At 43.2% G+C, this 144,179-nt stretch overlaps 1 protein-coding gene across 1 annotated transcript; it reads left to right on the top strand.

The window, feature by feature from the left end:
- The first annotated feature begins 25,917 nt into the window (after positions 1-25,917).
- MBOAT1 (membrane bound glycerophospholipid O-acyltransferase 1) lies at positions 25,918-86,768 on the top strand. The gene is made up of 13 exons (XM_086469107.1): positions 25,918-26,007; positions 52,857-53,002; positions 53,527-53,604; positions 57,297-57,392; positions 66,954-67,009; positions 69,222-69,276; positions 71,936-72,119; positions 74,329-74,521; positions 77,705-77,808; positions 80,576-80,640; positions 82,793-82,925; positions 84,098-84,249; positions 86,441-86,768. Exons 1-13 carry the CDS (start codon positions 25,918-25,920, stop codon positions 86,571-86,573), a joined length of 1,485 nt encoding a protein of 494 aa, XP_086325233.1. The 3' UTR covers positions 86,574-86,768.
- Positions 86,769-144,179: the final 57,411 nt, after the last annotated feature.

Raw genomic sequence — 144,179 nt, 5'->3', positions numbered from 1 at the left:
GCATGGCAGGTATAGCAGCACCTTGCCGGCCTGGTGAGCATACGCTCAGCATGGCGGGGAGAAACACAAATCTTTCTCTACGGCGGAGTTAATCTTTGGTCTTCTTCTGGAGTGTTTTTTATGATTTTCCTCTGCCATGGTCTCTGCCATCTTCAGCTAACTACTCAGTACACGAGGGCATCCCACGCCAGCACTCGCTGCCAGGAGAAAGTCACTGGGGCACATCCAAGGGCCAAAGCAGGGCAGAAGCTGAGGAGGGAGGACAGCAGGTAAAAGGGGAGGGAAAAGTCCAGATACAGAGAAGTGTGAAGGCAGGGCAGGCAGTGAGCTTGCTTATAGCTCAAAATAAAGATTTTTTTTTTCCCCATGTATGGAAATGGTAACACTCCATTGCTTTTGCATATCCTAGAGGAAAGGGAATGGAAATAACAGGAAAGGAAGGTAAGCTGTGGGCAGCTGTGAAAGAAGTAACAGGGACTCTTCAGGAGAGAGAGGAGAGGGAAAAAGGCATCTGGGAAACAATATGGACAGAGACAACGGTACAAAAAAAGAGAAAAAAGGTGGTGAAAAAAGGAAATAATCAAGGATTTTGCAAGACGAAGAGAAGAAACATGGGCCGTGATGTTACATCACAAGGAAAGAAAAGCAACAAAGAAAGAAACAATGTACAAACAGCAAAGTGACAACAGCAAAAATACAGAGTCCTTCGGGCAGATCTTTAAAGAGAAAGACTGAAAGTATAAAAAGAGCCATGTAGATACACTAGCAATAGCCAGGATCCCGGGAGCAGAAACAAAACACAGAGGGAGCAAAAGAGGCAGAGCACAGGCTGAGGTACGGTGTGCTTCAGAATTCACTTGCATATATCGGTTGTCTCACTATCTAAGTTTCTAGTAGCTCATTACTCTGTAAAGGGCACAAGTCAAGTGGTTGAGATAAAGTGAAGCTAAAGTACTAACAGTCAAATCCTGTATTGTTTCTTTGTGTGTTGTTTTTCATTGTGAAGGAAAAGGGTCTGGCTTAATGCATAAGAAAGGTTAAAAGTTTTCAAGAAAGAAGCAAAACCCTGTTACACTCAGAAAGACACTTTAACTGAACTGCAATAAATCCAGAAGGATGACACCTATTTTTTAAATAAGAAAAAAAATAGAAAAAAAAATCCTTACACCAGCAGCAGAAGAAACTCTGGCAGGTAGCATTTCCCTGTAACCAGATGTAAAAAGCTAGTCCCAGAAATGAGCACCAGCTGGATGGGATGGCCAGGAGCTGCAGCCCATGTCGTCTGAACGGGGAGGCTGCATGTTCCTGTCTCCTAGAAGTGGAGGGACCGTGGTGAGACTGGTGAGGAAGCCTCAAAAAAAAGCACTGGGTTCATCTGAAACGCAACTTGGCTGTCCAGAAACAGACTTGTGCAGAAAACACTGCAGGAGAAGACGTGCATTTTCTTTTCTTTAAAACGCCATTCTGTGGCAGATATTTCAGTTTGCAGCAGGACCTATTAAACGTGTACTTCGTTTGCTAGAGCTAATGGAAGGAACCTAAAGGAGGTGGAAAGTAAAATATACGTAAGAATTGTACAGAGAGCTACATAAAGGAAGCTAATTGCAGGCCCAAGAACCTCTGCTGGTCTATAAAAAACAAATTTCTGCCTACTGGGATGTCATCGTCCAGGTACATATCGCAGAGAAAATACCCTGCAAAACTCAAAGGCTTGGGAGAGACTATAATTGAGACTGATGTGCAGCTGTGATTTACCTTTCCTTGTGAGCATGGTACTGTGGTACTATACCTTATCCTTGTGAGTAGGGTCTTTACCTGTATGATGATACACAATTTTACCCACACAGTGTCACTTAGGGAAAAGGCTGCATTCGTCCTGGAAATGGATGGACCTGCATAACGAGGATTGCTTTCTTTGGGATTCTGGCTGATGTTGCAGGTAGCAGAAACAACAGTGGAGATGAAGCTTTGCCCTAATGGTAAAATGGTTAAAAGCCACCATGGAGACTTGGATTCTAATGTGACTTCTCCCATGAAGAAGATTCTGGACAATGTAAAAATGAAGACCACAAAAAAGTTCCTGAGTTTAAAAAAACTGTTTCTAAGAAAGGTTTGAATAGCAATAGACAGTAAATAAATGTATAGCCCTGCAATCCAGGTCTCTGGAATAATTATGAGGACAGAAAATACTGAACAGCTACTTACTACATGAGACCTGCCCATCCTTTATACTGAATGAAGAATTGTACAGAAATAACGTTCACATAACAAAAGACTGCATCATTATGCACACATGCAGAACTGGGATTGTACAAAACCCCACTTTCCTAATTATTAACCTTTAAGAACCCTACTTTTTAAATTTTGGAGCTTGACTTCACAAGCATCCAGGGAAGAGTTAAGATGGGAGGGATGCAATTACATGCTCATGATCACACTTCTGGAACACAACTTGCACGAGAGCAAATGGACATCTGGAGGGAGGACTGAAAGTGGTGGGATACATGCTTCCTCCTGCCACTGCAAGTGTGACATCCCATCACCCAGGTCATTAAAGGAGATGTTAAACATTGTGGGCCCCAGTATTGACCCCTACCAGGTGCCACCAATGACTGGCTTCCAGCTGGACTTTGTGCTGTTGATGAGAACCCTCTGGCCCTCACAGTTCAGGCGGTTTTCAGCCCACTTCACTGTCCACTTAACATAGCCCACACTTCATTTGTCTATGAGGATGTTACAGAAGACACTGTTGAAACCCTTACTGAAGGCAAGATAAACATCGTCCACTGCTCTCCCCTCTTCCACTGAACCAGTCAATCTCACTGTAGAAGGCTACCAGGTCGGTCAAGCATATCTTCACCTTCATAAATCCAAGCTGACTACTCTCGGTCACCTTCCTGTCCTTCATGTGCTTGGAAATGGTTTCCTCGATAATTTGTTCCATCATCTTCTTAGGGATTGAGGTGAGGCTGACAGATCTATAGTTCCCCAATCCTCCTCATCCTTCTCAAAGACAGAATTAACATTTGCTTTCTTCTAGTTGTGAGGAACCTCTCCCCGTTGCCATGGCCTTTCACAGATTGTCAAAGGTGGCCCCACAGTGACGTTGGCCAGCTCCCTCAGCCCTCATGGGTACATCCCATTAGGACCCATGGACTTGTGTATGTCCACTTTGTTTAAATGTTCCCCAACTTGATCCTCCTCTGCCTAGGGTAAATCCTCCTTTCTCTAGACCTTCTCATGGGTTTCTCAGGAACCTGAGATTCCTGAAGGCAAATCTTACCTGTAAAGACTGAGGCAAGGAAGGCATTCAGTACCTCAGTCTTTTCCCTGTCCTTTGTCTTCAAGTCCCTTTCCCCACTCAGCAGCAGGCCCACATTTTCCCTTATCTTTTTTTTGCTGTTGCTGTACCTAGAGAGCTCTTCTTGCTTTTCACATCCCTCTCCAGATCCAACTTCAGGTGGTGTTTGGCTTTCCTAACCCCATCCATGCATGCTTGAACAGCACCTCCATACTATTGCCAGGTCACTTGTCCCTGCTTCCACCTCTTACATGCTTCCTTCTTACATCTGAGTTTTGTTAGGAGCTCCCTGTTCATCTATGCCAGCCTCTTGCTGCCTTTGCTTGATTTCCAGCTCATCGGGACGGACCAATCTTTAGTGTGGAGGAGCTCATCTCTGAAATGCAACTGATCTTCTAGTCTCCTTTTCTCTCCAGGACAATCTTCCACAGGATTCTTCCAGGCAGATACGTGAAAAAGCCAAAGCCTGCTCTTTTCCAGTCTGGGTTGTGATCCTACTTTTTGCCTTGCTCCCACCACTCATGATTGCCGTCTTAAGATGACATCTTCTGAAGCAGGTACTCAGCATTAGTGAACCTCTGCTAAACAATTGCAAGTGGTCATGGTTAGTATGTTTCACTTCTTAGAAAAAATTCATTTTCAGAAAAATTGCATTAGAGCTATCCTTGACCAAATTTCAAGGCTTTGCTTCAAAGAAAAGCCTGCCAGATTTTTTAAAGATGGCTGGTGTTCCTTTGCCTTGTTTCACAAGTAGTTTAATAGTTCTGGCCAAAAACGTCAGGCTGAGGCCATCATCTTCGTGAAATTTCAGACCAAATGATTTAGCTTTTAGAAAGTGACAGAAAAATTGTGTCTCAGAATAAGAAGTGCTGGATAACCTTAAGTATAGGCATGCCTGTCCTCCCAGAGAAAAATATATATGCATCTCTTCTGGAGAGTAATTTCAGAATAAAGGTGACCGAGCTGCAGTAAAGTAATAGCAGATTCAGCTTTTGTGCAGTGGGCTAGATATTTGGGACATCACTGGAAATAATCTAATATGATTCCACAACCTCTGAACACAATTTATGTCATTAGACCCTTTTTCCTCTTAGTCAGAACTCGGAGTTAAAAACAAGCATCCAACTGATCAATTAAAAACAATGAACTCTTGTGAAGTAAATGCCTAAAATCTGGGCAAATTCATTAACCACATCTACACTTCTAAAGTTTACAGGGATTATAATGATATTTTCTAGAATAGAGACAAATTTTTTTAAAATAGAGAAATGAAACTAAACAAACTAAACTGACTTCCTTATTCTGCAATTTCTACTAAGAAGGTGATCTGAGAATTTAGGAGTGAAACAACTCCTGTGAGCAGTATGTCGTCTAGCTACTGGGTGTATTTCCTTAACAGTTTCTGGAAACATTTAGATAACTATTAACCCCTAATTTTCAAAAGGCATCAACCTTGAAATGTCATTTTGCTGTAAAAAAATAATTAGACATGGACACAACCTTTTTTACCCATGAGCCATCCCTCCTGTTTCAGTGGTTTCAGGGAAAGCAGCAGACCATTCTAACTAGTGCGAGGGCATACAGTAACACAGCACCACTTGGTAGCATCTCCTCATTATAGCTGTGTAACATCCATTAACCTCATTTACCAAAAGAACTTTGTGGTGAAGAAATGATTGCTTGGTTCATATAGGTTTATTTTTCAGGGTTAATGATTTTTTTTTTTTAAAACGGTTGGCAAGGTCATCACAGTCTGTTGATATTCCGTAAGAATCTCAATTCTTTGCATGTAGTCATGTATTTATGTCAAAAAAACCCTCCTGTATCTATCTTTAATCTTGTTAATGTCTTCCATTTCTGTAGTTCACTACCTACATACATTGGTAAACATATAATTTTGATTTGCAGCAAACGATACTTGTGAAAATACAACTAAAGTCATGCATGCATTATAAATTCTGTATGTCAGCACAGTTCTGCTTTAGGGAGGACTTTAGTGAGGAACATCGAGTCTGATTATCTGCTTGAGGAGATGGAAGGGTGCTACGCCCCTATCATGGAAAGACAGAAACATAGACTTGACCTTATGCAGGCTAGATATCACAAGGTGACTTTAAGTGTCTGTATATTGCAGGATGAGGGGATCGGTGACTTGCTAGACTGCTGGTCCTTCTGTTGCAACTTTCTGCCTTCCCTTTTGTGGGACTGGGGCTTTGAACAACCTGGTCTAGTGGAAGATGTCCCTGCTCATGGCAGGGGGGTTGGAACTAGATGGTCTTTAAGGTTCCTTCCAACCCAAACCATTCTGTGACTCTATGAATTACAGCACACCTCACAGTTCTCTCTCTCTGAGAACACGGCCCAGTGCTAGGGTACTCACTAGGAGGCAGAAGAGACATGGGGTCTGTTCCTCTATGCCCAGTTCCGACCCCCTTTGTTGACTCAGTCCAACTTTACATAGAGTTAATGTCCATAGTAGCCTCCTGCACAGTGTCCTCACACAGAAACCAACTGAAACCTTGTTCATCTCGATCAATGCTATTTGAAACACAAAGCAACCTAAAACAAAGCTGCTCTCAAGCCATCTAACCCTCTCAAGTCTACTACTCAGACCTTCAATCTTTACGTTCTTTCAGCCTTTATATAACTAAACATTCCAAAAGAGCAAGCAATCCTCTTGTAATAATCAAGCCTAAACAACTGTTTGTGAAGAGACTCTGCACCCAGAGGGGACTGCTTTACCTCAGCTCCTGGCCTCTGCAGCATGTAGAAGTCTGTGGGACTGGATCTCACTCATTCTTAACTTTAGAAGAATTTGCTTCAGAAAGTTATTAAGATCAGGTATATGATATTGATAATACAGGTTTTGTTCAGTTTTGTGTACTTTTTTATCAAGGCTTTCTTTTTAAAGAGCAAGTTATTTAGGGACTTTTGGGGGTTTTTTTTGAGGGTGGAAGGCCAGCTTGGGCACCTGTTTCTCTCCACACATCGGATAGGAAGAGCTTGGGTGTTTGGTTCAGACCCATGGGTTCTCCTAGGCAGCACGGGAATGGCTGCTGAGCACACAGCTACATGGCAGGAGCCTGGGCTGGGGATGAGGGTAGGCGGGCAGCAGGGAGCAAGTAAGAGCATCAATGGCTGAGTGGCTGGGGGACTGTTTCCTTCCCTGGGTCAGGGCCTACAAGACAGGCACCAGAGTGCTCAGCTTCTATCCGCTCCATCAATCCAGCTTGAAATTACCTCCTACGAGAGGAGACAGGAGCAGGACTACTTTATTAGGGCTCTGTTTCTTCTGTAACTAGAAGATTTTCATCTCTGTGTACACAAGGTCTCCTTTATCCTTTAACTAGTGGGCTTGTTGTAGGAAAGTTATACTAGTGGAACGTCTTAATTCAATCCAGGTTTGTTAGGTTTCTTTTCCACATTCGTCCAGATCAGATAAATCACAGGCTGTATTTACCTTTTTGAATGCTTGCCTAAAGAGTCTAAGCACTGAGGCTGTTTCTCATAATGTGCTGACTTTTGGAATCAACTCTTTATTTGCAGGCTTTGGCAAAATGGTTAGATTCATTATTTATTAACCAGAAAACCAACAGCCCTGTTTTCAGAAAGGTACAGAGTTGCACAAAGTATACCATGCTAACAAAATTACAAGTTTCCTTCTGGATTTTTTCACAATTCCTATTATCTACGGTTTGATAGGCCATTACCATTTTTGGAGATGGAAATTCTTCTTTTCCTTCCCTTTCACTTTCAAACTTTCCTAGCATTTCATGAACTCTTGTTGCATCAAGAATTTTTGTAAAGTTTGCTTTGAGATAACAGTTAGATATTCCTGTGCCTTGTGAAGTGGTGTTTCTTTACTGTGCTGCTTAATTTTTTCTTAAATAAATCCACCTTTCACTTGTCTTAAATAAATTCACCTTTCACCTCACAGTGGGTTTCTAGGAGTAGAGTTACATTCTTCCTTACCTTCCTCTTTAGTATGCCTGGATATGACATCAGTTAGCTTTTTTCTTTGGTTTGAATGGTTTTATCAATGTAGCTTTTGTAGGAATATGGCCTTACTTCTCCAGTACCTGGCAGCTTGTCCAAAATACTTCATCATCACAGGAGTGTAACTGTGAGACATGCATTTTGGAGGCATCAGAAGTATTTACAACAAATAATATTTTCAAATAATGCTTGAATATTATTTCAGCATATAAAGGCTTCAGAAAGCCCTTCTATTTCGACTACAGTGGAAATCGAGTTAGCAAGAGCCCAACATTTCCACATACAGTCAGAACTATCCCTGTGGGACTATCCTCTGCCTTCCTTGTCAGAAGCTAGTTGCTAACAGAGGATGATGCTAACGAAGACATTGAGGGAATTCCTGTTTTCTGACTTCTGGCCCTCTGTTTTGTCCAGAGCTATTCAAAATAAGTACCTTTTGGAGACACAAGAACATGGGGTACAGGAAGAGCAATCCAGCATTGTCCCAACATCATCTGTAGGTGATTCAGGCTTGAGCATTTACCCTGAGAGCCTCTGCTCTTAGGCTGTAGTTGCATGCACAACTTGAGTAGGCAGAAGCTGTCACTGCCAGCAGAAGAAGCAGTCCTGCCTTTCACTTATCATTTGTTCCTGTCCCTGTGCAACCCCTCCCTTTGCTTACAGCTGGGGAACTGATCTGAGTGAGAGCCAACTATTGTTTGGGCTAGGTTAGTCTTAGCTCATATCGGTTCCCGATCTATTTCTCTGCAGGGCTGCACAGAATTTTTTTGTGCCAACACAAGGAAGGGGACGACATGGGAGCAGAGATGAAAAGTGAGCTGAGATGCCACAAGCTCGAAGAGTTCATGAAACTCCAGCCTTTTTCTCAATTGTGCTTTGCAGGAGTTCAGCTAATGGGGTTTCATGAATTTTCGATGTTTTGCCATGTTTCAATTGTTCCTCATCCACCCCTGCACTACTTCCCATTCCTCTGGGCTTTTCTTACCACTCCTGCTTTCCAAGGTGGGACACTAGGAGCACTGAGTTCAGTGAAGATGTGGCTGTCACCAACTGCCTACTTCCCAGGCAGGACAGTGGAGTCTGGTGGTCAAACAGAAAATCGCAACCAGTGAGATCTCACCTTCCACCGCCGAGACGGTCAGCAAGCAGCTTTGGCCATACAGCTTCTGCTCCATCTGCACAAGAGCCACACACAGGCTTCCTCTTGGCTGAGCCACAGCTGGACAGACTGCTTAACATTGCACGTTCCTAATGGCAGCCTCTATATTGACTACCATATTGACTGTAGAAGAGATCTTAATGGGCCTGATGCTTACTCCTGGCGCTGTGGCTCTGGGCTGTGTTTGGTTTGTTGGAGTGCAGCTGCACATCCAATTTTTCTCAGACCTGTCAGTAAAAGCTGATATAGTAGAGACCAGGTAACATTGTCCCGCTCTCCAGGACTCTTCTGTGTAAAATGCATGTAGGTGTGACAGCACCTGCCCCCAAATTCAAGGGAAGAACCAGCTGCACATGCAGCTGGGACAAACAGCCACAGGAGCAGCTGTTGATTAGCTTCTTAATCTCAGTTTTAATACAAACCTATCCTTGGCAAGTTCCTATTTGCCTGCTTTTCTTATTATTTACCTAGGTCGGCCTTTTTCAGAACCTTCTCCCACCCAGCCATGCCGTTTCCTGCCACCACTTCATTGCAGTTGACTTGGCTTTGATCTCACTACTCTTTGTCTCTTTAACATAAAACTAATCTCTTTATAACCAGGTGTCATTACACTCCATGGGTACCACTGCAAAGACAAGGATCATAAATACTAGAATAGCTGGCCATTAGAGGTTGTGAGTGGTAGTGGTGAGAAGGGAGGGACTCCAAGTAACATCACAAAGATGAACAAATCTTTCTCTGGAGCACTTCCATATGCAAAAGTGGGTGTGCTATGGTGTGGCTGTCAAAGTCTTAGAAAACAACAAAGCTTGTGGAATGGTGTCTACATTTAGCCTGTACCTGGGGTTAAACTATAACAGTCACTCTATCACCAGACAACCCCTCACCAGCCAGGGAGGGGAACTGGGAAAAAGGAGAGCAGACCTAATGAGACAACATCAATACCACAGACATATACAGAGTTACACTCAGCCCAATGAACATCCAGGCCTCAGGAGCAGGGAGAAGCCAGAGAAGGAGCAGAAGGGCCACCAGCAGGACCCCCCACAGGAGCTCCCTCCCTCTCCTTAATCAACCTTCTCCTTTATAATGACCATGACACTATGGGCTACACCTGTAGCTAACTCAGAGCAGCAGCTGTCCTGGCTGACTTGAAACTGCCTAGCACGGCTGGTCTATGATTCTATCCCAGCCAAACCAGGACAAATGGACAAACGTGAGAGAAGTCACTACTATAAATTGCTCTGTACTTCTAGTAGGGTGTGTTGTGATGCAGTCCTCGCCCACAAGGAAAACCTCTTGTCAGGTTTTCTGGTCCCGCTGTGTCCCCAGGTTTAAGCACAATCTGGTCATGCACAAAGATTTTAACATTCCATTCTCAAAATGATCAGTCTTGCTAGGCATCTTTTAAAAAACCAAAGAGATTCAAGTCCATGAAAATCCTCTTTCACCAGACATCAATATTCTGAGACTAAAGAGAGTACTGTTGAAAGAATAATATACTTGCAAAGCATATTATTATTTTTCAAGGTGAACAGAAGGGAAATGCTTCTCTGATTCTAGTTCTTTTTTTTTTTTTTTTTTTTAATATTTTCTGTAAAGTATCTTTCTTACTATAATGAGAACAAAGATAATTCATGTCTCAGCTTTAAATTCTCAACTTAGCAGACCAGAAAATAGAGACTCATGCTCTGTTTTTGATAAACAAGTTAGCATTTCAATTTCAGAAAATGTGTGATGCAAGTTGAGATAGCTGTGCTGGGGTATACATGCATTTTTGTTTTGGTCCTCAATTCATTTTTATGTCTGACTCATCTGAGAAGGTCTTTTCTTTCTGAGAAAGAGATGGCAGCAAATCAGTTGGTAAACACCACATTTCTTCAGATCTCACATTCATCTTGTTTTGCAGTATGACATATCTAAGGTTGTGAGACAGATGGGAAACCTTAGGAGCTTGGAAACTTTGGAGACTTGCACTGACATTAGTGAGATCATCATGAACTAATCAACAACCTCATCAATGTTCTATCAAATGTTATGTCTCTCTGCATTCCAGGAAACACCATGGGTAAATATGCAATCTCTCAGAGACAGAAGAAATCTCATTTTTGAGGTAAAGGGCAGCAAAGACAACAGGATAATTGCATACTCCTGATTTACCCAATGGGGCAACACTACTGAAATACATGAAAAGCCTGAGAAGCATTATAAAATGTGCTGCCTGAAGACTGCTTTCTTGATCTAAGGACTGCCAGAAGCCTCTGAAGGGGTGTCATGCTGCAGAACAAAGAGCCAAGCATCGTGCGCTTGTACTTGACAGGTTCACATGCTGCTGATGGAGGATACTGGCATTAACTTAGCAGAGCATTGTAGAACCAGAGAAGGCTGCCAGCACATGTGGCAGTTATGCAGGTCAGTCTCCTGCTTGAAGCTGAACTATTGCCTGACCAGATCGAATCAGATGTGACCTTAAAATGGAAGTGTTGTGACAGACAGCAAGAACAATCCCCTGATTATCAGCTCCCCAATAACAAATCATTACTGGTCATAACCTTACTCACACACACTTCCTCAGTTCACTGACAACTCTCTGTTCTCTTCCTAGTTATAAAGCCCCTACTCACCTACCAAAAAAACCCCACGCAAAATAACAACAAATGGAAAAATACATATCCAAGCCTTCTCAACTGTTGCTCAGAATCCCTTTCCACCCACTGTCAGTTTACAATTCTTTTAAATTACTTAGGGAAGCAAGGATTGCTACTGAGAAAATACTTGCAAATCTAGTAACTAAGTGCAGTCAAGGTTTTTCAATAGCTAAGTTTCCTTGGTGGTGCCTATTTAGGCTGACTGTGATTTAAGGGTAAAAAAAAATCAGCTGTGCTAGTACAAGTATGAGGTCAGTGAGTAATTCGGTGAATACTGATCTCACAGAAATGCCAGCAGAGTATTTTAATAAAGCCAATGCTGAGCAATACAGCTTGCTTCTGCTTGCCATTGAGGCTCTTTGTCTAATGCAGGGCTGTTGTTTAAAGAGCATCTTCTTATGCTCATCGAAATTATAAGAACAACTTAAAACTGTTACTGCACTTGCTCACTCCCAGGCATATGAAGATAGCCTCCGACAACATTAAGATGAAGCTACCCTTCATACAAAGTTAACTCGTTACATCAAACTGACGTACAAGCATTAATGGTTTAAACTGGGAGGTAAATGAAAGGAACAGCAGAAGTAATCCTGCTGTTAACGGTCGGGGAACGGGGTGCAGGCTAAGGAACAAAAATCACCCTCTGTTTCTGATTTTCAATAATTTCTCATCTTTTGTTTCAACAAGACCCACTCAGACGAGGCATATCTTGAGATCTTTTGGCCACAGCTGTGCAACGTTAACCATCTGAGCAGGGTGCATTTAGAAAGTGAGGGTTGGGAGGTGTTGGTAAGGGGGGTGGTTGTTCTCCCTTGCCCCTTTCCCCTTCCATGTGGAGGGGTGGTTGGCTGGAGGTGGGCCCAAAGACAGCAGGACGAGGTGTGTGGATGGGTTAATTCAGTGTTCTGTACTCATAAACTGTTCCGTTGAGCAACGCTTTTCCCTGGTTTTCTTCTAACTTACAGGTTTGCTAAGGAAGAGCTTAATTTTTGTGTGCTACACACAAAATAAAGGTGCTGTGGTTTTGCACCTTAATTCCTCTAGGCCTGAATTTTAAAAATGGCCTAATTTGTGCCTTTTCCTGTAAGAAAGAGAGAAATAAACAAAGAAACCAGGAAGCAAAAATCTCAAGTGAGGTTATCTGTCCAGAGACTTATGTGTTACTAAGAAATTAAAGAGCATCAGGGAACACTTCTGGACATGGATTATGTTTTTTTGTTTTTTTTTTTTTTAAGCTTTTAAATTATTAGAACAGTTGCCGGCATGGTTTTGGTCCAGACTAATCACCATTCTCCCAAAGCAGTTCTGGACCTAGTTCAGGAGTTGCTGTGGGCCCAGAACTATTCCTTGCAAACTGCTTGAATGTGACCACCCTGTTTTGGAGGATATCATGGACTCCTAAATTTCACTGGATATATCTTACTATTTCACCCAATGATTTGTGTTTTATTAGAATACTAAACTGTAGTTCCTGGAAAGAAATTACAACTCGATTTTAATATCAAAAAAGATGGAACATTCCCCACTTTTTTGAGAACTTATTCCTCTTAATCACGTTTCAAAGTACACAGCTCCAATTTCCAGTCACGGATTGTTATTTTCATTTTTTTTTTTTTCTGTTAGCCTATGGTCATTTGGTACTCCCTGCTTCGGAAGACACTTACACACTGTAATCAAACCTGATTTTTATAACAGATTGTGTTTTTCAGGTCTCTGTTCATAAGGCATCTTACATACACAGCTCTGTAATAACTACTGCTGCTCTCTTCTGCATCAACACCCACTTTCAATATCCTTTTGAATAAGGAGAGCTAATGCAGTTATGCAGACTTCTAGTGTTGTCTTAGTTCCTAACTCCATACCATTTCTCTCCGCATTACTTCTCAAGCCGTGCCAATTCTCAGCACTGCACTTGGAGACTTTGTTCAGCTACTGTCTCCTGCAATTCCTCCCAGAGTCACTGCTGCCCAGCTGACAGCCTCCCATGCTCTCAGCAGAGCCTCTGCTTCTTGTGCAATTGTATGTTTGGCTACAATTTGAAAAGGTCCAGGTCATCCCAGAACGACTCAGATCGCTCTGTACAAGTGCCCTGTCCGCTCAAGTAATTCTAATCGGGCGAATCTGTGTTGTCCACAAATGTTCTGAGAAGTGATATTTATAGCCTTGAAACAATTTCATTATCTTCATTTAATAACAAGCACAAATATAATAAAGATGTCAGACTAACAAGGCCTTGCAAAAGTATCTTTCTGTCAACAGCAATGCATTGACCTTTATTTCCTAATTTTTAAAATGTATTTGATTTTTACTCTACATTAGATTGCTCTCTTTTCACCCAGTTTCCATTTATTAAACATTTCCCTGAATACTGTCCATTCTGTTGTTAATATGGGATTTCTTCTTTAAAAAACTTAAATAATTCAGCATATATTTAAGGAGCTGCTACAAACCAGGTGCTTAGCAATGACATTCAGGCTTCAGTATCATATTCTTTGGGACATATTTTTGTGAGTATGGAGTGTTTTCTCAAGACTAGAAAAGCCTTAATAAGGGAATGTCCTGAGCCAGTTCCACTGTAAACTACAAGGGGAGAATGTCAAAATGGAGCTATCTGGCAATGAAAATAGGGTTTGAAAATGCAGATGGTATTGTGGAGACGCTTTTGCCTGGCCAATTCCGTATTCTCACCAAAGTCTTCTATAGAGTACCGATCTAATTCTAAAAAGCAATCTATTAAAGAGAAAAAACCCAATTTAACCTAAGTAGCAGTTGATGAATGTGACTGGTTGTAAATCTGGAGTAAAGTGGAAGTTAAAACTTTTATCCTCATCTGTTCTGATATATCAAACACAGAGCAGAGCCCTCCAGGAGGTTCAAGGTTCTCACGTTTCCTTAGGCCAAAGATATACACATAGTTTATAGAGTCAAAATAAACTATCAGCACAGCTTTTGCAAAATGGCTAACCCATTTCTATTTGTTATTAGCCCAGCTGGTCAATTATTTGCTTCTCAGCATGCCTGCTAACCTTCTAGAAGTTTCTACTCTTATACTCCTGACCACGTATAACATACAGTGTTCACATCTAACTATTTACAATAGGCTTTCCTCTTTACACTTTAGCTGTTAAATAGGCTTTTCAAACACTTGCATGGAGTAATAAGTGTTTTCAAGCCTGCAGTTTCTTGCTTTTCCTGTTCACAGTCTGGAATTCAGAAATGAACTTCAAGTGCTAAGAGCTGTTCAGTTTTACTTTTCATCAGTAAATAACTTTGGCTATCTCCTAAATTACTGCATAAAACGCAAGCCAAACGCAATCTTCAAGTATAGCCACATACTCAGGAAATAATTGCTGGCATTTCCTTATACTGATGAAGCAGTACCTGGGTTTTTCTTGTGCTCAGGGCTGAGGAACCCCAAAGATGGTGTCAGAAACTTGAAAGCCATTCCCTGATGCATGGGACAGCCTAAGGCGCATCCTGCAGAGGTAAAGGATGGTTTGTTTATCTACAAGGAATATTCCTGCCAGTAAAACTATTGCAATTTGCAGATGGCAATGAGTATGTTATGCAACAGAGAGTTAGTACCTACTGAAAGGACCCCACTTTTAGGAACAGTGTGATTTTTTGATCCACAACTTGTTAAGAAACCTTAGCGAGCTGGAATAACTTTATGTCACAACAAACCTTTTAGTAATTTAGTGGTTTTCATTTTCTTGTTTTCTTCTCATTACATCCTTTGGGAATACTAGGATTACCTCTGTGTTTTGGACTCTTTGTCATATCCAGAAATGAAGATGGATGCTGTATCTGCAGGGATCTTAAAGCAACAAATTTGGACTTTGTGATAGCATTTTTTTATTTCATGATACCAGCATGTCTGAGAAATGAAAGGAACCGTTTGAGCACGCAGTCAGCTCTTAATTATTTGCACACCCTACCTGAGCTGCATTAAGCAGAGGCAAATTAGAATGGGAGTTGCAAGATTAGGTCATGTTTTACCACCCTGTACAGCATAGGCTAGTTTTAGCCTTCCAAAAGTCTAATGTAAAACTCTGGGACACTGTTACTACCCTGCCCTTCCACTCTTATGCACAGAAAAACCTGGCAGGAGGAAAAAAAATCACTGTGCAAAAGCTAGGGTTTGCCAATGCAGAGAGGACAAATAGCCTTGCTTTTCCTTCCTTCCCCCGGTGTCAAATCTACAGTGTAAGGCCATGTAGAAAAGGTGGCAAATACAATGGAAAGGGGGAGCATGGACTGATGAGCAGGGATACTCCGAGTTAATATACTTTCATCAGTTGTACCCTATTGTTTTCTCCTGAAAGTCACAGGAGTCGGTGTGCCTTGTGGGGAAAGTCAGGCCATGACAACACAGTCACTGAACAAGCTCCTTTGCAGCGGTTGAGGAGAGGGCTTTGCCTGCATTCATGGGGGTTTGGGACTGAAGTCCCGCGTGTCGCTCTTTTTCACATACTGTACCACTGCCTCTTCATTTCACTGGTCCCAGCATGGGTGTGGTGAAAATGCTTCCCGTTAATAGACACAGAGGAGCAGCAGAGCTGAAGCCGCTCTTGGTGTTTTTCTAGACAAAGAACACTTGGATGCATCCCTCTGTTTACATGGTAGATGTAAACTGCAATCCTTTACAGTTTGAATTTAAACCAAAATCATTACACTGCTTGGTTTTGGAGAGCTCTCCCCAAAAATCTCAGGCCAGGCCACTAAGATCACTAGCAGTATTTGAAAAAAACCAAACAACTAGAACATGTCACCCATAGTGGCACTCAGCAGTTAGCTAGAGCAGCAAGCTATAAGACGTATCTTCAGCCTACCTAAAGGTAAATTCAAGTTAGATCAGAAGCCTAAATGCTTCCTTATAGGGATAACTCAGGGAAGCAGCAGACTTGAATGGAAACCACAGGAGTTCATTAACTACGTAATGGCGATCACCCGTATTGTCAACCTGGGCTGGAAAAGGAGATCTTTCATTAACTATATAGGAGGCTGTCACTACAGCAGAGCTGTATCATACTCTGTCAAGTAGAGTGCAATTCATAAGTTCCTGTGTAGCAAATTATGATGATATCTGTTTAAAAACATGTTTGCAAGCAGTCAGCTGGCAAGTGCATTGTACACTGGCCCATCTGTTACCATAGTAATTGGGTCATCCACTTCAGAAGAAGCTGTTTTGCCCATGTAGTGACAGAAGCAATGACCTCATATGAAGAAAGCCTGTATCGGACCAGAGATTCTAACAGTGGGATAAAGGAAAGAAAATATTACTATGGAACCAACTGGAAACAGCAGACCCCATTACGCACGTGTTCAACTGAGGCTCTGGAGTAGGTCTACTTGCACTTCAGAAATGATGCTGACAGAAAACAAGGAAAAAGGTTCTGAAAGTTATCATCACAGAGGGGACTGCAACCGACCTAAAGAGAGAGTTGCCAGGACTAGCTGTCTTGCTGTCCAGTGCTACAGATCACCACCTTCAGCACCCTTCTGTTTGTTATCACCAGGTACTGCCCATGTGAAAAAATGATACTGGGAAGGTCCTGGTGTATTTAAATTTTTAGGTTGGCGATTTTAATTTGGAGTTTCCTTTTCAATAAGAATTCATAACAGAGTTGGTTTCTGATTTAAAGATAATCGGGTGTTTGGTTACAGAAACTACCAACTTATAACTCCTATTTTACCTATTCATGACAGGAGAATCAGGCCTTCCTCTACATTAAGTATTCACTTTTCTCTGTCTCTCAGGGCAATTATCCATTAGAATAACTTTGCTAGGATTATAACTCTTCTCTATCCCTAGCAATTTTAAAACCTGCCTTTCTTAAAGTTAGGCTCTAGTCTGAACAAGAAATAATTGTTACAAAAAGCTTATGCTACCTCATCAGAGTGGATTTTTTCTCAATCTTTAACCCCTGAACTTTTCAATTTTCTCTTCTGAGACAAGCTCCATTATGAATGTGTACAGAATGAGTTTCTAAGAGTTCATGTATCCGTGATGCCTTGGCCACCTCTGCAGCAAAGTCAGGTAAGAGGTTTTTGTAGTGAAACTCAACAGCTGCTCACCAACACAGATATAAGGAAAATATGTAAAACTAACTGAGAAACTAAGCAAAACTTCCCCTCAAATATAAAGGAAGCATCTTATAGCTTAGTTAGAGATTGAGCACAAAAAATACACACATATTCTCCAAATGAATCTCAAAACGGATTTAGTGGAAAGAAAGCTAAAGTAGGAAGACAAAAGGAAAGTTGAATCCTTCTAAAATGAAGCTTTGTACCTCGCACTCTCCCACTAGTTCAGATTTTGTGACACCAGGGTCACTTCTGGCCTTACAGCCAGAAAACCTCCTCTGCCAGCAATGTGTGAGTGGAACTTTCAGCTACATCAGCCATTTCCATCACCTCTTTTATGCTGGATTTTAAAATTCCCCAGAGTATTTAATGCAGTCATCACTTGAACAAGGAAGAGTTGCTGAAACTCATTAACATTTGACTTAATCTTGCAGACTGCATCACCGCAAATCAATCCATTTCTTAGGTAAGTCTGTAAAATACACAGTCAGAAACATCCAGCAAAGACAAACTCATCCCATTTCTGCCAGCTTGGGCTAAGGGCTTGTTGCTAGTGGCAAGGGAGCTGACTTTTGAAAGAGGAGCCAAGTGGTAGGACTGAGGCAGAGAGGGTAATATTCAAACACCTTTTCAACACACGCAATCATGTTATCCACATAACATCAAGTCCCTCAGTGCAAATAATCTTCGCGTACTCTTCCACTGCACCACTCCAATGGCACTTGGAGGCCCAGTTCTTTGTGCATCTGCACCACCTTAGCCTTGTGGGAAATGCATGCTGTGTTATGCGATTGGTCTAGTTGGACCACTAACAAAACTAAACACTTCCTTGGATGCCTTTACAGCAGGGCAAATGATTACTTTGAATTTTCCTGCACTGCTAAGAAACCTGGAACTTGTTCATATACAGTCACTTAATACTGTAGGCATGGTGCTCTCTCTGAGCTAAAGCAGACAATGCTCAAATTCTTCTAAATTGTTTTCTTTAACCAGGTCTCCTTTTTCCTACAGAAGTAGCCTTGCACTTATGATACAGCCATCTGCTGACAGATGTGATTGACAGGAGGCTTTGAAGGTGAAGGTCTCGGTTTCTCTTCCTTGTAGTATCCACTACCTTTCTTTGATGATCCTGGCTTTGATGATCAGCAACATGAACTGATCCACCCAGGAGGGTCTGCCTTTAAAACAAACATCATCAATGTTTTACAGATTTGCCACAGTGGTCCTGCCTTTGCCAGTGATGAAAATACACCTAAAGGTCTCATTGTTAATTGCGTGATGTTCTTTCTGGTGGAGCTTACTGGGCGTTGAATTCGGGCCTTTCCCCCATGCATACAAATATTATACTCATAATAATAATCACAGCAGTGATACGTTTATTATGTTTATTATCACTGTGCCAAGCAGCTGTATTCATGGAGGAAGACCCTGTTTTGCTGGATGTTACACAAGCCCGGAATAAAGCAGGTGGCCCCAGCTGAAGGGGCTAATGATCTAAGTAGGAGGCAGGATTCAAAGCTGGATATAGACCAGCTGGCGTAGGAGGCCAAGAAAACAATAAGACAGCACTAATCAGTGAATATGCTGTGATCTCAGCGTAACAACTCTCTGTTGACAAGCTTTCAGCAGAAAAGCGTTTTCCCCCCATGAAACAATAAGGAAAAAAATGTTTTAAGAAGCAATTAAAAAGAGGATAGTATATTAATCTTGCATGTTTATTGGGGTCAACTCTTAATTGTAAAAGGGCAAGTTCAGAAGAAAACCCAGGAGCGCTTGTTTGAAAATCTAACATAAGGGCTAACGCTTGCCTTGGGGTGGACGGATACACCATGGGAACCTAGAAAAGGAAGAATGACACAAGATGGGGCAAAACCAAATATGCAAAAATAGGAGTGACGTGTTCAGAGAAGTGAATTTGGGAAATACACTTTGCAGTAGCATTCTGATCAGACAACGGTAATTTTATCAGTGCTGCAGGAAAAAAATGTTTCAGTGATCAAAACAAGGGACAGTGAGAGCCTGGATAAGATTTTAGCTGAGCATGTGCTGACTAGATCTCTACAGGTATTCACTCAAATAGAGTAATGCAGTACCAATTTAAAGGCAAAAAAGGCCATTTCTATGAAACAAATAGATTAGAAGATCTTTACAATCCAGAATTTCTTGTAGCAACATAATTAGTATATTGGTCATCTTAAATAACACTCATCAACTTTAAATCATACTTATCCCTAATTTCTTTTTTCCTTTGGATGTTATTTGAAAAAGTCATGACTATCCACAACTAGAATAGCAGTGCACTCAGTTAGACCTCTTTAACAGTGTACTGAGGACAAAGCGTTCGGTTAGCACCGTTATTACTAGGTATCTTATTCAGGTCATATGTGTTGCAGAGCAGTGGATTTAGCCAACGATGTTATCTGATAGCATTAGTGGACAAAAAACTTTGTAGATCTTGGCTCTCTACATCCACGCACCAGTACTGAATGATTCCCACAACGGAACTTAATCTTTTCCATGAGACTTTCAACTACAATTGAAAGGGCTTGTTTGCTTATACAAGTTTAATTTTTCTTTATACAAAATTACAGTATTACACCTACAGCTTTAAAAACACTTGAGTAGCTTTCTGCTAACTGTAAGTCTCGACTGGTTTCAACATCTATTTTTTCCCCAACCTATTATATTTACTGCAAAAAGGGTTTCTGGGAAACAATTATGATATAAGGAGTTGGAACTATTTCTCTAACTTTCTGGCAGTTAAAATGACTTTTCTCTGTGTTGTACAGTTTCCCCTCTAGATGGTGGCAGAGAACAAACTCTAAGGTACTTGCACTGTGAAGACAGGGATGATACTAAGAAAAAAACGGGTTGCTGGTGAAGTACAACGCAAAGAAGCTGGAAAGTCATGCTATATTAAATTATATTTGTGTTCTGTTTTCATTTGACATAGATAAGAAGAGTTATGCTGGATACACTGAGGGTACCTAACACACTTAAACCTGGAATTTTGAAGGAACGTTACTATCAAAAACTTTCATGCACTACAATTTGCCTTTACACGACTGTTCTGCAAATCCTTTCTTAAGAATACCTCATTATTTAAATAGTTTTTTAAATACAAAACATTATTTCAAGACTCCTGGCCATCTTCTATTTTCTTTGTAAAATCCTCCTCTCTATTTCCTTAAACGTAGTTGAACTGAAATCTCCACATGTCCAATAGTTACTGCCTGGATCCTGAACTATTTCCACAAACCTTTACATTTTCCTTATTAGCTATGAGTAGCTCTTATTAAACTTCAACTTTTGCAATTTCCCATTTTGTAAATCAAAAAATGCCCTTCTGGGTTTTTAGTTTCAAGCTGTACTACACAGAGTTTTCTACATCTCAAATGCTCCTGAACGAAGAGTAGCAGAGTTCACCAAAACATCTGATATGAAGAATCTTCAGTTCACTAGTAAATGGAAAAAGAAACTTTCTTTATTTACATGTGCCTGCCTTATGACCACTGGTTTTATGAAAGTCAAGAGATCCCTCTCAGCAGCAGGAAAAGAAAGTAGGCTGCAAAACCATCTCCAGTCTAGACACAGAAGGCCTTATGTTGATAGAATGAATCACAAGCTATAAAGTACATGTAAACCTCTGTTCGTTGTCTTCTATTGTCTTTAATTTTGCATCAGTCGATCCTGATTCTAGTTCGCTATTATTTGAAAATAGTAAAAATCATTATCCCACGATCTCTGAAGCCTCCCTTGGCAGGTAACTTTCTCTTTCGATAATGGTGAGGGCCATCAGTGCTACGACTTTACAGTCATGCGGATGTATGGATGTTACCTAGAAAAACACACCCAACCACTTTCTTTCCCAGTTGCTGAACTTTATATCTTGCAATATTGTGTATCTTCTAGACCTGCAGTTCATCCACAGGCACCATGGTCCCTATGCCTAACTTTCCAATGTCAAAAGAAAACCAAACCCGTTCCCCTTCATTCTGAAGCAGAAGGAGCACAGGAGTAATTTCCAGCTCATCCCTGGCAAGTTTTGGTCACACACAAGATACGCTATGGGCACTTTCACATCGTTAGTTCCTTAAGTGTGGAATCAAATTCTTGATTTCTCTCTCCTCCTTCTCCCACCATTTTCCAACCTTTTCCAGATTCTTCCAAAATTAGTGCTGGCAAGGCCAGAGTTTAAAACACCTGTGCAAAGACAAAAGGGACTTTTTAGTGGCAGACTAACATTTCTATCGATGACATCATTCCAGGTGTCTTATAACATTGCTATGCTGCACTTGGGTGCTGCACTGGCAACCTTCATTCCTGTGTTTCCTGGCTGTTAAATGACTGTCTTTGTGACATCTCCACGTTGTCCAATGAATTGTCTTCTACTGTTTAAATCATAAACCAAACCTTTCCGCCAAAGAGTAGCACTCACCACATGGAACCATATCAGTCGGGCGGGGTCAGAGAATCACAGAGCAGCACTCACTTCCATACACAAACTGGTAGAAACTGTACAGCAAAAAATGAAATAAGTAGGCACCCAAGTAACTACGATATAATGAGGAAACCATAGCCGTTGTACAGAAGTTGTACATCACAAATCCATTAGAGTTCTCTGAACACCAAGGGTGATTCTGTCAAGAAAGTGTATTTGTCTTTCCAGATTACTGGGGGTAAGGTTTAACACCCACAGAAAGTAAATAATCACAGAATAGTGGGGAATACTCCCTCCTGGATTAATGGCTGTTTAAAAGGAAATAAATAAAGGATGAGAATAAATGTTAGATTGGAAATTAACATGAAGGAATTTGTCCTGTTGAACACATTAAGTTTTCGTAAAAGCAGGTGAGAGGACAAAGCTAGCAAGGACGTGAAACAATTCAGGATAATCAAAGCTTCATTACAGGGTTGCAACAGATTTCACAATGTTGTATTGTGGGGCAATTTAAAGACTGTAAATGTTAACATGTAATATTGATACGTGTAAACAGGAAAAGCAACTCTTGATCATACATACACGTTAGGCTGTAAATTACCTATTACCTTTGAGAAAATAGACTTTGAAGTCACTGGGGATGAGTTCAGGAATTCTTGGAAAAGGAATATAGAACAAAACATTATGTTACCATGTAAATCTATAGTCTCTCTCTTTTGAAAATAGAAACAGAAAAGGGTGAAAAGGAAGAATGACTTCCATACAATGAGAGACTAACCAGACTCCTCAGTGAGGATGAGAGACAACTCAGGGTATATAAAGTTATGAATAGCATGGGGGAGGTGATTAACCAATGATTACTCACTCATTTCTCACAGCACAAGAACAAGACAGCACCCAATGAAATTGCAAGGCAGCTGCTCTAAAACAAACCAAAGGAAGTACTTTTTCATACAGCACATAATTAAATAGCGGAACTTATGGGACACTGTAGAGGTCAAAAATATAAGTGAATTCAAAAAATATTAGACATATAACATAGGCCCATCAGTGGCTATTAAGTATGAGGAAATTTCCATCTTGGGAAGTCCTGAGGGCTAAAGGCTGGGAGAGTAAAAAGTAAAAATCTTGCCTAAGCATCCACAATTGTCACTGTCAGAGACAAGAGACCTAAATAACCTTTTGGTCTGACAGGTTATGGCTACTTTTACACCTTGTAGGTGGTCCTGCCAATGGAGCAGGTGGCAACAGACAGCAACACACAATTTCCATGTGCAAATTAGTTTATTAATCAAGTATGGCAGTGACGTAAAGATACTCAAGATGGGTCCATTCAAGCACAGTAGGGTGCAGGAGAGCTTTCTAGTCTAAGTGCAGTGTATCATGAATGCACCTTTGCTGAGCCCATTTGGGTCCAGAAGCGCGCTCTCAGTTGGATTCAGCCCTGTCGAGCATCCCTTGGCTCTACACAGTGCCAGTTCAAATGTCTCTTATAGCAGGGCTTCCCTTTCCGGGGGCACAGCCTCTGCATACTGCACTGCACTGCTGGCTCCATACCTCAGTACTACCCTGTAACCAAGCTAGTAAAGCTCCCTTAGAATGAGGTGCACCAAAGGCTGCCTTGAGGAGACATCAAACCAAGCTCTCCTGCTGACAGCTCAGGTCTGGAGGCGCAATCTACCTTTGCCTCCTCTTAGGATTGTACCAGCCTTCTGTGACTACAAGCTGTAGAGCTGATGGTATTTTGCTCATGTGTTTCAGAGCTACCAGCTAAACAAGAAAAGGAGCATGAAAATTCAGGAATAGTAGTTTTCAACAATTTTTCTAATAATAATTCCAGTTTTCTTTCCTCCTCTGTTGCCCTTCTCAGCTTCTCCTGTCTCTCTCCCCAGTACTTTCATCTTAACGCTATCTTGCTCAAACCTCTGTCCCACCCTCTTCTTGCTGATACACCTCCCTCACCAATTCTGTCCTCCTAACCATAGCTCCCTTCGCTTCTGTTCTGTTGTATCTGTAGCCAACCTCGCTCTAGCTCCCTTCACCAGGCTTCTTGTGCTAACCCACTTCAGAATCGCCATCACCCTCCTTCTGCTCTTGCCTCTGGCCTTTTCCATCTGCCCTTTTCTCCTTCCTGCTATTTTCCAGAGCAGCTGTTTCCACCACCACACAAAGCCCAGATGGCTGAGTACTGACTCTAGAGAGACAGGCACGCTCTTCTCAGTTCCTGTGCCTGGGGCCCTGTGATATCCCACTCTGCTTCTGTAGTGGCAGAAATAGGTGGAGTCCACTCGCATGGCAGAAACACAAAGGGACAAAGAATACTTACGGTCTTCAGAGATGCTATATACTGACCTCCTGAGTCTCCACATGAATTATGTCTGCATTTTTCCCCAGAACTCTGGCAGCTGGTCACTCTTGAGTAGCTTCACAAAGGCAATTCCTTGATTCTAGGAAAACTACCATGTCTAAACTTGAAGTCACCATCCCAGAGGTACAAAATTTCCACAGCAAAAAAGCTTTGGGAATATCTGTAGTGCATGTGTGTAAGAAATTTATTCTGTTCCCAAAATCAGGTCAATGGTTTTAGCCAAAGCTCAACAAGCAGCCTGCTTGTGGTGGACATAGCCCACGGAAAGTTCCATCCAGACAGTTTCAGGCTGGCAAATTGAGACAACTGGAAAGAGAGACTTTTAACAGAAAATGTTGGGAACTTTTACGCATGGCTACTTAGTCCTTCCAAACCGCTTACTTTCCCTATATAAAGCATGTGTGTGCATGTATGTGTATCTATTTTTTCAAACGGGCACCACTAAACCAATACTATTAAGAGAAAGTTGTTGCTATAAAACTCCATCCCTACTGAACAATTTTTGCCTGGGTTTTCCAGCACAGCAGGACACTTTGAACATGGCACACTATGGGTTTAAGCCACGGCTACAGTTTCAGCTACCACAGTTGACAATACTTTGAAGAAGAGAAAACGACGGGTGTGTTAAAGAGCCTGAAACTGAGCCTGCAAAGAACCTGAGGTGTTTCAGGTCCTCAGCACGTCAGCAGCATGAGCTAAACAGAAAGCTTTGCAATGGTGCCTGAGCTCTCCTTGCAACACAATACAACGTTGTCCGGGGCACGCATAAGAACACTCCTTCTGCAGTAGATGATCTGGGCAGAAATACCCTTTTAACGGCCATATTTCACTCACAAGATAAACGTTATCACTTAAAACTCCCTCCTTTTTCATATTTTTTTTTCCCCCTCTCAAGGAGAAGTCCCTACATTTTTCCCTACATCACATGCATCTTAGTTTCCAGCAATGCGAACCACAGGCTGCATGCTTGGTAATTCTCCCTTAAAACCATCAGTACTTCCATGAGCAAGGACTCAAAAAAAGGTATTTGGGTTAAAAAGAAAGATAATAAAACTTCTTACAACTGTTTTGGTTGTGAGACTCCAGCTATCCTCTGCTGAGAACTGGCACCTTGGCCCTGTCACTGCCTCCGATTTGCCGCCGGGGCCGCGAAAGGAGCATTAGCGGGGCCGGACGGCGGCTGACCCGAGCCCCGCGGGCCCACGCTGAGCCCGGGCCCGCTGCGAGCGGCGGCCGCGCACTCGGACCGGGCCTGCTGGCAGCCACCAAACGCGAAGACCCCTTGCTGAGCCGCCCGTGCCCACCCCGCTCCTCCCGCTGCCGGGCCTAGCACCGCCCTGCCGCTCCACCAGGGCCCCGTGCGGGGGGACCCGCCCCGGACACTTCCCACTTCCCGTAGCAAGCGGGGAGAGGGAGGGGAGGGGAGGGGGAAAGGGGAGGGGAGGGGAGGGGGAAAGGGGAGGGGAGGGGAGGGGGAAAGGGGGGGGAGGGGAGGGGGAAAGGGGGGGGGAGGGGGGGAGGGGGGAGGGGAGGGGGGGGAGGGGAGGGGGAAAGGGGGGGGGAGGGGGGGGAGGGGAGGGGGAAAGGGGGGGGGAGGGGGGGCTCCCCTGGGACCCAGCGGTTGCCTTTCAAATTCAACTCAGGCCGGGGCAGAGCGGCCGTTATAACAGGCCACGGCCACTCGCGGGTGCCTGCCCCCGCCCCGCCCCCCCTTCTCCCGGGGGCGGGGGGCGGCAGCAGGTGAGGCCCGGAGGACGCCGAAGGCTCCGAGCCGCTGTGAGGCGGCCCCTCCCCGCCGAGCGCCCCCCTGCGGTCCGGCGGTCGGCGCAGGGCGGGGCATCGGCGGCGGCCGGCGCGCGCGGAGGGGTGCGCGCAGGTGGGCGCGTGGCGACGGCGGCGGCGGCCGCGGGATGCAGCATGGCCGAGCCGCCCGGCGCCCCGCCCCGCACCACCGGCTCTACCCTGCTGCACCCCCTGAGCGGGCTGCTGGGCATCCCGCTGGACCAGGTGAGGCTGCACCGCGCCGCGCCGGGCCGGGCCGGGCCGGGCCGAGGAGGCTCTTGCGTGTGTCCCGAAGCGGGGGGCTCCCGGCGCGGGGAGGGTCGTGCGGCCGAGCCGAGTCGCCCGTCGCTGTCACGCCTTGCATCTGCCACAGGGCCTTGGAGGCAGCGCGGAGACACCGTCCCTCGCGGAAAACCGGGCGGTAGAAACGCTTTTCGGCGGAGCGAGGTGGGGTTGGGTGGAGGCGGGCGGCTTTGGCGGGCTGGCGGTTGGCTGTCACAGTGAGAGCCCTTGGGTTTTCCCGGCGATGCCCGGCGCTTTCCGTGCTCTCGGAAGAAGCGGCGGTGTGGGGCCAACTGCGGCGGAGTTTGAAGGGCGTAAACACCGCAGGTGCGCTGTGGGGGATGTGCATCGTGTGGTGCGGGGCGTCCCGTGAGAGATCGTTCCGTTCGGGCCCTGCTTTTGTGGCCGCAGCTCCGTAGAGAGGAGGCACCGGAGCCTCTTTCAGCCCCGTACGAGAGCCTATATAATTGTGCGGGGACGCCTGAAACGCGCACAAGGACGCGGCAAACGAGTTGGTGTGAAACACCGAACGGCGTAACAGGTTCTTGGCTGTGGTGGTGTCTGGTTGTTCCCAGGCTCCCAGTTAAGCAGAACACCCCCCCTCCCCCGACAGGCAGAACACGTTGCTCCCCCACCTTTTCTTGCCCCTCAAGCCCTGCTGCCTCCCGCAGTGAGGAAGTTGGGTCTGGAAGTTGGTGCTGGCCAGAAAAAGGCTCCAGGGCGGCAGAGACGTGCTGGTGAAAACCAACATCAGATTGCGATTTATTTGCGTTCTTCTGTTTGCGGAGTGGCTGGTGCTATGTGTCATTTTTTACTACTGTTTGTTGAGTAAGGAATATATCATTTTGTAGATTAAACACCTACACCTAACCATGCCGGTTTTTCCTTTTTTAACAGAAAACAGGGTTTGATGCAAAAAAAGAGATCTGTTGCTCAACACTAAAACAGTCAAACAATAAAGGCCTATAATTATTTATAAGTTATTAATTTAGGAGAAGGTGCATGAACAGCGATAGCCTCTTTCTTGAGGCATTCCGTGCCATGATTGGTGCATACAGGAACACCGAAGGCACCAGGAATAGCAGCTGTTTACTGTTCCAGCTTGTTTGTGATGCCATGGCATACATACAGTGCTGGGCTGACTGGGTCAGCAAACCATGAAGACTTGGCAGACCGCTTTTTTTTTTCTTCCTGAGCTTTCCAAAACTTATCTTTCCGTTCAGCCAAGGTGATACCAAGACAATGTTGCCCATGGAGAAAATCCCCCCATGCTCTTCTTGGCCTGAGGATGCTATGCCATATCTGGTTATGTGCTCTGGTCTCATGGGTGCTGATTGTGGGCACCTGCGTGCCTGGTGGTTTGCATCTTGAGCCCACACTGGTAAGCGGGGGGCACGTGCTACGGGGTTAGCAGCATGGCTGGGCTATGCGAGCGTGCCTGCAGCCATAGGTGCTGTCCTTCAGAATGGCTCCAGCGTCACAGCGCAGTGATAGGCCACGAGGAACACCCCCCCCCCCCCTTGCTGGGGTTTGATGCAGAACTGCAGCACGGCTGTGCTGAAATGAGCTTTCCTCACCTAAAAATCACCTTCCTCTCCCCCCTCCCCAATCCTGCTTAATTGCTATCAATCATTTTAAAAAGTCTCCCCCACCCCTCTTGCCTCACTGCAATGTGCTGGACCATGCCGAGCATCGGGGATTTCTGCTGCCCTGATGTAGGAAATACCCAGATGACGGCGTGGAAACATCGTGCCACCACTGTCCCCTCAAATGACATGGGTTTCAACTCTGACCTGCAGTGCTAATGCCCTCAGAAACAAAACAAAACCACTTTCAATGCTTTCACAGAGCTCTCTTGCCACGTGGGTTGGTTACTGTCCTCATTAGAATGAGAGGGCTTTTGCTGAGGGGCAAAAGTTCACTTGCTCCTCTGCGCAGAACGGAGCTCTGCAGGTGAAAGACTGTTTTGCTAGGTATGAAGCCCATGTGTAGCAGGGACTGTTTTTATACTGTTTTTTTGGTCAAGTGTTGGAACAGGCTGCCTAGGGAAGTGGTGGAGTCACCATCCCTGGAGGTGTTCAAAAAACGTGTTGATGTGGCACTTTGTGACATGGTTTAGTGGGGATGGTGGTGTTGGGTTGATGGTTGGACTTGATATCTTAGAGGTCTCTTCCAATCTTAACGATTCTGTGATTCTATACGAGGCCTTGTTGCAGGGCTAACAGGCTCTCTGTGCTTCCTACTCAGTGGCTAGCCTGCAACAGGGGAGGTAATCTCTGGCTTGTCACTGTACGTTGGCGTCATTGTGCTCGGTCTGGTGGATGGTGACAGCCTAAATCTCCCTCTGGTCCATGTGGCCAGCAGCTCCCTGTGGCTGGCCCTGAGCCTTCAAAAATGCCGAGAGACAAAGGTGGGGTTTAGACCCTCCGAGTCACTACGTGAAAGCCATGTGCGTCCGCCTCTACATTAAGTGCATGGATGCCTTGTCCCTCCTTTTATAAAGATGGTTTTCTGTGAGCTCTGTGCTGTGAGAGCGATTTCAGTCTATGAGAAAGACCAGAAAAGAAGTTGAGCAGAAGGTCTGAAAAATGAAAGCCAAAGTTGTTAGCCTTTCATAGCAGGGGCAGAAAAGCTGCAGTAATGGGAGGTGGAAAATGTTTTGTCATCTATTAAGCAGCTATTGTATCACTTGCTATGGGAAGCGTGGATGAGTATGAAAATGTCATTTTTCACATTGGTTGTTTTCTTCATTTTAAAATATCACAATTTAGGACTGAAGACAGCTCAGAACTACTGAGGGTGCAATTCCTAGCTGCGCTGTGTACCTGGCAGACTAGTAGACAGGGAGAACATAGCAATGTTTTCTACTTTAGATGCCAAAATAATCCTGATGTCTCAGTGTGTATTTGCATGGCTCTTTAATGGACGAATTATCTTTGGATTTAGCATTGAAATGCTATTTTTGGGGAAGTGCTATATTTGGTAACAAGATCAATGAGCTCGAAAGAGGATGAAGAGACACTCTATGTTCAATTCATCCTCATATCCCAGGAAAGCAGACTTTTACTGACTTGCGCTCTAAAAATATCTGGCTAGGTCAATGACATACCTCCAGCAGCATTTGGAAAAGAGTTTTGGGGTTGGGTTGTTTGTTTTTTTTCCTTATCACGTATGCGATATCACTGATTCTGGAACATCATCCTTCCAGTATGCTTATTACAGTAACTTTTGGCAAAGTATATACTTTTTTGTCATGTATGCCCTAAATCACCAATTTTGTGACATTGTCTTCTACCATAAATCAGTGAGATAGGGAAAGTTCAACATTAAAGTTTTAGCACTGTAATTTCTGTAAACAAAGTGCATGTCTGGATAAGCACAGTAAAGACATAAATACAATATTTAAAGGTGTATTAAAAGTAAGTTTGATGGCATTGTTTATCCATATCTAGTTTTATCATGCCTTCCTAAGCTCTAGGCGCCTCTTGAAGTGATTCAGATTCAAAGGGTTAAGACATACGATTAGAAAGTTCCACTTCTCAAGGTTATTTTGCAGTACCCTTGATATCTCAGCTTACCTGTTGCCTTAGAAGTAGCAGCCCAAACACAAATCTTCAACTGCCATACAGCATACTTCATGTGTTAACAGGCCTTACCCTGACCTCTGTCAGACAGTATCAAGTTTGTTGACTTTCAGGGAAATATGTTCTGTGATCAAGGAGACTCTCTCTCAAAAAAAAAAAGTGTGAGCATCTTCTCCCATTTATATTGGAGGGCTTTTAAGGTCAATGTTTTCATTGATGAGGCCAGCTGTGTTTCCCCAAAGGGGGAAAAAATCTGCATTTAAACTTAATTTTAGATGCTTCGGCTGCTGGTTGTACATTTTTTTTTTTTTTTTTCCCATTTTAATCCTTTCATTTGAGCTGGTCTGCATATTTGTGTTTTTGCAGCAGTTTAACTAAAACCCTGACTGTGAGGGGGGACTGTGGGACATGCCTCTGAGTCTCGGGATAGCTGAAGTATTAGAGATGTCTTCCCACCATTCCTGGAGTTTGAATAGCGCTCTGCCCAAAGCATGCTGATGAATTGGAGAAACTGGTTTAATAAAGAGAAAGAAGTATATGTATTTTTTCCATTTACAAGAATCAACATTGATTCTGATCCCAAAATCAGGGGTTGTTTTGTTAAACTTCACATTTTTCAGCTGCTTTGCTGTCTGACTTCAGTTCTACTTCTACGCTTTCTGGTTTAGTTAGTTAGTAATGGGTTAGTCCCAAGCCTCTTTGCGTGACTTTTCTAATCCACTTTTTGGGCAGTGAAAAACCAAATAAAAAATTAGATTTCTAGAAACTCAACAGACTTAGGCTGGGAACTTTGAGGTCCCTTTAATGGTCGTCAGTAGAGGCATTAGAAGATGTAATGCTGTGGAAAAAAGATAATTTGTTACAGATTGAAGAGAGATAACCAAAGATGCAAGTTCATCGAAGACGTAAGTGGGGTCAGAATCTGATTTTTACCTGACAAAAGCTACTCCAAGGCAACAGCAACAACCATCCATGTTTGGTATGAACTATGCTACATTTTAATTTCCTAATGCCAGTCATTTTGCAATTGAAAAGTCTGTGGTTTTGTTTTGAATTGCAGCAGTACTTGTCAGATTTAATGCCTCCCTGCATGACCCTCTCAACTGCAAAAAAATAAAGCTGTGTCACTTTTAGTTATTTGAGAAACAGTAAGCAAAAATGAAATTTGAAATTAACATCTTAAAGCACATTTGTAGAGAGATATGACTTAGGTTGTCAAAACCAACTTTAATTTTGATATTTTCTGACTTTTGAATACTCAGATTTTGTGAAACTATTGTCCTTAAAAGCAATCATCAGCTTTTTACTGTAATGCCATGAAGGACATAGCACTTGACTTAGAGAACAGAGGCATAGTCTTACTGACCGTGTTTTGGGTCCCCAGTTCAATAGGTGCCTGCAAGCAGGGCAGTTCGTAGTGCTCATGGGCTGCAGGGTTTTTCTGTGCATTTAGAGCAAATCGACTCTCTAACTTACTGTACCCACTTGTGCCCAAGATTCTGTATGTTCCTGAGACAGAGGTATAATACTTTCTAAAGATTAAGGCCATCTCCAAAGCATTTCTTTCTGTTCGTGTCAGCTATTACTAAGAATTGCAATAATACACATTTTCCTCTGCCTTGGAAACACGTGCTGCCTCTTTCAACGTGTTCTCACTCATTTTGGCACTGCAGTCTCGAACCTCATGGCTGGTGTCTTGATACTATAGGTGTAAATATTTCCACATCCCTTGTGTCTTGAAAACAAAGTCTGTCCTATTAAGTTTTTCATTTGGCAGGGGACAAAAGTGCAACTGGAATCAGCCGTTTGCAATTTTCCCCCTTTTAAGCACTTTTCTTCTCATTTATGTTGAAAAAGATCTGGAAAAATAAATGTTGAAGTGCTACATAAAGTTTACTGAAACTTTCTCTTCACATTAATCACACCAGCACTGATTTAGTGGTGCTCTGCAGCTATTTTGAGACAATATATAGTGATGAAGACTCTTGGGCTCCAGCCTAGGGGTCTAGGCACCGAGCACAGAGCTGGCTCTGTGCTTTCAGGGGAGGCCCTGATGCTTAGGATTTACTGCGGGTTGGCCAGCCTGGCATGGTATTTAATGCCATGGCTGCTCCTTGGCTCCCGTTACAGTTTACAGGAATGGGCAGCCCTCAAGGTATCCTTGCCAAACTGCAAGTGGCGCTGGTAATCCCTGGACAGGGGAGGCTGCAGCACTGGGCTCTGTTGGCATCAGTGTGGAGATGAGTCCGACCTTTTGTACTTGTATATGAACTAGTAGTTACAGGTAACCTTGAGGGTATCAAACCTTGTCTCCTGGATGCTCGGGTAGTCATAGAATCATGGAACGGTTTGAGTTGGAAGGGACCTTAAAGACCATAGAGTACCAACCCCCTGCCATGGGCAGGGACACCTCCCACTAGACCAGGTTGCTCCAAGCCCCATCCAGCCTGGCCTTGAACACTGCCAGGGAGGGGGCAGCGACAGCTTCTCTGGGCAACCTGTGCCAGTGCCTCACCACCCTCACAGTAAAGAATGTCTTCCTAGTAACTAATATCAATCTCCCCCCCTTTCGGTTTGAAACCATTACCCCTAATCCTATCGCTACCCTCCCTGATCAAGCATCCCTCCCCACCTTTCCTGTAGCCCCCTTTAAGTACTGGAAGGCTGCTGTAAGGTCTCCCTGGAGCCTTCTCTTCTCCAGGCTGAACCACCCCAACTCTCTCAGCCTGTCCTCACAGGGGAGGTGCTGCAGCCCCCTGACTGTCTTTGTGGCCTCCTCTGGACCCGCTCCAGCAGGTCTGTATCTTTTTTTGTGCTGGGGGCCCCAGAGCTGGATGTAGCACTGCAGGTGGGTTCTCACCAGAGCAGAGCAGAGCGGGAGAATCCTCCTGACCACGCTGCTCTTGATGCAGCCCAGGATGCGATTGGCTTTCTGGGCTGTGAGCACACATTGCTCGGTCATGTTCAGTTTTTCATCCACCAGTACCCCAAGTACTTCTCCGCAGGGCTGCTCTCTAGTCTAGTGAGGGTTACTTAAAGAGAACTTCCATAAACTGGGGCTTGCTTTTAAAAGTACAGCCTGATGCATAGGAGTGTTTATGTTAACATGTAGTTTGGATCAGGAGCGTGCTTTGGGATCACATCTCTTGACTGTCCCCATTTAGCACACTTTGCATGTGAAGTAGCCCCACAGCGTCTACACAGGGTTGCTTTCTGAGACTGTGAAGCCGAAGGATGCACCCCAGGAAGTTGCAGTGCTTCAGCTCCTGCAGGGCCCAGAGCACCAGAGTTGGGCTTCTCTGAAGGGAGACCCTCCAGACTATGAGGCGCGTGGACATGGGGTCCTCATCCTCGGCTGGTTTGCTCTTCAGACCCACTTCTGCTGCACCACAGCACTTGCTGAGATAGTGGTAATCTCTGACCTTCATGTCGTGGTTTGTTTAGAGCATAGTACTGGTCAGGCTTGTTTGGCCACTTCTGACAATGTGGAATCCAGTCTGTTCTGGATGGGGCACAGCTGGGTCAGCCTGTCCTGCCTCTGCCAACAGGGAGAACAGCACATGGAGAAAACCAGGCTGAGGGGAAACCCTTTGGGTGGTCCTTACCCAGAGCAAGGTGGGATTGGATCATTCTCCCTTCCTACGATCTTGATTAGAGTGTTTGTTTTCACTAGTCCTTTTTTCCCTGGCTTAAGGTGCTTTAAACAGTTTTTGCAAAATCGTAGGTGAGCACTGAAGCAAAACCAAAAGCACAAGCAATAGTTTCTGACATAAATAACGTTTTTTTAGAACTTGGGGCGGGGGAGCTATTTACAGTATGTTGCAATCTTAATGGATTTGGGTAGCAATTTTCTACTGTGTTTTGGACTTACCTCATGATATGAAAATTTCAGGCTTACAAAAAAAAAAAAGAGAAATCTCAATAATGAAAAGAAAAAGCCTTGTAAACATAGTTTTGAAACAAATAAATTGAAACATTTACAAATTCCTGAAGATTTTGTTCTCAATCATTCCTCTAAGTTTTAGTAAAATACCTGAATGAAAAATAATTTTTAAACTAAAATTCAAAATATTAACTAGATAGCTTTACCAGTGTGGATTTTTTTTTTTTTGAACAGGAAATGTTAGTCGTTATTCTGAAAACTATGAAGAAATTTAGTCAGTCTATAGCATGACTGTTGGCATGCTATCTGGTCTTAGACAAAACAAATACTAAATATTAGAACAATTCTTCAATCTTGGTTTCCCTCTTTCTGGATGCTCTGTCCAGGTGGGATTTGAGGACTTTGAACATTTACCTGGTGTTCCTGGGTGGCTGGATAGCAGAAATTTTGCCTGTGTCCTCATGTGACACACTACAGCATAGTGGGTGGGATGTGTCTGAAAGCATGTGAGCTTCCGACCTAGATGACTTATGCAGAGGGCAGATAGACCTGAGGGTGTGTATCTGTCTGGTAAGTCCCAGACAAAAATCTGTCAATCCTATGGAACAACAACTTCAAAAATTATTGTTCAGTGTGAGATTTTATTCTACAGTCTTCAAGTTCAGTGAGTGTGTCAGGCTGGGGACGTTTGGGAGGGGAAAAAAGAGACAAGAAAATACTCCTTGAGGTCAGCCTTTAGGTTTGCATGCAGAATAACAAAAAACTGAATAACAATTTCAGGCCGAGAAAGAAACTTCAGCTGCTGGCTGTCATGTGCAGTTTGCTTCTTCTACAGGCCCTGGGCTTGTGACAAAAGCTCTAATTGGACTTGAGCAATTTCTTTGTTTGTGGTTTCTTATTCAAGTGCAATTTGGCAGTGGTATGCAGATAGGGCAGGAATGGGAAAGGCAAAATGACAAGGCAAAACATGAGACATCTGAGGACCCTGTGCTCCCAACATTTCTGGAATAACTTCCATGCCTGTTTTCGTGCTCATGTATTGGTTTTATTTTAACTTTTTTTTTTTTTTTGAAAGACCACTGAATAGAAAAGATTTAATAATTAACTTTTACACCGAGCTTAAATGACATTGTAAACTGGTGAAAGTAGTTTTTTTCCTGTTATCACTTCAAGGGAGTGTTAAAGAGTAGTACGGTATTGACTTTGTTTATCTCATGTGCACACACACAGAGGGCAGGTTCAAATCACTGACTCTGGTGCTTTTCAGTAAGTATTTATACCAGCAAATTCCTGTCAATGATATATCTATTTGAGAGAGAGTTTTAAAATTACTTTGTTCACTGACAAGTGGAGTTTAAGTTGTCTTACATTTATACTTCTTATGCAGCAGGGTTTCTCGGGATGTTTTACCAACTATGCTGTATTGAAGGTGAAAAACGAGTGTAGAAAAATAGTTCGGGGAGAGTGTCTGGAAGGTTAAAGGACTTTTTGAATTAAATCCAGTTCTTGGTGGCAGCGTTACCCATCCACAGCGAGTTGTAGGCATCGTTAACACCCACAGCTGTTTATGCCTTTGTGTGTTTGTTTGTGTTCACGCTAATTCTCTTGAGGCAAAAAACTGTGGTCTGTAGTTGCCACAGCAACAATAACACTGCACTCAGTGTATGGGTGGGGGTTTGCTTATTTTATACAAGTATGTTGAAAGTGTAGGCATATTGCTGTGATACATTGTGAAATATGATAGACTCTTGAGAGAGGAAACATTTGTTTTTAATTCAAAGAATGTAACTTCACTTTTATGTTACCTTAATTGCTACTTCCCTGCTAGGGTGCTAGTTGATAATTGTAAATATAACACTGCAGAGAGGAAAATGGGCTCAGCAGTTTGGAAGAAGAAAGTTTTAGTGATGTTCTGCTCATGGTAACCAGTAAATAAAATGAGGGTTAGAACAAAGAATGGTCCAGGGTAGAGGGAAGTGGGTGACATGGTTATGTTTCTGTCCCATTGTAGTTGCTCTTGTCAATCGAAAGACGAGTGTAGCTGTTCTTTGCCATGGAACCAGAATAAGAATATGAACAAGGTAAAAGAGAAAAAATTACAGGGTAGTATTCTTTTCTTAAATGTGCAAAAGCTTGGTTTTGCATACAAACATGAAGGAACTGGTTTGCTTGCTTTAGAAATGTGACTGTTAAGAGAGATGGTGGTGAAAGTATATGTGAGCATCATAGATGAACTAAATCTAGGACTTCTTCCATTCTGTGTCCCAGTGTTTCTGCACATGAAGAGAAAAAAATGATAATGTCAGAAGGCTGCAGATTCAACAGCGATTAAAATGAAAATCTTTTTGATGCAGGCCAGAACTGGACTGTGAAACCCGTTCCAACAGGAGGCTGCTAAGGCCAAGAACTTGGCCAGAGCCAGTGTGGACTTCGATGTTTATATGAAAAACATGAGTATCTAGAGTAAGATACTTAATAGCTTAAAAGGGAAAGCTTTTGGAAGTACATATTCTTTTGCGTGATCTGTTCAGGGCCTGTCCCCTCTGCAGGTACTGGTTTCTGGCAGCTCCACCTCTGGTGTTGCTGATGCTTTTGGGATCCCGAGTCGCTGCTGGCAGTCCCAAGCACCGCTGCTGCCATTACAGGTGAGTGGGTCTGCTAGAGTCATCATCCCCTCCCAGGGCTCGACTCGACACTGGGTTTATTACTTGAGTTTCTGCCTGTGGTATTGCAGCAGGAAGCAGCAGATCTCTGTAGGGAAGATCGGCCAATACCCAAGAGAGGTCACTTCTCCAACATCCCACTTTCAAGGAGTCCAAGCTACAGCTGTCCTTCTGTTAGTTTATATAGAAAGTAACTGGCCCCTTATATGCTTTGCAATGTATTTTCCTCTTGATTATCCTCTTATCTGTTCTGATTCTTAACTGTTGGGATTATTTTTGCCTGTATGCTGAGCATTTCCTCTCTGTTCAGTTCGTGTTGTGCATCTTTAATGCTATATTTGGGAGTTTTGTGATTTGTGTACTCTGTTTGAAGAGACTGCACCAGCAGATGTCTGGTATAGTCTGCCTTCATCATTTAATAGGGTTCTGACGTCCTGATTGGTAGTCCATTATCTAACTGTTTATCCACCATACATTTTACATGTGCCACTGCCTCAGTTGCCAAGCCATCACAGCTAGACTTGCTGTTTTTTTGGCTTGCCTAGAGCTGAGTCAGGGTTTAAATCATTAGTAGGAGAAAATCGATTCAGTATCTGCCTTCTCTTTTTCCTTTCTCTGACACTTCAGTTTTTGAGCATAGTCACTAATAAGGGCAACATACCAGACGTATTTAGAAGACCTGAAATGGCAGGTGTGCCTTTGTTTCCTGTGTCTAGGATTGGTCTTTGCAAATGCTTAGACTATTTCTGCCCATGAGACAGTGGCCTCATTTATTTACTGGCAGGTAGAATTACTGGCTTGTGTCCTAGAGAGGCTTTGAGGGGTTGATGGGGACCCAGGTCTCCAGTCAGCCCCTTCTGAGTCTTCCCTTGTCCTGTATAAAGTATGTGCTGCTCATTGCTCACGTGCCTTCTAGCATCAGGGAAGCTGAAATGGTGCCACGCTCTGCACTTTGGTGCTACAATAACAGTTGGAAAAATTCCATGGGCATTTTGAGATATCTTAAGCTTGCTGAAAATCAACCTGAAATGCTTTCTCAAAGTGCTTCTGAGGTAGCCAGATGTTAGTGGTATAATACTTTGAGACAGAAAGAGAGATGGAAATGAATTTTGCAAGCCAGCTGTGCAGATCACGCTGTGTCCTAGTCCTTTTAAAGCATGTTATTTTAGGCTTTATGTGTAAAGGCCTTGTTTGAAAGGGAAGTTATAGTTATTTATGCAACTTAAAGGATTGTTGAATTTCTTTTCCATGGCTATGTTCAAGTTCATAGTGTATTTCATGAAGAGCTCACTTGGAGTTTCTGGAATTTTGTTGCTGTACTTTGTTTTGGACAATAAGTTGCCTGTCACAGCATAGTAGGAGCATCACTGTAATCATTCTAAAACGTTAGAGCGTTCTTTTCTTTTTTTCCCAAACTGTTAGAGGGGAAAAAACTGAGTCTTGTCCCTGTTGCCTAATGATTGCTGTCTTTTGTAAAGGAAAGCAAGTTAAGTTTCTGCTATTGCTGATTCATAAGCTTGGCAAGAATACGCCTGGGGAAAAATATAATGCTGTGGTTAAATAATACAAACGTGGGTAGGTGTTTTTCCTCCTGATATGGCAGTTATCCTTGGAAAATATCAGTGTTATAACCCAAAGTTCTACTGTACTGTATGCAAATAGAAGTATGGAACTCCAGCAGGGGGTATAGAAAGAAGACAGCATGCTTTTAACGAGGCAAGGAAATTAAATCTTTCCCTCAAATATAGTATAGTGCAAATGAAACTAATTTATAGGAAAATCCAACTATCTCTTGTTTTTTTTGTTGTTTGCTTTACATTTCTTTATGCTTATTCACCAACTGACCCTTGCTCATGCTGTGTGTTTTCCTGTTAGTTTTTGTTTTGATTTGGTTGCTAAGTTTGAAAAGTAGGAAATTTTTTTTTTCTTTCTTTTTTTTTTTTTTGAGGGGTAATCCCTGGAATCCATTCAGAGCATGACCTTTTGGAAAGATACTAGTGATTTCCAGATATTTCAGTTTAGTAACAGTTGAGATGTTTGCCTCGTGCCAAGTCCTGAGCACTTGTCCTCTCCAAGTTACTTGCTTTCAATAGCGTCTGAAGTTGAACGTCTAAAATTAGACATGCTCCAAAGTTCAGCTTCCAGAAATATTTGCTGTAGATTTAAGGTGCTTGTAACATAGGCGTGACTAAACAGCTGGGGCTACATTCTTGTCTCCTTGCATGGCTCAAGATCCAAAATAATGAGCATGAAGTGAGTGTGCTGCAAATTCTGAGCAGAAGTAAGGAAGGAAAAACCAGCCGCAACAGGATATTGTCACTGTACACGTTTTATTGGTGGCTTCTCATCTTGCCACAGTTCTGAAGGGATTAAAAATAAGTCTGCAGCCCACATGAATGAAGATTAGATAAACATATCTTATATTAAATGGCATAAAGCAATAACTTTACTTTTAAACTATAGAACAATAGGGAAGAGCAGAATTTTATGACTTTGAAATCTCATGATTGCAAAAGGAACTGTCTGAAGTTGGCAGTTATGGAGGCTTTCTGATTCTACACAGTCACTGTTATAGCAAAGGAATGAAACAAAGATAATTGTACTTGAATTGAAAAAAACACCCCATACACAGGTCTTTGGAAATAGGCTAAAAAGTTAAGGAAAAAAGCTATCTAGAAAATTTGCTAGCAGGATCAAGGCCTATGGTGGAAATGGGGCCTTTGCTAGCAACTGCAGAATATAATGCTTTCATTGTTTATGGAGACAAAGACTAACTGCTATGTTTGCAAAGATAATTGCCAAAATCTAAATTGAAAATGTGATTTTTCCCAGTCAATAAATGGCTCTGACTAACGTTTGCTATTAAAAAAGATGGTTCTGTGTGTATTCCCTCCCCTTGTGCCATGCTGCTTTTTCTTCTCTTGTAAAAAACCTCAATTGTTCATCTGCACAGGTAGAGCTGACTGAAAATTAACTCTACAAAAAAAACCAAACACCCACAAAACATCTGAGCAGATTCACTGCAGATTTTCCCTGGCTCTTACTGATGGCTTCCCAAAATCTTTGTCTATCCTCTTCTGCCTGTGAGGAGATTCCATGTTGAAAGGTAACTGGGAATATTTTCTGTACCTCTTAGAAAATTCCATGGCTCTGCAGTGTTGGGAAGGGTATGGTGGCACCCTGAGATCTGTGCCCCTTATTTTGTTAGGTTGGAGCATGGGCAGAAAAACATAACATCTTCAGCGCTCCATGTAGATGTGACCTGAAGTGATGATTAGCTCAACTGAAAGCATTTTCTTTGTCGTTCACAAGGATTTTCCTTCCTTTCTTCTGCAAGTGCTGTTACTGGGTGTTTCAGAGATGCAAAACTGCTTAGACAAGGAAGAGGACAGGAAGGGCTGAGGTTTGCAGCACCTGCTTGCAGAAGCAGGAAACGGGGTGCGTTGACTACACCCATTGCATAGGAGCATTGTTGCCCTAAAAGTCTTCCACACATATCTGGCAGTAGATATAGTGTGCCTCCTGATTGGCACTTCCCCCCCTCCCCCCCAGCTCTTTTTCAGGCACTTGAAGCGGGCTTAATTTGTTGCAGAATACCAGGTTCGGGAATATGATACCTTTTTATGGTGTCTTTAAGTGGTAAACCCAAAAGTGGAGTGCCGGGAACTGTGGGTCATTTTTGAAAATTTCGTCTCTTACAACTAAATGGAAGTCCAGTTTCACAGTCCAGAGATTTCTTTTTGCTTCTGTTAACGTGTTGTGGTGGTTTGGCCCTGGCCAGATGCCAGGTACCCACCAAAGCCACTCTATCACTCTCACCCCCTCAGCTGGACAAGGGAGAGAAAATGTAACAACAGGCACATGGATCAGATAAAGACAGTTTAATGAAGCAAAAAGCCTCTTGCAGAAGCAAAAGCAAAACAAAAGATCTTATTCTCTACTTCCCATCAGCAGGTGATGTGCAGCCACTTTCTGGGAAGCAGGGCTCTGGTACGCGTAGCGGTTGCTCTGGACAACAAACGTGAAACGAATGTCACCCCCTCCTTCCTGTTTTCCCCAGCTTATATTGCTGAGCAGATGTCATGTGGTATGGAATATCCCTTTGGTCAGTTTGGGTCAGCTGTCCTGGCTCTATCCTCTCCCAAGTTTTTACCCACGCCCAGCCTACTGGGGAAATGTTGGGGAAACAGCCTTGGTGCTGTGTGAGCCCTGCTCAGCAGTAGTCAAAACACTGGTGTGTTACATAGCTACCACTGCACAGCACAGTGAGGGTTGCATCTCAGGCAGACCCATTACATGTGTGTAGTATGGCTGCTGCTCATCTTTGTAAGTCTGCAGTGTACATGTGTATATCTAAACTTACTCATCTAGATTACTTTTGTAGAAGTACCTGTTGTAGACACGTGTTTTAGGATTAGATGAATTTCAACCTAGAATTACCCTTTTCCCCCATTGATAATAAAAGAAATTTAGGTGGACTATCTCAGGTATTGATATCAGTGTTAGAACAGATAAAATCTACCCCTTCCTCTAGCAAAGTCCTTGCATAAATTTTTAAAGCATGTCCTAATACACTAATTTTTACAGTGTCCTTGTTTTAAGTTACTATGAGCATGACTGAACGTTTAAATACAGGATGTTCCAGATTTTTGATGTGTAGGGGCCTGATAAAATCTTATAGAATACCATTGTGATGTTTGAAAGGTTTAGCCTTTGATCAAGCTACTTGATTCCAAGCATAATGTGCCTAAACTTAACACAGTGCTGACAGTTTCTACAGTGAGGAGAAAAAGACCAACTTTATTTTGATTTAGAGTAGCTCGTGAAGTTGGCACTTGTTTTCCATTAATGATGTTTATTTCTTTTTGTTGTGTACACTTACTGGGCTATCACTGGGATAACGTCAACAAAACTGCTCTGTTTGTATTGCTGTGTATTTTTAAAGACGATTGACACATTTTTCTATGGAAAAAGGAACTGAAAATAGAATTGCACAGACATTTCAACACCAATAGTCATAGAATCATGGAATGGTTTGGGTTGGAAGGGACCTTAAAGACCATCTAGTTCTAACCCCCTGCCATGGGCAGGGACACTTCCCACTAGACCAGGTTGCTCCAAGCCCCATCCAACTTGGCCTTGAACGCTGCCAGGAAGGGGGCAGCCACAGCTTCTCTGGGCAACCTGTGCCAATGTCTCACCACCTTCACAGTGAATTCCTTCCTAGTATCTAATCTAAATCTCCTCTCTTTAAGTTTGAAACTGTTACCTCTCACACTCCCTGATCAAGAGTCCCTCCATACCTTTCCTGTAGCCCCCTTTAAGTACTGGAAGGCCGCTAGAAGGTCTCCCTGGAGCGTTCTCTTCTCCAGGCTGAACAACCGGTCCTCACAGGGGAGGTGCTCCAGCCCCCTGACTGTCTTTGTGGCCTCCTCTGGACCCACTCCAGCAGGTCTGTATCTTTTTTGTGTTGGGGGCCCCAGAGCTAGATGCAGCACTGCAGGTGGGGTCTCACCAGAGCAGAGCAGAGGGGCAGAATCCCCTCCCTTGACCTCCTGGCCACACTGCTCTTGATATGCAGCCCAGGATGCGATTGGCTTTCTGGGCTGCAAGCGCACATTGCTGGCTCGTGTTCAGTTTTTCACCAACCAGCACCCCAAGTCCCTCTCCGCAGGGCTGCTCTTGATCCGCTCATCACCCAGCCTGTGTCAGTGCTTGGGATTGCCCTGACCCAGGTGCAGGACCTTGTATGTGGCCTTGTCGAATTTCACAAGGTTTGCACAGGCCCACCTCTCCAGCCTGTCAAGGTCTCTCTAGATGGCCTCCCATCCCTCCAGCTTGTCGATCGCATCACACAGCTTGGTGACATCATCAAACTTTCTGAGGATGCACTCGACCCTGCTGTCCGTGTCACCAAATATCAACCCCTGAGGAACACCACTCGTCACTGGTCTCCACTCGGACATCGAGCTGTTGACTGTGACTCTTTGAGTGCGACTGTCCAGCTGGTTCCTTATCCACTGAGTGGTCCGTCTGTCAAATCCATGTCTCTCCAATTTAGAGACAAGGATGTCGTGTGGGACAGTGTTGAATGCTTTGCACAAGTCCAGGTAGATGACATCGGTTGCTCTTCCCTTATCCACCAATGCTGTAACCCTGTTATAGAAGGTCACCAAATTTGTCAGGCACGAGTTTCCCCTAGTGAAGCCATGTCAGCTGTCACCAATCACCTCATTCTCCATGTGCCCTAGTGTATTTTCCAAGAGGATCTGCTCCATGATCTTGCTGGGCGCAGAGGTGAGACTGACTGGCCTGTAGTTCCCTGAGTCTTCCTTTTTTCCCTTTTTGAAAATGGCAGTTATGCTTCCCCTTTTCCAGTCAGTGGGAACTTCGCTGGACTGCCAAATATGATGGATAGTGGCTTAGCCACTTCATCCACCAGTTCCCTCAGGACCCGTAGATGCATCACATCAGGTCCCATGGACTTGTGCACCTTCAGGTTCCTTAGATGGTCCCGAACCTGCTCTTCTCCTCCAGTGGGAAGGTCTTCATTCTGCCAGCCCCTGCCTTTGCCTTCTGTGACTTGGGTGGTGTGGCTGGAGCTTTTGCTGGTAAAGACTGAGGAAAAAAGTCATTGAGTACCTCAGCCATCTCCATGTCCTGGGTAAGGATATTCCTTCTCCATATCCATATAATGGGGCAAGTTATTTTAGATGTGCCAGTTCCCATTCTAGTGAAGGCTTACACTTTAAGCCTACTGTTTTATTTTTAAATTGGTGAATATATGCAGGTGCAAGGCTTTCATCTGGCCTGAAAGTTAAGCATGTTTCTGACTTGAGACTTTAGAAATGTTGCTATAAGGATCCTGTCATTCCTACATTCATGCAACTCCCATTGACATATAGGAATATAATTTGCATTGAAGCCACAGAAAGATGTGCCAGCAGGGTGGCTGGGTATACACACATGTGTCTGTATCGTCTTCCTTTATATTTTGAATAAATCAACTATGAACTTATGTCAGTTCCATAGACAAAGTGAAAAGGTGCTTGACTTGCTGTGCTGTGTTCTAAGGTTTTAAAAATGAAACCTTTAAATCTGGTGGAAAAAAGCAGATCTGTGTTGATGCTATTCTTAGCACTGCTACTTGGAAGTTATTTACTGAAGAATACAAAAGTAGAGACTGAACTGAAATCTCTGGAGCAGTTAGTGCTTGAGGCTGGTGAACCTGAGCTGGATCATGCTTGATGAAACCGGTTTTCTTTTTTGTTGCTGACCCACTGTTGGTGATAGATGAGGTGATGGTGATAGAGAGCAGGGGCTAGGCAATGCTCTTGAGAGGTTGTGTGAAGATAATGGTTTGGGGTTTGGGAGTGCACATCAGGTCTGAGAAGACCAGTTGGGAACAATATCTATTATCCAAGAATTCATTTCTGAGAAAAAGATGGGTAGCAGGTTTTATTTATTTAACTTAATAATTTTTTTATTGGATATGAAATTTAATATAATCATTGTTTAACTAATTATTATAAAAACTAAGGATCCAAGCTACAGCTAGTTGCCTGAGCCCTACAGGTGGCAAAGAAAGATGGGAAGCAGTGCTGTGGTGTCCCTGCCATGGGAGGTTCCTAGAGCTCTAGCAACTTCCAGAGGAGGCTTTGCAGGCAGTCAAGTCTCTGCTTTGTTGTATCTTACTCTCCTGGAGTTGTAGTTTTCCTTATTTCTGTTCATTTGTGCTTCAACATCTGTCGCCTAACTTTCTGTACACGTAAATCGGGTCTTCTGAGTGGACCCTGTGAGAAGAGCCGGAGTGATGGAGTAATGTGATGATAAGATAATTCTGTTCCCTCTGCATCAATGTGACTCTATGCATAAGCAAGGAGGGTAGGCAGTAGAAGATGCCATCTTTCTTACAAGAAGTACAAAATCCCAGTGAGTTCCTACTTCACGTGGAAGCCTTTGGAAAAGCAAGGCTGGTAGTCCTGGTGGATTTTTTTGTTTTCTGCCAAAATTCCAATTTGGATAAGATATTTCACTCCTCTTTTTCCTTTTCTTGTTAAAATATCCTCTATGCTTGGACCTGCTGGCTGTAGTTCTGCTTTTAGACATGTCTGCTGTGTTATACCATGCGATGGTATACCTGCACAGAGGTATGTCAAATTATTCTTTTTAAAGTACTCTTTTTGGGTTAAAGGTACTGTAATTAGTGTGGTACCTCACTGTTGAGTGGGCTGAAGAAATGGGGCAGCTCTCTTAACAAGCTAAAGTCATTCCAGCTTAAAAAACCCCACCTGAATCGCTAAAGGCTCCAGCTTGTGTGATTTTACTGCTGCTTCTATTAGAGGTAGGATTTAGTGCTGGCTATTTCAGGTACAAGGGAATCTCATCACACTATGTTTTGGTGTTACTGAGAGAACAGTAATTGCTGAGTTACAAGTAGCGGCAGAACATCGCTGCACATAAACGGTCACTACTTAAACATCTGTTCGACATACAGAGCCATTACAATTCGATATAAGAGCTGTTGACAGCAAGCTAAAGCTGTATTTGGATCAGGTCCACGTGTTAAATTTATCAGCCATCAAAGGTAAATGTATGGGTGTCCGACTTAGCATTATGATGTAGATTTGATTTCTCAAGCTTACTTTTGACTTAAACGTTTTTCTTTTAAAATTTCTGATGACTAAGGGTTTCATCTGTTCTATAGCTATATTTGTGTGTCCTGCTAATGATTATTCTGCTAGTGGCTTCATAGAGGTAATCCAGAAAGAACATCTGTTTCAAGTTTATAGTCTAAATCATGGAAGGATATTTGACCCTGTAAGTAGGGAAACAGCAGAATTTACCCAGGAAAACAGCACAACAGGCCAAAATACTGTCAATTTGGCATATTCAACTTTACCAACTCCATTTTCTGCATGCAACAGCAACAAATAAGTGGGGCTGTGAGAACTGAGTGCTGCTTCTGAAGAGGACAATAATCTTAAATTAGTCACGCATATATACTTCTCTCTCTCTCTCCTATGAGAGAAATTCTATTTCAGAGCTTTGCTTCTGCCCCCTCAAAAGCTTCCACAGGACTTCTGCAACAAAAAGTCAGAGAAATGAGTTGTTTCAGCATAATATTGGAGATGTGACTTTTCAGTAGTTATGTCAGTATTTCCCCAATGTAAATGAATTTGCCTTCTCTCCAATCCATGCAGTTTGCAATTCACAGTGCCTGGCTGTAGAGGGAAAATAACAGCATCTTGCAGGTGACAGTCAATTTTGATTTCTTCACAAATGCCTGTTTGTGCTGGCTCTTGGTGCCCTGAGTTCTGTGCAAAGCAATACCACTGTGGGCAATAAGGGGAGCTGCACAGATGATGTTATGGGAATACCTTTCCTTCATGCAAGCCTAAGTCAAAATTCTAGCAGTGGGAAACTTGACATAGTTTCTGTGATCCCGCCCTCTTTTTCGGGGTGTTTGTCACCTTCTTGTTAGTGTTAAATGATCTCTGTAGATATTATTTGTCCTTGCAGTTCATAAAAATAGTCTGGAAGATGTAAATATTTTGAAAAATTTCAGTAAGTATCAGATATCTTTGCGATGATCTGATTAAAGAATATTCCATCTCTCATTCTTAACACGCCCATTTTAAATATCACAATTTGGATGTTATGAAACTGTCATAACAGCAGGTCTATTTTTCAACATCAGAATAGAAGTGTCTCCAGCAAAGTGAACTTAAACATGTTGTTTGCCAGGTGTCTGCGGTTATATGTGCAAAATAATCTTTTAAACAAAGAAAACAAGTTATTGCCCTTCTGTAGTTCTTGCTTTAGTCTTTGTAAGAAAGACACCATCCTGAAAGATGGGGCTGATCTCTTGACAAAGTGGAATGCTTGATTATGGCATCCATAAATACTACCCAGTGCTGCTGGGCTCCAAGACAGTGGTTTGACTTGAGAAGGAGTTGCTGTTGCTGTCAGTAGTTTCTGTTAACATAGTTCCTTATGCTATTCCAAATAGTTAAAACAGCTGTTTGGTGATCTGTGGCAAGTTAGGGAATACAGGAGAAATTCTAATTTACCAGATAAAAACCTTGTAGCAGCTCAGTAGCTCATTAATAGATAGCAGGAAATACAGAGTATCTTGACTGGGGGCTACAAATTCATCTTCATATTGAGCCGCCATGGGAGGCCTCTGTTCGTACATGTTCTTTTGTTCAGCAGATGAAATGTAGATTTAAAGCCTTATTCTCTCATTTGGCTGGTAAGCATAAGGCCTAGAAAAAAAGGAGAGGTATCTTCTGCAATGCCTATAGTCTGAGGACAATCTGCATTATGTGCCGCACATTGAAGCGGGCATGGACGTGGATGCTAGCTGGGAATGTTCTAGCAGCCTGGCTATGCTGTTAACACACTTGTATCTCTGACTGCGAACATGTGTGAATGTGCAACATGTCTGCTTTTTGTCTAAAGGCTGTGAGTTGGGGGACATATCAGCACCTTGTCAGCCAACAAGTTAGCAGTGTGATTTCTCATAGTGATTTTCATAGCGAATGAATTGTAGCATTAATTGGAATTTTGCTTACAGATGCTTGTCCAGTTTGGGTAATGGACTTAATTGCCATTTAGAGTTTGGAGAAAATTGCGTGGTCAATTTGTTATATCCTCCTAGATTTTTGGAAAGTGAGATCAGTTTTTCTGCTAGCATAAGGGAGGAAAAAAGTAGTAAAGGAAAAGCAAAGTATTTTTGTGGTCAAAACAGAATGCAGGATTTTTTTTCCTAATACTTAACTATAAGGAAATGTTGAAAGCACTAAAATAACAGACTACGTGCTTAATCTTATGTATTATCTCTTCCTAGAGTGTGATCTAGTAACCCTCAAATGTCTGTTACTACTTCTTTAAATAGGGAGATTTGCAGATGCAAGGCTTGTGGGATGAGGGGAATTGAAACTTCCTGAAATGAGTGATTGGGAGCCTACTCTGTACTATGGTAAGCAGTGACCAAGACTATTTGTGATTATTTATTTGGTGGAAGGGTATAAAGCCAGGTTTTTGCTGCTTATTGTATTTTCTGTTTCCCGTTTCAAGCACTTCTAGCTAGGAAAAGTACTTTCCATTTTCTCCATGTAAGATTTTTGTGGGGTTTTCAGTCATTTTCCAGTGCAGCAAAGAACCCATTTACCTGTCACCTTTTGGAAATGTGCTATGGCTGCATGACTTTCCTGTTAGAGGAATTTGACAAATTGCTACTTTTTTTTTTTTTAAACTCCACCATGGAGCCTGTTTGCCCCCAGAATGAGAGGTGATTGTTCCCACTCAGTGTTACTGGCAATGGGCTCATGTCCTCCAAATGCTGAGCTTTTGAGATGCGTATTTAATGCCAGATATTTGGAATTTTTATTTTGTGACTTGCCAACTGGCTGTTGCCCTTCAAAGGGCCCACCTGCAGATGACTAATGGGACCAAATAAGAGACAGAGCAAAAAGTTCTATGGTTTTCCTCTGAGAATGGTTAGGAGGTTGAAGAGATGACTTTCCCATGTAATAGGCCCTGCCTGTCGACGGACATGACTGAAAAGGTGACTCCAGATGCCTAGGAACTAGTGTTTCCCCTTCCTACAGTGCCAGTCCAACATTTGCCAAATTGGTTTCACCTCATTAAATTGGGAGAAGGTGCAAAGGCTTGAGGCAGATGGAACTAACCTTTTATGAACTTTGAGGGCTTTGATTTAGCATAATAGTATAGGAGGATCTTGAAAACATTATGGTTAGTTGTTCTTGTGTCAGTATTATAGGTGCTTAGTTGGTTGATTTGACCCGATTGGTACCTTTGTATAAAACTCAGATTTGCAGTCTGAACATCACTTTGAGTTACTGTTACTGCAGAATTTGAATGGATAAAAGGAGGAACTACAGTTTATTGTGTTTTCTTGTTGTTCATACCTGGTGTTTACATGCTCTGGATCCATCTGGCCTTTTAAAGTCAAGACTATTACATATTAAAAAATTCCTTAACCAGGCAATGATATCTATCAACCCAGTCGGGCAGGAGCTGTTACAGATTTTCTCTCTCTCTGGCAGCACAGATATCTTGTTTCTGCATTGGAAGGCTGTCTTCAGCAGGCTGTGACTCAGATACAAGACTTCCAGGTGTCAGTGCAGAACCCTGTGATGAGACTGCTTTTCTGTCTTCCAGTGTTTAATCATGGTCAATGGAAGGAAGATAGTATCTTGTTTTGGCAACATATCATGTGCTCTGATTCCTTATTTTGTTACATCTTACTTGCTAGAGCATGGAAGAAAATGGCTGTAAAAAGCAAAGGTGTTTCTTTTCTGCTGGCAAAGTTGAAACTGGATGTAGAAAAATTTGATGGGCAACACTGAATAGATGTGACTACCTAAAAACATGAGTTAAATGACTTAAAATGGTGGATTGGAATAAGAAGGGTTAATTCTCGTGTCATTTCTTTTCTTATTTTCATGTTATTTTTCTGCGAACACCATTCATCAATGTTTAGAAGCCCTCAATTTACTGTTTACAAAGTGCTTTTAGCGACAGTGGAAATAGCCAAAAAGGAATAATATGAGCCCTTTCCTCTTTGGGAAGGGAAAGGGAGGAAAGTGTGACTGTGACTTCACTTGTGATGCAGTGCAACATTTCTTAAAATCTTAGGGATCTGTTTACTTAGGTATCTTAAATATGTAGAGTGAAGAATAAAATTAATGTTAAATGGAATGCAGTAAAGTCATTGTCAGATGAACTGACAGTCTTTGTGTGTATGCATGTGAATGCTGAATGTGTTCAAAATGTTGCATATAAATAACTAAATAGAGGTGATAGTCATATGAAAAGCTGTCATATCCCTCTGTTATTCTGCGGAGAACAGACCAGATCTGGTCTGGTACCAAGGTCAGTCCTCAGTTTTAAATCCAGAGTTCAGCCTGCCAGGCAGAAAAAAATTTATCAGCACGTGGAAAGGAGCTCCCCAGTTTTACTAGTATCTTGATGTTTGTCTTACACTCCCAAGAAACAAACAACCTCCTTCCATCTCTTTGCGACAGGTTATAGTTAAGAAAGATTTGGCTTGGTTTATCCACACTTTCAGTTTTGGCTCAGGTAAACTCAGAAGGGATTGATCTGCAGAAGTATTCAGCGATTGCTTAGCACCTCTAAAAGTCAGTCTTGCAGTAAACTATGTGCCAGACTGAGCAGAGAGCTCTGTGAAGCTAAGTTTGATCTTCAGACTGAACCCCGCAGAAATCAGGTCATCCTGGTGCATTCAGGTTCTAAGTGCAGGCCTATAGGTGGACAGATACAAGAAGTGTTCTCCAATATTATTCCCCAGTGGTTTTGTCCAACAGGTACTGAATACCTCGTGGATGACAGAAAGGTTTTATCAGTAATTGTTCTATTTACCTGGCTTTCTTGTTCACTGGTATCCCTCTCCCAACCCCTCTGCTGATGAATCCTTTGAAACCATTCAGATCGTTTGTAATGTGTGTGTGTTACTGTAAATATACGCACTCAAAAAAACCCAGCCCGGACAAAACCCTGAAAGCCTTAATGGTAGACAAAGAAAAACAAACACAGCATGTTGTGTTTAGAGGTAATGCTGTCTGTCAGAAAAATGTGGCCCTCAGGGAAAGGAACCTGGAAAGCTGCTGAAGATCTATAGTGGTTGCAGTTCAGAAGGGAGGGCAAAGGCATGAATGTTCTCAGCCCATGAGCAAAAGTCTTCTCTTTCTGCATTTCAGGCTGGTTTGTTTGTTGTGTGTGGTTTTGCTTTTGTTTGTTTGTTTGTTTTATCTGGGAGTTGATCTCCCAAGCAGTGCATTTGGTGCAGCCTTCTCACTTCCTTTGTGCTATTGTGGTAGGTCACGTAATGGTCAAATGATGCTCAGGAATCTTGATGTGTGTTTGTATCTTTTCGACACCATCACTGTCATTTGCAGATCCTGAAAAGGAAGGTTAGATTTTTTTAATCATATCTGTAACTTTTAATGGTGTGTTGTAGCCTTTCCTCTTTAAGGTCCTTTCTAGCTTAATTCAGTACAAAAAGAGTAAATAAAAATATTCTGAGATTATTGCTCACTGAGTACATTGGATCTGGGATGTTTGGCTGCTCTGCAAAAACAACCCTTATAAATTGAAAGCTGATTGAAACGTAAGGCTAGTGTGTACTTTTGCTTTTATACTGATACAAAGATTTACCCCAGCTCCTACAAAAACAGCGTGGAGAAGAAATTGTCTTGGTTGATTTTCATTTGCAAAATGAAGATGTGATAATGGCACCGTTGGTGTGCCCATGCTACCTTGATCCAAGTATCACAGGTAACACATGCTCAGAGGAATGGATAGCGTAGGCAAGCAACAGCGTATGTATGCAAGGCCGCTGTGCTGTCATAGATTGTATCTTCACTTATAATGAAGTCTCTGCTGCTTGCTTGCTGCTGCTGCTGTGGTCACTTGCTACAAGAAGTGTGTTTGCCATGGGATCTTGCACTTTCATTTTGCTCTGTGTATGAGCCTCTGAAGTCCCGGCATCTTTACATCTCCAACGGAATGTGCAAGAACTGAATGAAAGTAAAAAGCAAACACTTGCTTATCTTGATGGTTTTTACTGGTGTAAAGCTTGTGAGTGATGCTGCACACAAGGGGGTATTGTCTTTTAAACAGTTGGCCACATCAGGTTTCTTGGAGTTCTACACTTTCCTTCTTTATATGGAATTGGAGGGGATCTGCATGCCACAAAGTTGAGCTGCGCTGGATGTACTGGTGTGACCCTAAGTGGGAGCAGGCTGAGATGGGATTAAGGTTCACTGAACTGTCATTGATGAATTTGCATCCATCAGTCTTGGGGGACTTGCTTAGAAATGGTGCAGTCAGAGCAGTCCTGTTGGGGATGTCCTCTCCAGCCACTTCTGTGGTACTTCTGGCTGTGGAAGGAGGGGAGGGAGGAGTGAGTGTTTTGGATATAACCGCATGGTAAGAGACCAGATAGGAGTTTGGAATTTGTACTGCAGCATCTGGGTTTTGTGAGAGCAGTGCAATTTTGTTCTCTTACTTTTCAAACCTTTCACGTAAAGTAAGAATTCTTATTTAAATAAAGCATGAAGTGTTGTCATAATAAGACTTTGCTAATTACTTGCTTTTGGGTATAGTTCTATGATACGTTATGCTATAAATGCTGGTTGCTTACATGAACAAGAAATAAATCGGTATTGCTTCTGCTCCAAAGAACTAAAATTCAGCATATTAAGTATTTAAATTATTGCATTATTCTATTGCATGGCTGCCTGCATCACTGAAATAAAGGAACTGGAGCAGTGTAGCCAACAAACCTTTAGTAAAAGCATTTGCTTGAACAGCACCATGTTGGATATAGTCCATCAGAATAAAACCAGTTTGGGTCTGTAGTGTCTTGTTAAACACATTGTAAATATTTTTGACAAGAAGCCTGGCTGAATCCCACCACTGCTGAACAGCCAGCATATCAGAGCATTTCCGAGTGAGATATATCATCCTGTCCTGGACTGATAGCTTTGGATAATCCTCTAATCCAAGTGATTGCAGCCTATTTAGTTTTGCTCAGTCTAGGATGACTTGCTGCTGGAGAGCTCAGGGTGAATTTTTTTTTTTTTTTTTTTTAAAAAAAAAAAAAAGGACTGAGCTGAATAAATTAATTTAACTCCAGCTGTCTAGGGTCCAGGCTGGATTTATGGATGTCCTGTCCTAATGCTGTATTGCTCTGTTAGAGACAGCTCCTGAGCTCTGTTCCTCTGACTTGTAGGATTTTTGCTGAGGCTGTCAAAGAGAAGGTGACTTGAAGAAGGCAGCTTGGTGTTGGTTTTGCTCTGAGAAAGCTGAAGCTTTTGCTTGTCCTTCTGACTGATAGGAGTAGGCTCTAGTCATGGACTGCTTGCCTTCTGCATATACTTGTCTTGTGCTCCCACTGCCATCGCCACCTCCTTACAATGGGGCCAGACTGCTTCCCGCGCTCTATAGAGACATGCAGTAGCCAAAGAACAATTGAGAAGCTTTTTCCTTTAGCTGTCTGCGTGATGGTAGAGCAAAGTTGCTTTCTTTGCACTCTTGAACTGTGAAAAAATGGTAAGTTGAAAGGCCTGCTTGGAGGATGCTGTGGAGTGGAACATTTCAGCTAAGGCAGCTGTCCAGTTACTGCTTGTGAAACAGCATCATATCAGGATTGTTGATTTTGCCCTTGTTTTGGGATTTGTGGAGAAAGTCAGGCACTGGAGCAATGCTTCAGAGTCCCAGTCTCCGTCCTGGCCTCTGCCTCCCACCAAGAGGACAGAGAGGGAGCTGATGTCCCCTGCCTCTGGGTTGGGCTGGCATGCCAGAGAAGAGCCCTGCCCTGAGAGAGGGAGAACTGCCCAGAGCCCACCCAGACATTGGGTAGCTGGAGCCTGCTCTTCCTCTTGTCTGAGATTTGGGGTGACTACGTGCTTGTTTAGTTCCTTCTGTTGTTGGCCAAGGAAAGGTACCGCATGGGCTCACAAGTGAGAATGCTAAGAAACAAGATTCATTGCTCTCACTTTCTTCCTTCCTTTTCCTGGCTCCACTCTTTATTGTTCTAAGAATGGAGAGACCCCTTCCCTCCCTCCTCCAAGAATCACAACCATTTTTTGTTTTGTTTGTCTTTTACAGATCAATTTTGTAGCCTGTCAACTGTTTGCACTTTTGGCTGCGTTTTGGTTTCGTATTTACTTGGGTCCCAGTCATGCCAGCTCCGCTGTTCGCCATGCATTTGCCACCCTCTTTGGAATATACTTTGCTGTCTTCTGCTTTGGCTGGTGAGTATTTAGTCGCCATGTAGACAAGGAAGGCTTGGGTAAAAATATTTCAAAATTTCATATCAGGTTTTCTAGATTACATCTTTTTAGTCTTAAGGCACTTTCTATGTTATCCTAAAAAAAAATAAAATTCCTAACCAGCATAACCGTCCCAAACCCTCAAAGTAACTTGAACCGTGAAAGTATTTGTAAGTGAAGTATTTAATCAGTGATGTTTTTTCTGGAAGCTAAACCACACCAGTCTGCTGTGAACATACCTCTTTTGGAAAAGACACATCCAGTTTGAATGTACACTTTGACCCAGGCTGCTCTTTCTCTCAGTGAAACACATTGACAATATCTTGTCAACAACTGTTAATTTATGTTGGATATTCAGATGTCAGTGTGATAATCCGTGTTTACTGATACCCTGATATGACATTGCATTTATGTTATTTGCATGGAAAAATATTCCCTCGCTCTGAACTGCCAGCCCTTCCAGGTCATCTAGAAATTATCTAAATACTTACTTTGTTGTCTTCAAGGTATTCCATTCATCTTTTTGTCCTGGTGGTGATGAACTATGGCATTATGAATATGGCGAGTATTCCCAACATCCACAGGTGAGCTGGTATGGCCTCAAGTCTGGAGCTACCCCTCTGACAACTTCTCTCCTTTCATGGAGAAGCATGAGGGGTTTTTAGGGCCACCTTCTCATCTTTCCCACTTTTCTTTCCCTGTTACTGCAGGAGCTTTGTTCACTCAGTTACAGAAGCAGCTGTAATCTCAATTTGTGGTTTTTGCATTGATATATTGCATTTCCCTACAAAACTGCTGGCCTCAAAAGTTGTTTTTTGCAGGCTTAATACTTCATGCCTGTGCCTCTAGTTTCTTCAACATAGTGAAGTCATACTCTCCTTGGTCTTGTGTCCTTGAGGATTGCTTTTAATAATCCGTATTAATGTGTTTTCCTTCTTGCTTTTTGGCCTTTAGGTATTTTCCACTTACTCTTGAGTTAGGTAGTTCAAATAAGGTCACTGTGGGAGCTTAACTTAGTGATCTACGAAATTAAAAGTCTTGCCTTTGGTACTGGGCTTTGAGCTTGAAAAAGTAGAAAGTACCAGAAATCTCATTGCTTTGAAGCAGAAGCTTATGGCATTATCATGAGAAGTTCTTCACCATGAGATCTTTCTTTTCCCTATAAAAATGTCTCAGAGGAAGGAAGACACCTAGGACTTCTGAAGTGCTTTATCAAACAAGTGCCTTCCTGGCCAAAAGACAAAAATGAATACTACGTTGTAGTTATATCTGCTTCTTTCACTAAGAGGAAGTTTGTGTGGAAGAACCTCTCTGCTCAGTCACCGAGCCTTCTCGTGTGGGTACCATATTCTCTGTTAGAGTTCAGCATGTGGGAGTTTTTCAAATTGTGTAGGTGGAGTCATTTGCTTCCCATCAATCTGCACAAATAGGAACTTTTATTTGTAAAACTGCTACTTTATAGCAGGCTAGAAGGACGAGCTGGCAGTTATTCCCACTTCTGTACTTTTGTGTTGGTCTCCCTAACAGCATCTGGTTAATACTGTGGTTTGGTTTGGGTGTGTTATGGGTGATTTCTGTCTCTACGCTGTGTGGCTGTTTCTGTAGCTGCTGCTGAATGCTCACATCCACATCCATCTGGGCTGGGGAAGGGGAACCTTTTATTCACTTGTCTTCAGGGTCAGGGCTATCTGAGCATCTGATGCTCACATAATCATCCCCCCTTCTTCTTTATCAGTTCCTGAGGCAACCCATCTCTAATATCCAAATGGGAACCATCACTTGCAATTTCTCTAGGGTTGTTTAGAAATGTGAGCCATAAAACCAGGCCTGTCTATAGCAGTCACTACCATTTTGCACCAGTGAGATAGGTACTAATCAAGGTTTTTCCCACCCCCTCACAGAGCGCAAAGCCCAGAAGTCCAGAGGTAATTAATAATTTTTTTAAAAAGTAATTGGATAATGCTTATGAAAAAGATGCCATCCAGACATCAGAATGAAAAGGTGCTAAAAATGGGTATTACTTGTCTCCTGGTCATTGTCCCTGCCTGTCACTTGGGGGAAATGCAAGGGTTACTGATTGTAGATCAGAGGAACCAAGTGTATAGAGGGCATCATCCAAAACTTACTGGACATCTTCCTAGGCAGGTTGGGGTGGTGGCAGGGAAATGGGCACGGTTTCAGCAGGAAACCCCCTCACTCTTACTGTTTAGCCGATTAGTCACAATGGGAAAATTAACTGTAAACAGCAACACAAATTAAGCTGGTTCGTATCATGTCGCTCACTGCTGTGAGACAGTCATATGTTGATTTTAGTTAATGCGAAATAGTAATCCAGCATGCTGAAAAACCTTAAGAGGGCTGGAAGGATTGGGTTAGGGCTTTTCTACTGTATTCCACTAGCCATAGCAGTGTGACTCAAAGTGCATCCACTTTATTAATTTAGGCAAAATAACAGTGTATTCAAGCTGCTTGAGAACAAGCTTGAAAAATGCCAGTTTAAGGGCTGAACCTGTTCATACAGGGGGCCTGTAAGAGCACTGGATCCTTCATAGTGGTGCTCCAAGACTTGGCTTTTTTCCCCAAAAAATGAAAGTGGAAGTGAACAAATGAAATAAAGAAACTACATAGTTTAACCTGCATGCTCCTTTCCCTGGTTATTTTCTGCTAGTTTGCTCTCTGGTGAGGCTGCCAGCCTTCAAGGCCTATAAATGGACAAATTAATCCAGCATCAGAAATGCTCCCAGCTGCAGCAGCAATTCAGTAGATCTCTCCGTGCTCACCCTGCTTTCAATCTAGGTGCTTTACACTTAAGCACCGAGGTTTATTTTAGATGCTTCATCCAGTCTGTCACCATTAACATGTCTGAGCTGGGTGACTTGCCTTTGGAGGGGTGCTTGCTGTTCTCTGTTGATGAGAGGGAGCCCCAGGACCTCACTGAGGCTGGACTGGGTGCCTGGCCCAGATAAGATAAATTCTGCTCTGAATCCCCTGAAGAAGCTGTCATGTCCCTTCAGCCTGCTTTTCATCCAGCTGTTTGCTGTGGGCCACATGACCTGCAGGTTGCCTTGCAATCCATCACTGTCATTCACACTGCAGTTTATTAGTCCTCAGGGAGGAAAAATTCATTTCTTTTAAAGCTAGCCGTGATTTGAGAAAGGCCTGGCTCATTTACAGTCATCTGCTGACTGTTCCTCTTGTCTGATTTCACCTTTAGTCACCCACCATGATCAACCCTCCCATGGGTCTGGGGGGATCCTGCTGGGTGCGCAGGATGTGCTGTCTCATTCTATAATCTGTAGGTCTTTTCATCTTCTCTCCCATGTGGCTGACTTCTGATGCAGGGGACACCAGCAGACCTGGTCCTTGCCTGTCCATGTGATGCAAGCTTTTCATTCGGGTGTTGCAGCTCTCCATTGCATTTGTCTAATTTGCTTCATGTGTCAGTCTGTTTCCAAATATCCATCTACTTCTTACCTCCCCTGTATCCTCTTTCTTGCTCAGGTAAATACAGGGAGAAGTTAGTTGGATGAAAGGCTGCCTCTGCCCCACCTAGACACTGCAACACTTCCAGTCCCCAGACCGTTCAGCTCTTAGGATAGAGTCATGCTGCTGTCCTGCCTAATGTAAGAGAGTGAGTTTGTCACTGTCTACTTAAGGAATGCTTCTTTGATTGGACTCAATGATCTTAAAGGTCCTTTCCAACCTAAATGATTCTATGATTCTTCTGGAGGATGGCATATTTCAGCATGTAGAGCTGAAAAGATTAGGCTATGTGTCATTCTCTGCCTTTGTACAAAATCAGAAGAGAGAGTCTATCTTAAACTTCAAATATTTAAGTTTCTGGTACATTTGAGGAAGAGTTGTACATATAAATAAAGAACATTTACAGATTAAAAAGGCCGTGGATAACCTCAGTGATGCACATACAATATCAGCTGGTTTCAAATACTTGAGTCAGACAGAAATTTCAAAATAATATGAGGGCAGAAACTCTGAAATTGAAATGCCTGACTTGAAGTGGTCCTATTTCTTCTTTTCTTTTTCCCCACCCCCAGTGTGAGGACACATCTCTGTAATGTTTGCGCTGGGTACACAAAACCATCAGTCCTGTTTGAAAATTTCTGCCAGGCCTTGTAACGTGGCTTCAGACTTGTGAACAACCTAATTTGCAAAAATCAAACCCCACTCCTAAACAAGCCCAAACCCAATTTGAGTGATTCTAGTTCTTGTTGGTACTTGTATTGGTAACTATGTGTTCTGTATGTTATGTTTTTAGGTACTCCTTTGTCGTAGCTATGGGATACCTCACGTTGTGCCACATAAGCCGAATATACATATTTCATTATGGTATTCTCACTACAGATTTTTCCGGGTGAGTGAGTCTGCAAGCTGGGTCCTATGTCAATCAGTATTAGTCGAATTCAGTACTTTCTAAGAATAATTTTTATGTTATTGGTGGAGCACCTGCAATTTTGTTTCCCTTAAGCTTTTTCTAAGACTTTTTTTTTTTTTTTTTTTTAAGGAAGGAATAAACACCATGTAATTTCTGCACTGATTCATTGTTTCTGCTGTTTTCTTGCTACGCACTCTCTAGTTAGGAAGGTAGAGTTTGGTTAGCTAGACTTCCACCTAGAGCAGCCTAGATAAGCCTGCACAGTCACTCCCTGCAGCTGGAGGCGTGCTTACAGCCCTGCGAGCTGCACTGCTGGTGCTCTGGTCCCTGGTGTTTTGCCCTTGGAGGTGGGGTGGGCTGCTCTTCTCCCACCTTCCTAGGCACAGCCATCAGCTCCAGGTCATCCTTTCCCCTGTTCTGATTTATCTTGATGCTCCAACTGGGAAGGTGTTTCCCATCCCAGGCACTCCAGCAGGTGGGAAGGGAGGACTTGGGCAGGGGGTGAGTGACTGGGGGAGCTGGGAGGGGGTGGGTGGGTACCCCGGGCAGAGAGACATGAGATCAGCTTTCCTCTCAGTAGTGGTCTTACGAGTTCTCTCACGGGGGCAAGTTGTGGCTGCTGTTTAAATAGCAAAACTTTTCATATGCCATGCATTTCTGTGGAACAGTGTTTTTCATACGTATTGTAGTCTTTCTTTGATTTCGCTGAAGTGGTAGAGGATGCTTTGCAAAAATACAGACAGCTAACCCTATATATTTTGTTTATGAGAGGAAAGTATGCTTTTGCATGGTTTAAAACCAATGTGCTAATCTGTATTCCACTTGTTTAAATGAATGTCTAAATGCAGTGTAATTACTAACATACTATGAAAATGTCTGTAAACTGGCATACTATGTTGTAGATGCCTCTTCCAAGCCTTGTGCTGTCTTACAGGCAGAGTAGGAAACCAAAGGGTTTTGCTGCCTGTGTGCATGTGTCTCTGTGTGAGGTGGTGGGTTTAAGAATTTAATTAAATTTCAGAGGGTGGGGGGAAAGTTCCTCTGAGACTTTTGAGGGTTTTTTATTAGAGGAGGGGGCAGAAATGGTAACTCACATATTTAGAGATATTTATTTCTATGGTTCTTTTAGTACACAAAAGCATGTCCTGAAAGAACATGACATACCAAGAAGCCTATAAATGGGTTTGGAATGCTGTAGCTCTGTGTGTGCATAAGACAAAGAGGGCAATGTGAGAGAGCATGCTTTTCTAAATAGTGTGTACAGAGGTGTGTTAGCTGTCTCTGAAGGTGTTTAATAAAGATCCAGGTGAGACTGTGGGTGGAAGAAGAAGAATGGTGGTTGTTTATGTATTAGACTAAGTAGCATTTTCTGCTTTCCTGATGAAAAACGAGCTACTCTTATGTAATGATGAGCTTGAGGATAATAATGGTGCTGAAAGAGTAATTCCTGAACTTAGTCTGTTATTCGATTTTGTCCTGATGCTTCAGGGTATAAACCAATTCCTAAACTTCACTCAGACATAAAACTGCCAAGGTGTAAACAACTGGAAAATGTAGTATGGATATGAACTGCAACTTCATGGCGTATTTTAAAAACTAAGAATAAAAATAAATATTGTCGGTGATATTAATAAAAACTTGCTATCCAAAGTGCTGAAACCCAGGTCAGCCTCATAAATCTGTCTCAAAACCTGTTTTCCTCAGCTGTAAATAATATGTGCCTACTGAGGCTTTATGTACATACCTAAACAGATGTGATGACCCAGAGAGACAAAATATACTCCTTGACTGTGGTTTTATCATATAGGAGCAGCAACTGAACCTTCTGTTGTTTGTTTTCCCATGTTTGATGGTTTCACACCTATTGCATATGGTAATAGGGAAGCATTCAAATAGGCTCCTGGCTAGAAGGGTGGCCTTAAAGTTCTTCCTCAGGACTTCAGAAACAACCAAGACAGGATCCATGGAGCGATGCCCATCTCCCTGCAGCCTCCCACCCTTTTGGGCAAATGAAATGTGTCTGGAGATATATATTGAGAAGGCACTGGATTTAAGGCAGTCTTTAAGAAGAAGCAAAAAGCCTGTTATCTGCCTGCTGACTTGTGTTTGAGGTGTCAGCATCCCCTAAGTCTCTGGTGATATCTGATTGCAAGGAGGAAGTTTTAAATCACATCACATAAGCACCTAACCAGTTCAAGTGCCATCAGTTTTCCTGTGTCAGTTCCCTAAAGCGATGAGCCAGATGTTGAATGAGTGTTTCCCAGTGTCAGCGCTGACAGCTGCCATACCTCATTTGCTGTCTTAACTTGCTTTGGGCACTTAACAGCTTGCATGCCTAACCCTTTTGATGTGTGCTTGCAAATATATTTTTTTGGGTTCTTTAGTAATAGTTGTGGTGCTGTTTGTTTGGAGTCCCCCCATTTTGAGAACATAGCTTGTGAAATGTAGGTAGAGATGGGAGAGAAGGTGGTAACTTTTGAGTCTTGTCCTAAGTAAGCTGAAAAATGTAAGCTGAAATTGTGCCTCAAGGTAAAGAAGAAAACTTGTTCCTTACTGGTGGCTAGTTAATTCTTCTAACTCATGTGAGGGGTAAGTCTGGTCACTGACTCCCACAATCAAAACTGTGCTCAAGCTGCTTGCAGCATTTTCTTGATTCAAGAGTTTTTCATGTATTGCATAGTACTGAAGTGAAAACTCAATTTTTATTTTTTTTTTAAAACTATGCCAGATTTTAATGAAAAACAGTTCCTGTTTGCCACGTTTTAATTTTAATTACTTTTAAAAAATGTCTATACATTTTATCAAAGTTCTTTCTTTTACATTATTTAATAAAAATATGATGACATAATTTAGGAATTTTCTTTTGACTGCTTTCTCAAAGAAAACTATTCATTTTTGAACGCTGATTATAAAATAACCTGCTGTGCTACCCCCTTAATTCAAATCAGTCTTTGAGAGAAACATGCGTATTTTATTTTGCTTTGTTTGCCATGGCATTTATACATTGTACATAGGAAAACTAAATCCTAACTCTTTCTCTCTCTTTTTCTCTCTCTTATTTCTTCTTCTTTATGCTAAGAGGATTGTGCTGGTAAGTTGCCTGGTTGCTATACAACTTTGTAAAAATAGTGATGCTAACATACAGTTTTGGTTTTTTTTTATTTTTGTCACAGGCTCAGACTGAGTATAGTAATATTATGACTTTATGGAGAAATTAGTTTAAAATAAATCGAGGGATCTTGATTGGGATTTTTGGAAACTAGTAATAGATATGGTTTTAATCTAGCAAGCTGCATGAACAAATGCCGTATGCATATGATCATCTGGACAGAATTCAGAGGAGCTCCTCATCCATATGAAGTTGTGTCTGTTTTAATCCTTTGCTTGATTAGGACCATAGAGCTTTTTGGTTTCCTCTTTGAATTCTTGCAGTGTCTGAACAAAATTTCCTAATTTTGCAGCTCATTTGGTGGATGTCGGGGAATGATCATGCATATGTTTCTTGCTGCCATTCCTTACAGAAAAACTCATTTTGTGAAAATCGCCACACATGCTGGCATTGCTTTCAATCTTCTGTTTGTCTTAGAGAGACTACAGCTGAATTACCAGGGAGACTCGACCAGTTTTCCTCCCTACAGATGTCACTCTTACATGAGTGTTTTGGTGGACATCACTCTTCAGAAGATAGTGGGCACCTTTGTGTTCGCTCTCTCCCGAATAACAGAACAGCAGCAGCATTCCCAGCAAACTGCTTAGGAAGGGGTGGTCATTGGACGAGCCCTCTCGAAAAACCTTATAAGCAGATACTTTAGTAACAAGTGTCACTTCAGGCAGTGAATTTTTGTGGGATGATTAGTGCTTTGTTGCTGTTGTTTTCCACCCTCAATGTCTTAGTATCAACCACAAAAGAAAGGAACAAAGGTACAACAGCCGGGTTTTACAAAGGAAATACATTTGCTGATGGAAACAAACATAGATGTGCCCTGTTACCGTGTTAAAACAATGCAGAAATACGAACTGGTCCTGCGAGTTCAGTTGGTTATTTTTATTTTCTTGTCTTTTCAATGGGTAGAGTGCAATACGTTGTTGCAGTGTATGTTCCAGCAGCCTCCGGTAACTTTGGTTGGCAGACATCCTCCAAGGCAGCCCCACAGTGCAGGAGCAGGGCCAGTATGGGGGAGGCGGTCAGTGTTCCATACCCACTCACTGCTTGACTGCTCCGCAGGGCATTTGTCCACTTGGAACTGCAATGAGATCACTTACTGTTGGTCACACAGAAGTCCTGCAAGAGCCCTGGTGTGGGAATTAGCCAAAATTCAAGCAGGTGGTCACTACTAGAGAGCTTCACACATCTAGAGCATCCCAGGACGCTACTCCAGAAGTAAATACTCTTTTAAGTGAAATGCTTCTATCGTGAAGGCGTAAGAAATACTGTTTCACTAAAAAAACCCATGCGAAACAAATTGGATGGTACTTTGGAGGCGTGAGTGTGTTCAGTGAAGTATTTTTCCTGTGTGCTTCAGCACTTCTTCATTTTGCTGTCGAAAGCAGAAGTGAGAGCCTGCTGCCAGTGAAGCCATTGTGGCACCTCTGCCTTGGTGATCCCCTTGGCAGCACAGTTAATGTCGCAGCAGTGTGACCGTGTGAACTTCTTGTCATGGCTTCAGGGCTAAAGAGATAAACCTGAAATAAATGTTTGCTGTTTCGGAGTCTTGTCTGCAATGAGCCTTTTGACTCCACCTCCTCTCTTAGTGAAATCAGGTCAGTGGAAACTATTTCTGGTGAGCATGTGCCAGACTCCTCCATGGGATTACCTCGGGTCAGGCAGACTCTGCTTGGTAAATGTCTTTTCTCTCATGAGCGTCGAAGCTTGCTCAGTGCAGAAGCAGCCTGTGATACGGGGAGGATCCCCACAGCAGGCTACAACCAATGCTGATATCTTTAGTTCTGCTGGCCTGTGCTTCTGGGCAAATGTATTGCATTGGGGAAAGCCGTGTTTTAAAATTACGTTAACTGGTGTATTTTCATTTGGAAGGTTTGCTTAGGGAGGTAAAACCCTCTATTGAGCATTCTCTGTAAACTGTTGTGTCTTTGTCTTGTGTTATTTTTCAAGGCATCTAACATAAGGTAAAGACGGTTTTGGGGTTTTTTTTTAATTTGTTGAAATTTCCTATTTCATATTGACTCCCTGGGACAATTTCTGGATGGGTTTGGGTTTGGTTGGTTTTGTTTCGGGGTTTTTTTTTTTTTTTTTTTTAATTAGAAGTTGGCCACTATGGTTTCTGTGTAGGAGGTACAATGCAGTTACAACGTGAGATTAAACTCTTATCCAACATATAAAATGAGGGGTGGGGGTGGTGTCATACCACGTGTAAATCAAATTCTGTGTTTCTGTGCTAATTTGTAACTGTAGTGCTTAGTAGGACAGGTGAAGAGGAGAGGATGTGAAATCACCACTCTGCAGGTGGCTGCAAAGCGGCTGGAAGGTGTTCAAATGTGATGGAGTTCAAGTTGCTGAGGCTTCTTAAATGTGTTTTATTTCAAATGCTTCCTTCCTGGGGGTAGGTCTTCATGCTTCATCTGTAAATGCAAGTATAGAAGGTAGATTTTCTTTTTAAATTCAACCTAATAATTTGCCCCACTTGAATAACCTGTGCATCTCTCAATTTGGGAGAAAGAGAGGTCATTGGAAGTTTTATAGTTTTGTTAGCTCCCCTTCCTGTTTGTAGCACTACTGACTTCCCAGTAGAGTCTAAGGTTTAAGGTATTATCCTGTCAGAAACAGTTGACTATATGTGATATCGATGCTGTATTTTTTGTGTTTACTTACTCTGTGTTTTATTGCTATTTGAAGTTAGAGCTTGCCTGAAAGGCTGGATAGAAATGACAATTCAATAATCTGATATTGCCAAATTTTAATAATCAAAACTTACATGTATATTTAGGAAATGATGACACTCTTTTTTCCCCCTAAATTAAATGTATTTTTTGTATCCAATTTTTGATAGTATTTGAAGACTTGCATCCTCATGCATTGCTCTGCAAATATGGGGGGAAGGACTACTTTTCATTCTGAAGAAAAAAAAGCGGTCTTCGACTTGTTCTGTGTGTGTGTATGTGTTTACGATGAGAGATTGGTCAGTCCCCAGGGAGAAGTGGGAAGGGTGTAGATGTGCAGAAGGCGGGAGGGCTCCACACCCCAAAGGGATGCCAGAAGAAGGGAGACCTCCAGTACTGCCATTGTTTTGTTTTGCTCTGGCCTTTCCTGCAGCGGAGACTTGGTCCCCCAGTGAGACCAAGCCAGTGGGGGAATGGTAAGATGTGAGGGAGGAGGGAGATGCTCCCTGTTCACCTGAAACCTTGCTTACCCGTTGTGGGAAGTGCTTAATGATATCTGATACTGATCTCATGAAAGATTTAGAGGGTGTCATCCCATTGCCACTGTACAGCAGGTTTCCACCTTCCTGAGTAGGTTGTAGAAGAGATAATGTATATATGTAATATGCTGATGGCAGGAGAGAGAACTGGAGGTGGCTCCAGTGCACTTTGTGGGTCTCCCTCCCTCCCACCCTGTCAGCAGCATCACTTTTGTGCTTGTCTCTCCTGGAGCTGGGATTTGAGGGAGGCAGACCGTCTGTCTTTTCTGATGAAAGCGTAATAGAGGCTGACTTATGCCAAGTTACCATGCGCCGTCAATGAGGCAATGAATTCCTTATATAGATGAAGAGAACCTCTCTCTTCTCTGTGTTTATACATTGCATGGCTTTAGTGCAGGCTGCACTTCTGCTTCCCCCGGTTAATCAGCACATCAGGATTGTTTGCATTTTGGTTCTTTCTGGCATACAGCAGAGGTCCAGTTTTCTGAGGCAAGTATCTAAATTTAGGCACTTAAAGGCACACAGTTTTGGCTCTGAGCCTGAGGTTTAAAGTTACCTACTTCAATATTGGCATAAAGTGCTAGCTGTAAGAAACACATGCAACAAATTGAACCAATTTGAAGTAAGTGTTAGTGTTTGCCCGTAAAGCTAAAAGGTCAAGCACTGGCAAAATAAAAATCTGTGTTTATTGCAGTAAAACTGCTGGTTAACTGACAGCCTCAGTCTCTCTTAAGGATTAAAAAAAAAAAATCTGCTTTTTTGTATGCTTAAAGGATTTGGATTTATGTATCTTTGAAAGCAAAGCTAAATTTTGTCTGAATGGAAGAATCTACTTTGAGAAATAGGATGTTGAAGATAATGGTAAAACAGCTTATAAATAACTTTCCTTGAAAGATGAATTGGAATAAAAATTAGAATGACTGTTTCACAATATTGGAGTTGTCTGGAAGGTGAAAAATGGTTGTTGAATTTGTCCATTCCTTAGCTGGTATCAATGGTCAAGGTGACCCAAGGAGAGCTGCTGTACAGAGCCTTGTGTTATGGTTGTATTCCAGATTTGTGTATATTTAAGCTTGTTCTGGATTTGATGTGTAGGCTTTTTTACTGACATTTCACGTAGAGACTGCTGAAACAATAAAAATAGTTTCTGATTAAGAAATTGGCTGATATTGCACATTCTCTAGTTTTGGTGAGAAAATGCAAATTACACTACCCATGCAGAATTACATGTGGACTCTTGAAAAAGATCAGCCATATTTAATATTTTTAAAAAAGACCACTTAGGATGAAAGAATATCTCTTTGCAGTATTCTTGTCTTTACCATGCTCAGCATATGAATTACCTTGAAAATCAATTTGATTTATCATAGTGGGATAATCAGATTGCAAACAGTTTATCTTAGCCATTGGGTTTACATTTAATTGTAACCAGAAGGTCAATTTAGTTGAGGATGATTCAAAATCTCTTTTAAATCTCTGCAAAACGTGAATATTTGTCTGTTATTTTAGATAGAAATATCATTGAATGAAACTTTTGTGCTTTTTTTTTTTTCTTACCTTGAGAAATTGGTGAGGAAAATAGAGTGCTCAGCTGAAAAAAAGCCTTCAGCTTTACATGCCAGAAAATATACTACAGTATTTAAAATGAATAGCCTTAATATTTGGAGTAATCATCTACACCTCTTCAAGAAGTTTTATATACTGGTCAAACTCTGTAAATGTCATGTACACAAACTCAGGTGTTAATTTCCATGTTGAAGACATCGTATGTGTTCAGGCAGAAACCTCTGTACAGTTTGTGTTGATAATTTACCACCAAATCAAGAAACAATCCATTGTATTAATCATCAGCAAAGACAAATCTCTTCTGTTGAAGTGGTTTTACATATCATCATTTACATGTCATTTTACATCACCACAATTAATGCTTTGAAAATGATGAGGTATCCTCATCACTCATTACAGCCTCCTGGCTATCGTGGCTGTGAAGGTCACGTAGGCAGTGTGAGATCTGGGCAGCCGGTGCTGGTGTCCCCAGCAGCAGAGAGACAGGGAGAGGCAGTGTTGGCAGATGCTCATCCCTTGCTTTGCCTGCCATGGGTCCTTCCAGATTACAGGTGTTCAGCACTGGGTTTTGTGTTTAGGGCTCCACAGCCCTTTGAAGCTGTATATGGACCACAACTAGTCCCCCAGCCTATGGACGACTGGCTGGTTCTCCCCATGGTTTTCCCTCCATCTTTCTTCTTACATACCTCTGAATGCTCCTGACTGTGTCCTTTACCCTCCTGGGGACCAGCTCCTGATGCCACGAAGCTGAGTTTTGCCTTTTTTTCTATTCCTTAGCTGCAGCAGCTCACATTTGCCTACAGTGTTAAGCAGCTTTGTAAAGCTGGATGCTGGAAGTATAAGCAGCCCCTGTTGAACATAGTGGCTATTCCTATGCTGCTTGGTTGGTTGGCTTGCAAGCTGCTGGGTGGTTGTAGCCTCTAAGCGTGGCTCAGGTACAGCTAGCTCCATGGTTTTGGGAGGCTCCAGATCCCACACACCTAAGCGCTCCCTGTTGGATGGTACATCTTGGACAGGCTGTCCACAAGGCACTTGCATGGCCAAGAAGCAAGTGGGAAACTGCTGTGCTGACAGCTATTCTGGTATTTGCACGCAGTCCTAGTTGATAGGGCTATTCATGTGGGGAAATAAGCATGTGTATCTGCAGAGTCAACATAGTTTTAGGGCATTGAGACTCACAGACAATAGGAAAGGAAGAGTAAGAAGAGTTATGTTACAGCAACATTGCTGTATTCTAGTGTTGCGTCGTATGGGCTTGAATTTGTCCTTTGCCTGAAAGGAAGCCCAGTGGACTGCAGAAGCTGGTATTTCCTACGGGTGCACTTTCTTCTGATTTACAATTTGCGCTGCTACAGGATGGGGAGGCATAAAATAAGGCTTTGTGCGCACTTAGCAATTAAAAATTCCAGTGCAAGTTACTGTGGGGTTGTTTTGAACCCAGGCAATTGTCTTATGCCTGAGTTCCTCCTTCAGTTTTAATTGGATGTTTTGTTGCTAATACAGTTACGCCTTTTAAAGGGATAAAGACATTCAGTAAGAAAGTTTGGAATAATTTGTATTACGAGACACGTAACTGTTGTTTCTGTCTTTGTTACAGCCCACTGATGATAATTACACAGAAGATCACAACACTTGCATGCCAGTTACATGATGGTAAGAGAAGGGATCTCTTCCCATGTCCTGAGGACAGCCTTTTTGTTCCGGTGCATTCTGTGGTTGAGTTACGGAGTGGATGAATGCAGTTCAGCGAGTTGCTCCAAATGAAGACAAAAAATGCTTTGTGGAGGGGAAACAAGAAACTTCAAGTTTTGATCAGTTCTCTAGGATCAAGCTGTCTTTGCAGTAATGAAGATAACTGTTTTCCCCTTTGGATGCTGTACTTCCTTGGGGCCCAATTTGGATTTTAGCTAGTTCCAGTGTCTGCTGTTTAGATGCTACAGTGCATCTCCATTAAGCTCTCTGAAGCTGTTCTTGATTCTCAAAAATCGTTGTGTTTGATACATAGGTTCAGTCATTAATGTTAATGTAGCAAAAATATGCTATCACTGATACATTCAGTGATAATATACTCCATGGGTTGTGAGAGATGGAATTCAATAGGTTTTTGCCAGTGCAAAGAGAAGCACAGTTGCAAGCAAAATAACATTGTCTTCATTCTTGTGCTGTGCTGTGACAAAGAGCACTATTATTTCCCAGTAAAATGCCAGTGTCTAGTACAGTGCAAAGGCTAGAAATGTCAGTTGTCACCAGTACCATTATTGCTCATGTCTACTGATGTTGCAGTGTGAATTTCTGGTGGTCTGAGGCCCGTTGCATTATAAGCTGTGGGTGGCTGACTAAGTAGTTTGCTGTAGAGTTGTTATGATCTAGGGTTTAGGTGATGGCCACACCACAGACTGCAGGGTCTGGCATTGTTCGCCAGCCAAGTTTACACAAGTGGGTCTAATGGTTTTAGCTGGCTGTAATGGGTGCAGCTTGAAGCTCGACTGATTGACCTTGTTGACTTTTGTGTTGCTGGGGCTTCTCTGCTTCTGTTATTTATGCTAGCCGGCCTAGGTATCGCTGCATGCCACAGGGGTATGCAGCCTAGGTGCACACCTGGAATATTGATGGTAAACAAACAGACAGAAAAGAAAAGATAACAGCGGAGGCAGGAGCATTTTAAGCAGACCAGAAATCCTACAGATTAATGATGGTGGAAAAGGCTTCTTACATTTTGAACGTCCATATATGGAGCAGTTGATCAAATAGAGGCAGCTTGTGATTCAAGCACCAGTGACAGATTTCTGTTTGTAAAAATTTAATGGAGCTGCCCATGAATGGAAACAGAGAAACAAGATATGAAGCCCTTTAAGTAAGTAAGTGCTTAGTTGTTTCCCTAGAACAGACACCCTCCCAGTATCCACAAACTGAAATAGTGGAGAGAGAATGGAAATAAGCAGCTTATCAGCAGTCTTTTTAGGAAATGGGTCTTGTGTGTGTATTGGTAATGATGGCCAGTACAGTAGTGTTAATTGATGCCAAGCCCCTGATCTTGTGGAGCTGTATACATGCATACTTAGCATCAAGGGCTGTGACTCATCCTGTGGTGAGTTGTTCTGCTGAAGCCAGTGGGATTCCTCACAGTATGTGCAGCTAAAGCTTCAGAGTGAAGGTTTTGAGATACTTGCTATGAGCAACATCTGTTTACATACTGGCCATGGTACAAGATTTTTCCATAATTTTCCTGGGACAATGAGTCTGTGCTCTACCTCTGGCCCCAAAGGTCTTGTGTACTCAGCAGGAGGTCACCCTTCCAGTCTGAGCCTTGTACAATTCCAGATTATTACTGATGTGTGTGTTTAGGCTTGCTCTAGCAGTCAGCCAGGCTGCTCGTTCACACCAGTGGAGGTCCTGTTCCCTGAGAGCCCATTTCTCTTCCATTGCTCACTCCTCCTGCTGTGAAATGCTCCATTTCTCACCAAGGAGCCAGCGGGAGGCTTGTGCTTAAATGAGCCAGCAGCTTCTGGTAACAGAGGTCTTTCCAGCCCAGGACTATTAGCAGGGTCTGCTGGGGGTTGCTGCCAGTTGGTGGCATTGCGAGTTGCATTGTATGTGTGCGAATACCATGGCTGCTCTTCATGAAAGTGTAGCAAGGGTGAGAAAAGGGGAATGAGGTAAGGAACTGGGTAAAGAGGTAGGGTAGAACATGAATATACCTGATCCAAAAGTTAGGAATTGAGCTGTATTACAGCTGCCTGTGACAAAGAAATATTGAAGCCTATGGCTTTAGAAAGTTACTGTGGGATGGAAACGTAAGGCTTTGGGGATAGCTTTCACGGCTTGGCTTTCAGAAAGATCTAATGTGACTTTTCTTTCTCTCTAGGAATAGGACGTCAAGCTGAGGAGCTCACGGCTGAGCAGAATCGGCTTGCTGTAAAGTAAGAATTTAATTCCCCTAGTGATTTGTGTTTAATTTCATCCAAAGAAGTTTAGGGTTCAGGTTTGGTTTGGATTTTGTTTTATTTTCCTTTGCAATGTCAGGACCAACTTAGTGGCCCAGTCATGAAAATGTTCCCTGCTTCTTCCAGGTCCGTGATAAGTCCGAAGTCCTACATGCTTTTTCTGTTTGCTTGAGCAGTTTTGGGTTTATAACGTTGCTGTCAGTGCCCTCCTTACACAAACATAGCTCCTCTGCTACATTTTTTATTTCTGCAATCCAGGACTTTGGCCTTTATCACTCTGTGCTGGTCAGTAAAGCACTGAGGTACTTGGCAACATCTCATTGACTTACATATTCCACATGCACCAAAACTGGTCTTGGCCAAATCAGCTCTTTGATATTCAGGCTAAGACTGAACTATATGGACTTTCTGGCTGTTGTCTTCATCCTGTCTGTGATATGTTATTTTCCGAGTAGAATACTCCTCCTCTGTCAGCAAACCACTGCATAGTAAAAATCCATTTTGGTTTGACTCTGACACTTAAATTACTGCTTTTCTTTGCCATAATTTTTGGACACTGAAATTTTATTTTTCCTGTCTCCGTCCATAACGTTAATACTCCTGGTCCTTCACATTATGTGACTAGTCTTCTCATTTTTCAGAGGGACATAGCATGTTGATCATACATTTGATGCCTTTTTTTAGGAAGAATTAGTGTTACAAATTAGTCTTAGAACCGTACCTACATTTCACCATGAAGTGTTTGTTTAAGGCTAAGGAAATGATTTCCTTCATTTCCAAGGCAGAAGATTCAGCCATCAGAAAATCTGCCTATGAGCTTCTAAAAGTAAGAAGGGAGTAATTTCTTGAAAAGCAAAAATCCTGTAGAGAAACTCATATAACTTCTGCTGTGACCCATAGCTTTGTGTCTATTTTTAAAGCTCACAGCATAATGTTTAACTGCACTGGGCCCTTGTGACTGTATGATTAATTCTAGTCAAATTCTCATACTTGTAGATGAGCTTATAATATAAAAGTACATGCCAATAGATCAAGTGTTGGTGGCAGACAAGTCATAACTGAAGAGTTTTAAATCCCCTTTGGTAATATAGCCTTTGGTCTTCCATCCTGTTCTTGGTCTGTTTGTTTCTCACTCATCCTCTGTACATTCTTTTGTGCATTGCTCATGTCTCTCCACCCACCCATGTGTGGAATCTAAGTGGAAACTAATGACTTTATTTTTAATCTTACCAAAGAATTCAGAAACCCAGATCACAGACTTGATTTTGCAGAACAGAAAGATGAACCTTACCCCAAATTGTTTGCTGTGTCTTTCTGTGACATACTTTCACCAGAGAACGTATCATTCAGGTGCTAACATCTACAGTAACTAGCAGAGTGAATGCAGAAAATCTTGGCTAAGCTAATTGTTTGTTCAAACTAATTCTGCTTCAGAATAAAGTAGGCAATAGCAACTGTTTCTGTTGCTTAGTTTTTCTGCTAGAAATTTATGTTTTGGTCTGAAAGAATTTTAAGTGGGTTTTGGTGTCCATCTGTGTCTTGGACAGGAAAGGCCTGAGGCACTGTGCCCTAGTTTCTGTTCTCATCTGGGGACTCCTCGTTTACTTGGATGGTGATTGTTAGCACATTCGTGGAGAGCACTGTATCTCGGGGCAGAATTTAGATGTTGGTGTTTTCTGCCACCTAAATAAAGCAAGCCCAACAAGTTACAAGTTACACTAGCAGTAAGAGGCCTTGTGCATCTTTCTTTTCCATCCTACTGACCTGTAGCAATGACATTGGATTTACTTCATTTTACTTCTAATGTAAAACACCTCAAGGAACCTGTGGGCTATGCACTTGCAAAATGGAAATAACAAACACGATGGACTTGTCTTTGACTTTCATCTTCAGCTGTCTTTTGATTTATGTGTTTTTTTCCTCTTAATTCCTTTTCCTGTTCATGATGCAATACAGGCAATTACTTCCTTTATTTGCACAGCAGGACAGAGTGCCTCTTCGTTCTCTTCCTCTGTGTCTTGCATCACACTTACCATTTTTCAAAAGGCTGAACTGAAGGGTGGGTGAGAGCTCCTCTCAGGCCTGAGAGTCCTGGTCTTTAATGCTCCCCACCCTGTGGTTTGCATAACAAGGCAAGGTACTGCATTGCACAGCTTGGTCACACCAGCGTGGCTCTGCTTGTGGTCTGCCAGCCATTACTTGTCCCTGACATACCGGACAGATGTTCAAAAACAAGTTACCAGCTTCTCACTCCTGGTAATGCTGGCCTTGTCAAAATGCACAGGTCAACTTGATTGAGAGTGGATATTAAATTCATGACTGTTTTTAACGAAAATGTTTCTAGTAATAAGATAACTTTTCAAATCAGTAGCATTCATTCACCTGTAGCTTAAGCACTTCCAATTACATTTGTTCTGACTGCCATCTGCCAGACGTCGCTGGGATATAAGAGAGGCTGTGCTTCATCTTCTCCAAAGCAGATCTAGTGAGCTTTCAGTGGGGGAAGGTGGTAGGAGGGAGCTGGGGACTGAGGCAGACAGAACAAGAAAAAGCATTCATCAAAGTCTTTTCTGTGTTTTACCTTGTTTTGTTTTGTTTTGTTTTCCATTTTGTGGCATGCGGATGATTTTCACAGGACAAGACCTTCTTTACTGGAGTATTTAAGCTATCTCCTCAATTTTATGAGCATCATAGCTGGGCCTTGCAGCAATTACAAGGATTATATAGCCTTCATTGAAGGGAGGCATGTGCATATGAAACTATTAGAAGTGAACTGGAAGCAGAAGGGTTATGACAGACTTCCTGATCCTTCTCCAACTGTAAGTTTTAAAATGACAAAGATTTATTGCAAAGGGCAGGAGAGTACAGGTTTGTCCATGATTCTCGTAATTAAAAACTAAGAAGAAAAACCATTTTGGATTATCTTCCCAGTAAAATTACAGTGTTTTTTTTCTGTGAAGTGGCTGCTGTTTTTATCCCAGGGTCAGGGGTGAAGGGGCTGGTGTCTTCCTCTTCAATTCCCTAAATGCATTCGGCCTGCAAAACGGGTCATTATTGGTTACTGGGTGTCCTTTGTGCAGCGATGGGTACGGTCTGCAGGTTCTGACAATGACGAATTGCAGTTCAGCTCCAAACAGAAGAGGAAATGTCAAAAAAAAAAAAAAAAGTCAAATCTCGTCCGTAGTGCAGGAGATGTTAAAGTGCATGAATCATGGCTAATCAGAAACTGTAAGTTGTCCAGGTGCTTTGCAAGAGAATCTCACACTTTAAGATGACTTGGAGATAATTTTTCACATACAATTAACACTAATTTTATTTTAACTTTTTTTTTAATATTATTTAAGACCTTTTTAGAAAGTGAACTTCTTGTAAGGCAAGATAGCATAACATGAGAACCAGATTCCTCTCTTACCTTAAGGTGACACTGAATGTGTCTCTTTGTGAATGTGTGCAGAATGTCTCCTCTGAAATTGAGCATGTGGCTATACATACCTGATTCCTCTTGCACACAGTTATACTTCTGCTGACTTCAGTGGTGTTAATTCTGGCTTACATTAGTCTGACTGAGGTCAGAATAAGGCCCGTGTTGCGTTAGATGCAAATCAGTAGAGAATACTGAAATTTGCATTACCATCATCCCACTTTAATTTAATCTGGCATGTATGAAGAAGATCTAAAAAGAGTACTTGGGATCAAAAAAATGCATTCTTGTTGCAATAGTATGTTGCACAGTTATTAGTCTTTTGAGAACATGAGTCATTTTTTACATGGTACCCAAGTGCCAGATTTACCTTTTTAATTATGACTATATGTCGAGATCTAGGCCCAGGCAGACACTTGCTCACTCCTCCCCCCTGCCTATGGGATAGGGAAGAGAATCAAAACCATGTAAAACTCATGGGTTGAGATAAGAACAGTTTAATAATTGAAATAAAAATAAAATATAATAATAGTAATGATGAGGAAGATAACAAAAAGAGAGTAACACAAAACCCAGGAAGGACAAGTGATACACAATGCAGTTGCTCATCACCTGCTGACTGATGCCCAGTCAGTTCCTGAGCAGCCATTCTGGCCAGCTTTCCTCCCAGTTTATATACTGCGCATGATGTCATATGGTGTGGAATATCCCTTTGGCCAGTTTGACTCAGCTGTCCTGGCTATGTCCCCTTCCAGCTTCTTGTGCCCCTCCAGCCTTCTCGCTGGCAGGGCATGAGAAGCTGAAAATTCCTTGACTCTCTATAAACACTACTTAGCAACAACTAAAAACATCAGTGTGTTATCAACATTACTCTCATACTAAATCCAAAGCATAACACTGTACCAGATACTAGGAAGAAAATTAACTCTTATCACAGCCAAAACCAGGACACTATCAAGGAGAGTTTACTCCTGATACGTGTTTGAAATCAAGCTTCGAACTACTGACATAATTGTCAATAATATTAGTATATAGAAAGCCAGAGAGTGGTAACAGAAAACAGTATGGTAGCAGATACCCTGTATCATGGGGAGGTATGCATGCTGTATAAGATGTGCACTTCTTGGACAAGTGATTTTTAGCAAGACCTCTGGATGGTAGCTGGGCAATAAGACCTACTGTTGGGCTGAATACCAATAGTTTTGGCTTCCAGGAAGAATGCAGTCTTTAGTTTCAGGAGATGACAGTCCATATGGGGAAGATTTCTCCTTTGCACTGTAGGGTTTGGTTTTTTGTTTATTTACTTTCTTATTTTAGGACCTTCACTAACTTATGTAGGAGTCTCTTGTGAAGTTCATCACAAATTTTGACTTCTAATTGTCCTTTGTACCTATCTGTAGGTAGTTCAGCAAAACAAATTAAACCAAAGCTTTGACTGTGGCCTTTTCTTTGTTCCCTCTTCTAAATTAATTATCAAATTTCGCTGTGAAATTTATTGGTTCTTGAAGTTTCTAATGAATGTTTTTGTATGTCATGAGTACTGCCGTTCTTTTTTCCCTTAAGCAAATGTTTCTAATGAATGTTTCATTGTTGTTTGTGCTTTTTAGGGAGCAGTGATGTACAAGCTGTGTGTCACAGTAGTATCTCTCATTTTATTCTTGACATTTACCAAGAACTTTCCCATGGCATATATTGTTGATAATGAATTTCTTGATAAAACGCCCTTCTTGTCAAGACTTGGTTACCTGTATGTTGTAACACAGGCAGCAAAACCAAAGTATTACTTTGCATGGACGTTAGGTAAGTCTGGCTACATCACTTATTATTGTAGGTAACCAATCGGTTCACAAATGAGGGAGGGGGTCTGAAACTTTGGAGGGTGGGGGAATAAATTAGTCCGTAGGCCTGTAGTTCCCTTGGGAGATGTATACATGTTTCTCTAGGCAGTGGACCCCACTGTCAAAAAGTTTTGAAAAATGTGCATAAAACCTCTTCTAGCTTGGCTGACATCCCCTGCCTCTGGAACCAAATTTGCTTTTCAGCTTCTTGCCAGTAAAGTCAATGTAACAATTTCCTGTCACTTAAAACTTTGTACCAAAATAATTTTGAAAGGAATTCTTAGGTAAAAACAAAGTTTGCCTCCTCTAAACCTTGATTTCTATGCTTTGTTTGTAATTTGTCACTTATATTAGTGAGGTTGGGAGGTTAAAATTTGTCACACTGGCTCAGGCTTTACAAGAATGTTACAGTGCAAGCAGACCTCTCTCCCTTTAGGGACATCTTTAGCGCATGCATCTGTATTAGAAAGCTGTAGTGCTTGTTGCAGGGCTGGAGTTAGGCTTTGCTTCTAAGGCACTCTGTGACCCTGTACATGTGTTAGCTTTGAGCGGTCAAGAGGAAGGATTGGAGAACTGTGGCGAAGGTGGGGAACGAAGGAGCTGATGGGAAGGACCCAAGAATCTCGCAAGGAAAAGGAGAATGGGAGGAAGAGGGCTCATTATAGAGAGAAGCAAATTTCTTTTATTGGGAGCCAGCTAGACTGGTGGTCAAAATGATTTCTCTGAATTTTACCTTCTTCTTTTTAGAAGTCACCTTTCCCATCTGTGTGTGATCAGTGAAATCCTTCTAGGCCAGGCTGAAAATTGAGACTGATTTTTTTTTTTTTTTTTTTTTTTTTTTTCTCCTGGTATTACACGACTTTGTGTGTAGGGGAGATCCTGAAAGCCCAGCCAGCAGTGCGTACACCTGAAACTGCGAAGAGTGTCACTGAGATGGAGGGAGACAGGGAAACTCATTGTGAGGCTGTGATTAAGCTGATGGGAATAAAACTGAAAGACTGAGGGAAGACAGCCAGGACTGGCATGTGTGGGATGGGAAAGGCTTTGGGATAAAGAATTGCTTGCTCAGAAACTTAATTTTGTGGGATCCAATGTTAAATTGTTGCCTCTAGTTTTTAGGCATTATAGTTAACAGAAAGTCCATTATCAAAGAGATAAACTAAACTTGGATTTCTGACATGACTGAACCATAGAGGCTGTGGAAATATCTTACAAATGAGGGGGCTCGGGAAAAGCATGCATTGCATACTGGAGGGTGAGGCCTCTTATTCATATTGCAAATCGAGGCAGCAGAACAGCAGACACTTTATCCTTTGGCAGTTTAGCTCCCAGTGGCATGGCCCAGGGCATTACAAAAGTGCCTGCTGAAACCGCCCTGAAAAGCGCTTCCTGTCCTCAGAAAAGGACATCCATGCTATTGTGTGAGAGCCATGCTGCTCAATTCCTCCAGATCCATGGAAAGATGGAAAATTCGGCTTCTCGCTGCATTAGCAATAGTCATGGGAACGCGGCTGCAAACCTAACTCAGAACTGTTGGTGAAACCAGTTTGGGACTGAGCACCAGAGCTGTTCAAGTCAGCAGGGAAACCTCCGTGGGTTTTGTGGAGGTTGGACTGGTGTGAGCAGTTCAAGGGTGGACAATTGCGATTCTTCTGCGCTTCACACCTTGCTCTGCAGACAGCAGCTGCGGAAGCGAGAGGCTGACAGGTCTGCTGTATTATCATGTTCCTGAATTTCTGGTTTCTTGCTTTTGGCAAAGAAACACTAAGCGGTCCCTGCCACCCTTGGAGCAGCAAGGAGGAGCAAATCCAGGAGTCCCTCTGCTCTGGGGTGACAGTTACACGCAGCTCCAGTCTCTGCGGTTGGACAGGGTCCTATGGGCCTCGGAGCTTGTCACTGGTCTCATAGCTAGACGCTGGCAGGCTGTAAGGGAAATATCATTTCAGACAGGGTTGTTGGGTGTTTTTGGTTTGGGTTTTTTTTTAGCAAGAACGGAATTAAAAACTTGGAGACCTTTCTTTCCATCAGTAAAATCTAGCTTTTTTAGTAAAGTGGAAAATTGAAAGTTTCGGGTTAGAGAAGGTGGCTCATTTATTTATTCATTTATTGTTACTCTTGTTGCTTTTAATTAGGTTCTCTCCCTGATTTTGTGCTTTGGGATTCCTCCATGAGCTTGTGCTTGTATTCATAGCACTTACAAAGCAAAATCCATTTTCATTCTTGGAAAAGAAATGCTGACCTTCAAAAGCAGAAGTTAACCAGGCTTGTGTTTTGTAGATGATCTAGAAGGAACAGCCTTACATGTATTTTCATTTTCCTTTTTCTTCCAATAATCCTTGGCATTGGCTGCACCTAATGATCCAGAGGTAATGAGTCCCTCCTGTTTTCTTAGTACAGTGAGAGAGGGTTTCTGGCAGGGGCACGTTAAAACCAGAATCTTGAGACCCAGTGATGAGATCACCCCCAGGCAAGGCTGAGAGGGGAGGTAGCTGATCGTCACCCTGGGAAAGAGCAAGAGTGCAGCAGGTGAAATACCTACTGTTACCCAAGCTTTTATTTGCACTTAAAGTAGTTAAGTCTGAAATTGAAGTTACTCAATATTTGATTTATAGAGATGGTGGGGTACTTAGGGAGGCGCTGAGCAACAGGATTAGCAAAAGCCTTTGTCTGTGGAAGTATGAATTAAAGTCTTAATTAAAACAACTATGTTGGAACCCTTAATGAGAATGGTAAATGTGTCTTTGAGACACAACAGTTTCTCTGAATTCTGGAAAATGTTGTGACATCCAGGTACCCTTTTGAGGAAAATGCTGGTTCGTTTTGTGGCAACTCTTGTATATCTATCTCAGATGGATAATAAAAGCAAAATAATAGGAAAAGTGGTTTCTATCCATTGCTGTTTTGTTTTTATTTTATTATTTTATTTCTTCTGCCCGAGGAGTAGCTAGTCTTTTCTCTTTAGGAAATGACTCTTCTATTGCCTTATAGCATTGCCGCTTTGCCAAGAGGAAGCTTGCTTCTCTTTGAAAGAGAGGATGCTAATTGCTACAAAGTTGGCTTGAATGTGTAGTTGGTGCCATACTGACTTCTAAGCAAACAGCTCCTCCAGCAGTCTGATTTGACCTGTTTTGCTTTGACATTGCAGCAGATGCAGTCAACAACGCAGCTGGCTATGGCTTCAGTGGAGTTGATGAGAGGGGCACTTTCCGCTGGGACCTGTTGTCCAATTTAAATATCTGGAATATTGAGGTGAGTTAAAGGAGTGGCTGCATTGGCATAATTGTAGAGAAATGGGCATGATAATGGGGAGAAGGAAAATAAGTCCGTGACACCAAACTGCCCCTCTGTAACATGGAGAGATTTTGTATTTTATCTGTTGGGCAGATAAGAAGCATCTGCCATGCAGCCTTCGTCGTGCTCTGTATTCAGGTTGCATTGCTAAATAGTTTATAGAAGGATAATAAATGATTAATCAGGTGTTTAATAAATGAGCAGTCAATTACTGTAGATTGTGGTTCAGCGGGTCAATAAAATGCTCGCAGCTATGATTCTCCACCATCTGTGGTGTATTCTGTTTATTTACTTCTAACAGTCTTTTGTAACTTCTGTAACCCAGTTGAGATGGGTCGTGGTAGGGAAAGAGGTCACTGCAAGTAGGTGTTGCACGGACACTTGCAAGGGCTGGTTGCCTGCAGTGTCTTGTAAATAGAGAAAAGCAAGGGGTGGAGAGAGAACAGTCCAAACCGAGCAACCTGAATGGGAACTGGCAGGGCCACGTACAGCTTAGATGGCTGCTGACCTAGGGCTCCATCCAGCAAACCACACCGTTCCTCAAAACGTCTGTCACACATGTTTCTTGTGACTGCAGTATGCTTTTAACATCCATTAGTCTTCTGTAAGGTATTTATGTTTGTTTCTCTAATGCAAAAGATGGCCAGTGTAATTTCTTTGCCCTGAAGAATGTTTTGTGAATGCCAGTGGGATGTGAAAATGTTTATGTGAGTGAGACTGCTTTCTAAAGGCTTCTTTTCTTTAGAAATAGGAGGAGCGTCCCCCTGTAATTCTGTAGTTATGATTTTAAAAGGAAAAGCAGATAAAAACAAGTTGACTGCTTTATTACTGAATGATCTGTGACTAAGTGAATGTGCTGTAATAGCTCTTCTGAAAAGTTAAAGAGCCCCTGTAATTTTTCGTTGAAAGATGCCTAAGCTGGAAGTATCATTATTCATTCTCTCTTTCTCAACACCCTTTCTCTGTCTTTTCTTTACCTTAATTGTGAGTACATATCTCTCCTTGAGCAGTAAAAAATACACAACCCAGAAATGCTTTATACTCCTTGATGGCGGCAGCATGCCAGATGCCACTCCGAGATCTTGAATCAATATCTGATTCAGTTTTGGGGCAGGACATGATGATTCCTACCTTGATGAGCTGAGGCAGTTACTGCTTGGAGGCAAGTGAAGTGCAGGCAATGCTCTTTAGTCAAACCAAGTTAAGGAAATGGGAGCCTTTGCTCCTCTCTGTACAGGGTGTAGGACCCCTCAAAACCTTTTTTCCTTTACTGGTCACATGAGCATTAGAGATCAGGCTGGAGAAGTTATTTCCAGGAGTATAAACCAGAGTTCTCTTAATTGGTTTGATCGTGTGTGCAATTAGGAAAAGAGAGGCTACAGAGACCATTACTTTGGGTAAGCCTTGAACTGTCACCTTAATGCACCACCAGCAATTCCAGGAGCCGAAGTTTAAGTGTGATTGTACAGTGCGTTTTTGGCAGGTATAGCTAACTGCATATATAAAATTGCTTGAGAGTTGGGAACTTGAGTGCTAAATGTGGCTGAGAAATGACCTGATCTATAGTAAAGATAAGCACATGGTAGGAGCTGCGAGGGCATTAAAAAGTGACGGGGCTAAATGCATGTGGGGGACTTGAAAGCCTTGGCAGGATGCGTATTTTGACAGCCAATGACTACTTCCTCTCTTGGTAATGTAACAGGGGAACTTAAAGGACGCCAAAAGCGAGTGACAGTTGGAAGAGAAATTATATTTTTCTTGGCTTCTCTTGGTGCAGTAATGCAATTAAAATGTGGCACTATGGCACTGGGAATTGCTAATTATTTAAACTCCTTAAACACAGAGGATGGAGTGCTAGCCTTCAGGATTCTGCGTGGAGCTGCAAAAATATCTGCATGTTCCCCTTGGAAACCTTTGCCTTTAATCCATCTTTCCGGTATGCCCTTGCCTTCAGCCAATATGGGAAAGGAATGCAGTGTTGGTGTCACTGAATCACGTCCCTGCTTGGTGAGGAGGTCCTTGGAGGTTTCTGTCAGAAGGCGAAGAACAAGGGGGAGCGGGGATGGGGAACCACCGGAGGTGAAGTTGACCAGAACTAGGGGAACTGATGCTGAACAGAGTCCAGCAGGCCCCTAAAGCTGGGGGAACTGGTGCTGTGAGGAGGTACAGGTGGTTCTCCCAGGACCCTGAGTCAACTCTGGTTTCTCAAGCTGGGCAGTGAGCTGAGAATTGGCTTCTAAATTTAGTCCTAAAATTTTTTGTCCATGTTATTCAGTCTTCCTCCTTCCTTCTCCAAAAAATAATGCATTTCTTTTAGTTTTTATAAAACTTTGTTTTAATAGCACTCTAGGGAAGTCCAGACTGTGTAATGGGTGGCAAGATATCACTTCCAAAAATGAAGCTATTTATGAACTGAAGGGAAGGCCAAACATTTAAAATGAGAAAGCTTTTCAGATTTCCTGTGATTTGAAAAGTAACCAAACATTGTATTTAATTTTACATATCAAAGTGAGATTTTACAGCAAGTGCCAAGTGTTAGCAGTGAGCAATCAGCCTAGTTAATGTCTCCCCCAAAACATATTAGTGTAACGATGGACTGTGGCACAGTCTTCATAACAGTTAGCTACTAGAGTTAATATTTTCTATGTATCTCCTCTCTAATTTAAAATGCACGTATTACTTTACGGGTTTCAGTGGTAACATTTCATGTGAACTTCTTTCTTAGACTGCGACAAGTTTTAAAATGTACATTGGAAACTGGAACATTCAGACAGCTGCCTGGCTAAAACGGTAAGAGTCATGAAACAGTAACGTGCTCGTGAGACTGAAAAACTCTAGATGGCCTGGAAAAATGCTGACTGGTGAATCTCTTAAATGTATAGCTTCTTGGTCTTTCTTTGTTTCCTGTGTCTGTAACAGCTGGTCGAATACAAGGGTATTTGGTGCTGTAAAGGTTTATTGCTGCAAATGTAAAATGCTCACATTTTATATATGAGCATCAAAGCCATAAATGAACTGTTCAGATCTTCCGTAATAAAAAGTGATAGCAACTGATGGCATCTTTTAGGCTGCCGTTTAACTCCGTTATTCTGTAATGTTTCACTTTGCTATTTTATATTTCCCATGCATATTACTACTGGAGGTGGGCCTTGCTGTGTCACTGGGATCCAGTTCAGTTAGAACTGGAGGGAAGTCAGAATCTTCAGAGCCTCAGTTTAGTCTGGTTTGGAATTGCCAGAAGATGCCAGGGAGTCATCATAGTATCATGGAATGGTTTGGTTGGAAGGGACCTCAAAGGTCATCTAGTTCCAACCCCCTGCCATGGGCAGGGACACCTCTCACTAGATCAGGTTGCTCCAAGCCCCATCCAGCCTGGCCTTGAACACTGCCAGGGAGGGGGCAGCCACAGCTGCTCTGGGCAACCTGTACCAGTGCCTCATCACCCTCACAGTGATGAATTTCTTACTAGTATCTAATCTAAATCTCCCCTCTTTAAGTTTGAAACCGTTAACCCTCATCCTGTCACTACCCACCCTGATGAAGCGTCCCTCTTCACCTTTCCTGTAGCCCCCTTTAAATACTGGAAGGCTGCTATAAGGTCTCCCTGGAGCCTTCTCTTCTCCAGGCTGAACAACCCGAACTCTCTCAGCCTGTCCTCACAGGGGAGGTGCTGCAGCCCCCTGAGCATCTTTGTGGCCTCCTCTGGACCCACTCAAGCAGGTCCATGTCTTTCTTGTGTGTGTGTGTTGGGAGCCCCAGAGCTGCATGTAGCACTGCAGGTGGGGTCTCACCAGATGAGAGCAGAGGGGAAGAATCCCCTCCCTCGACCTGCTGACCATGCTGCTCGTGATGCAGCCCAGGATGTGATTTGCCTTCTGGGATGTGAGTGCACATTGCTGGGTCATGTTCAGTTTTCCATCCACCAGCACCCCCAGGTCCTTCTCCCCAGGGTTGCTCTAGATCCACTCATCACCCAGCCTGTGTCTGTGCTTGGGACTGCCCTGCTTGGGATTATCCCTTCTTAGGAGATGGAGAAGAGACTTCTTATAGCACTAAGAGGATCTGATTTTAACCTATGACTGTTAAGTATATAAATACTAGCCTAATTCCAAGTTTTGTAGATTGAGCTGTCTCCTGTTACTTGTTATACTTTTTGGCATGATTAAAGCTCAGCATACAGTTGATGTGGTGTCCAGAATGCAGGCACAGATTTATTGTGGTTATCATGACTATTTTTGTTGTTAACTATATGCATCTTAAAAGTCAGAGTCTACTATTTTTCATGATTCAAATGATGTTCCTGATAAGAGCTGCCTTATCTTGACTTGTTGCTTTGGAACACACCATTTCAGTTAAACCTCAGATATCCAAATAGACCAGTTGGTGTGTTCTTGAACTGGTATCATTTGCTTGTGTCTTTGGAGTAGGATTTTGGGCTGCTAAATTTAGCAGAATCCTCTGCTTTGCAGTAGCTTATGACACTCCCTGTCGTTCACAGCATCTGTCAGATAACAATGCCATAAAAATACCTCCCTTCACCAGAGAAGGGTGGCATCACGTGTCTTTGTCCTTTAACTCGCTTTTGATCTGCCATCACAGTTTTGAAGGGTAGTGTGTGATTCCAGATAGAGGTATAAAGGTGAAAGAGAAGTCTTGCCTGTCCTTTGCCCTGTTATTTATTTAAATGCTGTAAGCACTGGGAATATTTGTACAGGTGCTCTTTGGATACTCAGTGCATAAGAGCATGCTTCCTCTTTCCGTCTAACTCTCCATCTAAATGAAGGGAGAGTGCCTCGTGCCCTGATCTGTGACAGAGGCAAGGTAAGACCATGAAGAAAACAGAAGAAGACCTTAAAAATAGAGAAGGATTTGAAATGCAGTGTCCATTGTTCAGTTGTATTCAGCCTCTTCTTGTTTTTTGGTTTTTTTTTTGTCTTTGCAGCGTTTGCTATGACAGAGCTCCCTGGTACCCTACGGCTTTAACATTTATCCTGTCGGCCCTGTGGCATGGTATCTATCCTGGATATTATTTTACGTTTCTCACTGGAATCCTTATCACACTTACAGCCAGAGCAGTATGTACCTTTCGTTGTTCTCTTCTAAGGCCCGTGCTAGATACTATCTAGCTGTCAACTGCGGGGAACCCCCTGGCACAGTCAAGCAGCTTGTCCCTGCTGTGAGCCCTCTTTCATGCCTTTGTGGTGTTGATGTTCTTTGACGCTAATTATAAAGTACCCCCAGCAGCTGTAACCAGCACCAGTTCTGCACATGCTGCAGTGCAGGCCTTGACTGTCAGAGGAATCATTGCTTGCGAGCGTACAGCTAGTAGTGCCACTGGCTATGCCCATGCAGTCAGATTATCTTGGGATTCAAGGTTAAGCTTGAGCCCAGCCTTCTAGGTCGTGTTGCCTGTATGCTGGCATGTAATCAGCTCTGGGTGCAGTCCTTCACAAGAAGCTGTCATGGGTTGAACGTTAGCCCAAACTTGAACTCCTTCATGTGGATACAACTGATGCAGTAAACTGGTCTCATAAACTGGTGTTTATGGGCCTCATCTTGGGTAGAATCACCAAAGAAAGAACAGGTTTCATGTCTCACTGTTGTTAAATTTATCCCGCTGATCTTTCAGGCCGAACCAGCCAGTTGTGCAGGGCTGGGAAGCACCACCGTTGTCTTTCAGAGTTTGACTGTGGATAAATAACTAGGTCAATTTGAAAGGTGAATTAAATAGTCATCAGTATTAACTGCTATGGCTAGAGCATGGTGCTGACCATGCAGTCTTAACATGTGCTTTGCCTCTCATTTATGAGGATTTCATAGATCTGAAGCTAAACCAAAATCTCTAGGGAGCAGCACAGACTTGCAGCTATAAACATCTATTTGTTAATTTAAAGTAACTTGTTTCACCATTGATAACCAGTAATAAATCAAAATCAGGAGGGAGGAAGATCAAATCATAACAAATCCCCTCCCCAAAGATACTGTGCCACATATCCAGCATGAGAGTCTGCTCCCATGATTAGGACAGGGGAAAGTGGGGACACTTCTCTGGTTGCTGCTGGTTGACTGTGGAATCTTGGAAGTGCCAGTCAATACACTTCTGTCTTCCTACTCTCAGTGCTTTCTACCTGATATATAAACTTTTCTGTAATACTAAGTGAAGAGTCATACACTACAATGTGTCCGCGTGACTTTGCCTAAGAAATGAATTTATGTAATTTTATGTTTACTTTTCCCTGACCTGCAGATAAGAAACAATTGCAGACATTACTTCCTCTCGTCAGTGCCTCTCAAGATAGCCTACGATGTTGTTACTTGGCTTGTCACTCAACTGGCCGTGTGTTATACTGTGGCACCTTTTGTGATGCTGGCTGTTGAGCCCACGATTAAGTTTTACAAGTAAGTTCTTGCCTCTTTACTATTATTCTTCAGACTGGCACAGGCTTTTGTTACATAACCCAAACTACACTGAAAGGCAGTTGGTGTTTCATCAAATTTGAAAGGAATTCAAACAAGATGCTTAATAATGCATAAGGGGTGATTTTTGCACTCCTGTAACCTAATGAGATGATAATAATAATGCCAAGGCAAAGCACTTCACTTGTATTTCTTGGTGTTTCTGTGTCATTACGTGACTTTTCACATACTCTGTTCCTTTTTCAAAACTGTTGAATCTCAACAGTGGCCAAGGCTGGAGAGATTAAGAATAATGTGAGCTGAAAGTAGGAAGGACAGAATGAGAGAAGACCAGGTTTCCAGCTGCCAAATGTGTAGAACAGGAGATGTGATTGGTCAGCAGGGTCAAGGAGGGTGCCTGGCAGAGCATTACTTCTTGAAACAAATGTGCTTTTTTTTTTTTGAATACTTCTGTAGGAAGTGAGTATTTGTCATAGAATAGAATCACAGAATCATTAAGGTTGGAATAGACCTTTGAGATCGTAAGTCCAACTGTCAACCCAACACCACCACGCCCACTAAACCATGTCCCACAGTGCCACATCTACATGTTTTTTGAACACCTCCGGGGATGGTAACTCCACCACTCCAATGTTTGACCACTCTTTCAGTAGAGAAATTTTTCCTGATATCCAATCTAAACCTCCCCTGCACAACTTGAAGCCATTTCCTCTCGTCCTATTGCTTGTTACTTGGGAGAAGAGACCAGCCCCCACCTCACTACAACCTCCTTTCAGGTAGTTTTAGAGAGCGCTAAGGTCTCCTCTCAGCCTTCTCTTCTCCAGGATGAACAACCCCAGTTCCCTCAGCTGCTCCTCATAAGAGCTGTTCTGAAGACCCTTCACCAGCTTCATTGCCCTTCTCTGGACACTTCCCTAAGTTCCTTAAAAATAAGAAAACACTGGTTTTGCAGAGTATATTGACTGTAATAAAAATGATTTGAAATAGAGCAATTGAGAAAATAATTTGAAAAGGGAGACTGGACTACATTGCTTTACTTTTCTTTCATTCTACAGTGAACTGTCAACATAGAGTAACAGGTTTTGGTTAAGAAGAAAGAGAATTCCCTCCTCTAACATAAAAGACATAAAACTGGTAGTCAAGATAGCTGCTGTCAGTAAGTCTGTTTGAAGGGGGCTGAATGTTGACGTTTTCTGTTCCTGTTTCTTAAAACGTTTGATTTCAACATGAAAAACTTACCATATTAAAATTACTCCAAATCTTTCTTAGTTTCATTACTTAATATTTTTTGCCTTAGTGACTTTGGACATAGCTAACATTTAAACTTAGAGACTGTTAAGCAAGGCAATTGTAGGCCTTTGGACCAGGGCATGAATTTTTGGAGCACTGTGCACCTCGCAGTGGTCTTAAGCACTTTTACAAGGCTATTAAGAACTATGGTAAGAAGCATAAATGAGACCATAGAAAGGTGCATCTCTGTGGTTAAGAGCTGGACCATACTGCTCCCAAACGTCGTCCTCCCCAAGCTGACAGAGCCTCATGTAATTGGTTTAAGTGTTTTTAAGTTTCTGTTCAATCTTGTGTATGCCAAATGATTTTAAATAAAAATATTGAATAAGATATCAAATAAAGATATCTCTTGAGTAGTTGCCTTCAAAAACACAAGCCTTCTGTGGACATCATTACCTGACCTTCCCCAGTTAAAAGCTGAGTGTTTTGATTTATTTCAGATCTCAGCACTTGGAATGAATTCTTTTCTTTCTGTCACTTCTTTTATTTTTTTTTTAAACTTGTACAAGATTTATGTCCTAAGCATGAACGATGTTTCTCCAGAATGTAGCCTTGTATACTCTAACATTAGAAGAGGGATGGGCTGAGTAAGTCTGGGGTTGAATTACATGGGTTTGTCTGAGCTGCCAGACTTTGAATTCTGGATTTTGCTGATTGATTCCTTGCCTCATTAACATCCACGGCAACGTTTTCATCAATGCCAGCAGATACCACATGCATAGGCTGTGTGAAATTCAAGGGTGTATTTCTGTGCTTTGTAGGTCAGGTTCATACTTTCTGCATTCACCCCTTAGCACTAAATTCTGCATGGACTTATTGAGGTTGCACAATTCATGTTATTACCGACAAAAATATAATACTCTCTTTCTACTTTTGTTCCCAGGTCTATGTATTTTCATATGCACATTCTAAGCATCCTGGTGTTGCTCGTGTTACCAATCAGACCTCAAGCCCACTCCATAAGAAAGCCTCAGAATCAGGCCATGCAGAACTCTGTTAAAAGCAAAGACAAATGATGCTTCCAAAGAAAATTACCAGCTTCAGGAAATCGAGCTATTGTATTGGAAACAAACAAACAAGAAGAAAAATGAGTGGGATGAGGGTCGAATTACAAGACCAGTGGCATTTCTGTTGGTTATTTTAAAATCTTACTAGACAGGGCAGAAAAGAGCCTGAATGATTATATTTCAGATTACTCCAGTTAGCAGAGATTTTACAGGCAACGTTTACAGGCTCATGGGGCATTTTGATTTTTTTAATAAATATTTTTATGAAGTGTTTTTATATATTTAAACTTTTTCACACAGAGAGGCGTTTTTGCTCTTTTACAGAACTATACAATTATTAATCAATAATCTTGTGATTAAAGGGACGAGAAGCAGCTAGTAAAGAGTTAGACCAGCTGACTGATAGCCTGGTGCTGCGGGCAGCTGGCAGGGGAAGCTTTTCATCTCTTGGCTATGGAGAGAAATGGTGCAAGTAGAAAACTACAGACATGGGGTTGCTTAAGGTGCTGGCGCTGACTTCTGTCCCAGCAGGGAGAAGAGAGAGTGGGACTTTTCCCCGGCAATCCCCAGAGCAGGGACTGCAGCCTGAGCTCGGCAGCAAGGGTGTTTCACATCCTTCAACGTGATGCATGCTGGTAATGAGGGCAAGACAAGTCCCTTGGGAATGGGGGTCTGGGAGCACTGGCAACTGGCTAAGCCAAAATCCAAAGCCAAATAAAAGCAAAACAAAAGGAGCAGGGCGGAACCCAACCTGGGGTAAAAGAAGGGACATACACCCTTGTGAGCTGTAGAGTTGTACTTCTCTAATGACGCAGCTGGTGCTCATTGCTACGTCAGCCTCACTTTGCAGATTTAGCATGATGCAGCACTTCCATTTTGGTATCAAAATAACTGAGGAGCCCTGAGGGTTTAGTGGTTTAAAGTTCACAGTTACTGGTTAAGTCTGAAAAAGGTTTGTGGTGGATCAGACTGTTCTACTCAAAAACATCCCATCTTACGGAGGGTTTCTTTCCAGCAGGATAACACTAACATGAAACCTGAACAGTAATTATCATAATCATAGTAAAGCATTCTCCACAAAATGTTGTGATGTTATATGACCAAGTCCTTGGATTGATCTTGATGTGTGGCTTAGCTTGTTGATGCATGTTTCCCTGCTTGTGAAGTCCTTGGCTTACAGGGATGTTTTGAGGCTTAATTTCTAAACCCTTGTTGTGCATTGAGAAAACCTGTTGCAAAAAGCTCTGTCAGGTTTTTGTATTTCATTCCTTTTAAAATCCACTTACCCCAATAAAACAGGCTGGTTCAACACATCAAAAACATTTTTGAAAATGACTGTTTTCCAGGAATGTTTTTATCAGGATTTTGTAGAAGCAATTCCCTTGTTAAAGTATTACTATTGCTTTATGATCGTTTAACTGACATGTGATTGAGCTGTTTACTGTATTTTTATTTTTGTGCCAGATTAAAACTTTGCAGAATCCTAACGTTTTGGGAAGAAACGAATTGGTGAAACCAAAACAAGTTCCAAAAAAAGTTTGCTTTTTTTTCTTTTCTGTGATGGAAAGTTTTTGTCCTGTGACCATCTCACAACTTAGAGCATAGTTCATGGAAGAGTTTATTTAGTAATTTATTTTGAAGGCGAGATGAGATTAAAAGGTTGATCTGAAACAAAATGCTTTGTGTTTCCGCCTGCCGTTATTAATCGCAAGCATCTAACATGAAAGTGGGTGAGTAGGAGTGAGATCCCTCACACTTGTGCGGGCAGATGTTCAGGTCTGCTGGATTTTACAGAGCAAATGAGCTTTACATCCTGCTCTGGCTGAAATGGAGACAAGGTGACCCCTGTTCGTTTTTGTGGCAGCTTTGTCCTTAATTTGGCCAGTTCTTATTTGTCCTCGTGCGTGTGTTCTCCTTGTGGCACCAGCCTCGGTGGCATCTTGGGCATCTAACACTTCCCTTCAGGTCTGGATGTGCCAGCCCTGTGTCTTGCAGGAGGGAACCAGGGTGCATCCCCAGGGAGGGTGGGGCTTGGGTGCTGCTGGCCATGGGATCCAATGGGCTGAAGCCAGCCAGCATTTACCTCCCAGAAACTGGAATGCATGTGCTATGAGCGCTGGTGGAGCCAGCGTAACGTGCATCAACTCTGGGCCTCAGCAAGCCTGCAGAAGGCAAATGCTTCCAGCAGGTTGGCTTTAGCACCTGCGTTGGAAAATAAATTAGCACTCAAAGGGGGTTGTGACTTTGTATTTGCTGCTCTGTGCCCTGAGATCTGCCTGTACAGCCCATGCACTGGTCTGCAGCCCTTCCCGATCTGTATGTTCAAGAGAGGCCAGATATTATCAGTGAGGTTTCTTTTCTAGTTTTCACGTAAGTGGAACTTGGTTAATTCTAATGCCATCAATTTCTGTTGTAGTTTCAGCTTCTACAATGTGATTAATTAGCCAGGGCTGGTGAGCAAACTCATGTTCTTCTGTCACATTGTCCTCTCAGCCTGAACCTGTCCCTGGAAACAGGAACCCTGGGCTTCAGTGAGAACTGGTCACGTGGATTTAATATGTTATGTTACATGAATTCAAATTGAAATGGTCTTTTTGAAACGTTGCATTTGTAGGAAAACTTGCTGCTTGAGTTAGTCTTAAAGCTGGGGGTGGGAGAGGAAGGAAATTATCTAAAATCTTTGTTGTACTGTGTTACTGTGGACTAGGCAGCTTATGTAGCCGAATGTGGCAGTCCTGCAAAGCTAACACAGTGGATTTAAATCGCTGTAGAATATTCCTTTGAAAAAAGGCTGTTCACTTTGGTACTACCTTTCTTAATCTGTTTTACTGTGTCTTCCTCGCCTTTTCTTCTTCTCACGGGGAGGAAATTCAGTTTTACAGGAAGGCTGCAAACAGCCACTGCTATTCAGGAGAGACTTGTGCTAGTAGCATGCATCTACTTTGCGCAGGAGTCTGTAAGAGCCAAAGTAGGAATTCAAGTTATAAAAGTGTGATGTCGGAAACTCGAGTACTGGCCTTGCATTACTTGGCCTCTACTTGGAATACTCTTAATTTGAGGGTGTGCTTCAGTGATTAAAATATATGATTGAGATTACCAACATGCTATTAGTTTCTAATCCCTCTCTGAGTTCCTTGTGCTGCAGTAAGCTGAGGAGCTGAAGCTTCTAGAGAGATTCTGAAGACAAAAAAAAATCTTGATGGTTTGTAAGAGATAAATATGGCACTATCAGAAATTAAACAGGTAGATTATACTGGATTGACAGAGGTTTTATTTTAAACATAGGAGTAACAAAAGGACACCACTACCATCACCCCCTTGGATTGAAGGTGAATTTTAGCTGCTATTTTTCAGCACATTTGGCTGGATTAAAACTAAACTAGAAGTTGAGAGAGACTTAGGAGGGAAGACTGAATGAAGAGTAAAACTTCATCTTAACTATGGGTCTGGTATTTAAAGAAGTAACAACTCAGCGATTTCCTCAGAGGACTGGAAGCACAAAGTACTTTCTTTTACTGTCCTGTAAGCTGTCCCCCTATTCAGTACATTCCTGCATGTCCCCTTGGATCATGCCAAGCAATGGAGGCAGCACAGAAGTGAGATACAAGGTGCACAGATATCTTTCCTCCCTTTTTTGCTGCTCTGTTTTGCGTGTATACGTTGTACATAGCTGGGATTTTTGCATTACTTAAAATGAGGTAGGCGGGTGAGAAGGCCATAGATTTTTACGCTGTTGGCAGGTGTTTGAATAAACCTGTGCTTACCTCTCTGTTTGCACATGTAAAAGCAGGCTCAGCAAATTAGATCTGCATCCTTTCTTAGAAATACAGGTTGAAATCCCCACACCCAGGGAAGTCTACAGTAAAATTCCTATCAGTGAGGTCAGTGTCTCTGATATTTAAAGCCTTTGTCTCTTATCCCTGAACTGAGGACTGCAGAAAGATATTCTACTGGCTGCAATAGTGAAGGGACTAAATGGAAACTTGTCTTCAACATTTCAGAGTGTGTTAGAAGGAGCGCCTATAGCCCACATGTTGCAGACAGAGGAAGAACACGTCTGTCCTCATCCTTACCCAAGACAAAGTGACATGCGTGGTTTCATATTGAAATATCAAATACCCTTTGAGGTACCATTCTCTTTCCTTATGTCACTGAACTGATGCATTTCACCTCTCGGGGGTTAGAGGCATTCAACCGCGATACAAAGTGGGAAGCCTTGCCTGACATCTCAGCGTGAGTACAAATGCACAGTATGCGTTTTGAAAACATGTTCTTTTGTGCAGCATCAGCCTGCTGCTCCCTTTCTTCTTTGAGATGACAGTAGTGATATGCATGAAGTGTTTGGATTTGCTCGGGCTGGAAACTGCAGCCTTCCAAGTGCTGATGTGACGTGAAGTGGCTGAGCATTTGTTGGGTTGCATTCGTAAATGCAGTGCCCTCTGTGGGCGACTGAACCTCAGCGAACACTGGAGTGAAGGTTTTTGCAGCAGTGCAACCACGCTAACTGCAGGGCAGCTGGTGGTTTTCGCACGTGCGGTAACAAATGTGGTTTGCTTTGGGGCAGGAGAGCAAGAGAAATTGAAGACCTAGGTAGACTGGAAATGTTTCCTTGCTGGTTGAAAAGAGGGGATTTATATGCCTTAAGAACTTCGGGTACACATTCATCCTGACTCAAAAATGGTCTGTGGAAGGGAACCACAGGATGGGGGAAAATCCGTTCTGAGAAGTGACCTGATTCATTGTCCATCCATAGAGCAGCTCTGCTCTGGAAGCAAGAGCCCAGGCTTGCCTGGAGGCTTTTCTGCTGCAGCGTGTTCCCTGCACACCTGGATGAGGGGCCGTGCAGGTTGCCTGAGAGGCCCTGGCATGAATGGCAGGCAGCAGATCCATGAGCATGCCATACTCACAGTCTGTTCTCCTGATCCCTCTGTCAGATGCTGTACAGGTGATACTGTCCCCAGCAGTACTGGGAAAAGAGTTTGGGGTGTACCGAGACTGAACGGTGGGACAGGGTGAAAGGAAACACTGCCAGGGCCAAGACATGCTAAGCAATCTTTGTCTTGTCCGGGAATGGAAACTGGTACCGCTCTTCGTCGGAAACATCTTCAGGTGGTGACATTCACTTCTCTGAAACATGTGGATTTTTGTTTGTATTTATTCTTGCCTTGATGGTTTCTGCGTTAGTGCGCTTTACGTTTTCTGCTTTAATCGTTTTGTTTGTGTTTGAGAAAGATAGTGGATCATACACAACTAAAGGCAACCTCAAAGGATGTGGTGAATAACGTGAGTATAGGAATAGATAATGTGAACACATTCCAAGTCTATTAATTGGTTTACCTGTCCGTGACTGGTGTGGGTTTTTCCGTCTGAGTACTCTTAAATGACACCTTCCAGTGTGCAGAAGATTGTGCAGGTTTCCCCTGGAGGTGTGTGGGCAAGCAGCTCAGATATAAGAGCTGACTTTGACGCCTACAGGGACCCCCAGATGGCCTGGTCTGTGGCTGGGTGGGTCAGCTGGGTGAGGGGCTGCCTGGGCCACCTTGGGGTAGCTTGAGGTGCTGTGGGCTTCCTCCTTCTCCTGCCCCGTGAACATGCATGCAATCCATGGCATGCACGTGTGAGAGAGAGAGAGGGCTTGCAATGTCAGCCCTCAATGTGCAAATGCGGGTGCGGGGCCGCTCGGGTACCTGGAACAAGAGACAATCCTTGCACAAATTGTGAGCAGAAAAATCGCTTTGTGCAGCAGACAGCAGAGATAACTGTGTAGGTGGGGACTGGAGGTACAGGGGGGTTGTGACAAGGGACTGTGAGCAGGCTTCTTGTGCCACAAGAAGGAGCAAAAAGCAGGTTTCCAAAGTGCCAACCTACGGCTTCACATACCTACTGGCAGAAACGGCAGCAAAGTTTGCCTGCTGCTTTTGGAGGAGTCCGCGCTGGACCCAGCACCCGCAGGGCCAGACACAGCCCCCGTGGGAATGACTGTCTGCCGTGGCGTAACTGTGGGACCTGCGTGGTGCTGGCGAAGGGAACTTGGCCTCGTTAGCTGCCTTGCTCTCGGTACATGCATGTGCCTGATGGCCAGTCCTGGGCGTTTCAAATCCCGGGCTGGATCCTCCCGCGCTTCCCCCCACTTCAATGAAATCAAGAGGTGCTCTAAAATATGAAATGTCATCAAGAGTCTTTAGTGTCTTTATATTTGCCTTCTGATCTCGGCTCCTTTGAAGCCTGCGCATTCAAGCTGTTCCCAGCTACAAAGGCCAGAAAGGCTTTTGGAAACAACGGCTGTAGGACCGTTTCCATGCTGCTCGCAGTCCCTGTTAAAGCCATGATGAGCACCGGAGCTCTTCTCTCTCCTCGCTCCTTCCTGCCCACAGTTCCGGCTGGCAGGAGGGACAGTGGCAGAAACTGCCTGGAGGATGGGAAGCAGCATTATCGGCAGCTTTCAGAGAGCTGGCTTCTGCGAAGCAGGTTTGTTTAGAGTCAGCCGCATGGTCCCAGCGGCGTGCTATTGGCCTGCCTCAATTAGACTTCTTGACTGATGGCCAGTTTAATGAGCCTATGTACAGAGGGTCATTCAACATGGCAATTATACCTATAAATCTATTTACACCAGGGCTCAAATAACCTTTTGCACGTAGTTCTTCATAAAATGACTGTCTGATTAATTAACATTAATTTATCCACTGTATGGAACCAGATGTAGTCTGTATGAAAGCCTCCGCTCTGATGTGCAGGTGCTGTGTGAACTTGGAGGATTTGGGGATGGGAATGTCAGTGATGTTGTTTAAAGCCTCTCTTTTAGGTGTCCCCCCCCTTTCTCTCTCTGTCTCTCTGTCTCTGTCTGTCTCTCTGTCTGTCTCTCTGTCTGTCTCTCTGTCTGTCTCTCTGTCTGTCTCTCTGTCTGTCTCTCTGTCTGTCTCTCTGTCTGTCTCTCTGTCTGTCTCTCTCTCTGTCTCTCTCTCTGTCTCTCTCTCTGTCTCTCTCTCTGTCTCTCTCTCTGTCTCTCTCTGTCTCTGTCTCTGTCTGTCTCTCTCTGTCTCTCTCTGTCTCTCTCTGTCTCTCTCTGTCTCTCTCTGTCTCTCTCTGTCTCTCTCTGTCTCTCTCTCTCTCTCTCTGTCTCTCTCTCTGTCTCTCTCTCTGTCTCGCTCGTCCCAGCTGATTAACATTCCAGGGCAGCATCATGTAACAGGGGGCAAAATTCAATTAATTGAATATGAAATATTTATAACCCTACTCTATGTGTCTATCAGAGAAGGGTCCTTAATATATCTTCTCATTAGCATGGGCTGGTGACTCACTTCTCTGCTTTCACAGTCATTTGGAATTAAAATCCAATTAATCTAATGTCCCTGTGAATATTATTAAACTATTTGAAAAACTGCATAGAAGAGATATGAGGCAGGGGGTGAGGGGCTAAGAGAAGAAGAGGGAATATGTCTTGAGCTCATGAAGATTCATTTCTTCTCTGTTAAACATGTAGTCTGGAAAGACTAATTCTCTGTTTTCTGAAAAGTGGATAACTAATTCATAGTATCAGAAGCCCAAGAATAGAAAAATAGCTTGCTTTCTACAAGCAGAACTGTGTCATCTTTGAATAGGCAAAGAAATGCCTTTACCTCCTCCCACTTTTCATGTTGCTCCTACTTCTTGGGTGCTAATGTTAGCCTGAAGTGGTGGACAGCTTTACACCAGGTATTTAGGCACCACGAGATGATGTAGGGGCTTGTTCCCGGTCAGCAGCGTGCAGCTGCCCTAGGCTGTGGGTCTGGGTCTCTGGCCAGAGCCCCCAGCCGCCCGTCCTGGGGACCGGGAGGGCACCGTGGGTCTGACATTCACTGGAAATTGCCCTTCATGGGGAGAGGTGGGGTGAGACTGTACCTTCCCAGAGCAAAAACAGTCGGGGCATGCAGGTGCCCAGGCTGGGGAGCGCTCCCGAGCTGCCTCGTAGGGATGTAGCCTAGAGGACTGTTGAATTGTTACTATCTCTGGATAGGGCACTGACTTGAAACTCAGCGAGGAGGGACCTTAACCATGAATTTCACATGCAAACTTTGAGTAGGAGGCAAGTTTCTAAACTGAATATTCTCCTAATGGGAATGACTTGAGGACAAAATCCTTTAATGACTCAAAGGAATTTAGAGACTGCTGCAAGAGCATGTAAGTCAGGAGATAAATATTTCTAAGCTGGAAGAATATTCAGGATATCCAGATACAAAATGTTCGTCTTCTATTTTCTTTTAAAAATGATAAATTAAAAGATCTATCCACAACGTTTGTTCTGGTTTTGTTTTATGTGGAATTAGCCTATTCCTTTGAACACTGCCCATTTCTTTTTTTTCCCCCTCTTAGAAGCTTAGTCCAAACATTATCACAGAATATAAATACACAGTAAGATACAGCTACTATACATCCCAATAAAGTCTTTATGAAGGCTTATAAAGCCAGACTTTAGAGAGACTGAACATACTTCTCCTGTCACAGAGGTGCAACCCATGGGAGACACTCAGCTGCATAGTAGTGCTGCTGTACGGACTGCAGACCAGAAGCAAGGAATACTTGTGCGTACTGGGCAGAGGTCAGGCTCAGTCACTCCTTTCCTTCAGCATGTCTGGAGTTTTTCTGGCCACTGTATCGACCGGTTCCAATTTATTTATTGTATCTGGTAAAACTCTAGGCTGCGCCTGTGTGGGACAGTGAAGTACAACATGCAAATCTCAGGTGCTCTGGACTTGATGCAGCAAATAAATCACGGGTGAACATATGTACTTTTAATTTACTGAGGGAAATCTATGCCTAATGTGCCCCTTTTCCCATTATTGTAACCCTAGAAGTCATCTAGATCTTTTAAAAGTTGCTTAATTTACTAGTAATGAAAAATCTCACCAGCAGTTTGGTTTGGTGCTCATCTGCTCCGGGAGCTGAAGTCAGACCCGGCAGAAACATATTCCCATTGGCAGTAAATCTGAGCAAGAAGCCTCTTAATTCAAACCACAGCTTTTCAGGGAGCAGGAAGCAAGAAATGAAATCTTAACCTTCTTCACTCTGGAGAAACCACAGTACCTGTGGTGCTGTGGTGGCACCTCATGGGACAAACCCAGAAGGCCCTGACGGTGCACTGTCAGTCTGCTGAAAGCTGGTGCCACCGCAAAAAGCTGCTGTTTGGGATTGGTATCATTTCATACCTGCTTTGTCTGTCAATCTATATTCTTTTATTTATTGCTGCTGACCTGCTACGATGCATATAGGGAGGTGGCTGAATCTGAGCTACAGGCTTAAAATTTTATTATCTAAGGCTCTAATTGGGTTTGCTTTCGATATTAGATGAGATTAATTGTGGCAAAACTCTTGAGTCCAATCAAATTAAGAGAAGAAACAAGTTTTTCTTTTCTGTAACTCGGTGCTTTTTCTGTAGCTGGTCACTGGATGTCCTCAGTTTATTCTTACTCTCTCTTCCATCCTGGCCAGAGATAATTGTGGCAGCCCTTCTCAGTGGCTTCCCTCTCCCTTTGTCTGTTGTTTATGGTCTATGTACTAGCTGAGGTTCCAAGCCCCAGTGGTCAGGCACAAATAGTCTTGATTGCCCCTTTCACTGGGATCTTTGCAGCAGGAAAACAGAGCAAGGCAACATAAAGTGCACTTGTTCTGTGCCATCAAGATTGCACTCCCACTTTGCGCTGGTATAAAATGAGTGCTGCTGATGAAGGGCAGTGGAAAATCAAATCTCGGGGTCTTTTTTCAGTCTTCTGTAGCCCCCTGCACACTTCAGGCGCTGTATGAATCATAATTTCTTCCACATTGTCTGCGAGCTTCCTTTGGGCAGTGTTTTCTGTTTTGTGCTCTTCCAGCAGGCTCCAGCTTTTCTGGAAGCGACTGTCTGAGCTCTTTCCCAGGGTGAGGGGATGCCAGCCAGTGCATCAATCCACTTTTGTTTTCATTATGCTAGCTTCCTGCGAAGTTTTCAAATTAATTTTAATGCCTCCCTCAATTTTAAGGCCTATAAGACCTCGGTTCTGTCTACCTTGGTGAACTGGGACCTGTTCAGGAATCTGGAGGATGTTTTTGCCTTGGTGCCGGGGGTAACATTTCCCCCCCCCCCCCCGCCTGCATTCAAGCTAGTTCCTGGCACTATCAGTCCAAAACCATCTGGACCCTTCCCCAGCATCCACCTAGGTCAGAGGATGGAGCTACACTTCAGGTGTCCCACCCCTGCCCCATGCTGTGCTGGGTCAGGCAATCCCAGCAGGGCAGTCCTGAGCCTCCTGCCCGTGTCCCTGTGCTTGGCTAGCTTGTCGGAACCAAGTTGTGCCACAAAAGCACAGCTGAAGCTGGGGGGAGTGCTGAGGCTGAAGTGGCAAGCAACATGGTTTTCCTATGCAAGGTCAAAAGAAAAAAAAAATGAATGAAGGTTTTGTGTCTGGACTGCAAGTCAAAAGGGCGCAGCTTGTACGGACTTACTTACGTTAGCTTTAAACTAGCTGGCTCTGCGGCAGCATGGACCTCAGTGGGGGCTCAGAATTGGCAGAGGTGAGGGGGGATGAGGACACCCTTGTACCCATGAAAGCTGTTGCATGCTAAGTCAGGAAGAAAGAATGTGTGGGGTGACATTTGTCTTGCTTGCAGTGGGTTTCTAAGTCTGTGCTTCCAAGTGAGACCCTCTTCTTTTCTAAGACCCACAGTGGCAGGATTTGGGGGGACAAACCAGGCTGCAGAGAGATAACCATCCTGTGCCTCTGGAGTCACAGGCCTACGTCAGTGGAGAGTGGCCATGAGCTGCAGTAAGTCACAATGGAACCAAACCACATTCAGCCACTTTGCACTGGAGGGAGGTCACAGAAGCAGCATGACTGAGGTTGGGGGGAACCTCCGGAGGTCAGCTGGTCCAGCCCCCCTTGCTGCTCGTGGGGCCGGCATGGGGGTGGCGGGAAAAGGGCAAAATATTGATGAATGGGTCCCACAGCTGTCTTTCTGTGTCTAGCTCTCCCTTGTTCACAGCAGTAAGGGACCCTGCTGCTGAAGCTAGCAAAGTGGCACTGCCAGAGCATGGGTGTTGGGTGGAAGAGACTGGAGGAGAGACTACTGCCTTTCCCACAGTTCAGGTGTTTTAAATAACAGAAAGGGAAGAAACTCTTAAAAACTTTCTGTTCACAACAAAGAAAGAGAAAAAGCTGCCAGTTTTCCTGTCAGCTAAAGCCTTGTGGTCTCGACTCAGACGTAGCATGGTGTGTCACGAGGCTTTCACCAGTCAGATGGTCAAAGGAGCTCCTCTGCCAGTGCCCACCTAGTACTCGACAGCCTCAGGTAAGGCTGAGACCTGGCTGGCTGAGAGATAGCCTACATCTTTTTTCTTTTTTCCTTCCTTCCCAGCATCAGGCTGCAAATGAAAATACCTTTTCAGCCCTGGTATTATTACCCGTATGGATGGCACCTTTAGTGCATGCTATTCATTGCTGTAATAGCTGCACCTGTGTATAGCACGCACGCTGGAGCTGCGGCAGCTGTGGACCGTAATGGCAAAACATTATTTTCTGTTTCTCCCTGAAAGCTTTTTTTCACTTGTTGTTGTTGCTGTGAAGGTCCATTTATAGTGACTGCAGACCTCTTTCTGTCTGCGGGGCTCCCTCTTCCTATCACACCTATTTCTATACCCTGAATGTCTTCAAAGAGCACCCATGACAGCGCATGTACCATCTCATGTGGATGTGTGCCTGGCAGCCTCCACACGCATGTCTGTGGCTCCTGGGGCGAACAAGGTGTTTGCTGCAGGGCCCAGTGCTGTGTGCTCAGCCGAGGGGCCAGGCTTGCGCCCCTCATCGCCGCTACTCTGGGTGGTGGGCTTTTGTGTGGGTTGGCATGGAGGCTCCGAGATGATGAGTTCATTTGTTCCTTGAATGTTCTGCCCCCAGGTGCCCGCCTATTGTGAATCGATTTAGTACTTTCGGGCCTAGCTTAATGCAAGTGCCGATGGAGCATGCACAGGAGGAAGGAGGGGACAGAGTCGGGCAGCAGGGGGATATCCAGAACACAGCCAGCAACTCTTAAAAATGAAAAATACACAGAGTGTTTTAAAACCAAAATTCATTCGTTGTTTTTCAGTCCTCTCAGCTATCATGCTAAATTCAGTTCACTGAAAGGCAACCAGCTAGTCAGTGTTCCAGGTTGTGCCTTATAAGTCAAGGCTGTAGCAAGGAATTTGAAACGTATATTGACACTGGCTGTTGTGTTACCTCCTCCTGTAATGAATTCATGTCTGCAGACAACAGACACAATTATTATGGAAATTACGCACACACACAAACACTCAGAGGAAAACAGGGCTGGCTTTTTTTTTTTTTTTTTTTTAAGAGCTCATGCATTACTGCACTTAGTCCACACCTCCGGCCCCTGACTGGCCTGTCTCAGCTGCTGGCAGGGTTTTGCCAACCTTCTCAGGCAGCCACTGGAGGACATCACCCATGGGCCGCCCTGAGCAGCTGGGCGTCCAGCTGGGGGTCCCACTGCCTCCCAGCCTGGTGCCCCAAGGTGGGAGAATGGAGGCTTTGTGTTCATCTGGGGGTCCCACCACCTACTGGCCTGGTGCCCCAATAAACCCAAATAACCCCAAGTCCCACCAAGTGTTGAAGCAAAAAGCATGACATCGTGGTGAAGGGAATCAAACAGCGAGTGAGCAGGACCGATATGCTGAGAAGCTGAGCCACCCGGGCCCCTTCTCCGGACCCTTCCGCTACATTTGCTCCGGGGGCTTCACCCCCTCGCCCATCCCCTGCTTTGCCAGCACGAAGCCTTCGGTCAGGGGGCGTAGTACCCACTCCCTCGGGCAGCCGGGTTGCAAGCCCGGACACCCTCCCGTGTTAGCACTGCCGTGCAGTGTGAGAGCCGCAGGCGCGGCGGGGGGGGGAGGATTCGGGGTGGGTGGGGGCGGCTGCCCCCGCGCAGCCCCGCGGCATGCCGGTAGGGGGCAGTGTTCCCTCAAGAATTTGGGTCCCCCCGAGCCCCAACCAGCGGTTTCGCTGCGGCTGCGGCGGCGAAACGAACCGAAAACGAGGGCAGAGCGCTGGGACCCTTCCCCCCCCCCCCCCCCCCCCCCCCCCCCCCCCGCTTTCTTTCCTGCTTTTCCACAGGTAAACGTAGGAGCATTCGTCCTTCCTTTTTCTGTCTGTTTAGCATAAACCCTGAAAATTTCCTTTCAAAAAAAACCCCAAGCAGACCTTCAGCTCACTAGCGGGTTAGAGACGAGACGGTACGTATATATTTTCAGTGTTGCCAACCACTAAGAATAAGAATGCACCGTCACCACTGTATTTTGTATCAGGAAAAGAGTAGTGATGGCTAAAATACTGCAGCTTGCACACAGATGGATTTAGTTCCCCCTAAGCTGAGGCAAATACATTCGTTTCTCCTCCAGCCCCCAAGACAAGTTATGCAGCTTTTTGTAAAATCTCAGGTTGTTTGTTGGTTTTTTTTTTTCTTCCTTTGGCATGTTCTTTTCATATTTTTTTTTCCACGACATTATTGCTTCCTCTCTGTTACTGCCCCAAAGGTTAAGGCAAGGGCAGGAGCACAGTGGAGGCATTTCAATGAGGCAGAAAAAAAGCCTCACAAGAAAAATTGTCCAGATAACGATACATCTGAGTGCTGCATACAAACCTTCCCAGAATGGCACAGCTTCATGAGAGTTGCTGTAGCAGGAGCTAGAAAATGTTAGTGTACTGAAGGGTTTTCTTAGGGTAGTTTACACGGAAGTTACCTGAGTTCAAACCACACTATGTGGTGTGCATATGGGAGGGCTGTTCTGCAAGTGCAAGTGAGGTACTGAGGGGGTTGGGTGGTGGCATGGTGTGAAGGACGCTTTGTAATGTTATGTGCATCTGTATTTCCAACACAAAAATGCTAGTGAGGAGCATTTGCAAATGTTGCCTTATCTCTCAGGTCCTTTGCAGGTCGCACTCAAAGTCCACTCTAGAAATTTTCCTGAAAAGGCCAAACATCTGTGAAGGTCAAGGCTGAGAGTTCATGGGCCAACTAGCCTCCATCTAGCACATTGTCTTTGTGCTTCCCTGTGAATTTAGGACACCTGGCAGCAGCAGGATGGGGAGCCCCAGAGAGGAAAGCCCTCTGTGCACAAAGGCAGCACAGCAGCAAGGGCAGCTCCCCTCACACCGCAGAGCATGCACCACTCACCGCCGGAGGCACCCTGGACGTGTGTGCAAGATTTTCATGCAGTCCGTGCCTTGGGATGCTTAGACACCGTTTGGAGCCTGCCAGCATGGGTGTTAGTTAACATTACCTGTCTCAGACATTAGACCGAGGCCATGAATTGCTGCCAAAGAGGCTGCTGAGTGGCCATTGCAGAGCAGTGGCATTGGGTCAGTAGCTTGACAGGCTGAAACTGTAATGTGGTGCACAGAGGTGACAGGTTCCCACCTAGTCTTGTTCATCACCATGCTCCTCAGCCTTGCTGACTTCTTTGCTTTGAAAGAAATAATTTTATTTCGCAACAGGACAATGTTGAGAAATCTTGCTTGTGTTGGGGAACAGCTTCATCTGGATTTCAAAATCTGTACCGAGCCTTTGACTTTCTGTTATTGCTGCTCACCTTTTTTCTGTGTGGGTGCTTCAGTTAGGGTGAGCCAGAAACAGAGAATTATATTTCCCTTGAAAACAGTGTTTTTAAAATATATTTCCTAATTAAGAAGTTAATTGCAAGTCAGAGTGAAGCGTCCGGTGTAAGCTGGCCTTAGTGATGGGTTTGTGTGACCTCAGCTTTTTTGTGCCTGTATTTCAGAGAAGAAATCTTAGAGGATGGATGAGGTGTAGAGTTTGATCATGACACAGCAGAGGTGTAGAGTTTGATCATGACACAGCAGTTCTTTTACCTCCACGTCGCTGGCTAAAACCGGCTGAGGGCTGCGTAGATAGCTGTTACCATCTGCCGGTTGTGAAATGATTTTACAGTTTCAAATCGTGTTTCTATGGGACGAGTTTCTACTTAACAAGAAGACACCAGTGAAACAGGCGCTCTTGCTAATCGTGAGAGAGGCCAGAGATTGAATAGATGATGGAAACTGGATTTCTTTCTCATCTAGCTCTTGTCAACACTGCATGAAAAATAGAGCAGGCCTCAAATTGGGAGAACAGCTTCCTCAAATTTTGAAATTTCAAAGTTGTTTTCATTGTGCAGGGACCAGAATGGACTTTTTTTATTTATTTCTTATGAAATAGGCCACAGCATCCTTTAATGAAATTTGTTAGCAGAGTAACTCTTGACATATTTAGTTTACTGAAAGCAGATTTTTTTTTTTTTCGGAGAGCAAAACCACTCCGCAGTAACTTTGGTGTCAATTTTGTTAAAAAATATGTCAAATTTTTGCAAAAAGGAGGGAAAATCCAGAAAAGTTTTTTCCAAATAAAACGTATTTAGTGCAAAAATTCTCTATTGTTCCCAGGAGAAAAATGTATACCAGCCATTAATGAATGATTATCCAAAGCCAGACTTCAGTTTTCTAGGCTATTTTTTTTTTGCATGCAATAATTAATAGCAACACTGGAAATCAGATCTTTAGTTGGTGTTCATTTGAACTCCCTGCAGTTGTCTGTCTTTGAACATTTTTCCAGATTTTTGAAGTGCTTACACTTTTTCTTTCTCTTTTTCTTTTTCTTTTTCTTATTTATATTACAGCCACATCAGCAGACTTGAGCGAGGATTAGGATCCAGTTGTGAGCAGTGTTGCACAAGTGCATAGCAAGAGCCAGTTGCTGCCCCAAAGAGTTTTATGATCAACATAAAGAAGGCAGATGACATTTGGGAGTGGAAGCAGGCAAATGGAGACAGAGGAACTTGTCCAAGGTCAAGGCTGGGATGAAATCCAGATTTCCGGTGTCCTTTTCCAGGGCCTGACTCAAGACTTACTCAGGCTTTCCCACCTTGACCCCTTCTACAGCATTTTGCAGTTGAGTGGACTCTTCCTCTGGCCTTCCTTCCCATTTTGCACCACTTTTTGGGGAGCGACCTCCTTCGTGGTTAGACCTGAGAGGAGATGACTGGGAGGAGAGGTCTAACATCAGAAGATGGCTCAGTGGCCAGCAATTGCTGGAGCCAGATGCTTCGGGGGAGTAGAGGAGAAACCTACAGCAGGCAGTTATGAAATAGCTTACCCTGGGAAAGTTTCCTTTGAACTGCTGTCAATTAAATGACAACTCGTGACCTTGAGCATTACTTTTTTTTTTTTTTTTTTTTTTTAAAAAAAATTACTATTTAAATTCTAGATGTTCTTGTTACCCAGGCTTGTTTATGCTTGGTCTGCCTAATTTAAGCTAAAACAGCTCCTCAGGGCAGAATTCTGGTCTTCTTATGATTGTAAATTACCATGTCCCCCCCTAAAATCATGAAGATAGTAATAAATAAAATAGCAGTGCTGGATCCTTCTGGGTTTAGCCAGCCATTCCCAATATTTGCTTCTCTTTTCGGTGTTGGTTAGGCACACTGCTTGGGTTGAAACCATCTTTCGTCCCAGATTTTAAAACAAAAGAAAATTGTATTCAAAGAGAACCAAACCCTAGTCAAAGAGGTGAGGACCATCTTTGGAATGTCCATGTCTTTGATTCTGCAGGCTTTTTTGTTTGGGCACCTGAGGCATCAAAAATTCCTCAGCAGTGAAATTCAGTATCAGGAGTCAGACCTTCAGCTGGGATAGATCAGACTGCTTCCTGAATGGCAGAGGGGACTTCAGGGCATGGCACCTTGGGGGCTGCTCCAGGGGCACCTGCCAGACAAGATGCATTTTGGGAATGGCTTGTGAAGTGGCGTGATCCCCTCAGGGTAGAGCTCCAGGGAGGCCACAGCCATCCTCTTGCCTGCTCTTGACATGGCCATCAGCTAGGCTGAAACCAGTGCATGGTGCGAGAGGTGGATAACTCAGCTCCTCCCTAGACCGGGCGAAAGAGATGTTGCTCATATAGGGTCTTCCCTGGTATTTCAGATTACTTCAATACCACCTATCCTGGAACTTGCAGGGCTTTTCCATAAAGTCTGTTAACTGCTCCGGAAAGTGCTGATAAACCAGACTCACAGAAGCACTTACAGCAGGTTTCTTGCAAAATGTGCTTAATAGGGCTTAGTCTATGTGCTGAGGAGGTAGGCGTGCTCAGAGCGAAAGTGGCCACCAGTGCTTTTGAAAAGGGGACACCACCACACCTGTGAGAGAAACTTGTGGTCCTGATGCAAGGCGTACTTAACATCAAGAAGGGTTTGACATCTTTATCATAACCCCTTTGAATCATACACCTCCTCCACAATATTGTGGAGGGCTTTTTCTTAGAGCAGGACAAAGGAAAAGGTTTTTCAGGGCAAGATTAGTTTATTTGACATGGTAGCCTGAGTTAGGTTTCACTGTGCTTGTCTAAATGTCGCTAACCTAGCTGTGAAGCAATCAAGGAAACCACATTACAGCTACACAAATGTGAATTAAAAAAACCAAACCCAAACCCGCCACACAAATCCAAATCTTTCTGGTCTTGCCTTAACTGAGAAAAATGATGATAAATAAAACCTCATGTGAACTGTGGCCTAACCCTTGCACCCAGGTCTGGCTGAGACTGAAGATGAGTAATTTACTGTGGCATGATGGTGAAAATGAGCATCTGGATTGGGTTTCTAGCATGCAAAAAACCCCACTGTACACACTGCAGTCCTGCACGCTGAAGTAGGATGAAACACTGGTTTTTTCTTAACAGGTGGGTTGCTAGAGCTCTTATTCACCTTCCTTCAGCCCTTTCCCTCTCCTACAGCCCCATAGACCAAACCGGGAGAGGTCAAGCAGAGGAACTCCTACTCCAGCGTGTGCTAGCCTGTGTCCTCAGAGAGAAGCGAGCACACTGCCCGCCTGCTTGGGAGCAGTGCTCAGATGCAAGCCTTCACCACAGATGGCTGAAACTGAATTTTCAGTTCACTGGATGTGTTATTTCTATCCTGTTTGAACTAGAAATATGTTTGTTTAAATATTTTCTCTGAAATTTCACTTTTGGAAATTTGCCTTGTAACATTTCAGAACTAGTTCACTTGGTGATGTGTTTAATTTGGGAGTTAATTAATACTCCTTGATGTCAGTTATCAGAACTATCCTGATGTAATTGGTAAGTAATACAAATAGTACAAAACCCAAACTGATCCACCTAAAAACATTTTGACATTAGATTCTCAAATTTCATTTCAAAACTCCACAATCTGACTTCAAAATGCCAACATGTTCTGGGATGAAAACACCTAACTCATTTTTGTTTCTTTTCAGTGTCTTTTTAATAGGACTTTGATTGAGGTTGTTACTAAAAAGATTAAATTGGGTAAAGACTTCCGTTTTTCATTAGAAATTCACTCTTGAATTCTGGTGCCACTACCCTGCACCTGCAGCAGAGCCACATAGACGAGTCTGGATGAGAAGCTTTTGCCTGGGTCTTAGAGAAATGTTAAAGGCAACATCCTGTTAATAGTTTCATTTAATGTCACAGTGAATTTATCCTATTGTGCCTTTATTTTCTCAGACGTAAGTGGGCTCCAGCTCTTCTCATCAGGGGTAAATGCTCAGAAACTGTGTAAGTCACTGCCTACTTACATGGCATACCTGCCTGAGCCAAGCCAGGAGGGATTCATGGTGTCGATATTAAATATGATATGAGATATTAATGTGTAGATATGGTGATGGAGAGGACCAAGAGTGGGTTCCTGCTGTATTACCATGTCTATTTCATCACTCATTCTGAGAGGAGCTTGGAAAGAGCTGAAGGAGGGGACAGAAGAATACGAGGTTGGGAGACAGAGCAGCAAGCCTCTAGATTTAACATTGAATATGATGAATCTTGAGATCATTTTAATTTCTGGTGGTGGTGAGTTTCATGACACATAAATCACAGGTCTGAGGGAGAGTGGCTGGGCGCTGCTGTCAGAAGGAGATGGATGGCTGGTGGGGAGAGGTGGCCTCCCACGTGAGCCCAACTGGGCCACGTGCAGGCACAACGAGCAGCTTAAACCTCTCTCTGGCTGCATAGAGAGGTCTGCATCCTGCTAGCGGGATGAGAGCGAAGGTTTGTTCCCAGGGACCTGCTTTGCTGAGCAGACATGTGGCTCTGCTTCACACCAATGCATAGCTTCGGTTTTTTTATACAACAGCAGGAAGCATCCAAACCTCACTGTCCACCTCACTCACTGTGGGATGAAGCAACAAGCCATCATGGGCAGGTGGGAAACGCTTTGCTTTGTACTTGCCGTTTCTTGCCTCCCAGTGCTCAACCCAGTCTCCAGGGTGGCAAGGGCTGACCCCACAGCCTGAGTGGGCACTGCCAGGGAGAGGAGGCTGAACTGAGGACAAACAAGACTCCCTGGCTGGTGGCTGATGTTGCCAGTGTCCTGGCAAGATGCACATGGGAACAACACAAAGCTGTTCACACCCTGTCCCTCCAGACACCTGCCACTCCTCCTGCCAACCTGCCATTCAGAAACTCTTCTCCTGACTGGACTGAGAGCTGGGTAAACCCCGGGATGGCTGAGGCTTTCAGGTGGCCCACACAGCTGGCATGGAGCAGTGTTACTAGCCCTTCACATGAGTCCCCTTGTCATGTGACAGCAGCAGGGCTGTATTGCACACTGTCGCACCCCTCATCGTCCCCTCCTACCGACACACTCCTTGCCCTGTGCTGAGCAGAATAGAAGAGTGAAGATAATGATCCTCATTAATATCAGTTAAGGTCTCAGCCCACTCTGGAATTTACTTCATTAGGACTGTAGGCTGAATTTATTTTAATTTCTCTTACCCTAGTGCCTTGCTGCAGTGTAACTGAGGCATCTCTTTTTAGTCTACTAAAGTACCAGAGTTGTCTCTCCTCATTTCTTTTAACCTTCTTCAACTTTCTTTGCCTCCCCTTCCCACTTCTCCTTCTCGCTTTCTCTTTTGCAAGTTGTTTACCCAGTATCACCCATCCTCTGACACTAGGAGTCATCTGGATTCATCGGCCACCAGCAATGAAGAGGCAGCAGATAGGGACACCTGCCACGCTTGGTATGTCACTTGGCCTGCGGTTTAAACCCGAATATCACCACAGGAGACAGGTGCCCCTCTCTTCCCCCAGCTATAGCAGGTTGGAAGATGCACTGAAGCCTGCATGGGGTAAGAGGTGCTTTCGGCTGAGGGAGGGCGGGAAGATCCTGCTGCCTCTAGGGCCAGCAATAATAAAGCAGGAGGAGCAAGAGGTAAAATTTACAAAGGAGGGAAGCAGGTGGGGACACTGGGAGCAGAGATCATGGTATATTGCCTTTGGCTGAGAGAGGTGAATCTGCACGTGGTGTGATGCAGCTGTGCATATCCTACCCTGATACGACCAAAAGTGGTGTGTCATGTCCAGGCCCATTCCTGCTCTGATCAGGGGCTGGACAGGACTGCCCTTTGGGAAGTGTCCCATTCACAAGGAGACTGGGTGCTGCCCTTCCCCCTTACTCCCATTTCTGCCTTTGAAGGAGCATAAGGAAGCAAAACGAAAATTTTTCAGAGTCCTTTCAAGGGTTTGCTGCCTCGCAGAGCTTTGGCCTCTCCAACCAAGGAGCATGGAGTTTGTGGGGACATGGCTTTTGTGGCGGTAAGGCCCTGTGATGCGAGCAAAAGATGCAACAGGAGCAGCAGCCCCAGAGGAGCCCACCCCATGCAGGCAGACCGTCCGCAGTGGCATGACTGCTGTGGCCAGGATGCCCGTGCCTGCAGTGTCCACCATCTCCCTTCCTTGCTTCCCATGCCTGCGAGGCTGTAGCTCCCACCCTGCAGGTGGTGGGTCAGCTTGGCGTCCCTCCAGTTGCCCTGCAGAGACCCCTAACATCACTGACAGCACTGGGGTGGGTGCCAGGGCCATAGGACCATTTTTCAGGGAAGGGGACTCTGCAGTGGGGTTATTGCCTGGCTTATCAGGTTTTGCCTGACTTCTGCCATGAGACTGGTATCTCCTCCCCTTCATTTTCATTTAGCCCCGGTGCTCCCTCTGCTGGGAGAAGTGAAGAGGTGAAAACCAACATAAAATGGGCAGAAATGGCACTATTAACATGATTATTGCACGTTCCACTCCATCACACACCTACGTAGCCATAGCTGCAGCAAGGTCTGTCCACTGGCTGCCTGTGGACATACACAGACAGGGTTTGTTGGTTTTTTTTAATAGGCTTTCCTGTGTGTCTGTGCTTTAAAAGAGATGTAGGGCCACCTTTCATGACAGCCTGGCTTTAATATAGCTTGTCCGGCCCCTCTGTTTGCTCCTAACAAGCAACTTTTTCCAAAGCCTGACCCTAAACCCAGGGCGCTGGGGCCTGGTGGCTCATCACGCCCATCACTTCTCGCTCTTATGCCTGGGATAAGACTCTTAGAAGCTCCCTAGAGGCAAAGGATCCCCTCACTGGGACTGACCCCATGGTACAGATTTTTCTTTTTATGTAGCTGCATTATAACACTAGAAATACCTGTTTTGAATAAGGGAAGAAACAAGGTTTAAATGTGTGTGCTTGTGTGGTGCTCAAGCCTGCATCTGCCTATGTGCTGTCAATGGTTGGGGAGAAAGTGTCCGCCAAGCTTTTCATCCATTTTGGAGGTGGTGGAAGCACATTTGCTTCTATAAAGAGCTTTCTAGAGTTGTTTCCCATCGGTGGGCAGCCCTGACTGGATTAATTCTTTCCACTGAAACAAATGAGTCTGTGGCTGGATCTGACTGCATGGCTTTCAAGGGAGTTCATTCTGTATCTTTCATGTTAGTGATATCTGTGAAAAACAGGAAACTGTTTTCCCATCTCATTCACATAATAGATAAGATGAGAAATTAGCTGCTGGATGAGCATCCTGGGGGCTGTTCATTTTGTCACAATAAATAAGGCTCTGCTGCTGCTGCCTCCTGTGTGCATGCATCACACACAGACATGTGCACCCACACACATGCACACTCACATTCACACTATCTCTCTCTCTCTCAGGATCATCTTCTCACTTGAAAGCAGCTCTGCCTCATTGCTACGGACTTCCTGATTAGGAACGGGTTTTCCTCCCTCAACTTCTTTTCTGTCTTGCTTCCTTCCACAGCTGCTGCCTATGGAGTGCCCAGGCTCCCAGTGGCTGGCTGTGTGCATCCTCAAATGAAGAAGGTTTGGGTGAGAAGTGGATTTTCACCAGCACAACACAGTAGATAACCCTTCCTGCTCTTCCTTCTTCTACATCCAGGGACAGGGACCAGACAGGAGCCCTGACACACTGCAGTGGTGAGATGAGGGTGCACCGCAGCCAGTGACCCCCTCGGATGGCCTCTGCAGCTTGACAGCAATGATTTCTCTCCAGTCCGATGAGGATCCCACCGTCCTTCTGCACTGCTCCCTCCACGGGCAGTGACCAACGCCATGGCTGGGTACTGCCATCCCACCGGTGACAGGCAGCACCGACTTTTCTTCAAAATTTGCTTTTTCCACTACCTCGTGTTTTGTCCACTTTTGGACAGTAAAATGAAGCCAACATCAGGCAGAATTAATCATCTTCAAGAGCTGCAGTTAGCGCTTAGGATGAAAGAAAAGTATTCCCAGGACGATGCTGGAGAAGGAGAGGGTGCTTTTGCCCTCTGATTTATCTTCCTACAGAGCTGGCTTGGGGGGGGAGCTCACAGCCTTGGAGCAAATTTGAAAAAAGGAAAATGTAGCCAAAGCAGAGGTGTTTTTTTGTTTTGTTTTCTTTAATGTTTAGAAAACTAAAGAAAAGGAAATCAATTATGAGGCCTACCTGAATTTTATTTCCTCACCAAAAACCAAATTACTCAGCAAACTTATCGCTTGCTATTGCAGGCTTTGGTATTAAAGAAAACAATCAGGCCAGCAGGATTAATCTCTGACAGCTGCCTTATCTTTAACTTGCACCTTTGTTATTTTCTGATGAGCTTCTCTTTTTTTTGCTGCCACGTTGTACCATACCTCACTGGTTCCTTTCATTTTATCATCAGGCAGGAGCGGAGGACCTTTCAGTTTATTAAAAAACCTTTATTTGTGAAGAACAAAGAGGGGGGGAAAAAGGCAAACAATGAGGTCAGACAATCTCCTTCTTGCCAGGAGTCACTCACCTGTTATTTAGAGTGTTATCAGTTAGAGGGGACTTGCATCATTGAAAATCAGTCTCTAACAGCAGGCTCTGTTAATGCGCACACCTGTGCGCGCGCACACGCACACACACACATGTATGTGCATGCACAAAAAAGCCCCTTATGATTGACTCACACCAACCTCCAGACAAAGTCCTTTCCTGCCAAGGCTATAATACTTTCACTAGGGCAAGTCCATTTTTATTCTGGCTTGGGTGCGGCAGTCAGGGTCTCTGGCGCAGGAATACAGCTTTGACAAGACTGGCTGCGTGAGGCTACTTGTACTGCAAACACTGTCCTCTGACCCCCAGGAAAGCCTCCTGTCCTATCCTGCCTTGTGCTCTCCTGGCAGCTAGTGAGATGCAACTTGACTTTGAGATCTGGTCTCAAATAATAGCCTTTCTCTTCTGCTGGGGTGGTTTATGTGCCTCTCCAACTAAGCTTTGCTAATGAGGTTGATTCAGGTAGCACCCAAAATGACACCTCATTTCCCAGCTGCAGTCCTCAGTGTCGTGCAGATGCTGATCCTCAGCACAGGAAACGCCTCCTGTCTTTGTCCTTCTGGTGGGTTTTGCTCTGGAAGTCTTCACAGAAGCCTGAGGGGCAAGATGAGCTCTGATTAGAGCTGGTTTCCTGCTCTTGATGTAACAAGTCCAGCTTGCAGTGGTTTTTTGCTTCCTTTCCTCCCATCAAGTTCTGGACTTGTAGGATGTGAGCCCCTGAATGAATGAATTCAAGTTAGTGGCATCACATTGGTCCCACAGGGCTAAGAGCTGCACCTATAAAAAGCCAAGTTATAAAACTTCAGACTTCTCTTTCTGGAGTTTGAAGAGCAAACCAACTTTGAAGCTGTCTTTTAAGGAAGAACTTGCTGAAGACATCAACATTATTGGTGACTTCTTTATGACAGTGGCAATGGATTATGTGCTCAGTAAGTTCATTGTACTCATAGCTCATCTTGATATGTGCATTACACACACATGTCAGTCCCATTTATATGGTGTAGGTGAGCTGGGGGCATACTTGCAATGTATGCGTTTCCCATAGGCTTATAGTCATGGTGGAGAAAGTCTCTCCTGAAGGAAGGAACAGATCTAGTCTGGGATGGGGACTCAGTTACAAAGTGTCATGAGACAGAGTTTTAAACAAGACTGAGCACCAGACAGATGATTTTTAAAGACATTTTAAGCTGTCTCTGTACAGTTGAAGGCCAGCCAAAGACTATGTGCATGTTGCAAGAGCTGTGGAGTTAATGCCACTGAGAAATTTTTCAGTATTTAGAAAGAGCTGACAAGACAATCAAGCAAAAAACCATACAACCAACCCTTAAATAATCATAGCATAATGGTGTTACTCAATCTCCACAAAAATGAAAACATCCTGGAACACAAATGTGTGAATCTATGGGTACATACCTTTACCTTACTGCATCTGCGTGATCACAGACATGATCATGTACATGATGATAGAAGACACGATGATTTAGCAGTATAAATGCTTTACTGTCAGAAGTTTAAATTGGTCTGCTGTAAATCATGCTGCCAAAAGCGGTGCACGGCATTCTTGTCCTTTGCTTCTCCTCTGAACTAGAGGGGGAAGCAGATGATATAAAACTGTTTCTTCCAGCACTATGCCAATCCCCATCCTAGGAGAAAAAAAAAACCCTCTTCTGCCTGTTTGAGGCAGCTTTCAGTCCCCTTTCCACCACTGGAGAGCAAAACTCCCTCAACAAAGCTTTTCTACAGGTAAAAAAAGCACAGTTCCAAAGGGCTGACATCTCCTGTCCTTTCCTGGTTAGACACTTTGGGGAGCTGGGTGTCTCTCCTTTCCTGGGTCCTGGAGTGAGTTCTGCAATGTGTTTTGTCCATAGTTTTGTCCTGTGAGCTCTATGCAAGAAGTCTTCTCTGCCACACATGGCTACAGAAACTGAAGGTCTACAATTGTAGTTGCATACCCAGAAGCAACCGTGGATTGTGGCTGGTTTATTAAACAGAAATACACACAGATATCTAGCTAGGAGGGATATAATTGTCCATAAAAGTTGTAGATGTGTTTCCAGACTGTGGATATACACAAAGAAATGCTTTTTGCAATCATGATCTACTTATCTGTGTGTGTATCTGTGTACATGCATGTGCCTCTAGACAGAATCAGCTATATCATCTGAGACCTTCAGTTATTTTCAGTAATCTGCCTTTCTTCTTTCTAGGTGTTTTCATTTCTTCTCCAGAAGCATTACTCGGTTTGACGGCTCTGTTCAAATCTGCAATGTACGAACCCAGCTGAAAAGAACCTCAGAAAATGAGCAGAGACAGCCTCACAAAGGGAGCATGAGCATGGGGGGGACTACAATCAGAAGAAAAAGAAAGGTAGGATAGTTCTTTGACAAAGGGGTCTTTGGGATCTAATGCTGTTGTGGTATCTTATTGTACTCTATGCTTTACTGTTGTTGGTTGTTTATTCTTTCTTTCTTTCTTTTTTTTTTTTTTTTTTGACAGTGTGTCTTAGTATCTCTGTCCTTTCCTCCCTAAACCAATGGCAGTCACATACTGCAGTGAACTCTCAATATGAACTTGAAGGACATGTCAGGCCCCAAGAACCCCCACTAATCAGTGGCATCCTGTAGCACGAGCTACAGGAGGTAACCTAGCTTACTCCCTTTCCCATACCAACCTAATTCTTTCCAGTGCAGCCATACTCTACTCTTGTCTTTCCTTCCCTGGCTCTCCAGTAAACAGCACTGGCCTGAAGCAATTGTAATTATTTATTTTATTTCATTTATGCTGTGCACAATCTTAGATTGCATTAGCTACAGTTAAAATAAAAACAAATCAAAACTCATATCCCCTACTGAATTATACTACCATGACAACAATGAAAGTAAAAGTGTCTGCATCAAAACCTCCTTTCTTAGCCCACCCCAATATATTAAACTAAAGCTTAACAAAAGAGACAAGTTTCGCAACGTGCCCCGAAGGTTCACCACACAAGGAAGCAAATCCAAGAGCTGTGGGCCGCCTTCTGCTGAGAAAAAAGCCATTTCCAAATGCACTGCTCCAGGGACTGTCAGCTCAAATGCCTCGGCTCATCTCAACAGTGGACCCAGCGTTCATAGGCAGAGGTAGTCTCTGGGGGACGGGCAGGTTCAAATCACAAGGAGATTCAGAAACTAAGGCCTGAATTGCACCTGGAAATGAACTGAAAATTGGCGCAGCCTGTGTACCATCTGCGCTCTATGGTTTGTGTCTGAAATGTGGATATGTAAGCAGGCAGCTGCATACTGCAATTAGCTGAAGTTTCTGAGTGGTCCTCAGACATAGTGCTGAGCAGACCACATGGCAGCAATCCAGTCTGGAGATGAGAAAAGCACAGACAATGGCGACACAGTCCAACAGGACAAGAGGTTGAAATCTCCTCACCAAGCAGATAGAAGAAGGAGAAATAAACACTCGTAGCTCCTGCTGCCACTGGAACGTTCAAAAGCATCTGGAAATCCAGGAGGCCTTCTCCAGCCCGGCAACAAAGAGCAAGGCTGCCCTCCATCCAGACGGTGAGCATCACTTTTGCCATCTCCCCCAATTATTTTCTGCCATCATTATTGTTTTGATTTCATGTGTAGTCAGCTCTTGTTTTCCAAAACCTGGATTTGGATTGAGCCTGAGAAAGCCAAATGTCCGCAAAACCTGAAGTCCTATGAAACAGGAGTCACAGAGCTGGATGCCATGAGCATTTTGATGGCATTTTCCAGTACTGTGATGGCTCCTTTGTGAGTATCACAAGCCATCTGTGGAAAAAAACAATGAAATAACCCTCTAATAACCCAAAATTCATGCAATTTTTTACTCACATGTGAGAACCACTTGACCGTAAACTAAGTGGGTTCAGAACATGAGTACTCTGAGGCGTAAGCCCTGTTATGGAAGACTACCTGTAAAGTTTGTCTCAAAGGGGGGTGGTATCCTTGCTGCAGTGAACAAAACCTGTTTGAGGTCTGCTAGCATTATCCCATCCAGGATTCAGAAGTGTGGAGAATTTTAGCCCTAGTTATAGAAGCAAGGAAGACTGCAGAGGCTTTTCTGAGGGAATTTTTGGGAGAAAAATGGTGGCTTGAAGTGAGAAGCTGGTATTGGAACTTACCAGCTGACAGTCTCACCGATCTGACAGCCCAAGTATACTGTACAGTGAGTGCCTCATATATGCAAGTGATGCCTAAGAGTCTGATTAAATTACAAGACGACAACTGCATTATCACAAACCCAATGGGTCTGACCTGCCTTCACATTGCTTGGGTTCTAGGCTGATGTGACTCTTCAGAAGTGGCTTCTCTCTGCCGAGGCATCCTGGAGCAATGCATTGTCCTGGAGCTGTGTGATAGTGCAGCCGGTGTCGTTTCTTGATGGACAGAGAGCAATCGTACTTCTGGGGGTGAAACAGTAAAATCTCTACACCTCAGAGTTTAGACAACAGTGTAATCTAATGGCACCAATTCATTATCTAAAAGGAATTTTATCAAAAAAACCTCAACAAATGTGGAAACTCAAATTCATCTGGGGAGCAGATTCCAGTTTTTCAGGAATGATTGTATGTCAGGAGTGGCAATGTAGAAATCTACCTCATTATATCACCCAGGTGTGAAAGGTTTGGTTTAAAGTTATATTTGCTCACTCTGCTAACTGAAATGGAGGGTATATTTCTTTTTGTCCAGCAAATGCTGAATAACCAGCCCAATGTGGGATGCCCTTCTTGATTTTCTTCTGACACATCCAACATCCTGAGGACTGGCAGCTAATTTCAAATTGGATGGCTTTTGGTTGTTAGTGGCGTGTAAGATAGAATGGCAGCACAGGCTGAGGCTGCTGCTGACAGTTAAAATAATAGTCGTTTAACTAGTGAACTGTGCATATTTGATCTTGAGTCACTGAGAGCAAACAGCATGGGGAGAACTCCGGGAGGCAGCTTGCACAGTGCCCTCTCTAGTACAATGGCAGGGCAGACTTGCACTTCAGATTTCTGCTCGCTTTATGCCAGCTTCCATTTTGTCGAGGTTTGATTTTGTTCCTAGCACGAAGTGCTCCTTGGTTCAGATCTGCTAGTTAGTATTTATGCCTATGAGAAGGCAAACGTGATAGTGTCAGCGTAACAGTCTGCACAACGCATTCAGTAGCCTTGATTTTAAAATTCTGTTTTGAAGCTGTATGACCTTCTGAAACTTTGGGAGCATGCTGCCTACCAGCTCACCTACCTACCCAGATGTCCCAACATATCAAATCACTTGGCCATCATAATCCAAGTTTTCTATGGCTTGCTGCGTTTACCATGCCAGTCTGTCTTGAAGGATTTCCTCCACTTGTTCGTCTTCCTGTGCTGCACTGGACATCAGTTACATATCTTCATCTTCAAGGCCTGGCTACCCAGCTGGCACGTCACTGGGTCACCACCATCTCTTGCATACTCATGAAATGTCTACTTCCACCTTCAGTCAGACAATTTTCTGGTCTCCATTGCTCGTTTGTTAAATTTTCAAACAAGGGCCTCCGTGTTTTCCTCTCTGTTGCCTTGTTAAAGTTTCAGACAAGTGTCTCTGTTTTCTTTCCTGCTGCCTTTTGTGCTCAAGAGGCATCCCCTGCAGCCAAATCCAAACTTGCCTTATTATTGCTGTCCAACTCCCCTTGAAACTATGCTTTACAATGGTATCTATAAAAGGCTGGACAACTGCTTGTGGGTATGCTGGAGTGACTGCCTGTCCAGCTGACTACTATTTTCCTGTTATTTCCTTCCTGTCCGCATTTGCCTGGGGTCTCACCAAGCCTCATTTCTTTGTAGTTTAGACCATTTTCTTGTGCTGTGCCACAATGTGGGCCTTGCCTGTATCTAGTATTCTTGGACATGATAGTGGTTTATACCAGGTGAAGATGTACGTCTGGGAGAGAGGAGTTGCATGTTGCGTGCAACATGTGTTGCTTGTTGCTAGCCCTGGTTAGTGTGGGACATGCATTCCTCAATCCCCTGGCATGGCTGTGCAGCTTCCTGGCACTCTGCCTCCAGCCCTATAAATCTGAGACATAATCTGAAAAATTTGTAGAGGTTTTACAATGAGGAAACACCATGCTGCAGCACAAACAGGTGCAGGGTCAAGTCTTTTCCTGATGCAAGAGGACAAAATGCCGTCCCAGCTAATGGAGGCACAGCCATAGTCCATCATCAGAAAACGAGCCCCTCTGCAGGTGGGTACATGCTGTGGGGTCATGGCTGTCATGAGAAACTCATACCAGGTTAGCAATGAGAAGGGAGAGGGAGAGGGAGAGGGAGAGGGAGAGGGAGAGGGAGAGGGAGAGGGAGAGGGAGAGGGAGAGGGAGAGAGAAAAGAGAAGAGAAGAGAAGTGAAGAGAAGAGAAGAGAAGAGAAGAGAAGAGAAGAGAAGAGAAGAGAAGAGAAGAGAAGAGAAGAGAAGAGAAGAGAAGAGAAGAGAAGAGAAGAGAAGAGAAGAGAAGAGAAGAGAAGAGAAGAGGCATTGTTTGGAGCTATTGGCCAAACATGTTTTAACTACATTTTTTCTGCCTCAATGGAATATGGAAATTCTGTAAAAGTGTTTTAAAGATAAGTACTAGTTAAGTAGCTGCCAAATAATCATATTTTTCTTTGAGCTTTATATCTCTCTTAAGTTAAATCCATTAGTAGATTAGGTTTTGCCAGCTCTATTCATGGATATTTGATCCTTGAATCCTTTCAAGAAAATCAATGCGTGGCTTTCAAGCTAATTAGCATAACATTAATAAAATGTATAACGCGGCCAGCATTGCCAAAACCCCACACTTCGCCTTACAAAATCTGAGGGGAAGGTCAACCAGTACTTTTTGGCGCATCAGCAGGGTGGTCGGCCAGGGGCGAGGGCTGCAGCATCCCGGGCAACACTGAGGGCTCAGGGGACCAGGGCGTAGGGATGGCCTCCCCTTCCCTATCCTCCCCCCAGCTTTCTTCTGCAAATCAAAGCCGCCATCTGCTGTGACAAGTGTTCCCATTCACCTTTTCCCTCTTATCTGCTCCCTTGCAGGGAAGTGCTCTGGAGGCTGACAGCCTCAATTCCGTGCTGATGCTGCATTTCTGCAGCCATCGCCCTCCGCTCCGCCCCTGGCCCCCACTGCTTGCCTTCCATAAGCAGTGGGGAGATGGGGAGTCTGGGGTCCTGTGGGGGGAGCTGGGGCTGCTGGCGTGGTGGGCGAGGAGGGGAGGTGGAGGTGCTTCATACCCCCAAGGTGCCCTGCCAGCATCTCTCAGCATCCATCTCTCAGTGTATTACTCCCATTTTTGAGGCAGATGCTGGGGCTGGGGAGGGACCTTGCCTGTTTTCCCCTTCACTTTCTTTCCTGCAAACTCAAAAGGAAATCATTTGTGTGACTGAGAAGCTTAAGCTAAAATATGTAACGGGCCTTGATAAATCACAGCAGTAATGGCAATGCAGCAGATCGCAGAAATGCTGGGGGTAAATATTTTTTTCTTTTCCACCCAGTCAGCTCATGCTGACACGTCTGTGGTTGCATAAGTGTCAACAGAGAGAGAATTATTTCCCTGCATGAAAGAAACCTGAGAAGAAAAAAAAAAGACGGAGAAAGGGATAAGAAGCTCCTGTGAGTACTTTTTTCGTACTGTAAGGGGGGAAAAAATCCCTTTGATTTGTACTGTTGTATGAATGTGTCATTTTTTCATCATTTCCCTTCTATTCTTTCTTATCCCATTTTAAAGGCTATGGCTATCATACGTAAGTATTTCTGTGTCAGGCTGTTAGCTGTGCTGAAGGCTGCCAGCACGGTCAGGCAGCAGCAGCTCCATCCTCAGGGCTTCACTCTTACAATCCTGCAGCACTCTCAGGAGGGTATCGAGTGATTTCCTGGGAGTTAATGCTGATTGCTTGAGACTAATGCTGCTTTAGTGTAGAGTAAATTCCACGCTCTCAGCTTTTTGCACCCTTTGGCCCAGACCCTGCTGTCCCAGAGTCTCCCTGCACGGCAGCACAATAAGGCCTTTCCATTCATTTGAACCATCAGAGGGTGAAAAGAATTTGCAAGTTCAGTAATAGTGAACAGCAAAATAACTTTCCTTAGCAGTAAAATTATTACTTACCGATAACTGATATAACAATATCACTAGACAGGTTTACAGGAGCTGTACATACTGGAAGAAAATTTAAAGTGGGTGATAAGCCTGCCTTTGCCACCGCCAAATTTGGCTTGAGACTGACTACAGGTTTTGTTGCTTTTCGACTCTTGTAGGTGCTTCATCTGTGGGAATCTGTTGCTTAATGCTCTTTTCTTGAAAGTTGATATATATAAATCACATAACAATATTTGAACTCATGCAAGAATGTTTAGGTTATTCAAAGCTCCTGAAGACTGTGAGGAACTCCAGAGCAACTTGAGAAATTCAGGTGGGTAGATTGCTCAAAATCAAATACAAATAGTGAAAAAAAGGTGAAGGGCATCCATAGAAATAGCCTGAATAAATCACAGGTGCTAGTGGGGTCTCCAGAAAAAAATAACACAAGTAATGTGGTAGAGTCCATGGAATTAAAAAAAACATTGCCGCTTGTGTAATTATAGTGTCTTCAGCCAGAGAGGGAAAGTTAGTCTATCTCGCAAAACTTCTCAGTGCATCTAATCAAAAAAAAAAAAAAAGAAAAAGAAAAAAGTTCGCCATGAAAGATGAAAAGATCTGCAATATGAAAGGACTGAGACCAGCTGTGGAAGCTGTTAGAGATATGGAAAGATAACATTGGAGAGAGAGGGGAAAATGCATGAAATCTAGAGTAGACCAGAGACTTGTAAGGTGCTCATAGAGGTGTGCGACCCAGAGGATACCTCAAGAGGAAGGAGAGATGTACCATGTTAGAGATGATTTAATCTATCAGTGTATAAACCCTAATGCTCCATGGTATAACTCAGAAACCCACTGTCTAGCTTCAGAAGACATTTTTCAAGTGGGTAAGTTATTTTGTAACTATGTACCATAAATTGCTTTGCCTTGTCATTGGCACTGCTCATTCTGGTCACTTGTGGAGGCCTGATACTGCCTCGGCTGCTAATCTGTTGTGAGATATAATTACATGCCTCTTTACCAGACCTCTAAGAGTTCTCAGTGAATAAATTCCTTAGAAAAGGTTCCTAATACTCTGGCATATAAATGTCCTTGTAAATTGTCTCAAGGACTTCTGCCCACATACTTGGTGCTTTCTCCCAGTGCACTGTATTCATGTGGGCACAACCACACATCCCAGTTTGAATGAGCCAGGAAGTCTGTATGGGAGGACACCGATCTGTATCCAGCATGTGCTTTTAAATAAAAGAACCTTTCTGCATTGAAAGAAAATATGTGTGGCTAATACAAAGTGCTGAGCAGTACATTTTCTGAGCCTGAAACGTATCAACAAAAATTCCCTGTCTCGCTAGATGGGATTATGATAAAGTTCCATGGCTTCATCACTATTACTGCCGTGCTGGGTTTTTGTTCGTTGGTTTGTTTAGGTTAACATTTGTAATGTTGCTAAAAAGCAGTTTTATGCATATTCCTGATTCTGTTGTTCTTGTGAGTGCTGGACTACGTAGAAGTAAAAGGATGGCGGCTGGGAATATGGTGAGCTCTGGCTGGTGTGGCTGGGATGGAGGGCAAAGCATGGGACAGAAACATCTCTGCTGTTGTGTTGTGAAGTGTGTGTGTGTGTGTCTTGCAGTGCTTTGGGGGCATTGCCGGCGATAGAGAGCTTTGGCTTTTGATTCTTTCATGCCTTGGTTGTGACTTGGGTGGCCTAGCACATCAGCAATGATGAGGTGACGCAGTAAGGTCTGAAGCAGCCTATGGCTAGAGCAGAAGGAGCTGCTAGATGTCTGCAAGCATGACACACATTCCTGTCATCTTTCAGAAAGCTTCTCTACCTTGAACTGACTGGCAAATGTTAGATTAAATTTTCTGTACTGATTAATAAAGCCTCTGTGGATGGGGTCCAAGCCAAACCTGTGAACAGTCTCTATCTCCAAATTTCAGTTTGTTATGGCATTTATATTAACTTGTAGATAATGTGCTCACAAAGCATTGATCTAATACTCTCAATTATGAAGCAGTTGCAGTTGAATTAATGTATTTTTACAATGAAGTCTTATTTTGATACCCCTTACGTTAAACTTCCTGAAAAAATCTCTTTTCTACCTAAAATTTGCATATCTGGTTTTTAACAAATCCGGTAGAACTGTTTGACGGAAAGTATGAGGTAGATTAGTGAAGGTATTTCACAGGCTTAGGCTTGTAAAATGAGCTGCAGTACGTATTTTGCAACAGCTTCCTCCATTTTTAACCTGTGTCTCAAAGTTGTTGTGTTTTGGAAACATGAGCCATAAGTAAGATGCAGATTGTCGAAGATACATCCTGTTGACTTTGAAGTTAAATCAGTTAGACATGCAGTAGCTCACCTTGTGAGTTTAGGAAGAAGTCAGTTCAAGGCTGGAAGATAAATTTGGCACACATTTACAAAGATGAAACTGTAGGACCTGTCATTAGAAAGACGAGTTATACTCTGCTAAGATGTCTGTTAGGACATCCTAAACTAAGGTGGCACTGGCAGTCAGAATCCTGTATATTCCTAATATTGAATGTACTTGGGTTCACTTCTGATTTTTGGTGGCAGCAAGACAGACCAGGACCTTCACACTTCTCTGTTGAACCTTACTACAATCACTTTTTCTATGTGCAGGAAATACCTGGTGTTTATTCACTGGAATGAACCATGTCTCAGAAAACCCAGATTAAAATCTTTGCAACAGGGAGTAGACTGCCTGTCCATACTTTCAGGTAACCCACATAAAACAGGACATCAGGATCATTTGTGTCTCATGCAGCTTTCAGAGGGACCAAGTTGTACTTTGTACATAGAGCGAATCTACGGTAGGAAGTGACTTGAGATATCTGAGGAGGTATATTCTTATTAGGTAAGTATTTTTCAAAAAAATGACATACCTTTTCATGATGTGAAAACAAAAAGGACACAGATTTGATTTTTTTATTACACCAAGAGGTTACTGCGCTAAAGAATGGTGAGAGCAAAGTTTGAATGTTACAGCATTTCTCAACAAATCAGTTTCCAGACTTTTGTTTATCAGCTACTTATCTGATTCAGATTGTCGGTAAGGTAGAATTATGAGACAGCAAGTGGGGTACAATCATGATTTTTCAGTGATTTTCAATAAGTCCCTTTAAATCTTTGGGTTGAGTACTTCAAAATATTCCAGGAATTTTCAACAAAGTTGCTGGTTATGTTTACTAACTGCAGGCAAAAACCCCAGTTTGGCAAGTTATTTTTGTAATGCTATATATTCTTAATAGCCAAATAAACTCCTAATCTTACTGATTTTTTTTTTTTTGCTTCAGTCATATCTGTTGAGTTAGCTCCAGAAGTTACTTGCACGTTGTATACAAATAAATAAATCCTTTTATCAGTTTTCAATTGGATGCTTTTCAATTTTTTTTTAGTTATCTCTTGTTCTTTCATTATGAGAAACAGTAGATAACGCAAAAGTAGATTTTTTTGTGTCATGTAGGCTAGCGAGTCCCTGTTTTCATTATTTCTCTAAACTAAAGGTTCTGTTCTTTTCAATCTCTCTTCCTATGGAAACTTTCCTTATATCTCTAATAATATAGCACTGAATTACACAATGAAGAACTGAAACAGGATGTTTCCTGTTGTGCAATTAGCTTTGATGAGTGAGTCTGCCAATACTATTGACTATCAATTGTCAGTTTATGTCAAGTAGTTGGGGTTCAGGGTTCATGAATGGAGTACACTGACACTCTTCCTGGTGGGAAAAGGCCAGGAGGGATTTGCTTGTCTAATTTTAGAGCGGATGGTAAGCAGCACTGTTGAAGGGACAAGGTGCCAACTTCCTTCAAAGAACTGATTGTTAAACACTTCCTTAATAAATCATGTCTTGTTTCTGATAAACTCACCAGTGTTTGTTCAGCCTCTTCTGTTCACGGCAGGAGGATCAGGCTAAGCAACACCAGCATTATCTGAGCCTTTTACCTTTCTTAACCCTAGTGATGTTGGTGTGTGCTGTGGGAACCCAGTGGGAGCGGTACTGAACAGGCTGTTCAATAACAATGAAGAGGGTTGTGTTGGTCATGCTGAATCCCCAGGGTGTGGGGCAGCCAGGCGCACCAGGTTTGTCCGGTATGGAAGTGCACACACTCCACAAGAGAATACAAACCTGGTGACCATGGCATTGGTATGAGCTCCATGCTGGGCTACGGTTGTCCCAAGACTTCCCCTGGGATCACCTACAACTTTAGCCTCGCTTCTATTCTCAGTCTTGTCATCTTCAGAAACACAGCACTTCTGGACAGTCCCAGTCTCAAGCTGGCTCCTAACTGAGGAACTCCTAGTTGGTTCCTTCAGCACCCACCTCCACCTTTCCCCCTCAGCCTGTGCCAGTGGCCTTCTGAACTCCATCCCTTGTCCAGGCACTATCCTCATGGCAATTTCCTTTCCCCATCACTCATGACTCCCTGTAGTATCTTGCTTCTCCACTGAGTCCCACCACACCTCTTTATTTGCCTTGTAGCAGGAGCATTCAGATATGTAGAACTAACGCAGAACAAATGTTTTGGGAGATACTTCTCAAGAGTGTTTAGATGTTGTCTGGGCATTTTGTAAGACCAATAACCCTGGTTGTTGCTCTTCCTACCAAAAATCTACCTTTGTGCAATTCTGTGTGTTCAAATTATGAACACTTGCTTCCCCCCAAACTCTTCCTTCTCATAAAATAGATGAGGAGACTGCTGTTGCCTGTTAACTACTTACAGAAATGTCAAAAGTAGTCTTGCCTATAACGTAGACATTAGCAGGGACAGTTCTATGGTGGACTTGAATTAATGAACTTCCAAACACCTTGGTTTTCATGCAGAACCTCAGATCTGGATTTGTTTAATTTGTACATACCAGGGTGCTTGGGAGACGAGGAGTTTGCTTTGTTGTAAACTGATTTTAGGCTTAATATGGTTGTTGATTTGTATCATAGTGACAATAAACTTCCATTATCCAGATACTGTTTCTCAAATTTTTGATCTGACATGAGTAAAAGAGTGATAATGAATTCATTTAAGTTGTGGCTTCTGGCTCCTATGTTGTATGTGTGAAGAAACATTCATAGGGTATTTTTTTCCTATGGACACAGACAAATTTGTGTTTTCTAGATTTCACCCTGAGTATATTGCCTTACATACAACACACAGAAAAGCATAAAGGCCAGAAAAGAAACATAAAAATGTCACTATCAAGCCTTGTATGACCCTGGTAGAAGTAGCTGCAGGAGTGGCCCTTCAGTGCATCATCTCAGGCTTCCTCGCTCTGAGAGTATATTCTTCTAATGATGACTGGGAAGAGGAGTCATTGTATAGAAAATGTGTGTGTGTGTGTGTATGCGCATGTAAGAGAGAGGCAGGCAGGCAGCGAAATTGTTCAAAATTAGTATTTTAAGCCTTCTGTAATTTGCAGCAAATCAAAACACATTATTGTATGACTAATATATAAAGAGATATCTTCACACCCAAAGAAAGAAATTTTGATTCACTCCCGTAATTTTTCTCATCCAATTGCTGTAAAAATCTCACTTCTTTCACATCTGTCATTATAGTATCTAAAATATGAATATGCATCCAGGCAGCAATATCTAGGTAGACCGCAGAGAGGTTTCCACGCTTCCCCGGCCTGTGGCAAAAATAGGTCTTTGACAAAATAGGACAAAAAAAAAAAAAATCACCTTTTGCTTTCAAATTTTTCTGGTTTTATTTTACTGAGACCTGCTTTGATAGTTTTGGTTTCTGTTGTTCCTTCTTATTTCACTTCACCTTGTTTTTCCAGTGAAGAATAGAGCAGAGTTGTGGGGAAGAGCAAAAGAAAGCACAAAAAGAAGCAGGTTTTACTCAACCCTAATTTTGACATAAATCTTCAAAGAAAACAGTGAATGAATGGAAAAGTTTGTCCCAGAGCTGTCAAAGGAAAACATTACTGGAAGTTGTCACAATTTTTGAGGAATTTGAATCACCACTGCTTGCAAGGGAGCAATCAGCTCTGTTCGGTCAGCAACACAGTGAACTGAGGTTTCTTTTTCCTGGCTGTTGATGTTGAATTACTGTCACTGTTCAACTACTTTCTGAAACACTCTGTTCCTAAGGCACAACATTTTGTGGGATCCTAAATGTAGCGATGATTTCTGTAGATTAGATTTATTTCGAATGCCCTGGTAAAACTCATTGCTTTGGTACAGATGTCTCATCTGATCACTGCTTTTAACACACACATTGCTCATTTGAGAAACCCATTGTTCTGCCTTAAACCAGTGAGGATACAGAATAAACTATCCAAAACTGAAGCACTTAATGGGGAGTAGCCTTCAAAACATGTATACATGTGTTTGTGCTTGCGAAGGTGTCTGTATTTTGTGCAACCCAGATCTTTATTTTTAAAGGGATGAGAATCGTTACTTCTGGAAACAGAGTGTGAGGGTGATGCGACACTGTGCTGTTCCTGTTGCACCACAGGATGCAGCACTGCTTACTAAGGTCTTTGCAGCAATATGTGGTCCAGGGATTTCAATGCCCTTAGTGTCACCAATGCACGGCTGCTGCAAACAAGTGTGTGTGTCTGTAGGCAAGTGGATTTCTAATGTTTGGTTATATACATTTTAAGTGCTTGTGATTTTATATATAGGACACATTTATGCTTGGCACATAAAATCCTGTTAGAATGCAAAGGGTCCTTTGCCAGACACAATGGGGTATATTAAACAGAAGACTAGAAACTACTATTATCAAGTAGTTACTGCTTAATGTGCAATGCTAGAAGAGGAACTGTTCTTATTCCTCCCCTTGTCCTGTGAAGTTAAAGATGTCCTGTTTACAGCCATCCTTACCTTGCCTAATTCCGGCGTTCTATTTGACATCAAACAGTTCCATCCTGAGGTGGGTCCTTGACAGTCTTTAATATGACAAAATGATTTGGGCTTCCTGTCATCCAGTTTAAATCACTTTTCTAGCCATGCATTAAAAAAGCTCCGTTGCAATCCTTGATAGCCACAAGCAAAACGGCTGGTCCCAGTCTAACCCTCAGCTGCTTGGCACTGCACTGTCATCATAATTGGATGTGATAGATTTTTCACTCTACTTTTCTAAAATTTTGTTTGCAATTGAGTAAATGTGCCACTCACAGCTGAAAACAAATTAGCCCAGAGCAACAGCAGCATGAGTATTTTTTTAAAATGTGTGTACTTTTCATATATGTACATATATACATATATCTATATATGCACACACACAAATAAAATACAAAGGCTGTATGAACAGGTCAAGTGCCTAGCTAAGATTAGAAAAAAATCCCCTTCATTGCTAAATGGCATCCTGAACTCCATTTTCTCCATATGTGTCGTACATTTCCCCACTCAGAGAGGCTGAAAACGTGAAAGCAATACCTCAGACTGCGGCAGGGGGGGGAGGGTTTTCTTCCTCACACTTTCTACTTCTGTCAAGCCACCTGAGAAGCTGATATGAGAAGGACATTTTAGAATAAAGACATTGCTCTGACAGCAAATACAAATGAAATAAAATTGGCCTAAGGCTTTGATGCCAGAACCTGAATGGAGAGCTGAGACTTGGCAATGCACTAGTTTAATACACCAGAGAAATAGAACTAGAATAATTTGCAATGCAGTGTGATGAAAGAAGAAAATATAACAAACCCAGAGATTAAAATAGACTTTCCAGCTTCTGTATATTCACATTTTGCACTCAAGTTGACCCATAAACTTAGCAAGAGAAGTAAGCATGCACTTTTTGCTTCTTTTGGAACAAAGCTGTTGGACGTGACCACATCAGGAGCTTGGCTCCAAGACTCCAGAGGGAAGGAACAGAGGCTTTCACAATTCGTGGGTGAAGTCTTCTTTGTGGTCGTCTCCCAACTCTGGAAACAGCCACCACCAGCCACGTTAAGCCATTGCTCTGGGTCCCTGAACAAACAAACAGGCTGTGGTGGAAGAGAGAAAGAAGGCACTAGCAGGACACCTTGTGCATGCCATTGATGTTTTTTTTTCCTGTACACCTGCATCCCTAGTTTCCTCCCAATTCAATCACTTTCCTTGGTGTAAAAACTCTTGAGTTTCATGGTTGTACAACATCTATAATCAGAAGTGATCCTGTGTGTTGTCACAATACAAAGCGAAAAAATAATAGCTGGTGGGTTAGAGACTGGGTTGGTTCACACTAACATGTGGGTCTGTTTGTTTTCATATCCTCCAGAAGACACCATTTATTTGTCTCTAATATTTTTCAGGTTTGTATGACCCAAATATGAATTGTTTGACTTTTTTTTGCAATAGGCATTTTGGCAAGTACTGAATTAATTTTATGGTATTAAGTCAGCTGTAGAGAAAAATAAATAAAGAGTTGAAGTGTCAGAGCCAGTTATGGGCACTGATTCATGTGCTGGAGTCTGCATTTCTCCTTTAGATTTTTAAATGATTCCATTTAAATGACTGCACAGGCCCAGTCATTCCAAGTCTTTGGATGTATTTAAAGCAATTGAAAATCCCTTTTCAACACAAAAGTCAATTTCTATTACAGTCCCTTTAACAAATACTAATGGTTACTTTAAGATTGTGGTAGGATGCAAGTTTTATTGTAAAATTCCACTTGGTGGTTAAAGACTGTTTAAGCTACACAGGAAAAGTGCCAGCAAGTACAGGTAATAATAACAACAATAACAACAACTCTTTTTTTTTTAAAAAAAAAACCCCTGAGTTCAAAGACCACATCATCCTCACCTCTTGGTAAAGCCACTGTGGTTTCTCCAGATGCAGAGCTTGATTGATGAGTGATTTGCAGCAATTTAATATAACACATGCAGAATTATACAGCGTTGTCCTAAAGGGAGACTTTGCTATTAGCTCTGTCACACAAACTGTCCTTAGGAAGGAAACCAGCAATTCAAATAAACCAGTCATTAGGAAGTCTGGATCCTCTGAGTCATTAATTTTGGGTGGGAAGGGCAAGAATACAGCTATTGTCTGATGCTGTCAGTAGAGTAAGAAAAAGAAGATAGTGGTGCTATCTAATTAATTGGGAATTTATGTACATTATAAAAGCTGTAACTTTGTCACAGGTCTACAAACTATCACAAGTAAACAGCTTCTTCAAGCCTGATGGAAAAAACTCCAGCGTGCCACAGGAGCAGCGCATTTATTATCATATATAGTTTAACCTATTTTTACTTTGACTGTCTGGTTTTCTGCTTTTCACACAGATATAAAAAATCCTAGGTTAAGGTGTAAAGGAGGGTGAAGTTTGTAAGTGAGAGCTGGCCAGCTGGTGGTGGAGGTCATTAACTGAGGACAAAGCAGACATTTACAACAGCGGGGCAGAAAAGGGAGGATGAAACAGAGATCTTTAGTTATGTTTTCCTCCTTCAGTTCAAACACTTGGGGAAAAAAAAAAAAGTAATAATATGAATGTTTAGGCTTCCCCTAGGCATTTTCCATGCTCTGGATATCCCCAGAATGTAACAGAGCATCCTAGCTCACCACTGAACAATGTCTCAAATATGGCCTTCCCCTTGCTGTCTGGAGGGATAAATTTATGAAGAGAGATTAAAAGAATTAAATATAGATAACTTCACTAAGTGAAGACTACAGTGGGACAAAAGAATACCCTCAAATACATGGAGGGGGTAAATTCGTGAAGGAGGTGAACTATTTAGGACAATAGGAGTGGGTTTAACTAAGAGTAATGGGTTAAAATTAAGAACAGGAAAAATTAGGCTGAATATATAAAAGAAACCTTCTTGACAGTAAGATCTACTTGGTCATGGGTGACCTTCCCTTGGGAAGTGACGAAAGACCCATCGTTTGGCACGTTTAGAGGCAGGCTTTGACAAAACGTCAGTTAATGCACTGTGGGAAACAACTTGCAGGGAAATATGTAAGGGGAGTTGATAGGTATTGTTGGTCTCCTTAAGCTTTCTGTAATACCTCTCGTCAAATCAAGCCTCCAGCTCAGGGTATGGATTTGCCGTTACCACACTTGGACCACATGGATCCAGTGATTGCTGTGTGAGCCATACCGTCACCATCCCCTTGCCCAGGTAGAGGCTGGTAAATCTTGCAAGGTCTTCTCTTGGCATGGGTTCATTTGGCAGGTCAAGGTGCAAATGATGGCTACCTCCATAGTAGGGCTCCTTCTGTACTCTCAGATGCTGAATTATCCTTTACCCTCCACTTATCTTACACAAGGCCATAGAGGCGCTGCAGCAATTTCTTCATCCCTAAAGTCCTCCAGCACAGATGGCTTCACGTTGGGAGCCCCCCAAACCCACAAATGCTTGAAATGCCTCCTTCTCTTTCAAATGGGTGTTGGGATGATAGTCCTTACTGCCAGTGACAGCAGTAAGCACTGCAGCATAAGAATTACATCGTGTTTTGAGTTTTGCTGTCTGTTATAAAAAGGTGGTGATGGCTTCACCTTATTTTTAGGAGCAGAAGAGATGTGCTTTCTGTAGCTAGCTGCAGGATCCTCTGCCCTGTCGTGTGCCTGGGCATAAGAAGAAGCTGCAGTACAATATAGCTTGCACATACATTATGGTTAAAACTGCATTAAATAAAAAGACACGAGGTGTCTTTTAAAGAAGTGGCACACAGAACTACGCTCAATGTGTTTTTACCAGTCATTCAGACCCTCAAAACAGGAATAATGTGTTGTGATGGAAAAGTGTTGACTTTCTGACTTCCATTACAGCAAAGAGCTCCATTTTGACACTTTAAATTCATTAAATATTCCTAGTTGAAATGCAGAATATTTCTATATTGCCCCTGCAAATCTCTCTCACCCGAAGTCTTGATGTGACCCCGTCAACTGCTGATGGCTGTGCTACCACCTCGAGGGATGAAAGCCCTGCAGAAAGGGGGCTTTGAGAAGGACCAGCCTCGCACAAAATAAATTCAGCAACTCCAGTTTGTCATTTTGCCCTTCTTTTGCAGGGAAAAAATACCCCCCATCAACAAAAAAAAACACACTAGTGATTTCTTTTGACTTAAACTGGGCATTCAAAAAGCTGTTTTTATTAATGAATCATATTAAGCCATCAGTGAAAGGCTCCCTGACTCTGTTTAAATAACAGGCTATGATTCCTCCCTCCCGCACCCCCCTTCCCTTTGGCTCCACTGCTATTAATTGAGGAGTTTCTTTGTTTCTTTTCTAATGAAGCTAACAGAACACATCTGTCAGGTGCTTGTATTCTTCACCCGTCTATAGTATGTAATAGCCCAGCTGGAGGCTATAATGCTACACAATACCCCTGGCCGTTAGAGCAACTATTTATTCCTGGGCTTTTCCTCAGATAGGGATTTGAAAAAAGTCTGAAATTTGGGCCTAATTGCTATTTACACAGCTATAGACACCTGTTCTAGCTGAGACACTGGCTCATGAATCCCACACCTGAGACCTTAGGGAAAGCGAAGGGGAAAATTTCAAGCAGCTGCCAGGCCGGTTCAGCAACAGAGAGCTTTTCTATGCGATATGTACATACAGTACATAAATTCCTGCCTGCGTATTGCCATAGCTACTGTTTCACGGCCAAATGTTCATTTAAAGGCTTAACATATGCTGGTCGTGTGGACACACGTACACAGCCAGGAGGAGAGAGTTTTCTGCCTTCACTTCTACATTTTTATTGGACTCTCCCACATTTGTTGTGCCAGGATTTCTTTCTCTGAAGATTGGTGGCTGCGGGTTGCTGCCAGCCACCGAACTTCCACACTCGCCTCACGTCATTCAGCACAATTGCTCCATTTTCCCCTTGTTTATGAAAAGGATCCTGCTCTTCCTCTTTGTTTTTGTTCAGGGCAATTTTTCTTGCCCGCGCGCTCCTCAGGAGCGATAGTCCATGGTGACGGTTGTGGCAGGGTCTTTGTTATCGTAAAGCTGCTAACGGTGGGGAAGCAACATAAAACCATACATGAATCTAGCCTCTCCAATGCAAATAAGAGTTCAAATTGATTGATATGAATAAAACTCTATGTTTATTACCTCAGATGTTTGTCAAATACACAGACCTGAAGAAAAGGTTTCTTCCGTTTTCTCTCCTCTCTTGGTCATCGTCATTCTTCCCCTCCTATTTGTTTCTGTTCAGTGCCAAACAGCCCCATCAGTTAGGTGCGGGACAGAAATAAAATGTTATTGCCCTGCCACTTTATCAGATGACAATGCCCTCTGCCGCTGCCAGGGGAGGGAGCTGGGGCATCTGCTTTTTACAGAACTTTTCCCTGCAGTCAATGGGGGGGGTGTCTCTGAGCTTTTTGGTCAAGACATCTCTTTTGTGGCAAGACATTTAATTCAGTCTGTTTCTTTAATCTGGTGATGATCCACCATCCTGAGCCCACTTTTTTTTTTTTTTTTTTTTTTTTTTTTTTGATGAGCAGGAGGTGGGAGAAGAGGTTGAATAATTAACTGGAAAAAGCGGTTCTTATGTCGTGCAAAACACATCTGAGAGCTGCTGAACATCAAATGCAAGAAGGGGAGGTGACAATAGGAAGGTTAATAGATGGATTTAAAAAATAAAAAGGTGAGAAAAGCTCACATAAGGGATGAAATAAGACTACTCAGCCAAGCCAAATATTCTAGAGGCTTTAAAAAAAACATATGTCAGAAATAGAAAGATAAGTCAAGGAGCCAGCAGAGCTTTTAAGATGGGTTGGGGCACTGAGACTGGTAAGAGACGAAGGGGATACTGCTAATATTAATTATTTGCCACAGGGCTCACAAAAGCAGTTCAGTTGCTGAGGAGAGAAACAGAAATTCATTTCCCAGAGGAGGAAGAAAGAAGTCGTGAGTGATCTCAGGGTCACTCCAGGACAGGTGATAATGAAATTAGAGTTAATGAAGATTAGGAAGACACCAGGCCCAGATGAGCCTCCCTCCCAAGATTATGGAGATGACGCTGGTAAAAAATACTCCCTGCACATGGAGAGGAACCTTAAAGATAGAGGGAAACCATGGCTGCATCTGATTTAACAGAGCTCTGGGATCACAATAGACCTGAACCTTTTTTCTTCTAAAGACTTCAGTTTTCTAAAGTCTTTAATAGCTTCTTTTAAAGTATAATAGCTTCCTTCTAAAGTTTTAATAGCTGCTGAGTACCTAGGATCACAAACTCATCCTGGTAATGGTGGTAATACACCTTTTCCATCTCTCAAATAGCCTCCAGATTAAAGGGAGCAGGTAATATAGGATGGATTATATATAATTTCCTTACTCTTTGGCTCTGTATGGCACTAGGACAACTTTCTTTCTGGTGAAACCTAATCATCAGTCTCTAAGAGAAACCAAACTATATATACATACATATTTATATTCTTCACTGCAGAAGCTGTATGTGCTTGTTGATATAAAACACAGGAAACAAGGTGAAAGCAAGGAAAACTGGAAATGTAGCCCACTTGCAGAGAGAATAAAAAGTGATGAGGTGACTGCTCTGACCCACCACTGGCTTGTGTCAGGGTGATCTAGGAGGACACTGCCTCCAGCTGTATCCTAGCCAGTGGGTAGGGACCCAGTGAACGAGTCTCTGTTGTAGTGGCACTGATTTCAACTGCCTGATACAATTCTATATTCAGCAAGGGTGCTGCCTGGGGCAGCTTTGAGGATGTGTTGTCTCTTCTGCCACCTGTGCAGTCCCCTGGGGACAGCTGTGTGTTTACTTAACATCCACAAAGAGAAGACTTTGGGTCTGTGATCCTTGCTGAACAAAACTCCTGCTGATTCACATCCCATGTCTAGCAGAACACACAGTTTTTCATCATTTTTAAGTTCTGTGACAGGTTGTTAGTGTCCTACCTGCCTCACCCATGTTTCTCCAGCGTGATGCTTTTACGGGTCTGTTCTGGACTCACGGTTTTGTCCTCAGCATCAGACTCACCCAGTGCTCCCCTCTATTAATGCCTATATGTTCCTTATTTGACCTGGTTTTGAATATGAACTGTTTCTTAAATTTTGGTTCTTAACACCCCTTGCATGTGTTGCAGATTCGATCACCTTCCTTCCCATTTCTGTCATCACAGATGTCTTCACCTGAGCTACAATAAGCTGGTCCTCAGGGCAATTGCTTGAAATGCCTTTCTACTGTGAAAGTTTTGCAGGAGAGGGCCTTGTGGGTTTTTTTGTAATCAAGTAAATTACTTCCCAATTGAAAATGAAAACATTATGCTTTTGAGTAAATTGTAGTAATCCTCTCATATAAATCAGCTTTTTGTATGATGCTGCCTCAAAAGCTTTCTTGTTGTCTAGGTAAATAATGCTTAGTTTCCTCCCATTGATTCTGGGTGTTACTTCCGTGATGATTTCTCTCAGCTTTGTTGGCCATAATGTTTCTTAATGAAGATATGCCTCTACCTTTAATTGGACTAAGCCCCACTGAATATTGCATTACTCCAGCTCTGTGTGGCTGGTATTTTCCCTGTTATGGAAATCAAATTTACAGCTGTGAAGGGTTTTTTTAAGTATTAGTTCTACATCCAAGTTTAGCAGTTTCTGACATTCACCTCACTTTCCTTTATTATCCCTCTAACTAAAATTACTACAGCAGGAAAATGTAGTAGTCAGGATGCCATTCCTGGCTCTATTTTCTTTGCCATAGGTTAAGCCCTTCTGTGTTACATACACAAAGTTCAGGGTGAGTAGCACTGGCCTCAGCAAATGTAAAGAATTTTTTATGCAAGCAATGCAAGTGTAGGGTGACCAGACAGTCTATGTAATAGCATCATTGTTTTGGTTTGGCCCATTATTAATGGGTGAAGTTCTAGATATAAGGGAAAGAAGCACTTAATAGTTTTTAAAAGTTAGCTTTCTACAAAGGCTCCTAGTTTTTGTTTGTTGGCAGTCAGAATAATTGGCAACAATGGTTTGTTTCCAGCTCTGGCAGGTTCTCAGATTCCTGTCTCAACTTGGTTAAATCTGAATCACAGGTTACTTCCGACCTTCCACCACGTTCTTAATGACCAAGTCTAAAAAATGTCATTTGGTCATTCAGAAGTTTTTAGATTAAGTGAAATGTTTTGCGAGGCTTAATCACAGTTTAAAAACCAGCTGATTTTGGTTGTTGTTGCAATATTGTCTTGATACCTTTGTTCATGTTGACAAACACTTAACCTTTGAGAAGCCCTGCTTATCCTCAGCAGCACTACACTCAAGATAAAGCACAGTTAGTTTTGGAGAGAGGGAATTTATTACTGTATGCTCTGATCTTCCTCTGGGAAATATTCTCTAGACCGACATATTTATGCCTGTGTATAATCTGAAATACAGAATATAGATACATGCCCAAATGTATGTATCTCTATGCCTAGAAAAAAACATATAAATCTATAAAATAGGTCTCCTGAAATCAATGTGAGTGTTGATGGATAAAGGTGTTGCACAATGTATGCAAAGGTAGCATACTTCAGAACTTTTAAACCCAGCTCTAGAAATCAAATGAATGAATGAATGAATAATATATGGGAAGAGGGCAATGAGGGCTTCTTGGGCTGCAAACTCTTTGGAGCCAGGGCCTCACAACATCACATGTTTGTACAATGCCTTGCACAATAGGGTTTCATTTTTTTGGCTGAGTCTTAGGCACAGCAGTAGTGAAAATGATTAACAGTGATAACACGTTTTAGTGAGACTTGTGGGGTTGGTCCTTCCCATGTGGGAATGTCTGGCCATACAGACCGTCTCCTTCTTACCAGGAACTGCAAAACAGCCTTGTGGCCAAGACAATAACTGCTTACAGAGGAAATTAATGTTGGGAGAGTATTTAATGTATTTTAAGCTGCCTTTTAATGCTGTTTAGCAGGTGGAAACAAGGAAGAGATTTAGCAGCATGTGAACAGCCTATTCTCAGTGGACCACCAAAAGGCTGGAGCAGCTGAGTTGAGCTATCAGAGGCGCTTCCAGATGTTGTCCAACAGCATCCATTTGACCGATTATGTGGAATAATAGTGAAGTCCAGATGTGATTGAGCTGCATCTGAGTGCTCAGGAAAAGAAACACACTTATACATGATATAGATTTTGTACAGTTGCTTGTCATAGTCCAGGAGTTAATTTTACGTTCAGCATTTAACCTCTTCCCCCCCCCACGTACAAATGTCAATATTGGATTTTCTCTGGTTGAACGAATGTCTCACAGTGCAGATTAAGCACTGGCAGTGATAAAGGACTTTCACTTGCCAAAACTAAATTTCTTATAAATGGATCAAAACAGTCTGAGGTACAGCAAAGAAGCAAGATGGGAAATCTTGCCAAATTTAGTCATGATGGTTCATAAATGGATCTTAAGGCCTCAGCGTATGAATTTATCTAGGAGCTCCTGCTTTCAACTGGCGGGAGGTACGGGCTTGTGTGTGCCAGCGTGTCTGTGTGTGCAAGCGCACAAACACTTGGGGACAAGGTGGCAGGGCAATAGTTGACGAGATGGGTGGAGCTAACACTTATCACAGCAGCGTCCCTCAAAAGCCTGCTCCTCTTTTTGCTTATTCCCGTTTTCACAGCACTGGCTGCATTTCCCCTCTCACTCCCAGATTAATGTTGCTGTTCCGCCATTTATTGTTGTGCTTCGTTAGTCATAGAGCGGTGTGTGAGGCACCCGGGCTGTGGCAGGACCTGGTCCCCGAGAGCTGGGCTGGATGGGGCCTTTGCTGCCGGGGGAGCCCTGGCTGCCCCACCGCTCTGGGTGCAGCCGGTCACACTCCTGAGTGTCTGAGCACCTTAAAAAATATGGCTCCTTCTCCCACCCCATAAACCTGAATGGCATCTATTATTCCTGCGTAAGAAGTCTCTCCCTTTGTTTACATCGTAACATAGGTTGTTTAAGTTAGCTCAGCTCACCTCAGATTTAGCTCTTGCTGGAAAACTGACCTGCCCTTGTTATTTATTATTCTTTCAATTTTTGTGCTCTCTGCAAAGCTCAACAGCAATAACTTTGTATGTTCTTCTGGTTCACTGATTCTTTTTTTATCTTGGTTTCATTTCAGAGGCCTTTGTCAGTTTTCCACTTCTGTGATTTTCACGTTTCACATGTTTATTGCCTTGTTAATTGTCATGAAAAGGGGAAGGGAGGAGAGAAAGAGAAGAAAAAAATGGGATACACATGCATCTGTTATTAATATATAATGGATACAGTAATGTTGTCCCAATTGTTCACCACCAAATGTTAGCATTCACAACAGTGACTTGCAAGGCAATGTGTTACTGAAGTGTGGTGAGTGCAAGATTCAAAGCACAGATCTGCTTTCTGTTTCCTTTGACTTTACATGACTGTTCACTGGGAGATAATTGCAAACACAGGCGCCTAGTAGGCAATGGAAAAGGATATACCAAAAAGCTGTGGGTCTGATTTTTCTGGGCTGCTGGAATACAATGTTACGTCAGAAGTGGTGTTGCTGGATGTTAAAAAGCATCAAAAATTATTAAATATTTTTAAATTAGCAGTTTTATGTAACTTGAACTGACGAGCTTTTAAAGGGTTGGCTGAACCTTTCTTTGAAAAGTGGGGAAGCTCCAGTAAAGTGGAAGAAGGTCAGTATTAAAAGAGACTCCTCACTCAATCCAGGTGACTGAAATTACCTTTAGCTTGAAGAAGATTCCGGGCCAATAACATCAGGGTCGTTACTGGCATCAATATATGGTAAAACAATGAATCAATTAAATCAATGAAAACTAGGTAATGGATAATTTATTTTTTTAAAGAAAACAATCTTGATATCTTTCAGTGGTGAGGTTTCAGGTGTGATGGCTAAAAGTACCTGTAGTGTCATGGTAGGCATCTATAAAGTGCTTGACTTAATGTTTGATTGGTTTTGATCAGCTCAGAGCACTGTCATGTCACAGAGGCTCATGGTGATCCAGCTGGACAGGCAGTGGAGCAGGAGCTGTGGAAGTTGCACCAATTCTTGTTGCAACCAGAGCATGTCTTGAACGAAATTGTCCTAAATCTAAAATCAGTATGGGACTTACTCCATTGAATCCGTTTTACTTAATGGATTAATTTTTTCTGTTTTAAACAAACTAAAAACAAATGTACGGTTACTCTAAGTTAGGTAGTGGTTGGTATGTATTATCAGTATAAATAATAGATTGTAATGGTATTTTTATTACAGTAATAGTAACAGAAGAGAGTCAAACAGCCTGACAGATCCAGTAATTTCATGGGGAATCAGTATCTAGTTGATCCTAAAAGGACCTAGTGAGGACATCCCAGCCACTGAAGGGACAGAGGTAGTTAACAATGGCAGTCTCTGATCCTGGTCATCTGGAGCTGGGTCAAAAGCTGCGAGCAGCCCAGCACCCTTCCTCTGGGTACCAAGGAGCACAGGGGGAAATATTGGAGCAATGCCCTTTCCATTTAGGTTGTTTTTTTTCTATTGTGTTTACATATCGTGTTCCCTGTCCATGTCAGGCTGACAGCAAGCAGGGAACTGTGCTACTACCAGATTGTTTGGGTACTATCTGATCCTCAGGAGTGGTGCTTTACAAACTTTTACCAAAGTCCTGAAAATAGCTTAAGCAGGAAACACCACCCTGAAAGGTAGAAGCAGTGTATTTATTAGGGAATGCAAATGAAAACGTAAATATAACAGAGAGGAGGAGACAGACAATGATTAGGAGCTGCTCCAGGAGAGAGAGTGGGTGAGGACAGGGCAGCCATCTCATGCAAGGCAAGAGGAAACTTAAAGTAAGAAACTCTGGCATAAACCTAGAAGCCCAGCCCTGGAATAGCAGCCAAGCTGACCGCCTCTGTCGCACGTCTCTAGTCCAAACGGCTGGTGTGTGCTGCAGGATGTGGCAAGTCCCAGGTCTCCATGCCTCAGGCAAGGACTTGAGTGGAGGGTGCTGTAGCCCTGTGCAGACCCATGCACCTAGTTTCCCCCTCATAGGGGTGCAGGTGGTGTTGGGGAGAGGATCGGTCTCAGGGGTGTCTTGCTCCAGCGTGAAATGAGATCCAGCTCTTTCTGATGTTGCCCAAATTAGCTGAAGTTTGACCTTGAGATGATATTATGATGTTTTGTTCTTGTGTAGCTGCTTGCAGGATTGCAATTGAATGTTTGACCCAGACTGAACAGTACATGAAGGAGCTTTTCTCCCTTCAGCTTTTATACATCACGTTGTTTTGCATTAAACATCCCTGGTGTAGTCTGTTACTGAAAACGGAGATATCCTTTGGCAGGGGGAATTGGTATGAAAGGTAGCTGCAGTGCCTGTCACCTGGAACAAGCTGTACAGGTCTTGAAAGCAGGGATGTGCTCCCTGCCAGCCTGCCCACTGTGCCAAAATAGCACTGGGGAGCCAACTGTTGCAGACATGAGGTAATGCCTCTTCAGCAACGTCTTGGTTTTAGAGCTGGATTATGATTTTGAGAATATCTTGGGCTTGCTGGCTCAGGCCAGGCTTACAGGAGCAGTGGGGAGGGTTTGGCTCTGGCAAGCAGTGGCTGCCAGTAAGGCAGGTGGGATGATCAGAAAGCAACAGGGCAAGAAGCTCTGATTCAGCCATTCAGTGAATGAGCCCATGATCAGCATAAGCAAGGGGAAGCTGTCACTGCTCCCAGCGACACCAGCAGGCCCTGCCTGGGGGCATGTCCTTCTGCTGTATGGATGGTGCTGAGAGCACCAGGCAGGTTTTCCTCACAGGCAGTTCATTGCACTGATGTAACCACAGGCAATTGAGCAGCAGCTCGCCCAACCACCTCTGCTCACAGGGAGTGCTGAGACCCTCTGGTTTTGCTCAAAATGACTGCGAGGTGTGCAGCGCAGGTGACCCTGCAGGGGAGGATGAAGTGCAGACAGTGCATGGTTTAGGAGGTCGGCTACAAGCTGAACACAGAGCCCTTCCCCTCTCATTTCCACAGGCCTGTCTGCCTCTTGCAAGCTGTATCTGACCTCCTGCATGGCTCCTTCACAACGTGTGTACCAAGGATTTGGTCCAGGCCCTACAAGCCCTGAGCACTGCTCCTCTGAGGAGCTGCAGCGGTCTGAGTGCATGGGGAGGTTTCATGTGCTTGGTCTGCAACGAGAGCCCTTCCCTCTCCCAGTGCCATCAGCTCTGCTTTTCCATCAGCACTCAACTTGCACGTAAAAAACTTATATTGATAACTTAAAAAGACAACATCAATGATTTGAGTCAGAGCAATAAAAGTGAAGTGCACGGCTGCTGCCAGGCTTCTTTCTCACTCCTTGGTGTTCTGGCTCCAGCATTCAAGCAATAGATTTAAATACAAACCAGATCATTAACGGCTGGCTCAACATCTGCTAATATTATTTTCCTTGCATTGTCTGTGTGTCTTTGTTTATCTCAGTGTGCTACTTTGTTTTTCCCCTTTTATAATAAGGATCATTCCTTTATTTTAAAGTGCCACATCAATTTTCAATTGCTTGGGCTCTTGGAGCCTCCCACGCTTTGCCCACATGCTTGCACCGCACAAAGAGGTGGAGAAACAAAGCAAATGTGAAGCGTGGGATGATTGTTGCTTCAAAAAACAGTAATTAAGATTCTGTTAGAAAAATAACAACTGAGTTTAATAAGAGCTTAACTTAGCTGCGTGAGCTGGACAGAGAGACTCCTGGGCTGTTTCATAGAAACCAAGCAGCTCGACTCTTCAGGAGTCTTTCAAGTAACATTGAAGTGGATTCATGAAACTCCAGTAAGAGGCATTGTTCTTGTTTCCATTGGAGAGATGACTTGCCTTTTTCTTTAAAAAGAAATTATAATAACCAGAATTGTAATGAAAATTCAAATACCAAAAGTGAAAACTTTGGTATAAAGTCTATGCTTATACTAAGGTAGCTGATTTATATGAACAAAATCCTGGGCAATGCTCAGTTAAGCCCCAAAGCCTGTTGTTATTATACATATCCCTCTACCTCCATACTATGGTGCGGATGATACAATATGCAAAATCCCCAGCTGTTCAGATAGTCATAGAGTACTTAAGCTAAGTGAATTGAGGATAGAGTGTACATTTTTACCTTGATTCATCTATATTTCTTTTGTCCCCACTCTCCCAACTTCATACCTCTTAAAGTTAATCACATTTATTCTGATGAAAAAGAACTAAAGAGAGAAATTAGATCTGTAAATACCTACTGACCATAACTTTCTGTGAAGCAGATGGACTTATAATACAATATTGTATGACTAGAGCTGTCTTCTGCCTAGAGATATTCAAAAGGATCTCCCTCCTTACTTGCCAGAGACAAATAAAGAGTGCCTTTCAAGTAGTCTTTCCTTTTCTCTTTTCACAAGCAGAAGCAAAAAATCCCCTTTCCTTTTCCTAGACTTCAAGAGGTCTTCCATTACCTCAAGAGGTCTTTCAGTGCACAACAGGGTTTCTGGCTGTCCAGAGGAGTCCTCATCCCTGAGAGAAAAGGGAATCTCCACCACTTTTAAGACACTTTCAGTTCAGGAAATCCAGATTCAGTACTTTATTGCTGGCCCTAGGCTGGGAAGCACTGCAGCTCCCTTCATGCCCCTCATGTCAGCCTGGGGCAGCAGTCTTGAGGTGCTAGCATCTCTCCCCCTATCTCAGAGACAAATACCAGAAGCTGACTCTAAAGCATGGTCAAATTCCCTTTCTGTACCCTCTGTTTCTTCAAACGTCTGCCTTGCCTGTTTCCATCTTCAGTGCTTGCTGAGATTTTGCTGGGACTGGTAGCAATGATTGTACATCTGCCCTAGAAGAAGTATCCTCCCAGTATAATACAGGCATGCACTGTTTAGTGTCACCCAGAGAGCTCTGAACAGTCACAGAATCACAGAATCACAGAATCACAGAATCACAGAATGGCAGGGGTTGGAAGGGACCTCTGCAGATCATCCAGTCCAACACCCTGCTAAAGCAGGTTCACCTAAAGCAGGTCACACAGGACTGCATCCAGGAGGGTTTTGAATATCCCCAGAGAAGGAGACTCCACAACCTCCCTGGGCAGCCTGTTCCAGTGCTCTGCCACCCTTAATATAAAGAAGTTTTTTGTCATGTTGAGGTGGAACTTCTGTGCTCCAGTTTGTGACCGTTGCCCCTTGTCCTGTCACTGGGCACCACTGAGAAGAGCCTGACCCCATCCTCTTGACACCCACTCTTTAGATATTTATAGGTGTTGATAAGGTCCCCTCTCAGCCTTCTCTTCTCCAGGCTAAAGGGCCCCAGGTCTCTCAGTTTTTCCTCATAGGAGAGATGTTCCGGTCCCCTAATCATCAGTCCTTCTCTATGGTAATGTGTTGCTAGTTGCCGTTGTTTTTCTAGGGGCCTTAAATTTGCAATGTAGGTGAGAGGTGACAGTAGTTAAGTAAAACTGCTCTGCCTTGGCACGACTATTTCCCTTCTGCTACCTCTGTTGTGCTGAGGTTTTACTTGGGAATGTCACATTTCCAAAAGGTTTGATCAATAAAATGTTGCCCCAAGTTTTATGAGAGCTGGTAACAAGTTTATACCAGAGAGCTATGCAAGTTATGTTATGCAGTGTCTCAGGATGGTTGGGCTGGAGGAGAAACAGACCACTTGCAAAATCCATCCCTGGACTGACAAAATTTGGAACTGTCTCTGGTGCTCACCCACCCTTTGGCTTAAGGAGGTATTGCAAGACCCTCCTTGGTGGTAACTTGAATATTACCTCATTGCAGTGAAATGTGAAGACAGATAGTAGTTGCAGTAGCTCAGTAATGATAACTCAGTAGTCTGAAAATTTCCTTTGGGTATCTCACATGAAACGCTTCAAAAGCTGAGACACGTCATTCTCAGTATGAAGCAATAACTTGAAATACTGCAGAGCCAGATGCTGATTTCCCACTGAATTAATTGTAAATCACATGCATTTGTGCTGTCTAAGTCTGGGCAAACAGCTCTCACCCGAGGAAATGAGTTATGCTGAAGTCTGCGTAAACAAACCCACACACCAAGCCTATTTCACCAGGCAAAAGTCCACTCCTAAACACAGGTGGGGAGATCAGACTGTTGACTTCCCTACATGGAGACCAGGAAAGGCTATGTTTCATTGCTGTGGAAAGCCTATCTATCTTCACTATGGTCCTTCGACTGTCACCTATCTGGTTGGTGTTCCGCGGTTTGCATTCACACAGAAAGTGTTTTTGGGACAGGGTCACTGTTTTTCCACAAGCAACTTACAAAGCACCTGGCATGCATTTGGATGACGCATAGAAGTGGAAGATAAGGTTCATCCCTCCACAAAGGGAGCATTGGAGGATGATCATCAGAGATCAGGTGGATCTCAAACTGTTGGAGCCTATCACCGACATGAGCAGATCCCATGAAATTGCATCAGAAGCTGAGGTTTCCCCATCTGCTCCAGGGCTGGTAGCTGCTTTAATGCATGACAAAACTGAGGACATGACACCATTTTGCTTCTGTGCTTCTTCAGTGCTTCTTTTATGTTTTAAATAAACTTTTGACTTCTGTCCAAATGCAGTTAACTGGGAGGAAAAGGAAAACTCAAACTGCCTTATAAACCCATGGAAATATGTGATGAATAAATGCAGTCTGCCTGATACTGCATGGTAACAAGCCTCTATAAATCATAACTTTTCAATCTTTTATTAAACTAACAAGATTGAGCTTTGGAATGTTCTTTTTTCTTTAAAGAAGGCTAATAGCAATTTAGCTATGGTGAATATCAGATCGTCTACACCAGATTTGTTCTGGCTCATCACAGTCCAACTTCTCATGTGTCAGCTGTTGATAATTTTTCAGCAACCAACCTGGAATAATACCTGAACTTCTGAAAAAATAATCTGCTTCCAAAACAAATGGAAGGCTTCAGCATGCAAACAGGGAGTTCCTGGACAAAGAGTTTCAAAGGCCCTAATTCTTTCCACTGCTTTGAACCGAGGTTTTATGTCCCAGACTGCCCTGATCTGTGAGTCTTCCTCAGTGAGTTCTCATGAAGCATGTTTCTGTCTGTCAAGCTCTCCTGGCTTTTCATGAAAGCATCTTTTGTCATTATAGCAAAGGATTTTAGAGGAAGTTATTGATGTATGAAAAGAAACTTCATTAATTTTTCTACAAGACAGGTAGATGGAGAAGGCCAAGTGTAAAACCGCATAGGGATTTCCTGAAAATTTGAGCCTGGTATATCTACAGACATTTTTGCAGGGAGGCAGACACTTGCTCTCAGCTCTGACTGTTCTCATACACACTTCTTCTCATCTGGGCAGATTCTCTGGGATTTGGCACCACACTGACATGGCCACATGTTTCCTGACTGGCTTGGAGTGCAGTCAGATCAAGCTTGAGTCTGCCTGCACAATGCTGTGTAGACACAGCCTTTGATGTGCTCCTGAGCCAGATGTAGCACTTTTCAGCATAAGGAATGTGAAATAACAAGTTTTATGACATCTGGTGGTGCGAATGTTACTCCAGATTGAACATTGGTTCCTATCCAAAATGATAATCTCTCTTTGTGGGCTGCACTTATTTAGGGTCTGTATCTCTGGTGCTCAAGTGTTTTTCTCAAAGCTTGTGTTTGCCTTCGCAAAATAGATGGTGCCTTGCATGTATATGCATGCAAACAGTTGATTTGCAGGTGGAAACGAACTATTCCTGATTGCTGGAAATAATGAGAAAAACAAGAATCACAAAGAAGCTGATATTCTTGCGTTAAAGGTCTTTTAAATAAAACAAAGGAAAGAAGTGGCAGCATATGCAATAGGGCTGTTTTATTGTCCCCAAGTTAAGGAAAGTTTTCTTGGCTGAGCAATGTCTCTGCCGGATGACTCATGAAGAGCTTTGTGGTGGCATAAGTTGAAGTCAAGGAAAATTGGTATTGTTATAGGCATTTTGATCTGTCATAGACTGTTTCTGCAGAGTGACTTGACTTTGTGCTCTACAGTCAAGTATGTACGTCAACGCCTGCAAGTTAATGCAAGCTAGGGAAGAAGCAAGATAATAACAAAGCTGTGGAAACTTTTGGGAAAGAAACTGAGCAGGGAGAATCTGTATGTGATGTCTATGGGACTTCTGGGTGCTCAGCAGCTCCAAAAAAACAGACCGCTTATGGTGTTGCTTAATATATTGCCTTAGCTGCTGAGCTGCAGGCACAAAAACATAGAAATTTGGGGGGAATCTGGCAGTCTTGTGCTTGTTTGTCCTTCTTGAATGTGTGGCAGGAGACATCTAAGCACACACTTATCATACTGTAAGACTGCTTGAAGGGAGAATTTGAAGCATGCAAAGGTTACTAATACCTCAAACGTAACCTTTCTGTTCTCAGACAACTGTCTATCATATCAGCTCATTTACTTTCAGAAGGACATGGTGTAGGGCAATGTGGAGCTAACATGAAAAACACATGAAGCCAGTCAGGAAAAGTGACTCTTACCATCTTGGATATTCCTGGGAAGCTGTGATCATCCTGATATAGAAATGTCACTGCAGACACTGTCAGGATAGGTACCCAGGAAAATCCTGGGAATAGATTAGATGTACTAACTTGTCCTAAAAGTGCTGTGTCATGTGAGTGCCAATACCTCTCATCTTGCTGATTAAGCGCACAAGCACAAAGGGTACCCTGCTGCCCCTCCCAAACTCAACAGCTGCTACTTGGAAGAGGCCTTTTTTTCCCCCATAATTGGTATTAGATGATGATGATGCCACAGGCTTTGAAATGTTGGAAGCCAGCACTGATCACGCTTACAGATAGCTGAACAATGCAGTGCAATGTAAACTAGGCAAACAAATCCATCTGGGTTGCCAGAGAAGGCAGAGAAAAGCTCTAATCTTCTAGAAGCAGCTGTTGGCCAAGCTGACATTGAAAGGCATTATTTTTAAAATGAAAGCTTCTGCGCGGGTGATGAAAGCTGCTGGATTTCTTGCTTTGGACTGGAAGCACTTGTCAGTAGCCCAGATAGAGATCAAAATCATTGAATACTGTAGAGCAAAACTGATATGCAGGACTCTCTCCAGTGGCTAATAGATTCCTGTCCACACTGGGACACGGTGGGTTTTGCCAGGAGTAGCTGCGTACTGGGGCAGGATGGGAGCAGTGCTGAGTCAGGGCAGGACAGCTGATGGTGCACCTGAGCCGGCTGAGAGCCAGGCTGTGGTATGCACCCTGCCTCAGATGCTCACCAAACTGTAGAAGGCAAATGGAGGCTATCCCGATCCAATTCCTCCTGGAGAAGTCCCAAAGCATGAGGAAGCTTGTAGTCAGACATTAGCCCACACTGAGCCCTACGGTGGACCTTGTCAGGAAAGTTAGGTGAGCAAAACCTTCCTCAGGTAGCTACAGCCTGTGGCAGCAAACGAGTAATGTCAGGAGTCTGGATGTGCTGCTCATGTAAACCAAGCTACATCAGTCAAAGCAGCTTTATTCCAGGACAAGTGAGTCAAACCTAGGGTTTTTGCCAATATACTATGATAAAG

This window comes from Leptosomus discolor, chromosome 8 (genome assembly GCF_034619465.1).
Source record: "Leptosomus discolor isolate bLepDis1 chromosome 8, bLepDis1.hap2, whole genome shotgun sequence".
Classification (NCBI taxonomy): Eukaryota; Metazoa; Chordata; class Aves; order Leptosomiformes; family Leptosomidae; genus Leptosomus; species Leptosomus discolor.
Note: the sequence above shows the minus strand (reverse complement) of the source record. Positions and strands in the feature narration are given on the sequence as shown.

Bases quoted from the DNA above. Each gene is read 5' to 3' on its own strand.
- MBOAT1 (XM_086469107.1), top strand. From the start codon at position 25,918: ATGGCCGAGCCGCCCGGCGCCCCGCCCCGCACCACCGGCTCTACCCTG. The intron at 53,605-57,296 runs GTGAGCTGGTAT...TTATGTTTTTAG, and splicing joins AGTATTCCCAACATCCACAG to GTACTCCTTTGTCGTAGCTA. The intron at 67,010-69,221 runs GTAAGAGAAGGG...CTTTCTCTCTAG, and splicing joins TGCATGCCAGTTACATGATG to GAATAGGACGTCAAGCTGAG.